The 144,179-nt window shown below is 38.2% G+C and overlaps 3 protein-coding genes, 1 long non-coding RNA gene and 1 pseudogene across 4 annotated transcripts; 2 read left to right on the top strand and 3 right to left on the bottom strand.

Moving 5' to 3' along the window:
- Positions 1–12,722: 12,722 nt before the first annotated feature.
- LOC114469973 (uncharacterized) lies at positions 12,723–18,596 on the bottom strand. Its single transcript, XR_003674814.1, has 2 exons — positions 18,294–18,596; positions 12,723–13,539 (listed from the first exon to the last, which is right to left on the bottom strand). It is a non-coding gene; the product is annotated as an uncharacterized LOC114469973 (long non-coding RNA).
- A 503-nt stretch (positions 18,597–19,099) lies between these two features.
- LOC114470475 (uncharacterized) lies at positions 19,100–19,217 on the bottom strand (annotated as a pseudogene).
- A 2,751-nt stretch (positions 19,218–21,968) lies between these two features.
- On the bottom strand, positions 21,969–26,835 carry ela3l (elastase 3 like). The gene is made up of 8 exons (XM_028456796.1): positions 26,727–26,835; positions 26,441–26,529; positions 26,157–26,254; positions 24,952–25,080; positions 24,436–24,572; positions 23,927–24,072; positions 22,100–22,252; positions 21,969–22,021 (listed from the first exon to the last, which is right to left on the bottom strand). Exons 1-8 carry the CDS (start codon positions 26,764–26,766, stop codon positions 22,004–22,006), a joined length of 810 nt encoding a protein of 269 aa, XP_028312597.1. The 5' UTR covers positions 26,767–26,835; the 3' UTR covers positions 21,969–22,003.
- A 6,370-nt stretch (positions 26,836–33,205) lies between these two features.
- bco2l (beta-carotene 15, 15-dioxygenase 2, like) lies at positions 33,206–46,061 on the top strand. Its single transcript, XM_028456795.1, has 12 exons — positions 33,206–33,283; positions 35,290–35,467; positions 35,559–35,770; positions 36,862–36,977; positions 37,124–37,226; positions 38,197–38,337; positions 42,332–42,492; positions 42,804–42,974; positions 44,417–44,554; positions 45,204–45,386; positions 45,548–45,658; positions 45,844–46,061. The coding sequence occupies exons 1-12, from the start codon at positions 33,250–33,252 to the stop codon at positions 45,958–45,960; spliced, it is 1,665 nt and encodes a 554-aa protein (XP_028312596.1). The 5' UTR covers positions 33,206–33,249; the 3' UTR covers positions 45,961–46,061.
- Positions 46,062–55,413: 9,352 nt separating this feature from the next.
- On the top strand, positions 55,414–143,614 carry LOC114470033 (GDNF family receptor alpha-2-like). The gene is made up of 8 exons (XM_028458022.1): positions 55,414–56,049; positions 57,853–58,209; positions 79,548–79,634; positions 111,453–111,831; positions 127,603–127,715; positions 130,529–130,669; positions 135,675–135,817; positions 142,493–143,614. Exons 1-8 carry the CDS (start codon positions 55,998–56,000, stop codon positions 142,613–142,615), a joined length of 1,395 nt encoding a protein of 464 aa, XP_028313823.1. The 5' UTR covers positions 55,414–55,997; the 3' UTR covers positions 142,616–143,614.
- Positions 143,615–144,179: the final 565 nt, after the last annotated feature.

Raw genomic sequence — 144,179 nt, 5'->3', positions numbered from 1 at the left:
TTTTTGCCATTTCAGAAATGTCAATTACTAGTATATACCTATACGTGCTAGCTTTGTAATGTTCAAGTCACCACATTCCCCACTGATTTATAGACCCTATATTTCACTATTTCAACAGGGTATTGCAGTTTTACAATCAGTTATACAAGTTAATTTATTAAAAAATCTATTTTCATAAGCAATGATTTAAGATGAAACATAACAGCAATCAAATATCTGCACTGTATTGATGATATGTTCTCACATTCTGCGTAACTTGTGGCAGACAAATATGGATATTCCCTATTGATTTCTGCTGTTATACTCTAGAGGACTAAAATACAGTGTATATAATAAATGGTCCAAATATGGGTTTGTATTCATGTTTCTAACAATTAAAAAACATTGTTTGAAATGTAAATGATTGGCAAGTTCTTAAAATTTTGACATTTTCCCATTTTTGATGGGCTTCTAATTTTGTCTGTAGAGAGAAAAACATCTAAATGTTTGCTATTTTTTGAGCAAGACAAACCTTTATTGAAATATGATCAACATATTTAATAACTATACCCAAAATATTAATCGGCTCAATGGGTGGAATGTATGCTACAAAGAGGGAAGAAAGTAGGCCTACTCCATTATTGATGATAATAATAATAATAATAATAATAATAATAATAATAATAATAATAATAATAATAATAATAATAATAATAATAATAATAACAATAATAATAATAATAATAATAATAATAATAATAATAATAATAATAATTATTATTATTATTATTATTACTTATTTATTTATTTATTTATTTATTTAAATATAAAGGCCAGTGTGACTTGAAAATATACAATTTTATGGAGTAAAAAAAACGAAACAAAGGGTGAATTATTTATTTATTTATTTATTTTTTAATAAAACCTGACATTCTTTCAGGCTTACCTTCATCACCGATTTGTCCTTTTGCTGTTCCCACTGATACAGTAACTATTACCCTTCATAATTAGGCTCTTTAATTCAATCATGGAACTAATCAAGACATCTGTTTTAAATCACGGTTGGAGAGTTTATTATGACTGAGTGAGTACAGATTTAGGCAATGGGAATGAATGCTGGTTCACATCATACAACTTTAAAAACATCGAATTAATCAAACGGCCATCATGGAGCACATTAATTATAATTCTCAGGAAAAATAACCCATGACTAATAATAGCCTGTCAGCAGACGCTCTGACTCACTCTCACGGTCTCACCAAAAGTCACTGACACGAATGAGTGAACATTGTTCTTACCTGGAAATACCAGCAGAGAGCAGCAATAGTACGCTCTGCTAAGCAATAACTTAGGGAATGTCAGTGGAAACCTGCCTGTCACAGCACCACAGGCAGAACCACCAGGTGGAGGTGGTACCCTATGTAGTATGTAAGGGGACCCGTTGGGATACGGGGTTGTCAAATGGTTATTTACACAGAGTGGCTAATGAATTCCCTTAAACGTAATTAATTACGTTGTATGAGAGAAAATTGTCAAAAATAGACCATACAGTTGAAACATTTTACATAAAGGGGCAGTAATTAAAAAAATCACGTTATAATGGTTTTGCTATAGTGATATACTGTACATTCCTTAGTTTAGCCTCATTCAGAAGGCCAACGTTGAAAAAGTTCCGTTTCCTCCCTCCCTTGCTATTCCACATTTTGTAAAAAGTCAGCTCCAAGCTGGCGAGTTGGATTTTTCTTGCCTTATGACTCATAAGGTGGAAACTCCTCCTCCTGACAATCCTGGCTCTTCGTACCCTACATAAGAACGTGAGCTCCTCCCTCTCAAACTGCTTTACAGGTAAAACAAACATAGCGAAGGCAGGTTGATATTGGTAAATGGACTTGATTTTATATAGTGCTTTATCACCACACTGAAGCAGTCTCAAAGCGCTTTACACATCAGCTCATTCACCCAATCACTCTCACATTCACACACCAATGGGACAGGACTGCCATGCAAGGCGCTAGTCGACCACTGGGAGCAACTTAGGGTTCAGTGTCTTGCCCAAGGACACTTCGACACATAGTCAGGTACTGGGATCGAACCCCCAACCTTTCGATCAGAAGACGACCCACTACCACCTGAGCCACGGTCGCCCTTTTATTACAGTTAATATCACAGTTAATATATTTACGTTTAGTTTAAAGATACTCCGAAGTGCAGCGTAAGCCCTAACAATCAGTTTCACTTTTAGTAGCCGTTATATATCGCCTAGTATCGCCTTTATGGGATGATCTAAGGTGTTTGTGCGATGCAGCATGAGGACAAAACAAAGGACTATCGACTTAAATAGACTATTCCTGTGGTCAGAAGAGGTGAGGATGACAAGTGTTGGAAACAGCTGATAGTTGAGAGTTTACTTCCCTGCGGCGCAGCGCCATGGATCACATCAGTTGCATTTTTATATTGTTTTTCATATGAGATTGGTGGCCTAGTGTGTAAGGATGCTGGGCTTATAATCAGAGGGTTGCTGGTTCAAACCTCTCCTGAGCCATCATTGTGGGATGTTGAACAAGACCCTTAACCCCAAATTGCCCCCCAGGCACTGCAAAAATGGCTGCTGACTGTTCCCCAGGGATGGGTTAAAATGCAGAGGACAAATTTCATGTATGTGTATCATATATGACCAATAAAGGCGAAAGCCCAATTGAATTAACATCACTTTTAAGGGGTGATCTGACGTGTTTGTGACACAATATGGCGTTTGTGTCAGGCAAAACAACGGACTATCATCTGTCTGTGTTGCCCTGCGATGGACTGGCGCCCTGTCCATGGTGCACCCCCGCCCAGCGCCGAATGAGAGCCGGAGATTGGCACCGGCAGACCCCCGCGACCCTGATAAACGGGAATAAGTGGGTCTGAAAATGGATGGATGGATAAACCTCAAATATGTAGTTGGGGTTCTTAGAACAATTGGAGATGGGTGAAAAATAGCACAATACTGGACCTTTAAGGGCTTTACGAAGCGTCAGTGCTTTACAATGTTCTCATTCTCCTTTAGTCATAGTCCTTGAATATTCTTCAGTGTCAAGAGTAAAGACCTTCATGGTTAAAGGCATTCGTAGCTCATCTTTGGACTCAAAACTCATGTCTCAGGCCACATATTCGTCTTTGCATCATATATGCATCACAGATATAAGATGAAGATAGGATAAAAGTAAAAACTTAACATGATTTCGATATATTACAGCTCACAGCCAGTCCCACATACTTTGTCAGTATCGTTTTGTTGTTATTGTAATACTTGAAACTTCAAGTGTGTTTCCATGGCAGTGCTAGGACTGTCATCTACCAGACATTTGCTGATCAAAAAAATACTAACAGACATGTGCCCAGCTCAAAATTTTAGAATGGGACAATTGTCCACCATCATTATACAAAGTAAAAACCTGGAATTACCAGATTACGCTTGGGTCAGAGTTGGTAAATCTTTTATTGTTTTATAGTGATGGGAAAGTATTCCTTTTTAAAATTCTGGTGAGGCCAAATGTCCTAGAATCAACACTGCCAAGACCAGACTAAATTAAATTGATCCTTTGCATGATAACAATGAAATATGTTTTATTATTAAAGAAAATACTATTTAGTGGTCATGAAGAAACATTTTGGTTGGTAGGTAGATTTCAAGACAACAAAATTGATACCAGGCAGAAATTAAATTTTATGTGGAGTTTATTCCTCTGGAGGTGTTTGTTTGTTTGTGCATGCTAACAAGAAAAAAACCAGCATCTTCACAGCGTTAGCTCTGTGGTCAACTAACAATGTGACGTCATCACATCACCTGAAAACTGTATTTCTTTGACTGTTAAGATGTGAAATATAATAGAAAATGTTCAATGGCTGCCAAGACTCTCACAAACTAACAGGTACCATGATCAGATGATAGGAAGACACCACTTGCTGTTTGTGTAATATTTTTTTGTATATGCCTATAATTCTGTGGCTGATTGGTAAAAAAAAAAAAATGGAAATGTCATCTTGCAGTGATCAGTGAAAAGAGAACAGAAGATGAGAACAAAAAAACCCATCAAGAGTTGATTTGTCCGGTGACGTGGTACCAGCACACCCACTGCTCATGTTGGTAATATTTGCTCCTGAGTTTCCTTCAATCTTCTCTGCAATTACATCCAGGTCCATGTCATCAGCCACCGTTTTTAAAGGTGTAGTTTCAATGCCTCGTCAAAGTCCTATGAAAATTGATGATGAAAAGACCTTTGTTCTCCTGGCTGCCTACTATACACCAAAAGCCCAGACTTGACTCTTTAACTGGCTTCATGTTCATCTGAGGTTCCTCTCCCACCACAGATAGAGTGGATCTCATCTATGAAAATGTTGTTGGTGCATAAAACAGCAGACTAACAAACTTTTCTGATTGTTCCCTGTTTTTGGAGGAAAGTGTGGACGAGGACAAGGTGAAGAACGTCGCCCCATTCTGATGCCACAGCTTTGGCTAAGAGGGTCTTACCAGTCTCTGGTGGCCTGACCATTAACACACCCTGTCAAGAGTGACAAATGCCCATGAAGAATTCTGTCTTCCATAGGCAACACCACAGTTTTTCTCAGAAGCTTCCTCGTGTCCTTCAGATCTGCAATATCTTCCCGGTGTACGTTTGGGCTTCGATACACATCTCTGTCCAGTAAGTCGACCAAGTCATTGTCATATGGCCATATCCCCCATAATTCTTTCCATGGTCAACTTTAGTCTTTGCGCCCAAGCAGTCTCCGTTTCCTAGTTGGTGTGGTTTGGGTTTAGCTTGTGCACACACATATGTACATTGAAATATTTTTTTTTTTTTACCATTAAGGGGAAGCTAAGCAAATAATAATAAGAACTGTAACTTTTTACAAGGAAAAAAACAAACAATAAAAAAAGCAAAAAAAAAAAAACTTTTATATTCTTTATTTTATGTTGATAATGATTTTTTTTACTCTGGTTCTATTCATGATTCATTTTAATTTTAAACAAAAGGCTAAACAAACAAAATGTTGTTTTGAAGAATTTTTTTTTATGTCAGTGACACAGCCATTTAAAGAGCAGACTGCCAGGTGCTAAAATGTGGGCACCACTAATAGCAAATAAAAATGTGTTTCCTGGTCATTATGTGAGGAAAAAGTACTGCTGGGCCCCAAAATTTTCCAATTCATTCTTAATGAAATGTGGCAATTGTTTTTTTTAAAACAAATACAAAAGTTAACTCTAGAATCACCAAAACATCAGAAATATGACCTGAATTACTTGTTACTGTTGCACTCAACAGCCAACTTACACATTCAGACCACACACACTAAAGGGATTTTGAAAGGCTGAGGGGTACAACGCAAAACATGTTGGAAATCCTTGCTGTACAGGACAAGCAGGTACAGAACTTAATAAGAGATTTTGAATGTAGTGCTGCCTTACATAACCATGCATGCTGAGTTAATAGTTAATTCTCTATCACCAGGCACTATTAATCAGAGCAGGGAAAACAGAAGATGCACAGACACACACCCTCAGCTTGTTTACAACTCCAAAATAGACATACACCAAAAAACAGTGTTTGTGCAGGTTTGAACAAATATGTAAGACAAATTGCAGTCACATAATTGCTCTCCAACTAACCAAAATGTATTGCCACAGAACTCATAAACAAGCAAGAACAAAGGTAGTACATGAACAGACTACACCTTACCTTTTTCACCAAACTATATCGTCCTGTCAATTTTCATGAAATTGAGCCCCCAGGAAGGGCCTCAACAATCCAAGAAAGGTGGAAGAAGAAGAAGAAGAAGAAGAAGAAGAAGAAGAAGAAGAAGAAGAAGAAGAAGAAGAAGAAGAAGAAGAAGAAGAAGAAGAAGAAGAAGAAGAAGAAGAAGAAGAAGAAGAAGAAGAAGAAGAAGAAGAAGAAGAAGAAGAAGAAGAAGAAGAAGAAGAAGAAGAAGAAGAAGAAGAAGAAGAAGAAGAAGAAGAAGAAGAAGAAGAAGAAGAAGAAGAAGAAGAAGAAGAAGAAGAAGTTGTTCTGCTCTAACAAGAGTGAATTTGTTTTTTTTTGTGTTTGATTAATATTTTTTCTGTTCATTTATCCACAAAACAAATTTATCAGCATAAAATCAAAGGCCCACGGTGATATAAAACAAAGTTTATCATAATTCTTTCACTCAAACACTCAGAAACACAGTCTGGAGAAGTCTTGACACTGATTATGAGTCGATCACTATTCCCCCCTCCCCCCTCCCCCTCTTGCTCACCTGTCACAGGTGAAGCTCATTGTCCTGATTAGGCCTCCTCCTCCTTATTTAAGGCGTGGCTGCTCACTTAGTCATTTACTTTGAGCTCCAATGATCTCTACATGTCAGACTTCTCAGCGCGTGTGCTCAGTAGGTGGATATTTATTTTTTTACTTTAGTGTCAATTTCTTTTATACATTCAGTGCAGCTTTATCTGGTGTGGGCTGTGCTTAAAAATAATACTCCAAAAATCAATAGAATTTTAATGTATGTGTTGGTGCAAAGAAAGACTGAACTATCTTTTTTTAAATTTTTTTTTTTTAACCCGTAGCTGCCCACTATGACCTTTCATATTCCTGCTGTGCAATTGTTTGATCCCTGTATATTCGCTGAGGTTCTTTGGTCTCTACATTGTTGTCACGGTTCGAGGACTATGTACCGGCTTTGTGGCTTGTATTGTTGGTTGCGTTATGATTTGAGGCTTGTCTTGTAGTTTTGAGTAATGTTGCTGTGTCATGGTTTGAACAGCACATCACACCTGAACATTGTCATAGTTATTTTGAACCCTGTTGTATTGTTTCAGTCGTTTCATATTGTTGACAAATTTACCCATCACAACCTACCCAAGTTGCCTACCTAATCAATGTTGTGGGCTTGCACTTTAAGTCATTTTTTTTTTTTTTTTTTTTCCATGTCACAATTTGTTTTAAACTGTTTTTGCTTCTTACTTTGTTTTGGACTTGTTTTTGTATGAATTAATTTTTGTTAAATGAATTAAAAAAATACACATTTTTAATACATGATAGATATGACGACAGGTGGACACAGCCATGAACTACAAAAATCCACACTAACCTTTTCAATTAATTATACTAAACTGTCTACCTTGAGTTTTATACATTTGTATTGGGTTCAAACATCGGATACAAAGTCTTTATTAAAAAAAAAAAAAAAAAAAAAAAAAAAAATCCCTCGGAGGGAGATAAAATGTTGCTAAAACTGACTGACCAACAACTTAACACTATTACCCAGTAAATAACAGCCAACGGACTCAAACATTTGACATGTCATGGACCATGAAATGGACAGAACTACTGCTGGGATCCTGTCTGTCTAAAATGCAAAGGTATGTCTACCCTTTTTTTTTTTTTTTTTTTTAAACTTTCTAATGTTGCATTTTTTTCCCATTGATATAATTGTTTTATAAATCCAAGTGTGATAAGATAAAATTAATTTGTTAGAGACAACTGACTGGTTAATTTTTAAATGATTATGATGTGTGCTTAAAGTTGTTCTTTCATTGACAGTAATTTATCTCTCATTGACTCAAATGTGATGAGCGCAGATTGACTCTTTCATTGACACATGTGGGATACATCAAGGTAAGATTTTTACGTATAATGAACTGAAGTGACTTAAATCATTGACCTGAGTGTAACTTGCCAAGATTGATTTTTATTATTCACATACATGTAGGTTTTGACACAAATAACTTGCTAGTTAACTGATAATAGGCTCTCTTCTCTTGCAGGTTCTGGGCAATTGTCTCATTTGGGTTGTTTGCTTACTGCGTGTATTCTTCTTTGTCATTGCAGCTAAAAAGCATTGAGGGTGTTATACATTATTCTCTTTTGACAAAAAATGACATCTGCTGGAGACAGGTTACTTCCCTTGCCACATGGGTGGAAAGACGCTAAAGTCCTGCCACTTCCACATGACTGTGGCTGAATTTGATCGACTATGGACCTGGCTACACTGTCACTCCCCTTGCTAATCCTACTCTTATCTATGTAGATGGTGGCTGAACCAGGTCCTGGACATGCTGTTGCCATGTCTGACTAAAGTATTTTTTTTTTTTTTTAAGGCAATATTTCAATGTATAACCCAAATCATTTTAAGATTCTGCTCTTGCTGTCGGGATCTTGTTTCTGGAGAAGCAATGTACAAATTAAAAGATTAACTCTGAAGCATGGCCATTTAAACAAAAAAGAAGAATCCAGAAGTGGAAAGACTCACAAAAATAGCTTTAAACAAGATGGTGATGCGCTGGACAGATGTTGGCAGTATGGTCTGTCAATTTTACAGGGGTCCTACGGTGTTCACACATGCACAGTTGGAGGTGAACTGGTCTGTGGCACTGCTTCAACAGTGTCATAACCTCATGAGGAGCAATTGGATTTCAAACGTTTGTCCATACGACCACATGATTGCTGGTCTCTTCTAATGACCCCATGCATACTGCACAACGCAAAAGTCTGACCAAGATGATTTTTTTTTTTTTTTTTTTTTTTTTTTTTTTTTTTTCTTTCCTCTCCTTAACGCTGCTTTCTTCGCATGTCTAACAAAGGTTTTTTGCTTCCCCAACGCTGCTTTCTTCCCATGTCTAACCAAGGTTTTTTCCCCATGTCTAACCAAGATTTTTGCTTCCTTCTCTTCTGTCTAACAAAGATTTTTTTTAATTCTTTCTTCCCATGTCTAACCAAAGGTTTTTCCCCCTATTTTTTTCCGTCTTCCCATGTCTAACCAAAGTAATTTTTTCCGTCTTCCCATGTCTAACCAAAGTAATTTTTTCCGTCTTCCCATGTCTAACCAAAGTAATTTTTTCCGTCTTCCCATGTCTAACAAGATTTATATCGTATATCACCATATTGCCCAGCCCTAGTAGGAATATTCACAGCATTTCAATGTTAAAGGTTAACCTACCAGATTCTAATCACGTAACTGTTTTTAATAAGTAGTTGACAATTCCACCTATCTTAAAATATAAGGGGTACTGGAGCTTGGTTGGTTGGTTGGGTGGGTGGGACAGCTTGTAGTGGGCGCCAGAAAATTTCCTTTATTTTCAAATCCAAAACTTGACAGGTATTCATGTCTAATCAAGGTTTTTTGCTTTCTCCCTCCCATGTCTAACCAAGATTTATTTTATTTGTTCCCATATCTAACCAAAATGTGCTTCTTCAGCAGCTCTCACCCAAGTTTCTCTTTTTCCCATTTCTAAATGTTCATTTTATTTCCTTCTTCCCATTTCTTTATTTTGCCATTTTCAGCATCTCTCAATTACTACTTTATTTCTTTATCCCCTTTTTGACTTTGTTCAGATGTATAATCCAATTATTTTTGCTATGATTATCTTAGTCTGCATATTCTAATACCTGATCGTTGCTCACAGGTTTAGATCTTTCTACCAGGTATAAGATGAATCATTTAGTTGAGTAAAATTTTACCATTTGAATGACAGTAAGACCTTGAACTCAACTTAGTTATGATATAAATATCCACTCACTCATTCCAAACAAATGATTGGAATTGTTGATGCTGAACAGTAGTGCTTTATGTAAACCTGCAATAATATACTATAACATTGGCCTGTGAATACAGCTGAAATAAGTTACAAAGAAAACAAATATACTCTACACAAATGTTGCTTGTCTTTCCTAGATTTGCCAAGAATTTAGACTTCATTGGTCTGCTTGGTGCTGATGTAATGACTTGAACATTGTTTCTTCTTAAAAACATTTTGAGTTTAAACATAGTTATTTTTGAGTGAAGATACATGGTAATGTGTTTAAAATAAATGCACATTTTGATGACAAAGTTAAATTCCCTTGAAAAAAATATTTTCAATAAATACATTTCCTGCTGAGAGCTGAAGAGAATTTCCAAATGATTTACAGCAAGACAATATGCATCGTTTTAATGCTAAAATAAATATGCCGCAACTGTGATCAACTGCACATTCCTGCTATTGGAACAGATGCTGAAGGAATGTATCCATTTTGATGTGTTTTCATTCCCTCTTCTATCTGCTTCGTGACATTATAATAATTTCTAGCTATTCTATCACTTGCAGTTATTAGGAGAGCAGTTACACGTAGATTGAAAAATAAAATGCATCAACAGTTGTGAAAAACTACTTCAGCACAGTGGCGGCTGGTGCATTTTTCTCCAGGGCTACAACTCCAAAATAGACATACACCAAAAACAGGATTTGTGCAGCTTTGAAGAAATAAGTAAAGAAAATTGCAATTGCTTTCAAACGAACAAAGTATTGCCATAGAACCCATAAACAAGCAAGAACAATTGTTGTATATACAAGGGAGTGACTATCGGGGATAACATACTTTTGGAAATGTAATTTGTTTATATTTAAATGTAATTTTTATTATTATTTTTTTTAGTTTAATGAGTATTTTATTAAAACAAAGGGTGGTAAATAAATATACAATTTAAAACCAAGTTTACAAAATATGGAAACCATCAAATTTAGTTTGTTCATGTTTCTTTGCCTTTTCTGAAAAGTGCTTTAAATCGGTCAGACATGTCTATATCTATGTTGCGTCTGATCCTGACTTTTGAAAAAGGAGGCAGGGAAAGCAAAATTATTTAATTTAACTTCCTCCATTTTGCTACTATTTTCCTACGGAATCTGATTAGGTGTAATTATCGTGATGTATTTAATAATTCCTACACAAGGACAAATAGTAAGCAGCAAACCCACACTGTTTTATACAATGCTGCACATAAAGCGATAAAAATTAAAGTTGCTGCAAACAATAAAAATTCAATGACATTCAAGCCACGATTTAACAGATTATTATATAAGGCTCAACAAAACAAAAATGCATTAACAATTGATCCTTTGGCAAGTGTATTACCAACCGCTCCTTTCTCATGCACACACTAATGCCGCCAATGGTTCAGAACAGCCTGATGTGGGTTATGCAACGCCTCCAACTGTACAGATGGTGTTGCAGATTACTGGCCCCTTGTATGTTTATTAGTAATCTCTCTGTAATTTTTGTCCCATTCATTGCATAACACCGTGTGGGAAATCATAGACCTTTTTACAACTGCATATGGAAGATTGTTGGCGCTGTTGTCTGCTGTATTCATTATGCTGGACTATATAATGGAAGGAGGAAATGGGTGGTCAAAAATCATCTGAAGGTGTCTACATGATCAAACCTGAGAAGTACAAACCAAGACTGCATCAGGGAATCGGGCACGGAACAGATCGATGTTGGTATTGATGCGTATGACAAACTTCTTTAATGTAAAGAGTCTATTTGTAAGGATAACCTCCGATGCTATTGGTTATTGAAGTATAAGTACGTAGTGTTATAGGTTTAGGTTATAACCCAATATCGCAACAATTTTTAGGTTTAGTCTTAGTCACACGACCTAAACTAGCCAATGACTGACCTATCACATAATCTAAACTGGCCAAATAGGATAGAATGTCGGTATATTGATACTGCAACCTTACAGATAGCCACTGCTAATAGTCCTAAATAACACCTATGATTCAGTTGATTGTGATACATTTGCATCTGTGTATACATTTTGATGGGAAATAAATACATTTTCTTTATCAGCATATTTAGATTGTAGTGTTTATATTGACAATGTATAGAATTGCTCACTACAAATATGGAAACCGCTAATACTATTTTAATTCAAGCATAATCAATGCTGATGATTGGAAGGCTATTTATTGGAATATACTCATTGGGTGGGCCAATGAGACAACACTGGCCTAAACATTTGGAACACTAGTGAATGTGAATGACACTAATCAGCTTTCTGCTATAAACATTTAATTTTAAAGATTCTGACTAAAGCAGGTTTGAAAAAGAACAAATGATGCTAACTTGTAGGAATGACCAGTGCATCATGGTTTATCACCTTAGATGCTGCAAAACGGTTAACATTTGGTCATAATGCAGCATAGTGGTTGTGATATAGATAGAAAACGGTATTAATTCGAGGTGATTGCCTTTTTAAAAACGTGATGGAGTGTAAATGCATAGAGCTGAAGGGGAATTTTACGGATTGTATATAGGCAGAAAAACACACATATTTTAAAAAAAAACTTTTTATAGGTCAAACAAGTGGTCATTTTAGCAATAGGTGTGCAACACATATTGGGAAAAAAAAAAAACCTTGAGAAAATAAATATATTACAAAATTTATTTTATTTAAAAAAAAAAAAAAAAAAATCAAATATTAGAAACAACCACCATTAAAAAATCAGGAAGCAGCAACTGTTATTTGGGATAAATAGAAATGGCACTTGAAGTCATTTGTGTTGGCTCATGTTTCATCCCTTTCTGAGTTTTGGCAGCTGTCTCCTTCAAACCATGCTATCAGTTTGTGGGAGTTGCACATTGGCTATGATCAGCCCAGTGTACACCCGTGGCTGTTAGTCAGTTCGTCTCCTGCCTGTTACTCATCCTGAATGATGGTTTTCTGCACTCTATTTACACTTTTTGGAGTCGGCAGTCTAAAAGAGAATCACTCTGACTCAAAGGTAACATTTCTGTTGTTACTTTTAATCCCACAGGAGTTGGACCGGCATGTCTAATGAGGAGACTGTCAGGAGAGGCCCTAGAGCTCACTTTTCTGTCAACAATACATCAAAGCCTCCTCTTTCCACTTCTTCCCTTGCATTTTACTCCACTCATAAATACAAATCAAAATTTATCTCAGTCTGTCGTTTTTCTTCCACTTTTTTTTTTTTTTTTTTTTCTTTTCTGTTACAGCTTGTTTCTTACATCCACTGCCTCATTTTAGCTCTTGTTTCCTGCCTGTCCTCTGTTAGCTGCTCTGTTGGTGCCATCATTAGTGCTACAACTGGAACACCACAGCTATGATCTTTCATTGCCTCAAACACTGGATATTGACACCCTTAACCTGTTCTTGCAGTAAAATCTGCTTTTTTCATCCTTTGAGGTGATGAGGAACCGTACAGAGCAGGATGTCATGGTTGGTGAGTGTGAAGCAAACCGAACCAACTGACAGATGGCCCGTCCCAGTGACGCATAGCGGAGATAAGAGGATTAAGAACCTTGCTACAACTCTTACTGTAATGCAGTTAGAACATTTAAACAGTACGTGTGGAAACATGAATGGCTGAAGTCCAGATGGCTTAGCTCAGATTTTTAGTTAAATTCATTTTCTTAAGTAGAATTCCATCAAGATCCCAAAGTCATGATTAAGCTGCGCTCAACATGTACTTGTGTTCAGCTTTCTCCTGCTCCAGCTCTGCGAAGAAAACTGGAAGCTTCTCCGGGTGAGACGGTATCTTGCAGGCTTTGTAGAGAATGACGAAGAGGATGAGGATAAGAACGCCCACCACAGAGTTACAAGCAATGGCCACAATGGCCCATATAGAGAGTCCCATCCTCATATCATGCTCCATGGTTGCAGCAGAGCTCAAACCCAAAAGTCACATGCAGAGTCTCAAGGTGGGTCTGAAGGTTGTAGGTGGCACCACACAGATCACATCAGCTCAGCAGTTTGTCTCTAGAATGACCAGAAAATAGTGTGTCAAAGACTGCAAAATATCATTCATTCATTACTTCATCTTTACATCCTTTACATTGAGCTGTTCTAACTTATCCTGAGTTACCAGACTACCTGTCAACATTGAGCTGTTCTGCAAAGCTGCATGTAAGACAATTTTATGAAATAATTAAAATCCGAAGTTGCACACCTTTGAACCAAGCAGCAGCCATGTTGAAAGTCTCAGGGCAATTTGAACCTGATTCACAGAGATAATAGACACACAGAGACACACAGACAGAGATTCCTTGCTTTATAGATAGAATGGTATTTATTTTCAGCCTGTTGGGTTAAATCCATGGGATTTGTTCCTCATTTTTCTGTTATTTTTAATCTTTTTATTTCTTCTAAAAAGCACTTAAGCTTCTGTTGAAGCATTGCATTCCTTTAAAGGCACTTTATCAGCATCACTGTATGCATGTTGTGCTGCTAATTTGTTTGGCAGTTCTGTGCACTACAAAATAGTTGACTTACTAAAGGTTGAAAAGGCATGTGATTAGAAAAGTCTTCCCTGATGGGAAATGTTACGTTACATTGTTTGTGTTACCCCCACTTGTGGTAATAAAAATGGTAATAAAAAAATATCTTATCACATCTTTTATTGCACCAAATGACATATAGTTATACCGATAAGGGTACCGATAAATATTGGCATTGGTAAGGAGTATTGGTATCGACAAATACCTAACGATATGCATCCCTGCTCTCACCACTACCCCCCATAAAAAAGAAACATGTTTGTTTCATGTTTTTTATTCAAATACCACATTTTATAGATGTTAAAATCATAAATTATTTAGAAAAAAAATATGCTTTATAAAATAATTTTAAGTATTACAATAGAAGAAAATAGTATTGTTGAATATGATGAGATATAATATAATCAAAGATTGAATAGTGTTTGTATAGAGGACGTGCATGCACACACTGACACGTTCTGCCTCAGCTAAACCACTAGTCACATGGGAATGCTCAATCCATGGTGTGATCAGCTCAGTTAAGGTTACTCTCTCTCTCACACAGCCAACACAGAAGGTCAAAGTGCTTTGACTCACCTGACGCTATATTTAGATTAACCTATTTCTGTTCCTTTGAAGATGGCTGTTAGTCTCAAAACCTATATTTAAAAGGTGATAAAAAGCATTTTGTATGTCTGTATGTCAAATACAGAGCACAATACATTATAATACAATACAGTATAGGTGTCCCACTGTCCCATATTCTCTTACATAACAGATACCCATAGTTAGATGCACAACTGCAGATAACAGAACAGTTTTTGAGGAGCAATGTGTGCTTTTAAACAGTGAGACAGAAAAAAGATGTATTGTAGAAGACATTTTCTATTACTTTCTATAAGTGATTTTCATCTGTAACAAGCTTTTCAGTTGAATGTGAGCGGATACAGATGATGGCTTTTTAACTGATATCCATTGGTTAGTGTGGTTCGGTCTGTGAATGAGAAATGAGTCGTTCACAGTGGACGATGTGGATTCGTTTCCCACCCAGAGTTCAACAGATAAAAGCTTTAGCTTATAGTTCTGCACTTCTCCTCTTCTCTTCTTTCCCTCTAATGCATTTCTAATGAGATCAAGTTTCCACTTTTCCCCAAACTATAGGCATGCTCAACCCTGCTGCTGAGAACTCATTTCAAAGTTATCTTTCCTTTCAGGGGCGTTTTACGACCACAGCAAATAAAGTTGGAGAATCTACAAGCCAGCCCCAGTGGCAGTGATGCATTTGATTTCCTCTCCAATGTTGAGAACTTGTCTCAGCTTGTAGCAGATGTGTCCCCATCAGGTGGCATTACCGGTGGTGAAAACCGGCCACAAAAACACACACTGAGAAACAGCCTGAATGACTTTCACTCTGAAATCAGTGACACTGACCCTCCTGTTTACCTTTTCCTTAATAAATACCTTAATATTGGCATAGATGCAGAAAATATTAAAGTGAAGAAGAGTGAATGAATAAAAAAGCAGTCCAGTGTGAGCGTTATAATAGTGGCTGATTGCTTGTGTAGAGGCAAAGCATGCATGTGTCAAGAAAAGTCAATTAGCTCATTATCCCACAATTACATAATACATTTAGTCATGACTCAAACTGAGTGCATGAGAAAACCGTGGCTAATAGATCAACAACCAATGCAATTTATCCTCATTTATGAGTTATTTACATCTCTGTAACCGCGCTGTGGAAAGGGAGTGTACGTAAAAAGGAAAGTGAACATAAAGGGGCCAAACAAATGGAAGGACTATAGTTGTCACTAGTTTTATGTTACTTTTGTGCAGATAGATATTAGTTTTGTGGTATTGGAGACTGGTCTTGGTCTCGAGACCAAATTTTAAAAATCTCGACTGCCCAAACACAGGCTTTTCCATCCAGACTGGTCGAGACCAGCACTGCTTTTTGCTATTTTCCAGGTTGATTGAGAAGAAGAACTTAATAAAACAATAAATATCTTCAATTCATGCATTAATCCACTCTGTGATGATTGCAATATTCCCGATGTGACTGAGTGACAGACACCTCTGCACAAAAGTGGGAGTGAAATGTAGTCAGCTTAAAGTTTTTGCTATTTTTGTATTTTGTTACTGAACTTGTTCAGGCTGGGCATTTGATGTTATTCACATTTAAACTGTTTCTGATTAATTAATGTTGACATTTTAATTCAAACATTTCCCATTGTTTCACTGATTGCTCTTGCTCCTTGGAAATATTTTGGGTTTCCTCATGTGTCAGACACCTGCAAAAACTGGGGCCATCCATCTTAGTTCTAGTCAGAAATACCTCTAAACACGTACATTCAACTCACAAATAAAAATCTGGTTTTCAGATATTTCATTCAGTTAAACCAATTTGTAAAGAGTTGAAATTTTAACATGTACTGCTTTGACAGAGTTGCAGAAAAATGTATTTTAAAAAACCCTAAAACTAAAGAGAGAATGTTTTTAACCGTTCAACCTTGTCATGGTTTTTGAAATAGATTTTTATTGATTTGTTGATTTTTACGGTCTTGGATTGTCTTGGTCTCGACTCCAGAAAGTCTTTGTCTTTACTTGGTCTCATTGCATTCTGGTCTCGGGAAAGTCTTGGTCTTGGATACTGGTCTTGAGCAATAGATACAAACATTCTTATAACCTCCTCCAAGGAGGTTGTATTTTCCCTGGCGTTTATTCATTTGTTTGTTTGTCTGTTAGCAGGATTACGTCAAAAGTACTTTTGACAAAGTTTTAACCAAAGACAGACCTTACCTCATGGGAGATTCTATTCAATTGTGAAGGGATTTGGATCAACATACTGATTATGGATCAATTTCAAAAATCACAAGATCCCTATCTCTGAACAGTGGCAGTTTTTTTTTTAATTCACGTTTCGCTTTGCTATGGACCAATCTTTACAAAATTGGTTATGCTGGGTGGGTTCCTAAAATTAGCCCACCAAGTTTCATCCAGATCAGATTCAGATTGTGCATTTCATCGCAATATTTTCAAAAAAAACTAATACATTTTTACCTATTATCATTATTAATGGTGATTGAAATTTCTTCCGAGCCTCTAAATTGTGAACTGATAACTGCCGATATTGGGCAAAGAGGATATTTGGCGCTTGACGGAGGTTTAGATTGTGTTTTTTGGTTTTGTATGTATTGTTTAAAGAATGAAAAATTAATTTTGTGTCACTTCCTATGTATGTTAATGTGTTATAGTATAATACATGCAGGGTGTTAAACTACACTATCCAATGTGCACTTGGACCAAACTCAAGCTTTCTAAACAAACCAACACAGGTTAATAAGTTGTTTGTCTCTGAACGTTCTTTGCTCTTCATGTTGCAAACTAGCAATAAATCGGACAACCTTTTGCCAAAAGTCCTCTTGTGTTGTTCAGACCTGGGAAGATTGTAGAATTTAATCATTACTAGTGCATGTTTCTGACAAACCTGACTGTGCCATAACTTTTGGAGGTTTCTTTACAAACCTAGATGTGAGTTCATCACAAGTTCAAGTTATCTTAATTATCTTCATTTTTTATTCTCTTTTTCTACACCCTCTCATTCTCTGGATCATGGTGGTTAATGGAATGTGTCCCAGATGCGAACTAACCAGATCCTATTCTATGTTTTGGTGGAAAGCATTCTATTGCGAAATAATGAAAAGCTGTATTAACAGAATTCTGTGGGGTTGGAAGCCTTACTGATTACACTAGATGTACAATGACATCATGTCATCACACAGGACCCGGTCCAAAAGGGTCTCTGGGAATGATTCCAAATCGTAAAAAAGAGCAGTGTTTGAATGTTCTTGTTTTCCCTTATGGAATTAAAGAATGACAAAGGTTCACAACACACACACATGATTCTCAAAGCCATCTGTCAACATAATGACAAGAAACTCTTGTCAAGCTGTGGGATTAGCTGGTTCATCTTGAGTTTAATGTTCAGGATCATGCAACAGTAAAAAAAAAAAACAAGGGATAACGTGGCTAAGCTAGTTCAATAGTGACACTGTCCTAACAAGGGCCTTTTGTTTGCACGCTCATGTAAATATATGTAAATGTTACATGCTTTAGCAGTGAAGTGCTCTACATGACACCAATAGAGCAGTGCACACAGAAAACAGGCAAATGTTTGTGCATAATGCAGTGACTGTGTCCTCCTTAAATAATTAAACAGTCTGAAAGAAACTGAACCTTTCAGCAGCTACAGTCTCTTACCCAACTTTGTCCTCTGATGCAGCCTGTCCATGAGATGATGCTCTGGTTTGTTTCTTCTTTGTGCACATTCCAGCTTGGACACCCCCCCCCCCCTCCAACCTGCAGCAATGCATGAAAAACCAGAAACAGTTGGAAAACTGACCAGCAGCGACTGTCAGGGTTGTATTCTATTCAGGCGGGCTGTGTCCCAGCAGGATCCAGTGACTGCTGTCAGGCTGAGGGCGACAGGGCGGGGATGATGCTGTCAGAGTGGCTGCTCCTCATTCCATGTCCCCGCCCCCTTACACTCTTTCTCCCTCCTCATTCAATCATTCAAAGTCTATATAAAGACCAGTACATCCCATCAAGGGCTTTCCCTATGACCACAATGAAGATCCCACTATCAAAGCTCTGCACAGTGCAAGTTGTTAAAGTAGCAACACAAACAATCCCAAAACCCAACACTGCTGCACAGTCAATACACACAAAAAATAGAAATATTAGTGAGACGTGACAGAATTTGTGCAGACTTCATCTGTACCAGAAAGTTCATCTTGAAGGCTCTTAAAAGACAGGTTGTGGATCTGATGTTATACCTTCTAACCATTCATGGAGTTAAACTCCCTTAATAATAATAATGCATTGGATTTATGTAGCACTTTATCATAGACACTCAAAGTGCTTTACAGAATTAAGGCATTATTCTTTCACTCCTGGGGCCGACTGACAGAAGCAAGGCTGTTGTAGTGTGCCTATCAGCCCCTCTGACCACCACCAACACTCACTGTTTTGTCCAAAGACACAGAAACCATTGGAGCGACTGTCCCCTACTGTGGCACCTGGAATTCTCAGTGGTCTCCCCTCCAACTACTAACCAGGCCCAGACCTGCTTAGCTTCTGAGCTCTAATGAGATCAGGCAATGACAGGCTGGTATGGCCACAAAGCTTTATCTCCCCTGGTTAAAACTGCCTTGTATTAAGACTTCAGCTTCACAGCGAAATGTTTTCAGGTTTGATTACCAGGATTACACTTCAGACCTTTAGGTTTTACAGAGCACGAGTAATACAGTAGCAACGCAAAGTCGCAAGTCAGCAACTCAACCCTTCCATCAGTTCTAATTTAAAAAAGAGAAATCAAAACTCAAGCCTTCCAAATATCCTATTTTCTCTCTTCTAATTTATCTCACAGTTTTTTTTTTTTTATGATCGCTAACCAACATTGGTCTGAACTGAAGCCACATGTTCAAATTTTTAACACAGCCTGCAAAACAGAAGTTCATGTGGACTAAACTGTGAATCACTTTTTTTATTGCTTTCACACAAAATGCATCCAGTGACCACAGTCCCCAAAATGTATAAACTCTTACACTTTTACATTTTTCAAAATGCTAACACACTGTTCAAAACAGTTGAAAACACAATCAAAACAGAATAATTGGGGGGAACAACATGGAGAATGTCGGCGGCAGCCATATTGAAATCTATGGAAAATGATATCAAAATATTGACAAAAAATGGACCAATGCTTGTTAGCAATTAAAAAAAGGCAGTGGCTATCCGTACGGTTGCCGTATCAAAATACCGACATTCTCTCCATATGCAGCGCCCATATTTGACCAGTTTAAGTCACGTGATAGGTCATTCATTGGTCAATTTAGGTCACGTGTCTAAGACTAAACCTAACCCTAACCCTAACCCTAAGACGCTACGTACGTGTACTTCGTTGTCCGTACGGCAACCGTACAAAAGACACTTTCATTAAAAAAATAATAATAATGATAACTGTCATGGAAGTTTGTGCCCAGCAGTTCCAATTACAGAGACAGCACTTCTAATATTACCCTGCAACAACATACATACATTATGTGAGTGCATGTATGTGTACCTATGCATGTATATCTGATAAGGAGGATCACTTACAAGTAAACTGATTTTAGATTCAGAACAAATGTAACAAAACACTTTTGTCTAACAAATTTACAAAAACACTGTACCGAGCTTTTATTTGTGTCTAAAGAAGTTAGCTCATTAAGTAAAAAACAAAAAACAACCTACGATGTCCGCAAAAAGACTGAAAAGTAATGTTTTCATCTCACGGTAAAACAAATTATTGGTAATAATACAGGCGGCGTTGTAGTGTGTTTTAAAAGTAGAGCAGCTGCACAAACTTTCAGCTTGTTGCCACCTCCTCCCCTCGTTAGCATTCAGGACACCAGCAGAGTGTCCCTTAGGTTTTTGTTCTGCTTTCTGGCTCCGTGTGTGTGTGTGTGTGTGTGTGTGTGTGTGTGAGAGAGAGAGAGAGAGAGAACATGGGCATCTCTCAATTGGTGAGGACTTGCTTCATTTGGAGCAACTGCAGAAAGTCTGATCTATGGACGTCCTCTGTAGGATTGAAAGACATTCATTATTTGGGTGGGAGTGGATACACTGACCCAGAGCTCCAACGGAAACAAAGGCTCCGTTTAGCCTCTGACACTTCCCTCAGCAGCATGAGCACATTATTAAATTCATCGGTGCATGCACAAAACAAACAGTATTATTAAAGTCAGATTTTACCTGGAAAATATTAAGATTAAAAAAAAACTTTTTCTTGGAAAATCTAACTAAATAATAATAATAATAAAAAAAAGTTTCATTTCAATGTAAATTAGATCATTTTTTTTTTTTTTTCATTTTGTTATTTTTAGAGACTACATTTTTAGGTGAAATAAAACAACACACATGAAATGTATCAACATTTTAGCAGTTAGCTTAAAATTGACTTTCAATTCAACATTAGCATTGTAGCTAAAGATGGGTGAACTGTACAATGCCTCTGCTTGACTAATGATGCACTTCAAAAACATCAACAAACTAAATTTTTATGCACTCAGAAAATAAGTTTGCCACAGCATGAATTAAATTAAATGTGATGGATGATGGTTTTTAGATATGAATGGATTGAAGAATGGTTTATCAATAATTGGATGATGTCCATTGCAGAGGTTACAAACAATATTTGAAATAATTGAATCTATCTTTTTTACTTAGATATTTTTTCAATGTCTGTATATTAAATAACAGTTAAATTTCCATTAAAATTAAAGGAATTTGTGGCAGAACTACACTTTAAAGGGTCATGGGCAGGGATTCATTACGGGTTCTTGAATGGAAAAATATATACAGTATATTCATTTAAATGATGTATTTAATATTAAAAACCCTGTAATCCAGCCAATGCAGACACTTGAAATGAGTTTATTTCCTGTGCGTGCGTGTGCGTGCGTGTGTGTGTGTGTGTTTTCAGCACATGTGACAGAAACAAAGACTGAAGGACATAAGCTATTATTAGAAAGCACAAATGCAACAAATTCTCTCTTTTTTTTTTGTTTTCAAAAGTGATTTACATTAATGACATCAATGTGTCTTGTAAATGTAACTTCACGTAAGGTAACATGTAGCTTTATTATGGCTTATTGTTAATAATTCATTTAAAGTTTGACTACTACTGTGCTTGAATTTGTGTCTTTTCTGAAAGTTCTGTTTGTGTGAGAACACAGTGACCCAATTCTTCATTTTGTCCAGTTTGGGAAAGTTGTCAGAAACAATTCCTTGTCATGAGTGCAGGAGGACACCTGCTGGAAGGATGCTGCCATGGTTTTCATTCCCAGTTAATCTCCCAGGGAGAGATGAAAATAAAGAAGTCATGCAAAAAAATCAGGGCATGTGCATGTATCTTTATTGATAATTCTTTAATTGTTCATCATGTTCTGCAAAGGAAATAGAAGCAACCATGATTACACAGTGTAAATGAGGTCATATTGGATTTATCGGTGGGTCTACATTACCTGGTCGATCCAGTCGTTGAAGGCAGAGACTCTGGTGAAGACGGTGGGTTTCCTGATGAAGTTGCAGCCCAGACCAGAGACGAAGCTGGCGATGCCATGAACCTCCCAAGCACCATCAGCATTCTGACAGTTGAGCGGACCACCAGAGTCACCCTGTAAACACACAGACATCCTATTATTCACCTTTACACCTATACCTGCAGAGTAAAGCACAGATCTAAATCAGTAGTGAGGATGCAGGAGGCACTAATGTTATCCATTTTTTTTTTTCCGTCTGTGTTAACTCCTCCTACTCCGTATGTCTGATTTTGACAAATAAGCTATCAAAAAATGCAGAAAGTTCCCGAGATTTATGTTAAACTTTTAGACATTTTTTCTTTCCCATGCATTCCTATTGCATTGAAAATTTCAGCTTTTTCAACTTTTCAGCTCTTCATCCTCGGCCATTCTTCAATGTATGTTGACCATTCAACCTTTAACATGTTCAACTACTACCTTCAACACATTTCAACCTATTTCAACTTTTTGCTAATGTTCAGCTATTGCTAGGCTAATGCTTTCGCTAGGTTAGTGCTAATGCTCGGTTAATGCTTTTGCTAGGTTCATGCTTTTGCTACATTAGTGCTAATGCTCGGTTAATGCTATTGTTAGCTAATGCTATGCTAATGCTGTGTTAATGCTAAAGCTAATGATAACTAATGCTAACTAATGTAATGCTAATGCTAACTAATTTATTGCTAATGCTAGATCATTTAATGCTAATTAATGCTAATGTTAGTTATTGTTAATGCCAGATAATCTAATGCTAATGCGAATTATTGCTAATGTTAGCTAATTTGAATGCTAGCTAATCTAATGCATTACTCATTTTTATCATTTTTATTGTTTGTTCTCTCTTTCATGCATTGCTGATGTTTACTTAAACGACATAATGTTTGGGAGTGGCCAGTACAGTGAGTACAGTGAGTACCTTGTTTGCTTCATATTAGTGCTGCACAATTAATCAAATTTTAATCGTGATCGCAATTTTGGTTGCCACGATTAAATACATATGATTGTCCCCAATATTTACATTTAAAATATGGTCTCTGCACACTGTAATAATGTGTTTATTTTGTTAGCCTTTGGTACATTTTCATTTCTTGGGGTAATGTTTTAAAATTATTACTTTTGTATAATTCTTTTTCAAGTTTCATTTTGCACTGTATTGTTTAAAAATAGTGTAATAAAAACACAGATTTTTTCCCCCTAACATGATAAATAATTGTGATTATAATCGTGGTTACAATATTGATCAAAGATAATTGTGATTATCATTTGTGCCATCGTGCAGCCCTGCATCATGTGACTGATTTTAATTGACTGATGTCTATTTAAAGGTGTAAAAACAACCACAAATGTTTGTTAGTCCTTACGAAGACATGTTGGCTTTTTAATGATTCGTCGATTATAATAAAGGCATTTTTATATGTCTTTTTTAAAATTTTGGAGTGCCTGGTTTTTCTATTTTTCTTCCCCCTGTTTTTCAAAACTGTTAAACTTTAAACACTTTGAGCAGCCAATCAACCCCTTGCCTTTGTTCTTCATAAAAAATAACGTTGTTTAAACTTGTTTGAACCATTTTGTGACTGACAGATTTTCATTAATAATAATGTTATTTCCTTTTTTATTGCCATTATAAGGAAGAAAAATACACATTTATTGTCCTTTATCAAACTGACATAAACTAGTATTGTAATGACATTTAAGCACATCAAGCACATTTTTTTTTCCTAATTCATGCAAACAAAACACACACACACACACACACAGAGTGAACCAACTTACGTTACATCCAGCCACAATTCCATCTCCACCAGCACACACCATCGTGGTCCTGACTGCAATACCCCACCAGTCAGGCTTGGAGCAGGTGGCATGGTCAGCCACAGGCATCAGTGCCTGCTGCAGCTGATCAGCGATGGGACCTCCGGCTAAAACGCACAGGCACAAGTCTATTACCATCATCCACGTACAATAGCTGGCTGTCAGAGCTGCTTTATAGCCTTCTTTCCCCCAGGCGTCAAATTCAAAGTTGGACGCAATATTTTCAATTTCGTAGTAACCTACACCCCATGTGGAGTTTCTAAGCTCTCAAGCATTTGGTTTTCCCCCATGGTAACTCTTCTTGCTCACGCTAAGACACAGATTGTGACAGATATACTCTTTACACTTGCTTCAAAGTCAGAAATTCTAATGGGAAGTAACATGATGGTATTCCACAGATGTCAAAATAGACACAAAATAAGTCTCAACAAACACATCACACAACTAATCCTTCCATAGCAGTGACTCACTGTACAGACGGCCCCATCCGGTGATGTAGCAGGGCGAGAGGTTGTCCAGCACAGTGCCAGCAGGAGGGAGACATGCCAACTGCACCTGGTCGCTCAGAGTCACAGGCTCTGACAGCTTTATCAGGGCAATGTCGTTGCTGCAACCACAGAGAAAAAGAGAGGGAGACTGGGTGAGGTGGTCTCACTGACAGTCCTTCAGAGCCAGGACACATACAGAGTGGGAAATAGAAAATGTATATACATCAATTTTAGCAGTCTTGCTTTGTGTAATCTTAGCGTGTGATCAATCAACACAATTTATATCCTTTTTCCTTCACATTTCCACGGTGGAATCACAGGAGCTACATGATAACTGAGATGAAGTTGAAAGAGATTAGAGTTGGACTGAAGGGAATAAATTGCATTTGAACCTCGGTCCACTTTATCACACAGCCAGGGCACAGATGAGATTATGACAAACTGAATATAGGATTTTTCCACTGGCTGTTCATACTGTACAAGCATGAGATGTTTTACCCGAAGGCCACGAAGATGGGGTTCCATTTCTCATGAACAATAATCTGCTCAGGCAGGATGGCCTTGGAGCCGGCCTCATCCTCAACCAGGTTGTGTTTGCCCACAAACACCCTGTAGGAGAACTTGGTGCTGTGGGAGGAAATGGGTTGAATCAGGAGAACGCTCAGAGAGGAATTGAATAAATTGCTGAGTTCGTGCTCACGATCAGTGGCAAAATGAAAGTTTGACCTCAAGAGAGATCTGGAGTGTATTTATTTCTTCATTAATCAACTCTTGGATCACTTCAGAAGACATTTGAGAAACGAGCCTGTGATTATCCATAATTGTGGGATTTCATGCTTCCAATCAGCAACGATTAAATTGAAGTAATACTAGAAAACTCCTTCGATACGCTATAATGTTGCCTAATATTTCAACTACTGCTAAAACAGTCAAAAAACCCTGTTTCATTGTATTGAATGGCAGTTTTCTCTCTAAAGCACACATGTCAAACTCAAGGCCCTTGGGCCAATTTTGGCCTGCCAGATCATCTAGTTCCGGCAAAAACAGGATTTTTTTGTAAATTACCAAATAAGTTGTAGATAAAATACAATGGGGGATGCAATACTACATTGTTTACAGTGACTTTAAATTGTAATTATTTCTCACAAATTATCCCACAGAATTCTGGCAAATTTCGAGAAAATTAGTTGCAAAAGTGAAGGAATTTTTAGCAATTGCCGAACATTCTGGATTTTGTTTGCTTGCTTTTTTCCTTCACTAAAATATGAATTTTTCTGGTCTGCCCCACTTGAGGTCAAACTAGGTCATAATGTGGCCCATGAACTAAAATGAGTTTGACACCCCTGCCTTTAGGGTTAACTAAAAACATTTTGTAACTTTTTTTTAAATTTTTTTTTTTTTTTAATTTTGCTATTAAATGTAATATTTTATAGGTACAGTATATTAAACATGCTTGTTTTGCTTAGCACTTTAAATGAAATTGATCTACATTCCACAAGCATATACTGTAGGTGGGTTTTTCACATGTTTGAGGAGAAAAAGTAAACACCACAAAAAGCCTGGACAGAACTCTGCATGCCAAGGTGCTAAGTATGAATATCAAACTCTTTATGCAATGGGATCGGTGTGGATGTGATTCTATATGTATTTAAGCACTGTGCTTTAATTAGTTTTGGCTACTGCAAATGATCTGTGGCTCATACTTGATGCAGTGAGCAGCTGTCATGACCCAGTTGGCAGCAATCAAAGAACCCCCACATGTGTGCCTCCACACTCCATCCCTCTCATACTGCAGAGAGATCTGTGGATGGAAAGGCACAAAGGGATGTCAGTGTAAATACAACACCACCATTCAAAACTTTTATTTAAAATAAAGCAATTATTAAATAAGAGAACTTTGATATCACATAAACATCTGCTGAACCGGTCAGATCTGCTGCTGAGAAAAAGAAAAAAAACACTGGCAGATGTTTAGACTTCATCGTACCTGCCAGGGCCAGCTGTGGGGCTTGGCATTTACTCCATTGACCACACGGGAAGTCAAGGGCTCAATGGGTGGGGTGCCACACCCAATGGCTGGAAGAGGAAGAGATCAAAAAAAGGAGATTATTGAGGAAAATGGAAAAACGAATTTGACTGTCCCACTCTTAAAACAACCTGTAACGTATTTGTTATTATTCAGAATTGCAGAGTTTCAGCATCATGTGAAGCTCACACACAAACTTTCAAGCGTGCAGAAACAATTAGCACATGAAGATGGCAGATGTTCTTACCACTAGCAATAAGCACTGAGGCCAGCACAATGGGGATCATGTTGATTGATGCTCTCTGCTGAGGGACAGCAGGATGCACACTCTCTTTTAAACTTCTTTCCTCAGGCAACACCTGCTTCAAAAGCTGCGTCATGCACACGCTCTTATTGGTTGGTCTATGGGGGGACACGGATGGACCAATAGCAGAGAGGGTTAGTGTATCTGAATGCTGGCTGGATCACGCAGGTGTATTTGCTGGAACATTTCCCATGACCTTCCTGCAGGATTATACGCCACCATATGCTTGAACTGCACACAGGGGTTGTTTTTAGTTTCAAATGCACTGATAGGTTTGAATTAATCAGATGTTAGTAAATTCTGAATACCGTTTTCATACCCCCGTCTTTATTTTGACACCTTTACCGTTTCCATTAAGCCTTTTTACCCAGAAAATTGAAATTAAAGCCTTACATAACTGCGTGGGAAGACAACATCTGGAATATTGGCACTCACGTTGTTTGACGAATAAAACAAAAATGGAGCTTATAGCCTTCCTCAAATAAATAACAAGTAGACATCAAGAACCAGATGGTGTCATTGGTGCAAAAAGCAATGATCCTTGACATCTTACAAGTCACCCAGTTCTTCTGAGTCAGAAGTGGGAAACTTATTCCCACAACACACACGGCAACAGCACACTTGCAATTGTAAAGGTAAATAGGGTACTTAAAGTTGATATCTGGAGTTTCTGAGAAATCTATGTTTATGTATGATTCTTTTGAAATTCATAAAACTAGTCTTTTTCTATGGTCTACTGCCAGCGGTCATTCATATACATTAATGTTTATAAGTCCCTCCTTCGTCCTATAGACGATCACAGACTGCGCCCAGCCAATAAGCTTTGACTTCCTGTTTTTGAGACTGTCAATCAAAGTGAACAGAAACAAGACTGTGCATCACAACAGCAAACAGGTAAATATGATTTTGGCTCTTACCTGACCCATAGACCTATATCAATGTGACCCAATGCGACCTTGTTATGTTCCGTGATGCGCGTGCAGAAAAGTTGAGGCATGGCTTCTGGTAGATTGCAGAGGCAGGGGGAGGAAGTTAAGCTGTTTAGGGCGGGACATCGAGACGTTTCTCAGAAACTCCGGATATCAGCTTTAAAGTCAGTGTAAAGCAGAAATAAATGTATGTTTTGAGTTTGTCACACCACAGAAACATGAGTCATTGACCACTCAGCCAAATTTGAAAGATTAAAAAAATCTAAAAAAATTAGGTCTCAAAATCATGGAAAAACAAGCACTGCTCTGGGAGAGAGCAGCGTGGAAGCGGCTCCAGCGGCGATAGTGCTTCCGAAAGTTCTCGGCCAAACAAGGTGTCAGCGGAAAGGTCTGCTCCGCCTGAGTCCAAATATGAGTCAGAACTGCACCAGCTAGAGGCAAAAAAACAAAATTGCGGTTTATAAAAGTGCTTATATCATGGAAAATGTGGCACCAGCGGACACGCTTTATTCCCCTGAGTCCGAATATGTTGTTTGTTTTCCACTAGGTACCGAATTACACTCGCTGGAGGCCGCGGAAGTTTGGTGGGCTTCAGCAGCAGGGTCGGGTTTATGCTAATGATGGCTCTGTTATGTAACGTGGCTATGATTTGTGACCCGCCCACTGAATCGTGAACACAGAAATTTGAAAACTAAACAGTTTTTGAAGCCTAGCTCCACAATTACATAATGAATGGTTGGATGGCTTTGTACAGGTTTTAAGGAATACATTTATGGCCTATTTAATGTGTTTTGAAGAAAATGTCAGTATTTGCTTTACACGGTCTTTAGACATTGACCCGGTGCATCTTTATTTATTTTTTTAATGACACAGGATGTTGAGTAGATATGAGACTTGAAGAAACTAACAAAACTCAAGAGGTATATGAAATTGTCCTCATGTAGCCCTGGGCTGAATACTAACCAGAAACGCTGTTAATCTGTCAAGTGCTGCTTAGGTAATACTTTATGTCACAGACACAATAAGGTGTTACTGCTGTAAACAGGTGGTGACTAAAAAAAACTGTGTCAGGAGATTTACAACTACTTTCTTGATGTTCGTGGTGAAAGATACTGGATGAACAGAAAATCATTTGGGCTTAATTCTAGCTCAGCAGCCTCAGGAAACAAACAAACCTTCTTCTGCCACAATCAGAGGTCAGTCAGACTTATTCAAATCTTGGACAAATTGGAGTTTGTGTTGATATCATTGTTTAGTTTTCCTTGTTGACCACTAGATGGGACAATTTATCTGTTAAGACTGACTCGTTACTTTGTAAGAGATGTCTCATCATCAGGGTTTTTTGTCTGACAAACAGCAACTAAGTTTTGCACAAAAGGTCATAAAAAGGGTAGCGTTACTTACTGATTTAAAAACCTTTTCAGACACAACAGAGCAAAAACAATAAAATAGACAACAGCAGACAACAGTGCACAAAATAGATCCACCGGATCTCCTCTCTGCTGTTACCTGATTAAATCTTATATATTATATATATATATACAATATACTTATATATTCACTCATTTTAAAATGGTCAGAGCACACATGTTAATAGTATGAGGTGTGCATTGAACTGTTAAAACCATAAAAATCAGGAAAGATGAATCAAATAGACTTTTCGATATGATAACGAAGAACTATAGAGAATTCATGTCATATTTGGGAAAAATAATGATGTTGGTAATTAAATGAACATTGAACTGAACAATGAGTAAATGTTAAATTAGCAAACAAATATCCAATAGATCATGAAGACCATATACCATTATATTTGTAGTGGAAGGCATATTCTTCTCATTAAAGAACATAATCATATGTTAATAATCCAATGCATTACACAGGCATAGGTGCATTTATGTTTGGGTACAATCAAATGGAAGATACAGCTTTGATGACTTTTATGTTTGATATGGAAAAATGTGGGATTTGACCAGTTTTAATTTAAAAAATTTGACATTTTTTTTAATTATTCATCCATCCATTCATTTTCAGACCCGCTTGGTCCTGTTTTGTCAGGGTCACGGGGGTCTGCTGGTGCCTATCTCCAGCTCACACTGGGACTCTTAGGCGGGGGAACACCCTGGACAGGCCGACAGTCCATCACAGGGCAACACACAGACAGACAACCACTCACACTCACATTCTCCAATCAACCTAACAGTCATGTTTTTAGACTGTGGGAGGAAGCCGGAGAACCCAGAGGAACCTCGCAGCACGTGGAGAACATGCAAACGCCACACAGTAAGGATCAAAGTGTCCACCCCTAGGGCTTGAAACCAGGACCTTCTTGGTGTGAGGCTGACATGCAAACCATTAAGCCATCGTGCACCCTTATTTATTCATTTATTTTAATGTGTCCTCCCTCTAAAATTAGGCCAAACATGGAGAAAACCCACTCAAGCAAGGGGAGAACATCCAAACTCCTTCCAGAATGGATCCAAATCAATGATGTACCGTAAATGTTTTCAGCAATTGATGGATTAAAAGTGAGTCTTTTAACTTGTTTGAAATGAATTGAGTCAAGCCAATACTTTACAACCTGAATATGAACAAACTTGAACTTTGCCCCTGAAAGATGTTCATTCATACACTGTCAGATTAAGTCTATTGTGTACTGAGACGAGGTGTACGAGTTCTATGGCCGAGCAAAGCTGACACCTCATCTAGTGAAACCCCCCCAGGGTTTATAACAGGTACACTTCAGACTGTTTCTGCTGGTGGAACAGCAGCTGAACTCTGAATGACACTATGTGTGAGCTTTATGGTTGCTTTATAACTCTTTGGAGCAGTAAACAGCACACTGCCCATTGCCAGTTTCCATGTACAGCAAAAGGAACAGATTTAGTAGTAATGTATAAATATTATTATGACATGCCTGTGCTATTGGCTGCAGCAAGCTGTGCAGGCTTTTTTCAAAGTCGTTTCCCTCACATGTCTTTGTGCTGGTATGTACTTCTCTGTGCAGGAGGCTGAGGCTTTTCATTTGGAGCACTATTCTAATGTTTAGCCCATTCTGGGCCCACTAATGTTCATATTGTGAAGCTTTTTCCCCCCCTCAAAACAAACATACAGCTGTATTTTCCAGTGGCTGCCTCATTTAACACAGGCACCGTGTTATGAGCCAAAGGGCTGAAGTAAATCCGTTGGCTGTCTGCTGCTGATTTGCTTTTATCATGATGTTAACAGGAGGCTTCCCTGGCGTTCACTTTTCAGTTGCTGGTTTATGGTTCGGTTTCCTTTTTCATGTCTTTGTTTATTGCGGTTTTAATTAACTGTTTTTCATTCCTAAGAAGTCCCAGTCTGAGAGCTACTAATTTAATTGAATTCCACGAGCACATCGTGACCCAACTGGTCTTCTGACAGGTCTTGTACATACTTGCCAGTTTTCAATTTCATTCAGGGAGAAAGTAGAGAAACTGGTTGCACTATTACGATGTGTTTACTAATGATTTCACTTCTGTTTTGGACGGTTTAATGTGCCAGTCAGGACTCAGTACTTCTATTATCTTTGGATTTTTGCTGTGTCATAAAAATCAGCTCAAATCTGCAAACAACAAAATGGAATAGTAAATTAGGGCTTATCCTCTAAGGGCAATTATTTGAGGTAGAGACAAATAGATTAGTTGTTGGTGTTGTTATGTCAATAACTTCCAGTTTTATTACATTCTTTGAATCCATATGTGAGTCTGTATTTCTGCAACTGCCTCGAATCATTCAAAATTCAATGCATGGACAGAATAGTCTAAGTTCAAGTAAAACTGCGAGATGCTCAGTAGAGGAAACTGACTCTCATCAGGAAGAAAATCTACTCAGGCCTTAATTTTTCTCATCAGAGTTTGCTTGATCTCCTCCAATTTCCCTCTGCAGTTCATAATCTGATCCTCTAATGTGACAGAGGGAGTGAATTTATCTGTTTGTCTGTTTCTGATGGATAGGAAAATGGGTGGATGGATGGATGGATCACAGTAATTTCCTTTGTTTTATTGCATTTGCAGGAGTTGCAAAAATCAGTTGCAACCTTTTATTCATCACCCCGCCCACTTTAAATCCTGCTGTTGTTGTCTGCATTGCACACAATCTGGCAGAACGACACATTGCGACATCATTAATGCCCTTTGATGCTACAGTGGCAAAGTGCTGCAACACATGCTTACTGTATTCAACATGTGGTAATATGTTGACAACAGTTTTGAAAAAGCATAGAAAAGATTAGATAAAAAACCTGTCATGGACGAAGGTCATTTTCAAAACGCATGTAGAATATGGAGCATAGATTATTTTACAAAAACAAAGGATTCTACCTTATGTGAAGTTTTTTTTAAAGTTCCTATACTTCAACATTGATATAACTATTAAGACTACTGTTACTGTACTACTACATTAATAATAATATTAGCCGTTTGTGTTTTTACTTACTTGACTAGCACATTTTATATGTCATATATGGAAAGTAGTTTGTGCATAAATTTCATATCAGTGATTTAAAAAAAACCCCACAGTATAGCTCTACTAGTAACCACATTTGGAGTACATCTACAAAACATTTGTTTACTAGTGCATGAGTATCACACTTTACTAGTGATGTAAAAAGTGTCACTATTTGTACTAGTGAAGCAAAATGAATCACTAATAAGCCTTGTATGCTAATAAAGGGGAGAGGGAAAAGCTAATTCAGGCTTGCCATTGGCTTATGAAAATACAACAACCAATCAGGGTATAGGATTACAATCCAGCACCAGTTACAATCAAGTCATAATTAAAGGTCCAGTTTGATGCTATTTTTCACCCATCTCTTTTTGTTCTGAGAAGCCCAACAACATATTTGAGGTTTATTTTCCCAAACTTTTAGTTTAGTTTTAGTAACATTTTTTATATCTACTAGTACTGTACTAGTTACACAAAATTATCGACTAGTAGTGGGTTTTGCTTTACTAGTCACTACTCACGCACTAGTTTGTCAAAAACCTTTACAGGTAAAACAACATTTTTGGCAACTAGTACTAGTACACTCAAAATCTTGCGAGTACTACTTGTAGGAAGGATTATAGCTAAATCCAGCTCCCTGATTGGTTGGGATATTTTTGAAAGCCAATGAGATGCCTTCAATTGGTTTTCCTCACCCTCTCATTGGTTTATGATGCTTACTACTAGTGACACTTTTTGCTTTACTAGTAAAATGTACTTGCACACAAGTAAACCATAATAGAGTACATGTACTCCAAATGTGAGTAATAGCAAACCTATACTGTGCTTTATGTTACTGATATAAAATGCATGCTCAAACTGCTTTCCATCGGTCACATAATGCAAACAAAGACTTGTAAAACAATGCTGTGGCTGTATTTTATCTGATGACATATTTACTCTGCATGTGGCAATTGTGTTTTGTGACTGGATCATGTGACTTCAACTTTGGTCAAAGGGTTCAAAGGCATCATCCACGCCTTGTATAAATCCCACACCTTCCTCACACATAATCCACAGAACAACCAGCCATGTCCAAGTCCTCCAAGCCACAGCCTAAGACCAGTGAGTACAGTTCACTCCTTCTTTCACATATGGAGGCAGGCAGCAAGCAAATCATTTGTTTAACATGGCTTCATAATGACTTGCAATATTACCTAACTGTGGATTATTTTTTTCCTTGCACTGTTTTTACGGAGTAGTGTTGCAGTCTTGCATTAGATCGTTGGGGTAAGACACAATTATTATGAATTATTGTGTTTCTAAATGAAACAACACATCTTAAAAACACGTGTTGCTACAATTAGGGAGATAAGCAATGAGAAAGCTTTTCAAAAGAAAGACAAGTCTACAGACCTGGATTTAAACAGAGATGGGAATAATCCTCTAAATGAACCTCAAATGTGAATATTTTTTTTAATCTAGTTAGGCACAAAATACACGTGTGCAATCAGACGTGAAGTGTTTCTCAGTTAGTCAAAATTATTTCTTGGAGTTCTTTCTTTTTTTTCTATTTCTACTGAATTTATAGAAATACATATTCCTATGTTCTATTGCTCCTGCTTCAAGGACTCCAGACTTGTTCAAATAATTGTGTAAATAGCTGATCCGAGTCATTCACAACTGTCGAAAATGGAATAATCACTTACGGGTCTCAACACTTAAGATTGAAAAGAGCAGTAATTGAAAAGATATGTGGCAAACAGATGCCAACAAGGTCATGCACATACAGTTTATATTGACATACTGTTTGATGCCATGGAAAATAACACAAAGAAGCGCTTGTTACGAACAAAATACTGACTTCAGAGAAATTATCGGAAATTAATTTGTAATCGTGGGACCAGCCCCCATCTGGCTAGCTCACCAGAGTTGCCGTTTTCAAATGAGTCTATAATAAATGCAGCAGGTGGAAATAAAGTGCATAGTTAGTCACAATACTCTGCATAAAGAATACTCTAGTTTACTGCAATGCTGCAACACAGAAAGATGTTTCTTAAAGCCTACAGTGGTTATCTCCTCGTCATTTTCACCGTCAGTGTTTTCATGTCAGGGGAATGAACTCTATTCAGGCTTTGCTGATTGGTTGCAACAACAATTCGAATGGTCCGAATAACGTTGATATTGAAATTTAACTTCTACACCAGGCTTTGTATCGAACGCCCGCGATTTGCTTCTGCTAATCACGTAACTCTTATGTATATTTTACAATCCCTTATTACATGTTGAGACATGAGGTAATGAACAGGAATTGGTTATTCAATAACAGATAAGACAGGAGATAGTTCAGGCCTCAGTCATTGTGCACAACCCCACTCACGCCAGCAGGAGGTCTCACAGTACAAAGGTACACCTGCCATGGTTCGTGTGCAACATCTTTCATCAATCCTCTGTTCCTGCATGTACAAAGTTGCACAGCAAGAACATGGTATAGTTGGCACATGCGGTGCATAATTGGAAAAGAGACACAGAGGTTACATTAAACAGAAGAGTAGAGGATAAAACTCCTGCTCACGTCAGTCCTGATTTTCTTTCAGCTTAATCTTAATCTTACCCCTATTTGGGTATGAAATAGTGTTTTTTTGATTGATCCTAGTCCAATTCTTGACATTATAAACCAATTATTTCAACGTGCTGTATTTTCTTGTAAAAAGGTAAAACTGACTGCGTCATTGGGTTGAAACATGGCTATTACAATCACACTTTGCTATTGGCTGAGAATTGTGAAACAACATTTGTAGGCCCCGCCCCTTCTATAAAAACTAGTACCTGCGGACTCTGCAATTTGTGGCAAGTAGGTTGAGAGAATGGTGAATAGAGAGATATAGTGAGTATTGAGTAGCTAGTTAGCATAGCTTAGATTGTTCTTTGGATATTTTTGTGTAGACTAGGCATGTCTTAACTGTTCCAGGAGCCCCGCCCATAGATAGATAGATCGAACTTATGAACTTATGAACTTGTAAATTATGCCTAATATGTGAATAACGTACGCCAGCCAAAACCTTGGGGTTTAGCTACTCTTTATATTAGGGACTAGCTTTTCATTGACTTTGTCTTGTCTGTCTTTCCAGTTTCCAGCAGGGAAAGATGTCCACAGGTCAAGGGTCTGGAGAGCATGGCAAACCTGGTACGTTCTGTCGAGGAAACCCCTGATCCCATTCCCACCACCATCAAGGGAACCGTTCCAGCGTGGATCAATGGGAGCTTCCTTAGAAATGGTCCTGGGAAATTTGAATTTGGGAAAGAAAGGTTTGATTTCAAACACCCTGGTAGAAGTCGAAGTGCTGCTTTGCTCCACACGCTTTGTCCATCCCAGCCTTTTGTCCCCTGTATGTCTCAGATACACTCACTGGTTTGATGGAATGGCCATGATGCACCGCTTCCACATCTGCGATGGCGATGTGACCTACAGTAGTCGCTTCCTGAGAAGTGACTCCTATGTCCGCAACTCAGAGAAAGACCGCATTGTGGTTTCAGAATTTGGGACATTGGCAATGCCTGACCCTTGCAAGAACATCTTTGCACGCTTCTTTTCACGCTTTCAGGTCCCCAGTAAGTACGTACTAATGTATTTAATGGTGTTATCTAATATAATCATCCCAACTTTAGAAATGTTTGTGTTATACTCAGTTTAGCAAAAATGCACTAAAAAAAATCTTATGAGAAATAAACGTAGACAAGAGCCCTCAGAGAGTGCAAACCTCCACCAAGTGCCAAATATCCTGCAGTAATCTGGATCAGTGATCCTGATCATGGTACAATGACCATTCACACTTTAAAGGCTTCAAGGCCATTGTTAACGATACAGTAAGTCCAGGTAAATATGAACACCCACATTTTTTAGAAGAATCGCGATAAAATGCACAATGGGGATCGAATCCAGATGAAACTCGGTGGGGTAACTGAGGAATCATCCCAACATACTTAATCAAATATCATAATGATCAGTCAATTACGGACTGAGACATACATGAGATTGGTGAGAGATAGGGATTTTTTGATTTCTGAAACTGATCCAGAATCAGTATAATGACCTGGATCTCTGCCAATATTGACTTAAATCTTCCATGGCGTAAGGTCTATCTTCGGTTTTTGACTTTTGATCTAATCCTGCTAACAGTCAAACAAACAAATAAGTGAAAGTACGTCATTGGCAGAGGCAATAAAAATGTTTGTCATGACTTTTGTTTCGGAAACTTTTCATAATATTATCATAATGAAAGTTGTATTTTGGAATGGCTTACGCTAAAGTGAAGTTTCTGCTTTTCTTTGCTCAATCCCAATGCTATACACTGCTGGATGATTGTTAGAGGACATTTAAACTTGTATTAACTTAAACAAATATCATAAGTATTTCATTAATTTTTTTTTTCAGACCTTGGAATGTAAGATATATTGTAAAAGGATGTTAAAGGCTAATGATAGCTCATGTTGGTATGAAGTCTGGATTATTATTTTTTAGATAAAAGGCAACACAAGTCAATAATTGTTAGTGTGCAAAGTGAGGGAAAGATCAATCACAAATAAGCTCCTAAAAAAATGAAGAAGGGACAAATTGATTTTAAAAGTAGTTACCAGCTTTAGCCTTGAGAGGTCTGAGTCTAGTTCCAGTGCAACATGCATTGTGTTATTCTTATTCACAGAAACCACAGATAATGCAAGTGTGAACTTTGTGAAGTACAAGGGAGACTATTATGTCAGCACAGAAACCAACTACATGAGGCGAATAGATCCACAAAACCTGGAAACCAAGGAGAAGGTAAGTTGGTGAAGTTTGAACAAAGAAACAAGTCTTTTTTACTGCTTAAATATGGAGATATCAAAAGTGTATGACAAAAGCTGTGAAGATGAATATGACAAGGTCAATGAGTAGGATGATGTGTGCTTTCTTTCTGTTTATGTAAGGTGGACTGGAGCCAGTATATCGCTGTCAACTCAGCAACGGCCCACCCACACTATGACCGTGAAGGTGCCTCATACAATATGGGAAACTCTTACGGCAAAAGCGGTAAACTTTATTTACTCTTTTGCATGTATTATACACTTTATACTGTATTTATCCAACAAATATGAGCAAATACAGTATGAGCAAACATGTGAACTATCCTATGGTGGCATTTGTGTTGTGTTTCGTCAAAGCTTAAAAAATCTATGCAACGAGAAGCCGTTTGAAATTTTTAAATCTTTAGTTAACACTAGGGGTGGGACAGTATGCAAAGTTCACAGGACTGGACAATGTGCGATACTGGGCTCACGATAACGATACAGGGCTTTATTTTTTGTAAGGAAAATAAATATAATATAACTGAGACAATTTTTTTTTTTCCAATTTAAAGTACAAATTAGTACCACTATGCAAATAGAATTAAAAAACAAATTAAAAATGAATTTATTGTTATCATGACACTCTTCAAAAAAAATTCCTGTGCATGAACTTTGCATAACACATTTAAAAAAAAAAAAAAACATGAATGTAGACCAGTCTACACAGTTTTCATTTAAGATTTTAGACTTTTTCAACAATATTAGCTTGTCTGCAGTTCAAAAGACACGCTCGCTTGGGATGGGTGTAGCAGAGATGGAAAGGCTTGCAACCCCCCCCAAAATAAATAAATAATTAAACAAATTGCGATACCATTTGTACCATTGACAGTATTTCTTGTGAGGCTTAATATCCCGATATCTTGTTGCATGATACATCGTCCCGTCCTTAGTTAACACACTAAAATTATGCTTGTTGCTTGTAGGTAAGGTTAGGTCTATATATTGTATCACTCAAATTTCTCTCTGCGTCAGCATGCTTTCTGAATAATGTGCATGACATAAACCACGTTAATGTCTTCATAATTCATAATTTAGGCGTTGAATCCTGTCCATTCAGTCAATTTATGGAATCGAACTTATTCGGTCCTTAAACAAAAGTATTTCTAAATATTTCTCTGTTATTTTGTATTTAAAGTCTTGTGTTATTCCTCCAGGTTTTTTCTACAACATCATCCGTGTCCCTCCTCCTGAAGAGAAGGCAGCAGAGGTGGATTCTGCAGACCTCTCTGGAGCCAAAGTCATTTGCTCCATCGCTGCAACTGAATCAAGGAAACCTTCCTATTATCACAGCTTTGGTGAGAGACACACTCACTGCAGCAAAGAAAAATAGACAGTGGTTCTGTGTTGTTGTCAGCATGCAGGAATGAACGGCAATCTGCTATTATCGCTGATCCAAACTCATACAGGTGAAGTGAGTGAATATTATCATCATGGAAGCTGTTAGTGGGTGAGGTATTATTCAGCAAATGAGATTTGTTCTCATTTGTGCAGAAAAATTGGGTTTTAAAGAAGCATAGGGCAGGATCTGAGAAAAACTAAACATTCAGTTTTTTTTTTAATGCTAATGGGTGATGAAGCTCTTTAAACCAAAGAGAATGAGTTCACACATTTTTATTCCTATTGCCTTGACAAGATTGTGTGATACATTTTGTACTTTTAGGCAGGGGCTATCAGTACGGTTGCCATATCAATATACTGACATTCTATTCATACGCAGCGCCACTATTTGGCCAGTTTAGGTCATGTGATAGGTCAGTCATTGGTTAGTTTAGGTCAAGTGACTAAGACTAAACCTTACCCTAAACCTAACCCTAACTCGAACCCTAAAAACTGTTGCAATATTAGGTTATAACCTAAATCTAACCCTAACCCTAAAATGCTACGTACGTGTATAGTACCGGGGGTTGACCGTACGGCAACTGTACAAATAGACACTTTCGTACTTTTATTACGGGTATGAACAGCTGTACAGTTCCGCTGATGGTGACGTCAAATGATTCTGGTGCGTGTTCTTGACGGCTTAGTGATGCGTCTCGTCGACCCGTGAATAGAAAAGAATGAGAAAAAGATGGCTTGGAGACTGAGAGAAGACAAGCACAGTGGACTAAACTACTGTTTGGTTCCACGGAGGCATGTGCACAGGTCTTGCAGTAAACGGTCACATGAACGGCAAATAAATAAATAACCGTGTCACAGAGTGTGGATCGAGCAGTATTTTTTGTCCAAGTCTGACCTGACAGTGAAAACCCCATCTTTGTCAAATAACTGACATACTGTATGCATGTGACCAAACCCGAATACCAGTTCTAAATATCTGTCCGAACCCGACCCGTCCGGTGCCGTCGGGTCCCGTCAGGGTTTGGTCGGGTGTCCACATCCTCTATCCACATTATCAGCTGTGCTCCGTGATCAACAAACATTTGATGCTTTTTCCTGCGGTGGCTTGGCTGATTGCTGCAGTTACACTAACCACTGTGGTGTCATTATGGAGTCTGATTTCTACATCCCGCCCTATGCTCTATTAAGTACATTTTGACAAGAGCCAAATATGGTTAACCTGGCAAGAACCAGTTTGATGTGTAGCCCTCCCTCTAACTGAGTTCTCCACCTCGATCTGGGTCTGTGTCTGGTGAATCCTTTTGGAACAGAATGCTTGAAGCTGATTGGGCGAAGCACCTGTCCACCATGATTTCTTTTAGCCAATCACACGGTAACAAAATATGACGTTGTCATCAGCATGCTCCACAGAGACGCTACTACAACAACAACAACAACATTCCGCTGGTGAAAACTTTCTTTTGGGATAGTAATGCTGCGGTCATTATGTCGTTGAGTTACTTTTGCCGTTTTTGCAACACGAGAATGCGAGTTAAAGGCACGTCAACCATTCTCCAGTGTTGACATCTTTCTATTTTGATTCGGAGCTATGCTAATAGCGGTAGATCGGCTCGTTCCTCTCCCGGCAACGGCGCATGCGCCAGTTTTGCTTCGGCGCTTCTGCCTTCATCACACCTGGATATTCCGCCCTAAAGCACAACACTGCCTCATGATTGGTTTCGAATCGTTTAGGTTCGGATTCAAAAGGCAAAGGCGGGAACAGCAGTTTGTGAACACCAGGAGAATCCATCTTGCAGACAAGATTAAAATATGTTTACCAGAAAAACCTTGTTGGAGCATTTCTATAATGTGTGGTGTTTCTCTTCTGCAGAAACGACCAAAAATAGTCCAACTGAAGAGAGTTGTTGCATTGTGAATTTTGAATAAAATTAATGAATAAAATAGTGTTTTTTCCGTATCCAGAGAAAATTAGTTTTTTGGGCAAGAAAAGGGAAGATTAATGCAACATTAGCCAGTTGGTTTATGATGTTATGGCTGAAACATACTGAAGTCAAATGAGTGCTTTCTGTAGAAGATTTAAAACTTTTGCTTTCTATAAACTTTTCAGAGAGGATTAAATACTATTTTCAACTTGTCTCAACTCTGTGCTTTCTTTCTTTTGTCACTCACATTTTCTTTCTCTTTCAGCGCAGCTCGCACTATCTCTCTCTCCCTTTGCCCGTGACTTCGTCTCCAAGTCCCACACAAAATTAGACACATTTGTCTTGTAATCCCATAATTGTATGAAATCTACATAAAAGAAATGCTATTAATTTTGCTGTAATGGCCTAACGTTTTTGCACTTGGGCAATTGTTTTTCGAGTTACACATAATTTTGTTTATTTTTACTGTGATAGTCTTGATTCATGCACTTTTTAGTTATAGTAGAGATGATCATTAATATATATATATATATATATTGGGTGGGTGGAAAAAGCTCTGTTGTTTGAGGGAACTCTCAAAAACTCCTAGCAGGAACAAGATGTCTGCTATGGGAGTAATCCTCTCATAAACAAACACATGAGTGCTGAATGCCAGCAAAAGGCCAACATTTTACCCAAAAAGAAAAATGCAAGAAAAAAGATTAATGCGTGCAAAGGGCATTATCTGACATTTGTTAGCTGATAACCAAACTGCTAATGAATAGGATCCAATAGAGGTTGATGCCAGACGCTGCCCGAAGAATAACCCTTTTCCTTGGTTTTTTCGGACTGCTGGACTATGCTAATGATGTCTATATCTATTGTTCTGGCTGCCCACTGTTATTCTGACTGACTGGTACAAAGATATCCTATAATTTAGACACTCTATAATTATAGTCGCTAATGCATTGCATAAAGTGGAGAAAAATTACACATTGATGGCAATGGTAATCAAGCCATTTACTAATCTTTGTCATAGTCTTCAACATTGTGAAAACAAGACGTAGACTGAATGCAAACAATAACACGATGAAAGAAGCAATAAAAAATAAACCAAATGAAATTTATATGGAAATGTTTTCAAAGACAAGCAGAACTAAAAAAAAAAAGGGTGTGTATTATAGCGAGTACGGCTCCTGAGCTGCAGTTTATTCAGTTTGCAAAAAAAAAAAATATGCTTCCATTATCTTGCAATTATGAGCAGCTGGTATAAACACTCAAAGTTTTATCAAGATAATGTTTCAAACCAAGACAATAAATTAGGCATTAAGGACAGATAAGGGCCTTTAGCAGAAAGTTACAAACTCACTTAAAGATACAATTAAACAATGTACACAATCAGCCGTAATACATTAATACCACTCACTAAAAAGTACATGTTTTATTAATATCATGTCATGAGGCTGTATGATGACCTTTGACTTCAAAGTTAGTTTAAAACCTCAGTATTTTTGGGCAAACCTAATACAGTACTGTAGTTTGTTCTAATATGTAAATACCTGAATCAACCCAACTTATTAATATTAGAATTATTGTTATGATAATGAAAGACATTTTATTTTCCATTCCATGAAGCACCGTGTAAGCTTAGGACACCAGTAAGCATTGTGGGGAAAAAGGCAAAATAGGAAGCAGTGTTCTTAACTTCCTAATGTTATGGACGGCCTGTTTACAGTCACTTGGAAACTCATTTTACATTCACAGCCAAATACACAAATCCCAAGGGAAATCACTTTGACAGGTCATAAGGTCCTGTAATATCTTTCCAGGACAAATAATAAATATGAAATTATTTGCACAGCTTATCAGCTGCAATAGGAACTCTATACAAACACATTAAAATTCATTACCAAAGTACTAAATAACAGCGGCAAAAGTCGAGTTGGAGCACATTTAATTTACATGATTAAAAACAGGCTGGAGTGAATGTATAAATATATGTACAATATTCATTCATTTATTTTTGACTCTGTAAACCTTTCCCCGACAGTCATGTCAGAGAACTACATTGTGTTTGTGGAGCAGCCGATCAAACTGGACCTGCTGAAGTTCATGCTGTACAGAATACAAGGAAAGAGCTTTCACAAAGTCATGACCTGGGAACCTCAACATGACACCGTCTTCCACCTCGTCAACAGACACACGGGCAAGGTGCGTGAATTTAGTCTCCCTCGATGTAAAATATCAAGCATGCCCACAGCAGGGGGAACAGTCAGAACAATGTGACATAGCTGTAAGTTGATCTCTTCATGCATGAGGAGTTTTTCCATATTTATTTTTCAAATGAATTCACACTCTGATGGATTCTATGTTGGCTGCTCACAGTTTCCATGTGATTTCATATCATACCCATGAAGCGTACAATAACAGACCTTTAAAATAATGTACAACAGTAGTAATATGAAGGGGATTGCTTATAGGAATCATATTATTACTATTAAGTTTGTTGTTGTGGCCGACAGGAGAGCGAGGTGAAGTACCGTGCAGCACCCATGTTCGCCCTCCATCAGATCAATGCCTTTGAGGACAATGGCTTCTTGGTTATGGACATGTGCTGTGGAGATGATGGTGCAGTCATTGGGGACTTCACCCTGGAGAACCTTCGGCGTGAAGCAGGAGAAGAAATGGACAAAGTGAGTGCATTTACTCCATCCCGAGCTGTAGCGAGTGGGAGGTTCAAGAGGCGGGGAGGGCATCAGCAACTGTTTAATGCAGGGATTTTTTTTTCTTTAATGTTGATTCTGTTCACGTTTGGTTCGGATTACATTTTAGCTCCATCATTGCTACTCATTGTGAATGCTAAATGACGACAGAGGATCTTAGGTAAACAGAAAAATAATGGAATATGAGTGATTACTTTTTCTTGGTTTCTTGGAGAATATGCATCAGTTTATGTAAATAAATACCATCACATCAAATTTAAAGCAAATTAATGATAGCCAAGATATAAATGATATAGTCAAACTATCAAAAATTATTACATGATGTGATCTTTTCCTAAAGACACATCTCTATATAATAAATAAATAGTTTAAACCTTAAAGAGATTATCTTGTAGTTTATGTAAAACAGAAGGTTTTGGTAAATCTGAATTCATTTTAGAATATTAACGTGAAAATGTACAGTAATGAAAAAAGACTGAGAGCGTATGGAAGGAATCGTCAAGTATTGTGATAATAGACCATAAATAAATCAGATTAAATCAGTATAGAAATAAAAAATAGAAATGAATAACTTCCTCTAAGCTCCACCCCCTCCTTTCCCTCCAATATGCTCCCATCTGAGCTCATTCTAAAGCCAAGCCCCCACAAGCTTGAACGAGCATTTGATATAAAAATTTAAAAAATCCCCCCAAAGCAAAAAAAATACTGAGCTGTGCAACTAAAAAACACCCTTCAGATGTGCTCATATGTGCTTGACATGAAGGCATCTGATTGGTTTGTTTCATCCGGACTGAATGGCAGGGATTAGTCAGAGCTATTACAGGATTCCAGGGGGTACGGAGCTCTGATTCTTTTCATTTTTATTTCTGAATCCATAATTAATAATGATGGAAGGACCATTTTATCCAGAATAACAGAAAGTGTTTCTGAATAGGATTGCGTACTCCACCTTTAATCAGCAGTTCATTAGCAGTTACACACACAAAATCTACCATCAAGTGAAAAAAGATTTAAAAACCAAAACATGTATGTTTTAAATATATAAATTAGCTACCGTAAATTAGCTTTTTAAACCTGAGAATAAGTTACATTTCAACCCATATATTGTTGAAATATTCATTCTTGTTCCATGCCAATCAAATAAACGATCTAATAGTGATAAAATGTATTTTTAAAAGCTGACATTTAGCTCTAGTGAGTACATTGCTACATTGCTCATGTTTTTGTGACTTCAGTCTTCGGGGTTTGAAATCTGGCAAGGTAAGTTAGCTTCTGAAAGTTATTCAAAATGTGACTTTTGCGTGTAATTTGTATCACGTTTACTTGAACATGCTCCCAAAATTGTGTTGCACTTTTTTAAAGGAATCACAAACACAGGTGTTTTGAAACGTCTGTCTGGTTTCTGTTGGCAGTTTTACAACTCTCTCTGCCGTAACCTTCCGAGGAGGTACGTTTTACCTCTGAATGTGGATGAGCAAACTCCTCTGGACCAAAACCTTGTCACTTCACCAAACTATACAGCCACAGCGAAGATGACCAAGCCTGGAGAGGTAGGATTAAATAGTACGCAAAGTACAGGATTGGCCTTGCATTTCTAACGTGTGATGTACTTTACTCCACATTCTTGGTATCAGGTCTATAATCATGACAAATACACTCAATTCACTCCCACACACTTTGTGCAATTACCCAGCAGGTTGAGGTGCTAAGCTACTTTTCCAAGACAGTAATTTCTTGACTTGCAGCAGCAAAAATGAATGTCCAGTGTGTAGCAACAATTGCCGTTTTGCAGCTTATGTGTGGTCTCACGCACACGCACACACACACCCTGCCCACTTTTTTTTTTCTTAAAGCCGAACAAAGATAAAGTGCTGAAAGAAAAGGGGATCTCGTTGTCATGACTACCACTGTGACACTAGTGTTCAGTCTTAGTTCTCATGCACCTATAACAACAGAAGAACTGCTGGGAAATGGCTGCTTGCTCGCACACCTAAAACAAGACAGAGATGAATGTGAGTCAGTTGCTGTAATTAAATATTTGAAGTCAGATTAAAAGAAAATGAGATTAAAAGAAAATGAATAAATCGTCGGTTAAATTCTGCTATAATAGAAATCACACTGTCACGCTCCATAGCACTGTGGCTAAAATGTCAAAGTTGCATTGATCTTCAATTCTCTCCAAATCCCCTGACCCTGCAGGTTTACATGAACCATGAGGAGCTTCACAACGACGAGCTTCTGCAATACGGAGGCCTCGAGTTCCCTCAGATCAACTACGAGAGTTTTAACGGCAGGCCTTACCGCTACTTCTACGCCTGCGGATTTGGACATGTCTTTAGCGACTCCCTGCTAAAAATGGATGTCCACACCAAGGAGCTTAAGGTACTTTTCTGACCCTGTTGTTAAATATACTGAGCATTTCCATATCAAAGGTATTTCTTCTCCCCTTTTGGCTGAAAATGAGAGGGCAGCCACAGGTTGTGAGTTTGCAACATGGAAAAGCTCAAAGCAGAGGCTATATTCACCTAATCTCTCCTGTCTAGGTGTGGCGTTATCCTGGCTTGTACCCGTCTGAGCCTGTCTTTGTTGCATCGCCCAAAGCTACTGAGGAAGATGATGGAGTAGTGTTGTCAGTCATCATCACACCCAGAGAAGTAATTCACAAAACTTTTTATACTTTTTCATTCAGCCGCGATCAGCTTCACAACAATAACTAAACACTGTGGAGGATACTGACATCACCAGACTCGACCGCACAAGTTTCTACCACACGCATGATACGCAAATCATCACTATGGTGAAATTAATGTTGTGTTTATTTTTGTTCCTCACTCCGCAGGAAAAAGGGACTTTCCTTCTCGTCCTGGATGCCAAAACCTTCACTGAGCTGGGCAGAGCCGAGGTCCCAGTTAATATTCCTTATGGAACACATGGAGTGTTTAATATGATGGGCTAGGTTTTCCACTGTGGCACAGGGACCTCCAACCACATAATCTGTCCACTGAATAAAAAAAACGATCTTGGAGAAAAGAATAAACAGAGTAACAAAAAATCAAAGCAAAGCTTTCGTTCTTAGCTTTCGCTAAGGGCCTCATTATTTCCAATTTATATATATTTAAAATAAAAAGAAAAAAATTGTCCTTATATATATTTATATATCATATCTAATTTGAGAAAATCAAAGAAAAAATACATTTAAAAATCAATCTCCATGGTAAAATAAAGCATGTTTCTCTTTTTTTTTCTACTCTAACGTAAAGTGTTTTTGCATCATCATACCACTTGAAACACTATACTCCCAAAGAGGAGTGAACAGCACTTAGGAGACATAAAAATGCATCAGAGGAAATTCAATTTCTGTCAAAGTAATGTGATAGAAATGGACAACGTCTAAAAAGCCTGCAAAACAAATGGATGTAACTGGTTGTTTGTCTCCAGAGAGTCTAGCGTAGGTCACATCACTTATTCTGTATTGTCTGTGTGTTCAGAACAAAGTTTTCATTACAAATGTCACTGACTTTTAAGTCCTCATATAAACAAGGACATTCTTTTCTTTCCAAAACAGCAAACTGATTAAAATACAAATGGAAATGAGACGCTGAAGCAGCCTGAAGCCTCACCCTGTCACACCATCCTTCCACAGCTGACCTCACTGGCTTGACTTTCTGTAGCCATTTTCCCTCTCTCACATCGATCTAAACAGACTGATTTAAACTGACTTGGGGCTCTGCACCTGATACAGGCACTCACTGTGAAAAGTGAGACGTTTCCAGAAAGTGACCCATTTATTTCATTGCTTTTATTCAATATTTAAAGTTCCCCATTAATGCAGCGATTTAGCTCCAAAGCGTTAAGAGATATTTAGCTACAGCGAGTCCCAAAGTTAAATAATTCATGCAAACATGCAGGCAGAGGTTTCATCTCGTGCTCCTCTTTTATTTCACTGAACTACACTAAAAACGAGACGCAACTGTGTTATAGAGTCCTGTTTATGTTAATGTGATACTGAGAATTAGCAATAATTCTGTGTTAGACTTCACTCATGGTGTCTGGCTCTCCTAATAAGCATGCAGCACAGGTCGCACACGATACAATTAATTAGCCCATAATTTCAAATCTAATCAGTCATGCTTAACCCCTGTAAGTGCTTGCATGTGTCTGCAAGCTCTCGCATGTGGCTTGAGTGTGCGTGGGTGTGTCTGTGTGTGTGGGTGTGCGTACTACATAAGGTCCAGGTTTATTAATTTTCACTGTGGGCCTGATGAGCTAAAAGAGATACGGCGACCTTTGCCATCAAATAAATCTAAATAGATCCAACATTTGAGAGCAGAAGAGTCTTCTTGTCAGTGTTTCCCAACACTCTTTTTAAAATATAACGAGATAAGACACCAAGCACAAAAATCAACGTCTCCTTCACAGCGTTTTACTCAATGGTTTCCACAATGATGACTACATGTGTTGAATTAACCTCATAGGTCAGGTTTGATTGATGGTCAAGGGAGCTGCCAACAAGCTTGAAAAACACACATTGTACCAAGACAAGTCTTCGCACACATTCGTATGCGAGTCTATTTATCTTTCTTTCAAGATGACAGTTTCAGACTGTCTAAGCTCTTCTCTGACCCGCGAGGGTGAGAGTGAACTCACTCTGAAAGCCCCCCCGCTGTCTCACTAAGCACAAGTTATTGCACAGAGTCTTAACTTTGACTGTTATCTATATCATTATTTCATATCCCATGAATGCATAATGATATCATCTTTATTCACCATATTAGACACACTTTTCAGTGGCAGCATGTGATTTCCCTGAATAGTAAGAACAATGTCTTCAATATCCAGATTTGTCATCGCCCGTCGTCACGGTTTGGAACCATCCAATGAAAGCCCAGTTATCTGGCATATGGATTCAGTGCATCTCTGTGTCAGAGTGCTCGTATACTCTAAGTACATCCTTATTTACGAAATGGTTCATGCATACAGCCTTGTTCTCCGTGGGCTCTCTCTCTGTAATTGTACACATGAAAATACTGAAGTCAAAATAGAGCGATTAAATACCCCCTCAGTGAGTTGTGCAAAGTCAACATGAATAACAGTCAACACTCGACTGAAATAAAAAAAAAAAGGAAAGAGGTAGGATTCATACATATTGCACTATTGTGAATATCCATAATGTAATGCCTTGGAAAGAATTCACAAGGCAAATTAGGCTGGTTTATTCACTGTGTTAGTGCTAATGTCTCTCATATGACTTCATGCCTTTACGAGCTTTAAGGAACGTCTTCTTCACTCTGATCCTTCAATTAAAACGTCTTTAATCGTTATGAATTTTGTTTGAGAATATTGTGCTTTAAAAGAGAGAATGTAGCCGTGTCTGATCTTTTTGTACGAGACAAGAATATCATTATAGAAAAAACCATTTAAGTCACAAAACAGTCATTGGACATGGATTCAGGCCACTTGCAGCATATTCAGAATAGTCAATGATGGTTTACAGTGTCCTCATAATGACAGCAGCTTCAAACTCAGGAGACATGAATAAGCCCTCGCCAATATAGGCAGAATGAGGCTGATGTGGCCATTATAACGGCAGGCTCTTTCTCCCTCTTGGATGGAAGCCTGGGCTGACAGTCAAACGTCATTATAAACCAGCGGCCTTGCAGTTTGTCACTGTCAAAGCCTTTAAATAGAGACTTTGTTTTCAAGATTTGTGGAAAGATTTATGACATTCTGGGCACTATTTAAGCGATGATGCACAACAAAGTCATTCTGTTTAATGTGAAGCCACTTTGAGAAATGGCAGATTGTGCGGGTTGCTGGGCTGTGCCATTTCCTCTGACAATATATAAAATGAGGCATTGTGCTCGTTTTTAAAATCTTTCTTTCCATCAGGGGGAAACACTGATATTATGTGAAGTGCTGGGAGATTGCTGTCAAGAATGGAGACAGTTTTGATGCATATTTCTTATAATTGTTTGCAAATTTCTGAAAGGCTGTGAGAAAAGAAGTTCCTTATGTGAACCAAAAATGAAATAACCTCTCCACATGTAAACCCTGAAGAGAAGATGGACTTTTGCTGACTGAATGACCTTCAAATGAGAAGATTAAACTCCATCTATATTCTTCACAAGCTGAAACTGTTCAAGGTCATTGGATGCTGGGCATTATACTTCACAAGTCTCACCAGCTTATTGAATAATCCTACACACTTTGGACAGTGGGTGGAAAAGCAGGCGAACTCAAGGAAAACATGTAGAACAAGATCACGTCAAACCTAAGGTTCACATTCCACAGGCATTCAATCCAGCCTGTGAAATATGTAAATAAGCAGCGATCATTATGATAAAAACACTAATCATAAGATCAATATATTAATTATCTTAGTTTTAATGAAATATAAAAAGCAAGGTTTAAAGTTGCAAAGATTGGTGTTTTTTTCTGTGGTCCCAAGTTTGACCCTACTGACCTTGAAGTGAGGAAGCTACCATCACAAATGTTGTCTATTAGAGCAGATTCTCAACTGGTGGGTCGGGACCCAGAAGTGGGTCGCGGACCTGTCCTGGGTGGGTTGTGGACAGCTGGTCAAAAATAGATAAATAATGTCTGCCGCCTGGTGGGTCTGTCCTGCCATCTGCGGACTGGTGGGTGGGTCCGGGGCATCTTTGGCTCGGGGCTGCGGTTCCGCACTTGATGTGTGCCTTTGGGGTGCCTCCGTCCCCGCGGTGGGGATCGCCGGTTGCTCGCGGGCCGGTGGGTGGCGCTGCTCCGTGGCTGGCGCTGCCCGGGGGGCGGCGGGCCCTGGGCTGCTGGCCGTGGGCTGTCCGGGGCTGTGCGGTCCTGCTGGGCTGTGGCCGGGTCCTGGGCGGGGGTGGGGGGTGCGTCCCGGGGGGCTTGGCCCGGGGACTTGCCCTTGGGGGGTCCTGGTCCCGGGGGGTGCTCCTGGGGCCCGGGGTGATTGGCTGGCTGGCCGGGCCGGTCCTGGCGGGGGTCTTTCGGGGCGGGTGCCGCGTGCCGCGCCCTTGCATACCTAATGGTACGGCCCCTGCTTGGGCAGTGCCCCGTGAGGCAGGGTGCTGGGGATGCACAAGGCGGTCTGGCTTGGCCCTTGGAGGGGGCCCTGGCTTTTAAAAAAATAAAATAAATAAATAAATAAAAAAACTAAAGCCCGTGGCGCGGGCGACATCAACAATAGGTGATTTGGGGCGCCATGGGGGCTAGGTTGGGGTGCCTGGGGGCCGACGGGGAGACTCCCGGCGGCCCCCTGGTGCCTTATGCGGCTTGGGGTGTGGTCGTCCTCCCTGGGCGGGCTGCTCCTGGTGCTGCGTTCATTCCGGGTCCCTCTGGCCTGGGGTCGGGTCCCTGCTGGCTCTGGGCCCGGCGGCGGGTGCCCGCCGGCTGCCCGTTCGGCGTGGCTCTGGTCGTCTGCTGGGCGTGGGCTTTGGCTCCTCCGCTGGGGTCTCGGGCGGGGAGCTCTCTGGGCCGTCCCCTCGGGGGGTTGGGCGCGGGGGTGTGGGGGGGGGTGGGGGGGGATGGGGTGGGGGGTCTGGGGGTTGGGGGTTGGATTGGTGGCGTGGTGCGCTGGGTCCTTGGCTCCTTGGGCTTTCTCGGGTGTGTATGGGGGGGGGCGATGGTTGCCTCTCGGTTTGGGATCTTGGGGGCGTTCGGGGGGCTGCTTGGCCGTGTGGTGGTCGCCGGGGGCCCCCGGGTTGCCCGCTCTTGCTGCTGGCCTGGCTGCTTCCGGGGCCCGGGGGCGGCTCGTGGGTTTTGCAGTGGCGGTTCTTGGAAATACATTTGTCATGGATGCACTGGCCTTGGGCTGTGGGATAACACTCATACTGGGCTCAACCACAGACACGTTGTTCCCAAATACCTGTTCTATGGAATTTCCACTCACTTCTTCCTCTGCTCACAGCCACCACCATTATTCCTAAGCCGCACACTGGTCACCAAACTGGCTTGATAACTCAACAATAAGCACAATATACACAACCACAATTTCACATCGCATCACTTGAAATCTATCGACTACTCCCCACCCATTCCATTTCCTATCTTGTATTCCTCTTCCCTGTTAACTTCCCCACCCCTCTCCAACCCCTCACCTTGGTGTAACACTGCCCTCTCTTTTTTTACATCCTCCCTTTAATAAAGTATTTCTTACCCTTCCCTAGGGAGGGCTGGTGATGGTCACAATTATGCAATGAAATAAATAAATTTATTTAATTGCAATAACAAAATATGCATTGCTGTTAAAAGATTGCACTTCTTGTAGTGTTAACCTTCGACAGAATGTGCAGACAAGAGAAAAAAAAAAAAAAAAAAAAAAAAAAAAAAAAAAAAAAAAAAAAAAGATAAATAATGTCTGATGTTAAACTTGTCTTTTATTTTGAAAGAAACTTTTCTTTTGACAAGCATGCTGTGAAATGCATGTTGCACAGGAACATATATAGATTTATATATCAAAATAGGTTATATAGGTGTTTTCAACAGCTATTTTTGAGAAACTTGTAGTTGGTTGAATGGGTCGCGATTTAATGACCGTGGCAAAATGTGGGTCCCAGACCAGTTGAGAACCCCTGTATTAGAGGTCTATCTTAATAATAGTCATAATTGATCAGGTTGTTTTTAATAGTGCTTTTCTTAACTGAAGTGTACACGAAGAGAGAACACTCGTATACAGAAACAGAAATGAATATCTGGATTTTATACACCTGATAAATTAACCTGAAACAATAAACCCACTAATGTTTCCAAGGTAGACTGTTGTTATCACATTTCAAAGTCTAGAGCAGGGATGACAAACTCATTTTCTCTCAGGGGCCAAAAATGGAGCAGTAGAGGGATGGGAAACAATAAAGCAATAAATGACAGGTAGCAGTTCAACAGATCTCAGGGTCTGCACTACAAGATTGATTTCATGACAATTTTTTTGATTACTTTAATGGAATTGTTTGAATAGCATAGAATAGAGTTTATTTCCTTATGTACACATTAAAAACAACAGGTACAATGGAATTCTTGCGCATGTCCCAGAGTCGCATTGAAAAAATAACAAAAAATTACAAACAACAACAAAGCAGCCAAGACAGTATAAGTAGAGGTGCCAAACACAAAAAGAACAGAAGTTTATTCTACAAAAAGATAAGTAAATAAATATAACCGCAAGCGGCAATAAACGGCCATCGCCTTCGCCACACCGCCTTTCTTGCGCCGCCTTTGCCGCACTGCCTTCACCAAATTGCACCGTGCCGCCTTCAATGCGCTGCCTTCGATACTTTGCCTCAAGTTCATACAAAGACATAATACAACAGTGAATTTTATACTATCAATGAATTATTATTGATTTATTTAGACAGAAATGTACTTTTGAGATATAAACTTAAACATATTTAGGATTTTTGTTGTTGTACTAACACATCCAAGAACAATGCTGGAGTTGTTGTTGTAGTAATAGTAGTAGTTGAAGTAGTAGTAGTAGTAGTAGTAGTAGTAGTAGTAGTAGTAGTAGTAGTAGAAGTAGTAGTAGTAGAAGTAGTAGTAGTAGTAGTAGTAGTAGTAGTAGTAGTAGCAGTAGTAGTAGTAGTAGTAGTAGTAGTAGTAGTAGTAGCTCCAGGAGGAGTGTATTAAAGTTTGAGCTGACAATTTTAAAGATTTGGCCAATTTCCTATTAACACAAAATGGAGAAAATCTCCATACAAAATAACACAATAAAAAATAAAGCATGAGTTTCATTGACTTTTTAATTGAGACGCCAAAACAGAAGTTCGAGAAAAATACCAAACATTTTTGATTTTTTTTTCCCCCATATTAAATTGTCTTCACTTCACTTCACTCTGCAGGGGGCGCTAACAAAGCAATTTCCGTATTTCCACATTGAGCTGGTTTAGGGCCGAGAGTTAACGTTCTAGAAGAATTGCGTTAAAATAAGACATTTGAACCGTATTAAATTCTCTTCACTCTGTAGGGGGCACTAACCCGCCAATGTCCGTTTTTCCACATTGAACTGGTTTAGGGCTGGGAGTTTAACAACTGAGTCACATTTGACGCAAATCCGACTTTGTATGTGCAAATGGGAGCTTTTACAAAAAAAAAAAAAAAATGGGCCAAGATTCAAAGTTATCAAAAATCCATGGCTAACTTTTGATGTCCCACTTCTCTAGATGATCTCCAGCAACTGTGAGTCCTGATGGTGAAACGTCCTAGGAAGAGTGTGTTAAAATAGGAAATTTGTCTCATATTAAATTATCTTCATTCTGTAGGGGGTGCCAACGCGTCAATGTCCGTTTTTCCACATTGAGCTGGTTGAGGGCCGGGAGTTTAACAATTGATTCACGTTTGAAGCAAATGGGAGTTTGTATGTGCAAATGGGAGCATTTTCTAAAAATTTAGTAGTTTGTCATTTTTGCCCAAAATTCACGGCTCCGCCCTGCAAACACCGTAAAAGTTATTGAAACGCCCTGGGAGAAATGTGTTAAAATACAACGTGAGCAAAAATAGCAATTTTCAATTCTCAATTTAAGATTCTGGACTTCCTGTGTATTTTTTGGCGTGGTCTCGAAAATTATATTTTACTTGTCTTGCCATGGTCTACTTCTGTGTCAATTTTCATGATTCTATACAATGAATTCAATTTTTTGGCAATACCTATTTTGTAATGCGTTTATTGTAAATACTACATGAAATATATTTTATGCTATAACACTAGCACAGAAGCATTCTTTAAGTTCTTTTCTGCAAGGATCTTAAATATTTAAATTGAAACAAAATAGATGATTCCTATGGCTACAAATGCAGTAAATTGTTTTAAATTGACATGAGAATTATGAGGCAGTCCTTGAAATATTTTCTCCCACGTAAGGGTTGGGTACACACACCTCTTGTTGAGAATCACTTCATGCCTAATGGATTACATTGAAATGAAGTATTCCTGCATACTAAAAGAAAAATTTTGACATAAAAGGTTTTTGGTTTAGTCTTTTGACTAAAATGCAACTTAGTTTTAGTCCTCCTATTTCAGTTATAGTCTAGGCTGAATCTAAATATATTTATTATTTATTTAAGTCTAAGTTTTTGCATAACAAAATTGTAATTCATGCAGTTGGAAGTTATATGAAGCCCAGCATAGCACAGCCAACTCCAGAAACTCGGAAACGATAGTAAAATGCACAAAATGTCAACAGAAGTATACAAAATAATAACACAGACAAACTAAACAATTAACCAGTTAAACACAAAATGACTGCAAAAACAACAACATATACATAAAGACTTTAAAGACAGAAAATGTTAATAAAATTGCATAAAATGACAGAAAAATACACAAAATGACAACAATAAAAAATGTAACAAAAACACACATATTGGCTCGAAAAACCCAAAAAGGCAAGAAAACCCATACATTTCCTGTATTAATGCTCAGATTGGTTTTTATTATAATTACTGATATTACTGTTGATAATGTGGCCTTCGGATCACACAATCACATACCAGTTTGAGGTATAACCACTCACTCCTTCCCTCTGTTCACGGCCACCACCATTATACTTAAGCTGAGTGCTATGTCACCCGCTTTAATTTCTCCACACTTGTCACCAGACTGGCTGAACTGGTTACACAACACAGTTAGCACAATATGCACAACTGTAACATTACATATCACTTTAGAACAGTCAACTCTTCTCCACCTCCTCCATTTTCTTACCCTGACTTTCTCTTCCCTGTTCCTTTCCCCCCACCTAGATGTAACACTGCCCATGTTCCAACCCTGACTTTCTCTTCCCTGTTCCCTTCCCCCTCAGATAGGTGTAACACTGCCCCCTCTTTTTATATTTTCTCTTTAATAAAGTATTTCTTACCCTTCCTTATAGGGAGGGCTGGTGATGGTCACAATTATGCAATAAAATACATTAATTTATGTAATTGTGATAACAAAACATGCATTGCCGTCGTAAAAAAGATTACACTTTATGTCGTGTTGACCTTCGACAGCATGTGCAGACAAAAAAAGTAAATAAGTTCTGATTGCATTTTGTCCCAGTTTATTTTTTTATTAGTTCACCAAAATATCGATACATTTTTATTTCATTTTCGTTCACATGTAGTCATAGTTGAGTTATTGTCGCATTAAAAAATGTAGTCGACCAAACTTATGGCAAAAAAAAAAAAAATTAAAAAAAAAAATGTTTTGACAACAAAGTGAGAAAGATAAAAGATAAGAGCACAGGTGCATCCAGTGCAAATAAACCAAATCATTTCTTTCATTTTTCCTCAGGGTGACGTTTGACGGCGCATCAGCCAGCGTCCTTGTTTCCAATGAGAGCGCGTGCTCGGCAGCGCCCTCTGCTGGCACCCTAGGGCTCCTCTCTATAAAGTAGCTGTGCAAAAGAGAGACGCGTTCACTCCCTCAGAGGAGCGCACAGACTGTTTAGATCCTGTCAGCGCTGCATGGACACCACTGCCACAGGACTTCTTCTCCTTCCTCAGAGACACCAGCACAGCTAAAAGAGACGCTGTGCACCAGTTTCAAGACTGTTTACATTGAAATTTGCTCCCCAAGGGGCGACATTAGCGGGCGTTCTGAGCCCCTTTATTATTTTTTTTTACAATGCGGGCAGATCAAGTCTCACTAGTTTTCTGTCGGTTTGAAAAGAGCACAGATGGACCCTGAAGAGCTGTTTTCATGGATTCACTGACTGATTGATAAGTTGGGCTGGCTTCAGGTTGCTTCCTTCTGCTTGCATACAGGGGGGTGGGGGTGGGGGGGATTTTGTGGATTATTCTCTCACCAGGAGTGAAGGATTTTTTTTTTTTTCTTCCTTTTTCCCTTTCAAATCTGGAGCTGCGACTTCATTTGGGAGTTGAATGAGGATATTGGTTGATAAGAGTTAGCCTGCACCTGGGTTGAGGATCCAAAGAGGGGGATTTAACATTCAAGAGCTGGAAATATCAGTCTAATAGGACCCCAACTCATCCCCTTTTTTTGCTGCTCAGTCCATCATGAAGTCTGTCACAGTGTGGATGTGCTTCTGCATCATTCCTCTGCTGTTAGGTAAGATATGGTTTAGGGAAAATAGGGGGAGAATAAACAAACAGTGGGTGTTTCTTGTTTGCTGCATAAGTTACGACTAAATTACAACCTGTAAGGGTAATTTTTTTTTTTTTTTTTTTTTTTGAGGTTTTTGGTCCACTTTTGTAGCTGCAGTGAAATTTTAATGAGCTTTCATCTTCTACCCCTAATGATCTTTAAAAAAAAAACCAAAAAAAAATCAGATTGTCTTTATTTTATGTTATTTTCACCAATTAGTAAGTCGATGAGTCAAGTTAACAATGGGAAAAACACCGCACAATATAAATCTCTGTGAGAAAAAAAGAAAAAAAAAAAAAAAAAAGATTATTTTTTTTTTTCATCTTTACAGTTTCATGCTCCAAATCTCATCCACATCTTAAACAATGCACTTACCACTACCATTACACGTGCATGTCACAGTATCCATGCTGCATGTAATAAATGACTGTGAACTTTAAAGTCTCATTCTTTTCCAGTCGTTTCTCCCTGACTTGTACTACCTGTTTCTGTATGACTCAATACACCATGTGGCCACAAGGGGTCTCTCTTGTCATTTCATCAGATCTTTGCACTTGGTGACAGTTTAAATCCAGACTACTGTCAAACACCTGAGTCTCTGCTCTGAGCTTTATCACTGCTTGGCTACTGGAAGCCAGTGCTCAGCATACCTGGTTGCTAATCTGGTGCAGTTTCCTGATGAAAATTTGACTCACATCACGTAAAATAAAGATCACTGGGTCAGAATCCGATTTTTACTGTAGTGTAATCCACATTAGGTGCAGCTGGCCTGGTTTTTGGAGCTTTTGGTGCAATAAAGTCGGCACAGGTGAGAGGGTGAATGAACACATAGAAATCAGATAGAGCTATAAAATGACCTAAGTTGGGGTGTGTAAAATTATTATTATTATTATTATTATTATTATTATTATTATTATTATTATTATTATTATTATTATTATTATTATTATTAATAATAATAATAATAACAGGAACAAAGCAATGCAGTCATAACATCAGGGTGTAACATCATAATGTTACTTCTTTCTTCTCAATAGCTTTGATCATTTATATTATAGTGATGCAATAGGCCAGTGTTTTTCAAATGGGGGTACGTGTGCCACTACGTGTACGCGATGGCACTACAGGGGGTACTTGATAGAGAGAGAGAGAGAGAGAGAGAGAGAGAGAGAAGCAAATTAACAATTGAAATAATTAAAAATATGGGCATTCTATAATGTTTATTTTTTTTAGTTAAAAATGATAATCATTCTAAATATTACCAGCAACACACAAAACAACAACAAAAACAAACAAAATAAGAGGGAAATATACTGACTAATCAAAGGAACAGACAAACAACAACAAAACACACAAAATGACACAAAAATACACAACATGATGATAGAAATGACCTTGATTAGAACATGAACCGATAACACAAAGGTCAGTCTTGGTCCCACATCAGGAGGGAGATGACTGTGAATTTTAAAATCTATAGAAATACATCTTTTTAGGAGGCACTAAATACAGTTTAACTCCACTCATTTACAAAACAAGGTTCTTTAAAATGTGTGTTTTCAATCATTCATTCCATTATTATGCTTTATAGTTGTTTTTTCACCAAATTCAGAGTAAAATGTCAAAAGGAGTATTGAATTCAGAAGCCTAAAATGTGTGAGAATTACACAAATAGAGATTACACAAACAACTTGTTGCATAAAGTGATTATACTGTGATGTTGTTAAAACACTTACTTTGTTTCCATTTATCTCGTTGTAAATATAGAAGAGGCAGCAGGTTCCTGGGATGGCCCTGCTGCTTTGACCGTGTCCTTGGTCACCCGTAATCCAGGATCCCCAAACTCTGGGCCCGAGCCTGGTGCTCACACGGAATGGGTGGACTGCATCCAAGCCAGTGATATGTGCAACCAGAACCCATACTGCAGCTCTCGGTACCGGGTGATGCGCCAGTGCCTGGTGGGCAAGGAGAAAGAAGCCATGCTGGATAACAACAGGGAGTGCCAGGCTGCCATGGAAGTGTTGCTGGTTAGTCCTCTGTATGACTGCCGGTGCAAGAGGAGCATGAAGAAGGAGCTGCAGTGTGTGCAGAACTACTGGACTATCCACATGGGTCTCACTGAAGGTAGGACTCAGATTGTTTTGTAAATGTTTCAAAAAAAAAACTTGTCATTCTTACAGTGGGGCACAACAGTATTTGGCAGCCATGGAGGTGAGATCTTGCCTGAATCCCCAGGTCAAGAGAGATCATCAGTGATCTTGTAATTCTTCCATTTTCTCATCATAGCTCCAACAGTTGATCTCTTCTCACCAAGCTGTTTGCCTATTGTAGATCATCCCAGTATTGTGGATGTGTACAATTTTGTCTCTGGTGTCCTTAAGGCAGGCATACGCTGTGCAATTTTTGGCCCATTTTGAGCTGGTTTTTGACTCGTGCTTCCATTTTTGAGATTGGCCCGAGTCTCGGCTAAATCGTGCATTGTGCATCGTGTAGTATACGGCCAACTGCTGATCGGCAATCGTATGGTCGTAAGAAAATCAAACCTGTTTGGAATCCAATCGCTCCTCGTGAGGGTATCGCCACGGACCGGCTTACCTGAAATGCTCACACTGCGCGTGCGCGAATGTCAGACCGCTGTAGAATTGACGGACCGTACTGCCCACGTCTGTCTAGCCAGTTCTTGATCTTTCACATCGCCTCTTTTTCTTTTTTAAACTTATTTCTGCTGAGATTTGCAAGTGTCTATCCACTTCCAGGTTCTTCTTCTTCTTCTGTTTTAATAGCGACGCTTCAGGGTCCTTTTTCTTCTTCTAATTTGTACGTTGCTTTTCCAAAAAACAAGACCCCTGTATAGACGCACAGTGTGAGCAGTCAGATGGTGTCAAGAGTGTGGGTCCGTATAGTGTGAGAAAAATGAATCAAGAGCTGCGTACATTCGGGCTCTGCAATTGAGTCGCACAGTTTTGAGCTGGAGCTGAGTACAACGATTAAAAAGAATCGCAGTGTATGCCCACCTTTTGACAGATATCTGGTCTTGGTCCTGGTGAAGGTAGGGACAGGTGTCTTTCATTTAAGTTCAAACAGGTGCAGAGTAGAGGATAGAAGAAGTAACAGGTCTGTGAGATTGAGAATTTTTGCTTGTGTGTAGGTGCCAAACAGAGGTGTAAAGAGTACAAGTACTGTTACTTGATTGAATTTGTACTCAAGTACAAGTAAGTTATACCTAAAATACTCAAGTACAAGTAAGTCATACCTAAAATACTCAAGTACAAGTAAGTCATACCTAAAATACTCAAGTACAAGTAATTCATACCTAAAATACTCAAGTACAAGTAAGTTATACCTAAAATACTCAAGTACAAGTAAGTCAGACCTAAAATACTCAAGTACAAGTAAGTCATACCTAAAATACTCAAGTACAAGTAAGTCATACCTAAAATACTCAAGTACAAGTAAGTTATACCTAAAATACTCAAGTACAAAGTAGCTAAATTAAATAGTACTCAAAGTAAAGTTACTCAAGTACAAGTAAGTTATACCTAAAATACTCAAGTACAAGTAAGTCATACCTATAATACTCAAGTACAAGTAAGTCATACCTAAAATGCTCAAGTACAAGTAAGTTATACCTAAAATACTCAAGTATAAGTAAGTCATACATAAAATACTCAAGTACAAATAAAAAGTAGCTAAATTAAATAGTACTCAAAGTAAAGTTACTAGTTACTTTTACCCTCAACATTTATTTTTGGTAATGAATCTTGCCACGTTTCCCTTGCATACAGTAAACATCTCATGTATAAACTTATAAAGGAAGACACCAAATCTTGCACAATTGGAACTTAATGTATTTTTCACAAAGGCATCTGTATAAAATAAAAGGTTTGTCAAAATATACAATTATTTTTTAAATAAAACAACACCAATGAATTCAATTCAAAACAATAAAATACTCAGTCTCTAGGTATACAGTAGCTACATTTGTGAACTCTAAAACTGAGAAAATAACCTGCATTCAATGCTGTTTTGGGGCGGTGCATTATGTTTAATCTGGTTGGTCGGTTACGATGTGATGCATTTGATTGTTGTCTGGTCATTTCATTTTTCTGTAGTTCCACAATGTCCGTTATTCATTTCCAAACAAAAAATTATAATTTACTTAGTAACGGTTGGGTGTAGAAATGTAACACATTGCTTAATTTCTTTTAAAATGTACTTAGGTACAAATAAAATGACTAATTTAGAAAAAGTACCCATAAAAGCAACTCAGTTACAGTAAAGTGAGTATGTGCAATCCGTTACTTTCACCTCTGGTGCCAAATACCTTTTTTACGCAAGAAATTACGAATAAATTCTTTAAAAATCAATCAGTGATTTCCCATATTTTTTCCCCACATCCTGTCTCTCACAGTTGACGTCTACTTTCACGTCTCGTCTTTTTAAATGCACAATTGTTGGCTGCCAAAATGTTTTTGCCCCACTGTATATGCGTGCCTATTTTATAAAAAGGTAAAGAACCCCTGTAAAATAAACACCATTAAAAGAAGCCCCTTTAAAACTCTTTCAGTCTCCACGTTAGCATTTGCATTTTCTTACAATTCTTACAAGTCAGCTTATTATGAACAATCTGGGTCCTCAGCACAATTTGTTTCCTGCTCTCTTTGCCCCGTGGCTGTGAACTCAGCTTGCATCATGTTCAAAGATAATACAAAGGAGTGTGTGTTCCAGGCCTTGTATCGGCTACATGATCAAGACAAGCATAATAAGCCTCAAAGAAGATGCATGTTCATCATGGATGCAAAAGTGTAGTAGAAGATGTGCAACACAGTATGTGATTTACTGTATCCTTCAGAATTTCACATACATTTTAAATGAATTTTTCCATCTCAGATGCGGTACACAAGTAATGCCCAACGGATGCTAATGCTGTATTGCCTGTTGTCTTTTAGTGATAGCCAGAAGCTCCTGATGAAAAGCGCATGCTTTCTTCATATATAATGGAGCTGTAACGGTATTACTGTAGACAGACCTGTGGTGTTTTGCAGTGTAACTGCATTACACTGGATAAAATATTCATTTTTTTTTTTTTTACATGACGTTATAATAAAACCAAGATTATAATCCTGTGCATTGGCATTACTGTTGAGCCATGCTGAGACTCCTTCTTAGAAAACTCAGAGTGACTCAGAGCTGCTGGAGAAGATGCACCCTGAGATTCAGCCTGAGGTCCAAATGACTCCAAAGCGACCGTTCACATTGTGTACATATCTCACTATCTCTCCAAGACTGATGTCAAGTGCTCAGCTGTTGTGACATGTGGGGTAATGATGGAAATGGTACGGAGTCTTGGAGCTTTGAGTAGTCTGGGGTTTTGTGTGGTGATCCGTGAAGTGATTCAACAGGCTCACTGCTCATAGCACCAGCTACACTTCATCAGACTGGCAGCGGAGGGTCGCTGACATGAGTTCAAGGGAAATGTAATGACATGGATGCTCCCCGGGCCTTCTGTCTTCCCGTTGCTCAAACCCCTTCTCTTTCCTTTCAGTTTAGATCACATGCCTCGTCGTTACTTTGTGTCCCTAGCAAATACCGACATCAGTCAAAGCATTTAGGTTTAAATGGATCACCTGAGTCACGAATAGAGTCCTCTTCAGGTCTCTATCTGTGACGGATGCCCATCTGAAAGATTTGTCCTTTTGCTGAATGTGGAGATTCCTATTTTGGCTTGGTCGCCTTTAGAGATAAAAACTACTTTAACGCAAAGGAAAAGCTCTTACAGTGAACCTTTAATCTAATCATGATCCATTGTGCAGTCAAGCGGGGTTTTGTTAACTGGAAACAATCTATGTATAACATCCCTCTCTGGCAACAAACACGGGATGAATCCCAGCAGACAGTCTTCAAATGATGTTAAGCCTCTTTACAGATGTTTGTGAATTATAACAGAGAGGGTTTAAAGCTGGTTTTTGATTAGCCTATATACATATCTACACACATATGTATATATGGAGAGAGAAAAAGAAAGAGTAGACAATAGATTAAAGTTTTAAAGCCCTCAATTTCAACAAAATTGGCACCCACTCAGAATGTGATTCAAAGCCGTGCAGGTGGAAAAGTGGAAAGGACATGAATGGCCAACTGGAGGATAAAGAACACAATTGTTAAAGGCCTTTGTAACCTTCAAACTCCATCTAAAGAGCTGTGTATGTCTAATAGCTGGAGGACCAAAGACACAGAGTACATGACACTATATATCCGCTGCGACCCGAGGCCAAAATAGTGTAAAGATGTCGAGAGTCTTATAGAAATCCGTCCTTCGTTATAGAAATTGGTATGTTTGTTATGACCTATATTGACCAGAGGCATGAAGCTCGGCTACAAGCTGAAACGAGCTGAACCATCGAGTCTGTGAAGAGAAAGCTGATGTTGACCAGAGGAGCAGTGAGAGTGATATAACAGCACCTTGTCCCCAGAGCAGCCCTGCACAAATATCCCACATACTTCCCGATACTCTCCTGTCTCGCTACTGTGTAAATGACAATATCTGCATTCGATAATATGTTTGTCTTTACACATAGTTAGGGGTCAACAAGCTAATGCAACAATACAGAAAAGTAGTAGAGGTAATAGAAAGCATTGTGTCCCATTTTAAATGTATAAGGACATGTTTAAAGTCATGATGCAATGCAATTCATTATTTATAATAGAGAAAATTTTACATTTCCTATTTTGCAAATCGTCCACAACTGTTTTATTTCTAACTTGTGATAACATGCCTTTACATTGAAATTAAGATACTAAAAAAATTATTGTGCTGTATGATCTTGTTCACAAATAGTTTTTGCTTTACATCAGCGATGGGCAACTGGCGGCCCCGAGCCACATGCGGCCCTCTGTCTAATTTTATGCGGCCCCCAAAGTAAACGTACTAATTGATCGAGAAATACACAAAACAAAAGCAAGAATACTTAAAATAAAATTCAAAGAATCACAACATTGCAGGAAAATACAGTAAAAGACAAGAACAAAATACTCCAAAAACAAACAAAACTACTACTGAAATGAACAAAACGACAACAGTAAAACAAAATTAGACACAAAAAAATACCCACAGTATTACAAATAAGCAAAACAACAATATAAATACACAAAAATTACTCAAAAAAATACATTTTACAGGAAAATATGCACAAGGACAACAGAAATGCACAAAATGCCTCAAATCGAGCAAAACAACTCCTTGTTCTTTCCCGTGTTAATGCTCAAATTGGTCATTATTCTAAATGTTGATGTGATTGTTGGTATTGTGGCCTTTCAATCAATCAAACACATATTTTTGGCCCCCGCTGTGATAGAAGTTGCCCACCTCTGCTTTACATCTATAAGCTATATAACAGCAACTTGTTTACAGTGGTGAACTACTTTATGAATCCTACAGGAATCATTTTTTCCTCCTGTTCATTGCCATGGTGCCAGACAACTTAATTATCAAGAGCATCCTGTATTAGCATTACAACAAAAAAGAGTGACAATGTAAAGCTGGAGAATTTGGCATTTCCCTAACATTGTTGCACTGCTTTGAATTATATTTTCATCAGTTTTGACCGTCCAAAAGAATGCTGTAAAAATTGGTCTGTGTCTTAATTGCACCTGCCAGGATGAGAACTAGTAAGTCATTTTGACAAATTAAATAATAATAAAAAAAAAACTAACAGTAATATGTGAAATGTCTAATTGAATGCTGAATATTTTAGACAGGCATCTGCTCTAACGTAATTGTCTACTTCCTATATAATATATGTGCTAGTAATTTTTATAATTGAAGCTCAAATAGACTTTCTGTAAAGTTCAATGCTTTTTTCTCTCTTTCACCCTTTCATATTTTGCTTTTACTCTCTAAATGCATTTCCTTTTTAAATATCATTTTAAATTTGTAAATAGGGAGCAGTGATGTCATTGGACTTTTACTTTTATTCATTTTTATTCTGCAATTGCAAAAAGATTTTCTTGCATATCTTGTATGTTCTTGCACTGAAATGGTGCGAGTTTGAATGTAATTTACAAAAAAAAAAAAACTTCTGATTTTGATTGTATTTCATTTTTGGCCTTAATTCCAACATTCTGTTTATTTAGAAAGGTTTTGATTATTCCTTATAACCACGACATATGTCTTAATCAGACAATAGCAAAAAAAAAAAACCCTGTTTCATGATGTCATCAAATAACATTTTCAATAAAATGTTTTTTTTTTTTAATCTTTCTTTTACTAAATAAAAATGATAACCATGAATGATCTTATCTTGACGTTTGGGGTTTAAGGGTCTGATGGTGAGGAAGGCCATGGCTGCTTCAGGGTTCGAGTTAATTGCATTTTTCAATTACAATTACGTCTTCAATTATCCATGCTCAATTACAACTCCATTACAATTACAGTGACCGGCATTTTTTCCAATTGCAGTTTATTTTACAATAATTATTTTCCCCCTGAAAGTCAATCACAATTACGTTCTAGATTGCTAAAGTGTAATTACAATTAAACACAAGTAATTATACGGAGCCTGAAATGAATAAAACGTGACCTTCTTTCTTGTGTTAGATTTCTGTTGACATCTCTTTCAGTAACGGGCCAGTTTTGACCCATATCTTAAATTAGCTGTAAAATATGCTAAAACATTATTATTATTATTATTATTATTATTAAAATATGTTATCTATCATCTAATTTGTTTTTCATCTCTTGGTTACCTTGTTCGGCTTCTTTATCCATAAAAATATTGGTATTAATATTATTATTTGAGCCTTTTTTCCTCCAGTAAATCCGTCGATTTCAAATTTTTTTAAAAAAATGGTAAAATTATCCTCAAGTGAACTGACAGGTAGTGGGAAAAGTTGATCTGAAACATATTTTAATGATTGTTAACTACACATGTGTAAGCCATAGAACTGTAATATGGTTCCACTGTTTTTTTTTGTTTGGGTGTCATTAAATTGTAATTTCCATTTTTTTTATACAATTTCCATGCCAATTACAATTACAAAGTCAATTATCTGAACTCAATTACAATTAAATTTTGATTACAACAGCAGATTTTTTTCAATTACAGTTACAATTATAATTACATCATAATTGTAATTAATGATCATTTACACGATGTATTTTACTGTATTTTACATGCCATGACGACAGGTGAGGCTTTTCGTCTGACTGCATGTCGCTGCATATAGCATTCACCGTTTTAATGATTAGGACCAACTAATGAATCATCCCTATCGCATAACATAAGGTGATTTTTAACATTCCATTGGTTTTTCCGTTTGAAAAATGCAGATTTTGTGTTTTGTGAATCAAAGTGACGCATGAATCAAAGATGAGTCACACCATAGTCATGAGAAAATGCAGTAAGGTCTATGTGGGCAGGCGAGTATTTAAGGTTTTCCTGTAAGCGACGTCGGTGATAGCACACGGGGTTCAAGGGTTCTCCAGAGTTCACAGAAGCGGTACGCTCGCTGCTCCACTTTTCAGCACTCGGTGGCTGAATAGAGCAACGGTGATGTGATTTATGTTGTCTGGTGCTTTTCTGGAAACACCTGCCAAAAGCACACAATCACACTTTTCAGCAGGTGTTAGCTGCAGTTTGGTAACATTAAAAAAAGAAAAGAAAATCATTGCAAATTCCTCACCTCAATATTAAAGCAGCAAGGCCCTGTAGCTATGAAGTGAGATTTCACATCTGACCAGTAATAGCAGCCTTTAGGTTACTTTGCTGCAGCTTGAAAGAATTAGCTTGCCTGAGGGTGAACAAAAAAAAATGCCAATCTTTGAACCATCTGTAATAGCACTAATGGTGATCTGTTAAATGTGTTCTTTATCAAATAAATGTCAGTTAAATCAAATGCCTCATTGCAGCCAACCTTGATGGATAATAGGTGCTTTTTGGCCTGAACGTGTTCATGTTGGCGTGAAGCAATCAACAGTTTGAATCTATAAAAGAAATAATTACTACAAAAAAAAATATTGGCTGCTATACACAGGAATATAATACAGCAGGCTGTGGAACGCCAAGCAGAGCCTCGTGTGATTGCACTAAGGTAGTAGTATAAGTGATAGGTTTCACACCTTTGAAATACATAATTTCAGCTTTGAAATTACATTCGACGTGTTAAAGGTTAAATATCATGCTAAATCCACTTTTTTAGCCCTTCAATGCATTTTGTTGTATATTTAGAGTGCTTAGAAGTACAGAAAAAATCAAATTAGTCTCTTCAGGTGCTCCGTAGATATCTTTATATTCTGTTTTGCTCATATTTTTCAATCTGTTTCGATTTTTCTATTCTCTATTACGTTTTTTGAACTATTACATCACAGTGTTTGCAGCAGAACTGCCAAATTAGTACATCAACTCCAGGTCCAACACTTCGAGCAATCCGCCATTTTTATTTCTCGCTTTTATTTTGTAGTCCAAGCTCCAGGATGCAGAAGTTACGAGAGGAGAAGTCAAAATGTTTGGTTGTTGGATGTAGTAGCCCACACGCGTCATTACACCGACCCCCAGCATCAGAACCTTTTCAAAGTGCCTAGTTGAGTTTTATTTTTCACGGAAATGTACCCACATCTGTGGGTAAGGTCATTTTTGTGTACGCGCAGCACTTCAAGGATGACTGCTTCTGCAACCTTCGCCAGTATAAAGAAGGATTTGCCGAAAGACTTTGTCTGATTGAGGGTTCAATTCCTTCTATCTTTGGAGACGACGAACAGAGCACTTCGGTGAGCTGTAAATAACGCTAAAAAGTGTGATGATAAGATGTCCCTGTCATTGTTTTGTTAGCATTAGCAGTTGCACCGTCTTCAGACTTCATATGTTAGCGCTGTGTGCTCGTTTTAGATCCTTGATGATATGGCCTACGTGGTTTAATTTAAGTCTAAAGTTTTCATTAGTCATTTCATTTTGCCGTTTTTGTCTTTGAAAAGACTGTATTAAAATGCATTCCGTGACGTTAGCTTGGCGCTAGCGTTAGCTCGGTGTTTGTGTTAGCTCACTTGTTAGGGTTCTGCAGGTTCATCATCTTCATTTTCATCTCGCTCCGCCGGGTCCGACTCTGGCTCAAACATGTAAAGCTGGATGGACAAGTATTCTGTTGTTGACATTTTGTAAATAACATGTGAATAAAAAGTTTATGCGCCGCTACATAGCCGTATCTCTTCTATCAAACTACAAAAATGGCCGAGCAGGGTGGAGTTGAACCGAGTGTCACCTGAAGAGGGGGCGGGGTATGAAGTGTCTCATTTGCATTTAAAGAGACCGCACCAAAACTCAGATTTGAATTCAAGTGCCCCCTTTGTCCAACTTCAACATTTTGCTCAGAATTCTTTGAAAAAACAACAACTATAGAGTCGTGATAGACCGATGCATCGGCCAATTTTTGCGTTTTTAACGTGTATCGGCATCGGTCGACGCGGGCTGCTGCGTTCGCCGATCCACATTATTTACTGAGAGCAGAAATATGTTTTACTTGTTCTTGTTCGACATCACCTGTTTTTATTATTTGTTAATATATTTTGTTGTCGTTCGTTCTACCTTGTTAATTTCAATAAATGTTCTTTTTTTTTTTTAAATTCAGATTTGTGCCATTTGTTATCATTTTGTAATTTTTATGACGTAAATTGAGTGACCAAAAGTAGTTTCGGCTCCAAATATCGGCTCAAGAAAATCGGCAGTCCGTATCGGTCATCGGCTCAGGCTGATGGGAAAAAAATTGGTTTCGGCATCTGCCCTAAAAAATCCATATCGGTCTATCCGTAGAGCATAATGACGGAATGAAGGAGTGATAACGCACATTTGAACGAATCCCATTGTAGTAAGTAGAATAAAGCAGTATTTAGTGCCTCCTGAATTAATATAGTTTTTTATCATTTCTGGTCATCTACCACCTGATGTGAGACCCTTGTATTTTGAGTTCATGTTCTAATCAAGATCATTGTTATCATCAATATTATGATCATCATTTTTCAATCAAAAAATAAACATTACAAAACCCCATATTTTTTTACATTTTCATTTCTTATTTTTCCACTTTCTCTCTCTCAAGTACACCCTGTAGTGCCATCGCGTACCCCTAGTTGAGAAACACTGTCTTAGATGATCTTTCTGGGTTATTAATAATTGGCTGAGCAAACGTTGACTGCAGAAAAAGAAAATAGCCCCTCATTAGTTTTCTCTAGCTCAGTCCAGGAGGCTGTTGGGATTGTGACCACACAGTGATGCTGTTTGTAAGTGATTTATCCTCCCCGTTTTTTTTTTTTTTTTTTATTTTTATTTTTTTTTTTTTTATAAATGTCAGCATTGCAAAGGTCAGTCACAGATTATGTTGCATATATAATGTTAATGCCAATGGCGTGCCCTCCGATGCTGCAGGAAGTTACATAAAATTGACAGTGTGTGCCCATTATACACACTTTGATAGACTGAAACAGGAATGGGGAGTAATAGAAAGTGTGAGGAGGATGCAGTGAGCACAGGGTGGTTGATAAAGGGGGTGTGAGGGAGGTGGTGGAGGGGGTTAAGAGAGTAAAAGCAAACTTGGAAAGGGTGAGAGAAAGCAAGAGAGTCATGGGGGTGAATCTATGAAGTCGATGAGGCTGCGAAAATACACAGTATTCCTGGGTGAAACTATCATTACTATGAGCAATGGTAGCAGTCACTGGCCATTACCTTTGCCATCCACTGTCATAAGCAGAACATTTTTCCCCGCCTGCCCTGCATGTCAGAGGATAGTGAGAGAGAGCAGGCCTCTGCATGCTGAGTATGTCCTCCCTGTTTTAGGAACTTCATTCCGTGCTCAGCTGGTGGCTACTTCATCATCAGGGGAAGCCGCCTGCCAATAGCTTGTGATCTGATCAATAACGTGCTCCGGAGCGTTTTCTTTCGTCTCCTTTTATGGTTCCGTCTCCATTTTAATCTTTCATCCCAAATAATAAAAAACGATTCCTGCAATACAATGATTACAGCATGGTCTTATCCGTCCAGTGATTTTCCACACTGTAAGTGATGACTCCAGGTGTGTCAGTATGCGGTTGAAGTGACAGCTAAGTATGTCACGTTTAGATCATCCTTTTATGGCAAAGTGACTTCACTGGGTCTTTATCAGGCGAGAGTGAGTGACGGCCCATTCTGTTCACTGAATACTGTCATGATGTGAGCTTTAAGACTCACTCCTGGCAAAAAAGGTTCACATTGGCGTCGAATAAATGCACATCATTGAAGTCTACTGTCGGGCCCGGCGGCCTGTTTTTCTCCGTCAGTCACACTCTTTGACTCTCAAGCCTTATAAAAAAAAAAGAAAAAAAAGCTGTGTGTGTTTATTTTTCCAAAGGGAAGAATTTAAAGCACATTGAGGAGTCAAGCAAATTTCACACACAAATATTTTATCTGCCAGTTTATTTTCACATCAGTAGAAAACATGTTGACAGTCAAAAAAGGAGTCGCTAGAGACTGACCATTTCAATTGGGATAAATCAATCTTCTGTCTATAGTCCCGTTCTCCACTTGATTTGCCATAAAGCAGGTAAATCCAAAGGAGAACCAACACTCTAAGTATTCCACGTTTCTTTCCTGACACCAAACAGCATTGATTGAGTGAGTGCAAACCATTTCCTATCACAACACTCCATTCACATAGCCAAAGGGAAGGCAGACGTTTTCAGCCCTCGCATTCTCAGCTGTGTTTGCCCATCGCACAGCATTGGATTGGCATTGTGACGTGGAATATTATACCCAGCTAATCCGAAACAGTATTTGTATGGCTTGAAATTGAGTTTAAAATGTCAATATTCCCTCAAACGCAAGGTGCTAACTGAATTTGTGCTTTAACTTGTGTTCTGTTAACACCGTTTTCAGGATAGATGCAGTTGCAACATCAAAATTGGATCTTGAAAGGTGGACATAATAGACGGAGGCTGAGAGAAAAAGATGTATACACTTTACCCAGCTGTGTAAATAGGAAATCTACTATAGATGTTTTTTGAGGGTTTTTTTTTTTTTTTTTTGGTAAATTGATTCATCTTCACGAACAACAACCAACGGCTCCTATGTGATTCAAAGATTCCCAAAACCACACATAAATACATCAAATAATTCACAGAAAACAGAAGCCAGTAGTGTGGTGTATCTGAACTCGGGCTTGGTCACATTACGGTGGCTGCTGTGGAGGTGCAGACCTGCGGCAGCGCTCCAGGCACTCCGGCTGCGGAAAGCATTCTTTGTAATTAATATAGAAGCAGAGGATTGCTCTCAACATATGGCTTTTTCTATAACTAGGAGGTTAAATATACAATGTATCAGGTGTTAGTAGGACATTTTCTACATTGCCCGCAGCAAAAAATGGGGAGCAATAGAAAATAAATATTAAACAGGAGAATAATGTGTATAAGGAACCTTTAAAAAAAAAAAACAAAGTAAATGATGGCTATTAAAAGTGACTTTGCTTCCAGCCATAAACAATTTGCCAAGAAAGTAAGAAAAAAAAAAAAAAATCCATAAGAACGTTTCCATCACCTCAGAAGTTAACCTTCATTGATAATGCATTTGAAAAGGATGAATGATGGTGACTAACGGCTTCATAAAACCGCTCATGGCTACGGAGGTTACTGTGGATCCATTTAAAAGCTGCATTCTTCTTGTGCCGTAACAAGGCAAAGGCCTGATTGTCTGTATGAGCCGTGCCGGTCATGCTCCAAACAGTTGCAGCAAATGAAGTCAAACGAATGCTTAATTACAGCGATAAGTTGTTGCCCTGCGGCTATAAACATCTTATCACTAAACAGCTGGGAAATTCTTCTATTACTTGATGAATGCGTAATTGAGTCCAGAGTGACTGTCAAAGAGCATTCTTTATGCACACGAAAGCCCCCGACCACATGGATTTTTTCACATCCTAAGGGTGTGTGTATCTGTGTGTGTGTGTGTTTGTGTTTGTGGTTTTCAGTGTTGTGATTCAGCATACCTTAAAGCATTTATGTAAATAGGCTTTTAAAATTCATTAAGTACAGCTATTGTTGCGGTGTGGTGTTATTGTTTTCTGGGATCACCACAGTATATCCTGTACAGTTTTGCTTTAATGCACTTTAACCCTGTTTGATTCCAAACTGATTTTGCGTAAAATGCTGCCTGAATAAAATGGTAAGCAACCCCATAAGAACAAGCTTTGCTTTTGACATAATACATAAACATAGTTATTCGTCTTGTCTCTGCACAAACATTGTGTTCTCAATATTCAGGCGGATGCTCCATTCTTCTCTTAGCATTTCTCTTTTTTTTTTTTTTCTTTTTTTTTTTTTTGAAATGCGTAATTTCTTGGGATGCTGCTGGAAATAAGATGAGGAGGTTATGGTGGCTGTTTGCTGAATAAGTGGAAGCTATGAACTTGTGAAAAGCTTCAAAGCATTGGAGCCTTTGAAAGTAATTGTTGTAATTAGACATACTGAGAGATCTCGAGTCCTGCAACCTGCAAAGTCCCTTTCTTGTTCTCTCGCTGGATACAAAGACCACTATAAAGAGATATATCAGAAGCATGAAAACTAGAGAGGGAAATCGTGTTGGAGAGAAATTAAATTGTAAGTGCACATATTTTTTTTTTTTTTTTTTTTTGAAACATGCATTTAAAAACCAAACAGAAAAGAATATACACCGCAATGAAAATCCTAGTAATTTGGTTTTGTGATTTTCTTTTTCTTTCCAATTTTCTCCTTTCTGCATGGCTATTTTTTGGTCACTTACTGATAGACAAGCACACGCACAATCATTTGAGCCAGATGTCAATAACTGTATGTGTTCAGAAAATGGCCTGCTGAGCTGCTGCATTTTGTTATGATTGTTGATATTGATGAAAAGGTATGAAGTAGAGCTGCACAAAGAGAAAACACGCTTGTTTCTATTCTTCACCCTGTGGTAAAACAAAGATCGAACATTTCATTTATTCTCCATGCTGAGACATTTTGAGTGCATGCACCATCCCTCCTCTTTTTTTTCTTCTTTTTTTTTTAATTCCAAAAGGTACACATTAGTTTAGCTCAATTTATAATAATAATAATAATAATAATAATAATAATAAATGTAATTTATAAGGCGCTTTCAATCAAAGTGCTGTACAATAATCACAGTGCAATACATCAAATAGATCATTGTTATGTGCAGTGTTAACTTTTGTCGACTAAAAACGTTCATCATAGTTTTCTTCGAACTACATTATTTTATTAATAAATATAATAACTATGACTAATAATAAAAAGTTAAAGGGATCCTCCACTGTTTTTACAAATGTGGCCTAAAACCTTTGAAATGTCCTTATTAGTAGATCTGTGTCTAACAAAATGCATTATTTTGGACCATATTTGTTTTATTAACTTTTTTTTAAAAAAAATGGGACTACTTTACCTTATTAGGACTTGTGTTCCACCATCTTTAAATCACATGATTGATGATGCGAATAGTCCCTTTTAGCCCATTATTTTCTATAAGAGTGACGCAATCAGCCTGCTTTTTAGATCATTTCGCAGCTTTTTCAGTCAAAATAACACCTTGTGCTGCTTTTGGTTGCTCTTAAAAAATCAGTAAAAGTTAAAAATGCCGATGTAAACCTTTTTTGTTTACCGAAAGAGGTTAAACAAAATCCATGACCCCAAAAAATCTGTGACCACAATCGTAGATGGCATAAGCAGAGAAGAAGAGCTTCCTAAGGGACCTTTACTCCTCTTAGCGATTAAAAACGTAAAAATATATATACTTTTTTGTCGACTAATAAAAATGAAACTGATGTGATCAATGTACTGATCAAATTTGTTTACAAACAAATTAATACTATCCAATATCCTTTTTTTTTTTTTTTAATCTGCATATTATTATCCTGTATATTTCAGTAGACCATGTTTGTAAGATATTTAGTCAACTAATAGATAGATAATAACTTATATAGTACTGATGACAACATTTTGACTAAAACTCAATCCAAGTTTGCAGTCAAACTCTGATTTTTCTTTATTTCATTCAATGTAATTTATGTAGTATTTTATTTTAGCTATATGTTATATTGCAAACATTATTTTAATTGCATTTTATTTAGCTTGGATTTATTTTCCAATTTTCCGTTTTTTCCTCCTTTGAAAGGGATGATGCTGGGTGATTAGTGGTGGGAGAGAAAACCCAGACACAACCTCTGCCCATCCATGTCTGCAAGTTCTTCTGTAAGAATCTCAAGCTGTTTCCAGGCCAACTGAGTGATATAATTTCTCCAATATGTTTTAGGTCAGCACAGAGGCCTCACAAATTACTGCAGATGCCCCCTGTATCTGTTGATTTCCCCACACCATCATACCCTCACTGTTGAACCTTAGCTCCAAGCTTCAAACAGAGTGTAGAACAGCCGCTTTTTAACAGGAAGAATTTCAGCTAAGAGATATTTCTACTCTGAACAATTCTGAAGTTCTGTCATCATGGTAAACATACGAACAAAAATAAAAATAACTTGGCAAGACCTGTATTCGCAAGGCAAATACAACCTGTATCTGGATTTGTTGACAGGTTTGTTATTTTCACTAATGAAAAAAAAGAAAAAGAGAAGACTGACCTTGACCTTAAATTTGACCTTGAGCGAAGGTCATGGTCACACATTGAAAGGAAATGTCGTTCAATGGTACCAGTTTGTGCGTTGTATCTCAATTTATGGCCAAGTTATGGGGAAAAAAGCAGAGGTGAGCCGGACACTCAGCTGAAACTAGTATCCGGTACGGATAAAGCACTTTTTCCGAGTCCAATTATTATACAAGTAATACGAGTCAAGCTGACTGTGTCTGCGTTCTGTGTCAGTTACAGCGCTCCTCCCTTACACACATACAGATGTGTTGCTGACTGTGTCCCGCAGCAGTGCTCACTCACCGACAGCTCTGTCTGTCCCTCAGTCACTCAGGTTTGCGGGTCTTTTCCGTTAACGTTTAGGGTTTCTTCAACTTCAGGTTTGTTTTTACTTCGGTTTATACTTTAACCAGTAGAGTTCTGGTAAACTTGGGTTCGTTCAGACGTGGTGCTTGGTATAGCGCGTTGTGTCTCTGTCTGTGATTTTATTATTTTTTTATTTTTTTTTTTTAACCACCAGCTGTTCAATGGTATCAGTGACCAGGTGATATGAAAAAAAGTATTTTTTTTATTTTTTATTTTTTTGGCTGAGCTTTGTTGTACTAAGAGCGTTGAGGTCTCACTTTGTTCACTTTTCTAATGAGTTCTTGACCTTAAATATGACCTTGAGCGAAGGTGGCGCCATCTGAGAACACAAGGCATGATGGGTAATCTCCACATTGAGCCTTGTTTAGGGCTGGACAGTCATCATGCTTATCAATATGAGAACTTTGTATATTAGAGTTATATGCATTTTTCTATTATGGCATGCTGAAGTTGCTAACAGTGACTGTAAATGGCACCAGTCAAAAATGCAAGGCATGGTGGGAAATGTTTCAAGGCAGTCATGTATAGGCTTGGGTTAATTACATTTGTGTGAAATTTAAAGCTGATCGAAATGTGTGTCAGAGTTATGGGGATTTTTAAATTGTGGTGTGCTAACAAATATTAGCATTGAAACTTTGTGGTGGTGCCACGACCAAACCGTTAGAGATACACAAATATTATTGATAGTTTTTAATCTTCAGTGGGTCCTAAGTGTTCTGGCTGAGTTTGAAGCAAATTGGATGAAGCCTCTCAGACTAGTTTGCGCAAATGCGTTTCCAGGGCGAAACGCCGTTTTTAACCTTTGACCCAAGATGGCTGACTTCCTGTTTGGTTTTGAGCAGGATCATAATGTAACTTTTTGCTCATTTTGGGTGAATAACATATGTGGCCAATTTAGTACGTATCGGTCAGACCTGCCGGTCGTGCGGTTTCATCGCATTTTTTGCGTCTATAATGTGGTGAGACTTCGGGCATTATCAGGGGCTTAAATTAGCATTTAAAGGCAGGCTGTGTATAATGATAACAGTAAATTTAAGCAATTACAATAGGCTCCTATGTCCCATTCTGGGACTTCGGATCCTAAAAATTCCAAAACAGTGTTAAACAGCCTATAATGAGTCAAACATTATAGGCTGGAGACAAATATGACTTACTGCTAACTCTGTGGAATAAACTTATAACTCCCTTATGCCTCTGATACAATTTTCAGAGTGTTATAAGAACAAAAAAAATAAAAATCCAATGCCCTTTACAACCAACTTTTCCTTGATCAGAGATGAAACCACTGATTCTACTCTTCAGATCCTTGAATATCTTTACTTTTATCAGGTGTGACGCATAAACTTCGTTTTGGTCTCAGATTATAAGTAAAAATGTACTTTTCTTTTTTTCTCCTGCAAAAGGTGATATTACTTTTGTTATTTTGCTTTGTTGTGACCATCACCCCTGAGCCCACCCTGCGGAAGGGTACATTAGACTTTATTAGGAAGAAAAATATAAAAAGGGAGGGCAGTGTTACATTCTAGTGAGCAGAGATACATGGGAAACAAGGGACATTAAAAGCCATTTTGGTTGTGTTGTTAGTATACAGTGATGTTGCTATTGTGAAGACAGGAGATAAATCTGCTGTTACCATGTAGTGACATACTGTACGTAGAGACAATATGAGGGGAAAGACATATCACTGCTTATATACTCATAAAAGTGAACAGAGGGAGTGTGTGTGTGCTTACTGATGTGACACAGCTATTTATTAGGGTTAGGCTAGTGTGACCAGTTATTAAACCAAAGAAACTATTTGCATAGGCTTTTATTTGTATTGAAAAAAAGGTCACATGAATGACTTTTTTTTTTTTTTGAATGAAATGTATTTTTGCAACACTGAAACAAATTTAAAGTGGCCATCAGTCAAAAAAAAAAAGTTCCATTTTAAGTTAACATAGATGTTTTGAATTATTAAAAAAAAAAAACTTGTTTTTCTTTTTGGTATGTAGGAGAAAGCATGAGAGGAACCGAACGAGTAATATTGTAAATGCCATCGACCAATCAGCATTGAGGAACGTGGAAGACTTTTCAGCTTTTTAATTGGTTTATATTGCTAGCGCTACTATGGCAACGGTTTTGATTGACAGCTCACAGTCCACAGAGATCATGTTTTTAAGCAAAATGTGCTGCTGCTTCCAGGGTTTTTTCTGTCAGCGGCAACAGACATCTATTTGTTCATAAACGGACCAAAAGGACTGAGCTTGTTAAAAACCAGGACAAATCAATTGTTGGGGGAAATCGACCGGGACACGGGACATAACTCTGAAAACTGGGACTGTCCCGGGTATATAGGAACGTCTGGTCGCCTTAGGTTAGGGTTTAATTTACTTATAACTTTGGAGTCAGGCTGGATCACGTGCTTGATTCTCAGAGGCAGTGTCAATGCTTTCCCTTTGTACTATGATAAAGAAAGACACTGATGTGCCATAAGACTATCTCTAATGAACTGGTGGTTTCCTTTTTGTTTGCACATACAAAAGTTTTATGATACACTTCTGCAACATGCATCACTTTCATACAACATGAGGTCGAGGCAGGACAATTTTCTTCTTCTTCTTCTTTCAAGAAAATCCTAGTTTGGGAACAAAGACCAAAATTTGCACAAAGGTGCATTCCAGATTGCCTCAGCTGCATAAATAGGCCAATATTCCTTAAGGTGGTGCTACTGCAAATTTCTAAAGTTAAAGATTTTACCTATTCAAAACAGATTAATGATGCGTGCTCCAGATTTACAACATTCACAAAAATGTAGCCCCAATATTCCCAATTTTTTATTTTTTTTTTCAAACCTTCCACAATTCTTGTTCAATTGACAAAAAAAAAATACACATATATATATATATATATATATATATATATATATATATATATATAAGCTTACATGGAGCGCCATAACCAAGTGGCTGGTATAGTGTACAGGAACATCTGTGCAGAGTATGGGCTGGAAACCCCAAGGTCAAAGTGGGAAACACCTCCAAAGGTGGTAGAGAATGACCGAGCCAAGATCCTGTGGGACTTCCAGATACAGACGGACAGAATGGTAATGGCGAACCAACCAGACATTGTGGTGGTGGACAAAGAGCAGAGGAAAGCCATTGTGGTCGACATAGCAATACCAAGTGCCCGTGGTCATTGGGGCCCTCGGGGCAGTGACCCCCAAACTGGAGGAGTGGCTCCAGCAGATCCCAGGAAATACATCAGACATCTTGGTCCAGAAAAGTGCAGTTCTAGGAACAGCAAAGATACTGCGCAGAACCCTCAAGCTCCCAGGCCTCTGGTAGAGGACCAGAGCTTGGAGGGAATATATATATATAATATTTTATCTCACTATTTCATTGTTTGAAATAAGTTTATTCATAAGTTTTATTTTGTTCCTTGACTTCTCTTTATTTGGGGCCATTGACACTTGCACAGCAGTGTAATCCAGGTGCAGACAATCATCCCAATCAGACAGAACTATGTGTGGCCCAGAGGGAGGGGAGTTTAACTGGTAGAAAGCTTAAAGTAAAAAGGGTATAGTATAAATAATACATATTTGGAGAAACTAATGATAAATAAACAAAGATTTATTTTTGTTAAATGTTTTTGTTGAATTTGTAAATATTTATAGTGGGTGTTGAAATGGGCTAAATGTGGAGCTCACTCATACACTAATGGATTAGTCCATTATCTATTTAGGGGTTGTACATAATTCTGTGTGAATTTGTCCTGTTGCTTGTAAAGGGGACGCACTGTTTATCCTGTGTGGTGTTAAAAAAAACAAATGTCCAGCACTACGACATCGGCTGGCTTCGTCAGTTTTCTTTATTTTTTCACTCGGGAACGTCGGCTACTCCCTGTAAGAGAACCATCGAAATCTTACAAGAGCATTGAAATGTTAAATGGTGTTGTAAACATATGCATATAGAATGTATATATTAAACATATAAAGTATACATTTACGATGTCATTAAAAAATGACACAATTTTGGGTCCATGGCAGATGATGTTATAAAATATCATTGTTGAGAAATTTATCTCAAACATTTAATTTCTTTTGCATTGAGTCAATGCAAAAATTGCACTTTTAAACATTTTTTTTTTTCCACTTTTGGAGCTACCAAAGCATTGTGAAAACGAAATTACCAACATTTCCATACTCTAAATGCAATATGTGGATGTTAGGATTTTTGTCTTAATAACTAAATAATTTTCTTTAAAATCTGCTTCTACACTGACAGCTGCTGTATTGTTTTGCCCAAAATTACCTGGCCCCGACCATTGCTGTGCAGCAGCTTTAATTTGCAAAATGAAATTGGACAACAACGGCTAATCATCAATTAAAACTGCTCCCCGTAACGCCGAAGATTAGAACAATATAGAAAAGCTTAAATTTTAGACATGTATGACGGACATCATTCCACCTTGTTTTTGAACTTGCCTATTTTTTTCAGACTTAAGACGATTAAATGTCTGGACAAAATGGAATCACTGCCAATTACTGTACATCCAATACTTACAGTCCAATAACAAGAGACACTTCCTGTTTCTACTTCCTCCTTTATGATGTTTATCGGTGTGCAAAACCCACACACGCAGACGGGGACAAACTTGCTTTATTTATAATCACATACAGCTGAAAGTGAGAATACGGTTCATCAGCTTGCAGAGGGTTTTTTTGGTTGTTGTTGCGAAAACACTCGGGACGCATGTTGATATTATAGCACAACACTGTATCTAATAACCCGATCGACTGATTGGTTGCTGTGGAAGTGCGGTCTTGTACCAACAGGTTTCAAATGTTCTCATTCGTAACAGCAGGCCGCCAAACCCTCTCCACAACTCGCTCACTGTGTTTCTGTTCAGATCAGAATGCAAAGCTATTACACACTAGAGGGTTTGTCTCAATCGCAACGAATGGCTATGAATTTTAAATGTGGGATTAGACCCACAGAGATGCAGGCGCATAGGAGAAACTCAGTTAGTTGAGTGCTAATTTGATGTTTTTAATTTTTTTTTTTTTTTTTCTAAATAGCTCTGGCAACGCGTTCTTAGAAAAGAAGATGTTTGCCTGTGCTTTAGTCCCTCAGATGGTCTTCTAAATCAAGCTGCGCACACAACAATAACCCTCTTCAGAGGGAAATAATTTGATCATGATGAATATCCTGTTTTACATATAATAAAAAATAAAAAAAAGAGGAAACAACCTGTTTGGAAAACGTTTTAGGCCAAACATTTCAATCATCAATCCAAAACATAGTTACTGATACATCCAAAGCAAACATTCTGTCACCCTTGTAAAAATGTAATCCACCATGTGTTTGTTTTGGGGAAAACTGAGACTGATAATTACATCTTGTTTTATGTGTCTCTTCGACAGTTGTAGCAAAAATGTTAATGCTTTATGTTGTATGAAGGACTTACATCAGGCCTTCTTGTTGCTTTCAGGTGGGGACTTGGAAGACTCTTCTCCGTACGAACCTGTAGCACCAGGCAGGCACCCTGATGCATCCCGCTTGGCATCCATCTCTTCAGGTATGAAATACTTTATCTTCACTCAACAGATTCTAGTAACAATTTTTACCAAAAAGGTCCTCATTGGAAAGTTCTTTATCAGTGTAGTCTATTAATTGGCCATTTGTCATTAATATATACATTTTATTGAGCCGTTTGTAACCAGGGTTGGGGTCAATTATAATTGTAATTGATAATAAAAAAATAAAAAAAATGGCTTAAAGGTAATTGTAATTTTTAAAATCTGTTGCTAATCGTAATCAAATTGTATTTGAGTTAAAATAATTTACTTTGTAATTGTTATTGCCATGAAATTTATATAAAAATTGTCAATTATAATTAAACGCAAAACTGGGCAACCATTTTACAGTTCTACACGTGTAGTTAACAATGATTAAAATATGTTTCATATCAAGCTTTAAACAAATTTGAAATCAAGGAGTATACTGACACAAAAAAGGCTCAGACACCCACACCAAAAATATAAAAACAAAAGTAAATGAGCCTGTGTGTCGCCTTCACTGGAAGTGGGCCCTGTGGGGTTATGGTGAGCTGGTGCTTGTTTTTGGACCAGTAAGACGACACGGGGCGGATTGTTGTCATCCATTTGCTTGACTTTTTGTAACACCTGTTGTTATCAACAGTGACAAACACGTAAGAACACGCAATGGGAAATTGAGAAATGAATAATTTATAATTATATTATAATTTAAAAAAAATAATCAAAATATCAATTCACCCTTGGGTAAGCACTGTCTACCTTGCCTCACCTGATGGCACGTCATTGGTTATCGGCATCTTTTGCCTGTTTAAACATCTATTTTATTACGGACCAACCTGTATCCAACGTGTAACATTTCAAATAGAAATCAATGTCTTTTAAATATTCACGTGCCCTAAGCGGTTGGTCGAATGTCGGTTCGAACCTTGGAATATTTTTGGCCATTTTATCTAGGTCTCGATTTGACGGTCGACCATAGTTAGAATCACCTGGTGGCGTTTGATGAGCGGGATCAGGGGTGTCGCGTGTGACAGCTCTGGGTCGCTGAGGGTGTGCTGGGTAATGAGGGTAAGTTGGTGAGGAAGGAGCACGCGCGGCTCGGGCTGAGGTGCATTTCCTCCACCAGGGTCAGGTTGATCACAGTCACTTGTCGGGTAATGGCTTGAGAGTATGTCGAGGAGTTTTACGTTTTGTTCCTCTCGGCTCCCTCTCAGTGCAGTTGCTGCTCTGCTGGCGGTCACCTGTTTCAGCAAGTCATTAACATGCATCTTTTAGCGTCTTAACTTTTGAGTTGCTATTTTTAATGTAGCTTTGATGTTTCTGATTTCTATTTCAGCTTTTCTGAGTAGTCTTTTACTTAACTTTTGTCTGATTCATTAAGGCTGGCGTCACCTTTCAAGGTGGCAGCTTTAACGTTCCGTTTCAAGTGACTGATGTTGTTCAGTAAATGTACATTTGTGTTTTTCAGTTCTGCTTTTTCTGCAGTCATTTTATCAATTAGGGCTCCAGTGTTTTCTAACTCATGTGAGTACACCGTGAGTTGGTCGTGTTTGTTGCAAAAATCATCATGTTTATCATCTTTGCTTTTGGAGCGTTCATTGAGTTCTTCGATCATTTTATTTTCGCAATCACGTTCAATTTCAAGGATTTTATTTTTGTGTTGCTCATGCTTTAACTGAGCAGCTAAAGCGGTCATGATAGAACCAAATTGTTTAACTAGTTCTTTGTCCTTTATTTTGCATGTTAAGACGTTCTGAACGGAATCAGACTATAATGACTGCAGTTCATCTGGATCAGTGGCTTGAACTTGCAGTTTTTCCAGACACAACGATTTCTCCTAAAAAGAAATCAAGGTTATCAAAAAATGTTCTTCAGACCACTGAGACATGATGAAATTGTGCTTTTATTTGTTTCCAGATCTTGGGTTGGTGTGAGAGTCTGAGGGCTGAAAGGTGCTATTCTGGACCACGGAGTGTGTCCGATGGGTCCGTTTCTGGACTTATTCAGCCTTTTGCTTGTGTTTTCAGTGCGTTTCCAAGGCTCGCTTTAAAGCTGGTTTCACAGCTCAGCTCAGCAGCAACAGGTTTCACCCAGTTCTGGCTGGTGAGAGGCTTGATGGGCCTAGTCCTGGGTCAGCACATGTTGGCTTTGTTCAAGTGTCGGTTCACAGCTCGGCTTAGCAGCAGTTGGAACCAGAGGGTTTTCTTCTCTGGAGCGCGCAAGCTTGGTTAAAGTCTAATAAAAATAAAATACTGTGAGGTTATAAAGAAAAATAAAGGTTACAACGCAATGGGGTGGCTCATGCGACCAGCGCCGTCCAAAATGTAATGATTTTGAGTTTGGCGGTGGGTTTTATAATGGTAGTTTAAGCGTTCCTATTGGTCGACGTTTATATGGGTGCCAAACAGTTTGCTTTTGGGTGGTTTGTGGACTTGTGCTTTGTACATTGGTGTGTTGTTGAGTAGATGAAAGACTTCTTTGGAAAAAGAAATTTGAATAGGTAACTTATAACACAGTTAAATTATAACCTTCAAAGCAAGATGAGAGCATAGATAATATATTTCTGGTCAGTTTAACACTAAACATGATATACTCTTTGCAATGTTAATGGAGATATTAATTAAGAACCTTAAACTGTAACTTTACTGTATGTAACCTTATTCTAAGAATGTCCTGTGAATGAAAGAGTTAATGACGGTGTCGGAAAAACAAATTTCAACACTGTATCTAAGAACTGTGTCCACTTTTTAGAATGTTTCATTGTTCTTCTTGAGAAAAGCAGAACACAAGGAATGTTGCCATGTGCTTCAGTTCTTGAAAAAGCAGGGGGGGGGAACAAACAGTTAGGTCATAAATTCCTGGAGGCTCCTTATGTCTCTCAGCTTGTGAGATCAAGGAGGGAGGAAGACAAATGGAGGTTCAAACCACTGTTCTGTGTTTAAAAGGTGTACTATGGTATCTGTGACAAGTCACAGACATGGCCTCCTACATTAGTAATTGAGAATGTAATTGCAATTGACTTTCTGAGGATAAAAAGCTATTTAATTGGAATTGGAAAAAATGCTGGTCACGATAATTGTAATTGAATTGCAATTGAACATGGGTTAGCTCTAGATTAAATCCATTTTATTTTCTCAGGTTTCAAGTATAGTTCATGAATTACATCAACCTATATTTTCATTATTGGACAATATGGCACAGGCTAACCTCATAAAATCATACATAGGGCCAGGATTGGCCCGTGAGCCTTGAATTTGTCATATGCATCGGGTAGTCATAGCTTTAATGTGTTTTACAATGCATTGGTTGCTGCAAGCTTGTGAGGTTAATCATGCACTCCACATGAACTAACCCATATTTTTTTTACCACCTATTGATTTTACCCTCAGTTTGATTTCTTCTTTGGCTCACTAATTAAACATACCAGCTTTCAGCCGGAGAGCTACAGCCTACTCTTTAATCTACCGGTTACTCTTGCCATGGTATCACTAATCAATGCACATCTTACACGGCTACAAGAGTTAATTCTCTGCAAAGAAGCTTGTACAATATCTGTGATTGGACACAGGGACGATGTCTGCCTAATACTGGAGCTACAGGCTACACTCACGGGAAAATTCTGTAAATGGTAAATGGACTTGATTTTATATAGCGCTTTATCACCACACTGAAGCAGTCTCAAAGTGCTTTTACATATCAGCTCATTCACCCATTCACTCTCACATTCACACACCAGTGGGACAGGACTGCCATGCAAGGCGCTAGTCGACCACTGGGAGCAACTTAGGGTTCAGTGTCTTGCCCAAGGACACTTTGACACATAGTCAGGTACTGGGATCGAACCCCCAACCTCTCAATCAGAAGACGACCCACTACCACCTGATCCACGGTCGCCCTAATGAAAATTCTGTATTTTTCTTTCATCCAGTTCTGACAGAAATTTCCGGAGGATGTTCTCTTTAATTCATTTTTTTTTTTCTTCCTTGCCAAAAGCAATCTACAAACACTGAAGATAGCATATTTAGCTTTTCTCTTGGCTGATGTATTTGGTTTGTTTTATAACTGGAAGGTACGAGAGAGACACGCTTTTTGCATAATCCCCTTAGCCTGAAATCAGCAGTGTATCACTTGTTTGGAAAATGTGCTTGTTTGATATGTTAAAAAAAAAAAGGAGAGCCTACCAGAATAAATGCAAAACGAGTCTGAGCTGTGATGAGATTGTACTTAAGCGATAATGCTAAACTGTTTTTTCTAATTTAAATACATTTTCATGTGTGTATGGAAAGTGTGTGCTTACCTCAAAAGTCCTCAACATTTGTTTCTGAAGTAAAGTTTTTAACTGTTCTTTCGGTTCAATTTTTCTTTACCTTGATGAAAACTGTGAAAAACATCCCAGCCTTAATAGAAGCATGTGTATTTGGTTTCAGAAATATACAGAAGCCATGTCAGTGTAATAATAATAATAATAATAATAAACACCTAAAAGAAAATGGCATCCCTGCCACAATATGAAAGGAACTAGATTTCCCACAATATTTTAATCCATAAGTCATCTGATGTGTCTAGCTACCCATGGGGATGCTTTTATCCATCCAAGCTTAATCAAGAAACAAGGCAAGATCCATCGAGCCCCGCTAAATTGGGTCGATTAACATTATTTATAAATTTCTTATACATTTTAAGGGCAAGCAGTGTCTTTTCCTTGGTCTTCTTCCCTCTTTTGTTTTTTGTAAATAAGGTAATACAGGTCTGAAGAAACAAGACAAATCGAGGTTTTGTTTATTATGAAACACTGCATAGGGGGAGTGAACACACTGGCACCCAATCCTAATGTTAGTCACTAGCCTGGTCACACACTGTTATGGGATGGCATCCCGTTTACAATTAAAAATTGTCACAAGTCAGCCAATGTGGTTGGCTAACGCACTTTGCTGGAGTGAGCGTTATCGTCTTGGAGGGTTGAGTTTGGTCCCAGACTGTAGTGCAGCGACATGGGGGTGGTGCTCATTCCAGAATTTCATCATATCTCACTGCACTGCATTGGTGTCAAATGATGACAAACTGTGTTTATCCAAAGAGTGAGCTGCCATTCCACATCCTCACCCGACCTGCATTAAAAAAAAAATGTCCAATGGTGCACAAGCAGAAGAGCATTTTCTCTATCTTTTCCACACCTTCACCTCTTTAATCCATGCGGCGTACCAAAAATGTGGACTCATTGCTGAACATAACATTCCTCCACATGTTCCGGGTCCAGTGCTGGTGTTGCCAACACCATCATGATGGGGCTGACAATGAAGGCCAGTCATGGTAGGCCTCGTGGTAGCCCAACAAGATTGGAGATTGGCTGTATTCAGTCTGTTCCGGATTGCTGGACATAGAGCCGTTGGCTGCATCATCCTGCAAACATGGACTGCAAAACTGTGGAAAATTGCCTAGAGTTTCAAAATGCTAACAGTAAGAGGAAACTGCCATTTTGGGGAGCTGCCTTCCCAGCCTGTCTCTAACTGGGTTTCTATTACAGATTTTTGCAAAATAAAAGCGATATTTATAAATGTCGACAAAGTATAATTGCGCTTTGAACACATTGAAGGTTGTTTTGGGGCAGGAGCCTCGTAACTCCTGTGAAATCTCATCCGGTGAGACTTTGCTGCAGGAAGATGGACGCTCCAAACATTAGAACACTCTGTATTCCTTTGTCGTTTCAGTAATAATTTTAAAGTATGATGCTAAGAAATGTCCCGGTCTCTCTCATTCTCTGTCTACACGTACCACGCCATGTTTTCTCTGAGAGAAGTGGTCATGTGACTGGGTACGTCACGTTCTGTGACGTGTATTTGCGTAAAAACCTTTTTAGGGCTGCAACAAACGATTATTTCAGTAATCGATTAATCTAACTTTTTATGAATCGGATTAACGGGGAATATTTTTATAAATGGGAATAAAGGGAAACATCTCTTTATTTTACATCACAGTTAAAAAAGACAACAGTACAAAAAGTGCACATGTTCTCATTTGAAATTTCCCAGAGCTGATTTAAAAAATGTTTTTAAAGAAGTGCATAAAAAATAGGTATTTTCTTGCTTAAAGGGACCTGAGATTTTAGAGCAATAGCAACAAACATTAAATGCATATCAAAAACTGTTACCAGGACTTGTTTTATAACGTTTCTAAACTTCGCAATAAGGTACATAACAGAACATTAGTTTAAAAAAAAAAAAACACTACAAAAAGTGCATAACGTGTTCTCAAGTGAAGGTTCTCCTGCTTGACATCTCTGCCTGCCAAGCCTCCTCCAGCGCACTATGGGGCAGCTGGAACCACCTTTTCCTCTTAAAACCTAACAAAGGTTCGTCACTTACCCGGGCACTGAGCTCTCCTTTCCGCTTTCCACTCCGACATGCCTACATCTCAGGTGCTGCATCATTGCGGTCATACTCCCATGCCATACCAGGTCCGACTTGCAAATGTTGCAATTTCCTTGCGTCTTTTAATCGTTTAACGTAAAGTGCTCTCACACTTTCGACACTTTGTTTTTATTCCTTTTCTCTGCTTCTGCCATCGTCCCGTGCTCCTCTTCTCCTCTCCTTCTCTTGCTCCTCTTCTCCTCTCCATGACAGTGACGTCCCAGTTCCGCGACATCGTCGCGCAACACGACGAATCGATGACGCAATTCGTTGTCGATGCATTTTATAATCAATTATTATCGATTACATCGATTCGTTGTTGCAGCATTAAACCTTTTAGCGATATTTGAGTGCTTTTTTTAAAAAAAAATTCTGGTGTTTCCATTACCAGTTTTTATTGCGCTATTTAGATTGTGCGCATTTCCAAGGGTAATGGCAACACAGCTACTGACATCATATGTAGTATTTGAAACTAGGTTTTTTTTTTTTTTTATTAGAGCCTGATTTGCAGCAGTTTGTAGATAGTACCTAGGCTTACTTCATAGACTGCAATAATTTGATTTTGCCATACACCGTGTTACATTGTGTTCCCTGATTACAATGCCTTTATTCTGACCAATCAAACATAGTGTGCTGATTATTGGAGCAGACACCAACCAACCACTGCATCAGGCCCAATTCATACAGGCACTGGCAATCGGAATAAGCTCAAGATGAGAATCAAAAGTAGCAAACAAATAATATTTGACCTTGGCAGAAATGATTTCACCCCATTTTTTTTATTGGTGGAACCCACTTTTCACCTCTTCTGCCCATCCCCCATGTTTCTCAAAGATATGTAATGTCACCATTTAAAAGGTGGGGGAAAACATGTTTGTGGTTGGAAATCAAACCACCAAATGCTTTTTATTCATGACCAATCACTTTCTATCACTTGAGACTTGGCGCTTTAAAAAAAAAATCTTAAAATCTGTTAAGATTTTCTGCTACGTTGGTTAAGTTTATCCAATATATGAAGCTTTAAGCGTTCTTTTAAAATAAAACAAGTTCAGCACAACAAACCTCAAGATATTAGGAGATTGCTGGGGACTCATTAATGTGCGTGCTCTGCTTAGCTGTTTCTATCTTGCCTCCTGGAGGTAAATTTTTAGATTTGCTGTACAAAGCCTGTTTAGCTTCCAGCTGTCCTCATAATTTATCATTTCTGAGGGCAGAGAGTAATTGATTTTAGCGCAGAGTAAAAACTGGAAGCTGATAAGTAATTGCACACTTGTTTTATGGAAACTCTTCTCACTTTAATTACTGAACGATACAAAAGTAGTCATCATTTCTTTTGATAAAGGTAAATTAAACAGAAATATGGGGTGACATCTGGAAAGGGTACACTACATGACCCCCGTGTTCATCAGCTTTTTAACAGATTACACTGTACTCTCCAGGAGGAACGGTACAATAATGGAATGTAACTGCCACTATTTTAGAAGTTTGTTTTGTCTACGGGAAAGATAACGAGCTGAGTTAAAGATAGAACTGATACCAAACTGCTGTACCGACTCTTGTAAAATAAAACAGGACACATGGAAACCCTCTGTGCATTGCACCAAATGATACCTGCAGAGCTATTTCACACATGCTTTCACATACGGTCTCTTTTAAATGAGGCTGTGTTGTCATCAGCGCTCGTTTTTGCATATCTTTAAGCGTGCTTGCATTTTTCACGCATTGGTGTGCTGAGGGATAAAAAGACAAGGAGCACATTTTTAACCCTCTGTAATCTTTTCTGTAAAATAAGGTTAGTCACTTTATTTCCTCTCACCAGCATGTCTTTAGAAACACCAAGGATAGCGAAGCCAAAAGCAGGTTTTGTCATAATCGGAGCACATGGACTGTTGCACCAGGGTTTGTTACCTTGGTGCTCAGCCCATTTGCAGCTTGCAATTACTGGAGTTTCCTCATTAGCACCATCTGGCCTTAATCCAGTGATTTCTTGGCTTTAATGGTAGAGTGTGGCACTCCGTCAAGCTACAGTGCAATAGTAAGCCGGTAAATAAAGATACAGTAGGTATAGGGTACATGCCACGTATTTTATATCTAATTAGGTTTGGGGTAATTATAATTGTAATTTTAAAAATCTGTTGCCCTCGTAATCGTAATTAAATTGTAATTGAGCTCAGATAATTGACTTTGTAATCTTAATTGCCATGAAAATTCTATAAAAACTGTCAATTATTATAATATAATGCAAAACAAGGGAACCATGTCACAGTGCTATGTACAGTTTTACACATATGAACCAAAAATATTAAAACCTATAATTTTATTGATTAGGAAGCCTAACAAGGTAATGAATAGATAGGAAAGAAATTAGATGATAGATATTTGTTTTTAGTGTATTTTACAGCTAATTTAAGACCCAAGAGATGCTAACAGAAAGATAACGCAAGAGGAAGGTTAACTTCTATTAGGTTAGTTATTTCAGACAAAGTAATTGCGATTAATTTGCTGATTTTTAAAGTTCAATCATTTCCGTATGTGTTCAGTTTATTCCACGGCTTCTCAAAGGCCAATTTTAGTTTTAAGCGTTGAGAGTTTCTTAAATTCACCCTTACTCATAGACTGAAGTATAAAAGCAAGTTATCATCGATCTTAAAGGCTAAAAATCACTTCTACTCTTGGAGACACTTAAAACAACTCCAGAGGTCTCTGAGGCAGTTAGGGGGTAACAACTGGAATCCAATTAAGCAATGAGACGACAAAGAATGTGTCGCACCGACTCAGAAATAGCACTCAGTAGCTATAACCTGAGCGTAATAATCAGTTTTACAGTTTTTGACGATTGTTTTAACACAGATATCCAATGTTCGGCTCTTGGTGCGTTCACACCAGATGCTTAGCGAAGTTGACGCGCGAGCAGATTAAAGACAAAGTCAGTGCCAAGATTCCACACACAGCACTTAAGGATAAACCACTGACTTCTATGCTGAACTCAAACTCTTCCGTCTAAACTGAAAAATCCTTTGTCAAAATGTTATTTTCGTGTCAAACTGAAAAACTTTCTTTATTTCAACACATTTTAAGATCGGTGAGAGGACAAAACACGATAGGTATGTATACAGATTTCAGATCAAAAACTTTTGGAGCATAGAACAGAAAGCAAGATTACAGTTTTTGTTTTCTGCACAACAAACATGAAATGGCAATAGATTCACCAATGCTGTATGCATCAACTCAAAAACGGCATATAGCATTGTTTACGTGGTCAACTAAAGTTGCGTAAATTTAAATAGATCTCCTCAAATTCCCTCCTGTTTCTCAGACATATCGTCTACCTCTGCCACTTGCAGCCTTTGCACTGACAAGCACTCAAAATGGCTACCCATGTCTATTTTGTTATACTATATGTATGACGTGTAATGTTCAGGCGTAGATGTGTTGTAGAATTGCAGGCAGAGTGTAAAGCAGCACATTATTTGTAAGGCATGGTTACACTGTTTAAGGGATAGTCGAAATGATTTAGGGTTTGGTTTTAGCATGTGCTCTTAGCGTGTAAGCAGTCAGAAAGAAACTGCAATACAATATGTACAGGTGGGACAAAAGGCTTAAACATGTATCTAGATAATAAATAGTAAAGAGGACAGATACCTATTCACATAATAAAGCTCTTTAACAGTGTTTATCTCTGTTTATGGAGCACTGCTTGCAATGTTGCGCATGCTAAAATAAACATGTTTTTGCAAAATCTAGCAACAAACCACAATTTAAATTTTCTTTTTTTATGTTACTTTTGACAAGATTTACAGCAATATTTGTGAAATTTCTTTTCTCGTAAAAAATATGTCAATGTTAAAGGTGCAGTCCTCGACTTTCAGAGCCCTCTCTCCCTCTACCTCCCCGCTGCTCTCTTGCCCTGCCTCCAAACTTTCCAAAGTCCCTGCCCCAGAGGAGCTAACAAGCTAACCTTAGTCCGACAGCAACATCACCGTAATATTACATGCTCTGTTAAAAGCATATTACTGCAGCGCTTCTCTCTCTCAATGTGCACACACCTCAGCAGCACCAATAACACAGTGTCACGTACAGCTGCCCAAACGGAGGCTGCTGCGTGCACATGAACAACACATGCACTACAGAGTTCTAGTGTAACAATTACAAATCAAACGTAATGTAAATCAAGCAGCAGTAATTACCTTTCAAGCAGAAAAGTCACTAATTCCATCTTCTACTCCTCCAGACTATACACTGTAAAAAAGACGGCGCTACAGCTGGGCGGGGCGGGGCCTGTGAGCAACAGCTGTCAGACAGCCTATCAAACACAATCCTGGCTCTGATTGGTTCTTTTTGCTCGGTCGCGGTGCATTCTGGCAATCTGCCAAAGACTGCAGGAGGGGCTCAATGAATTCAACTACTGGTTTGATGTAAAGCGTGCTTACATAGTGACAGCTTTAAGCAAACATGACAAAAAGTCACTTTTATAAGAGTTGCAGACTGCACCTTTAAATCTAAACCTTAAATATTAAATCTAAATATGAATGTTAAATAAAAATGTGAAATGTCATGGGTGAAACAAAATATTTAGCTTACATGCAAATTCACCTAAAGTAGTTCATTTCTGTGAATTTGGATATTAGCAAAATATTTAGTTTCACCCGTTAACCTTTAGATTTAGATTTAACATTTACATTATATTCCCCGCGACCCTGAAAAACAGGAACAAGTGGGTCTGAGAATGGATGGATGGATTTATATTATATTTTCACGAGGAAAAAAATATCCCAAATTTTACAATATTGCTGTAAATCTGGTCAAAAGTAATGTGTGGTTTGTTGCTAAATGTTGCAAAAAGTTGCTGTTTATTTTAGCGTGCGCAAATTTACAATTGGCGCCCCATATCTCTGGGCTTATGAAACAAAAGGGATCATGTTAAACATATGGTTTTCCAACGTTGGTTTGTTGCTCTGTCCCCTTTTACACTAAAGCCTTTTTTGTTAGGTCACTTTGTGACTGTGAACACCTGCAGGATGTACGAAAAAATGAAGCCAGGAAACAAATGATTGGGAAATAAATACCAGGTGGATTTGCTTCCAGAAAGGTTTAGTTACAGTAACACAGTTTTGCTGGAATAAAGGGTCGGGTGCCTGCAAAATAAATTCAAAATCTTTTTTTTTTTACATAATCAATTAAAATTGTCCAACAGTGTAGTCAACAAGAATGACAATAACAATCATATTAGTCAAACAAGCATGTCCGGTAACATTGATAAAATATACTTGACTTTGTAATATTTGTTCAGGATTTATATTTGTATGCAATGTGTGATGTGGGTGGTGATGCTGTAAAAAGAAATTCTGTGAGGAGTCAGGTCCCATGCTGAGCAATTAAGCAGTAGATGCCAGGACCCATGCGTTCTTTAATTTACCAAATGCGACTTTACACAAATCCAGAGTGATTTCAGGCAAGGCCTCATTCCCACAACGTCTACTGTGAAAGGATTTTACCGTAGGGTTAGCATGGATCAACTCCTGGCTTTGCCTGTCTTGCAAGGCATGCAGTTATTGAAATATTTAATAATCCGTGTTATGGACAAGATGATGAAGATGCAGCAGGATGAGCTATGATTTCATGTCAATCAAGGGTTATTAACAAATCTAACTGTACAAATAGCAGAAACGTGGCACATTTCATCAACCGTGGCAACACTATTTCATTATATAAAGAAAATATCTGCAATACAACCCTAATGAAAAGCATTTGAAATGCAGAAAGGAAGAGAACAGCAGCAAATTAAAGTTGAGATGCAAAGGGCACAACACAGGGCCTTTTTTTCCCAACAGCACAGTGAAGGGTAAAACCCATATTACAGTTGTTCTAACAAAATCAGCACCGTAAAATGTTACTAGATACTTTTTTTTCTTCTTAGTTGATAGCTTGATAACATTTTGAAAAAAATCAACACATAAAATAAATCACCGGAAAAAATATTTTCTTTATTATAGCAAATCTAGTCTCAGGTGAAATGTTTCAATCCTTATTTTCTGCTATACCCTAAACCAGTGTTTTTCCAACCTTTTCTGTCTCATGTACCCACCGAGGCCTCTCTTCAGTTTAGGAGAACCTCTTTGTCACTCATATTTAGTAACCTGTCTTGTTTTATTTACATGTTGTTAATAGCTTGAAAATGTCAACCTGTATGTTTAACGCACACTAAATATCAATTTTGTGAATTACAATTATTGCATAGCAGAGAATATGTTTACCTCACTGTTCAGAAATGTGCATAACATGTTAGTAACAATTTAGTAGGATATTAAGGCCACAATGTTGTTTATTTCATTAATGCAGTTTATTGTCAACGGGTGGAATAGCTGTTGGATGAGCATCTACAGTGTCTGAAATAAGCTTAAAAATGACTCAGCATGTTGGAAATAGATTCATCAATGTTTCCAAGTACCCCCTACAATGTGTTCAAGTACCCCTAGGGTTACACGTACCCCTGGTTGGGAACCGCTGCCCTAAACTACCTTACATTTACCGCTGGACAGCTATTATTTAAACAAATACATTCTTCTTATTTTCATCTTCAATTCCTGCCTAATGTACAGAAGGACTGTTCTCACTCAGTCCTTAGGGTTGCATTAGTTTTGTGTTGGTTGAAAACAGCTCTTCCTGGTTTACCAGAGTCCAAGGTGATATCTGCCGATTTCCGTCATTGTCTAAGTAACAGTTTAAAAGCTGTCCAAACATTTAATTAACGGTTATGAAAGCAAGTAAACAGCAAATCATTAAATCTGTTGTTGGAAACAGTCACGCTTCTTGGTTTATTGCTTTTGTTCTGCCTGTGTTGACAACACTTCAATTCACTTTTATGCCTCGATATTAACAATAAGAATGGAGCCATCTCTGAGGCAAAGATAAATAAAAGCGTGAATAAAAATGTGAGTATTAGAAATGGTTCCTCAAGTATGGAATACAATGACTGCTTTCTGAACCATGATAAGAAAAGGGCGACTGCCAGCCAGCAGACCATGTTGCCCTTCTCCATATTGATATATGATGGTCCAAGTATCTCTGCACAAGTATAAACCAGACATAATCCGCAATTACGTCCTCCACCAATTGAATGTTCTCACCAAAGCAGGAAACTGAACTGCTCAAAGCTCTGGTCCAACCTTTCTGGGTGAATATATTGGGATTAATGATAACAAGTTTTGCTTGTTACCCATAGTACAGGCAGATGTTAATCACTGGAAACGAAGTCATATCTGTAATATTTAATTAGTTTTTGTCAATATCAGCTGAGCATGGGTGATGTTTTTCATTAACAGCATGAGTACTTTCACCTGCAGTGACAACAAGATAATAAATAATTGTCCGCCACACAAATACTAACAGAATTCATGAATAAGTGAAATCTTAGTGGCCTTTTACTTCATAGAATATTGGTTACATTTAATAAACGATATTATGTATAATTAATTTCAATATAAAAATGTCCAGAATATTGATTTGAAACTCATGTGTTGGAAATATTTAAGTCAAATAAATTGTTATTAATGAGCCTGTTGGAGCTGTTTGCTCTTGAGTCAGGATTTCTTTTGCAACAACACGCTATCAGAAGGGTAAAACTAACATGTCTCAACATGGTGTAGGTTAGAGGTGTCAAACTCATTTTAGTTCAGGGGCCAAATACAAAGTAGTTTGACCTTAAGTGGGACGCAGATTTTAGCCAGGAAAATGAGCAAGTTTGCAATTGCATTTGTATTTAATTTGGGGAAATAATGTGAATTATTTTCAGGAAAATGTAGTTCTTTAAACAATTTGAGATTTAAAAAGATTGCAATAATGTGATAAAAGCATAGGAAAATTGCAATCCACCAAATACTGTGGAGTTTTATTGAATTTGTATATTTAGAAGGGCTGAGAGATCTACAAGTGAATTTAGACAATCATTTATGTTTTTTCTGTCTTATTCACTTTCTCCTGCGAATTAGATGGTCTAAAGCAGTAGTGTAGCCCTGCACACTCCACAACCTGAAAGTACATTAAAACATGCATAAAACTGTATAACATTAGTTTTTTCAAAGCACTATTTGCACTTTTAAAGCTACAACTTAAATACCACATTTTTGGAAGATATTCTTAGAATTGCTCTTAACATCTACATCAATTCATTAGTGATAACTTTTATAAAAAATATTAAATTACCTCTTTCACCTACAAACATATGCTACACTTTCATTAACACATCTGACAGGATTCATTGTTCTGCAGTTTTGCATGTTGTCCGGTATTTATCTAACTTTCTGTCCTTCCATTCTAACTAAGGATGCCTGTTTTTGAATACTCTAGCCTGACTTTCGGTCCACAGGGCTGGCCAGACAGAAATGTCAACATTACACGCAATTCAAAAATTAGCTTGACTGAGAGCGAGATGTAAAACCAGCTAGCATTGGAAGACTACTTACCAGAAACACTAGCGGCGTCAGGGTCATCCTCTTCGCTAGAACCTTCATCGGAAGCTTCCGAGACCGAAGGACACTTTTGAAAACAATCAAAAAGTGTGGCTTGTTTTTGTTTTATTTTCTGTGTCAAAAATCAAGACTTTTCTTTGCCATGAGGTCGGGGTGGGCGATATGGAAAAAAATTATTATTTTTTCTTTTTAAAATCACAATCTCAATTTTTTTTAAATTTAGATGATTTAGACTATTTTTAAGTTATTTACTAGTAAACACACCAATTCATCTACTTAAAGCTGATATTCAGAGTTTCTGAGAAATCTATGTTTATGTATCATTCTTTTAAAATGCAAAAAAAATACCTAAATAGTCTTTTACTATGGTCTACTGCCAGTTTTCATTCATATACATTAATGTATATAAGTCCCTCCTTCGTCCTATAGACCCCTAAACAAACGGCTTCGACTTTCTTCAAAGTGAATGCGGAACTGTGCACGGAAACGAGGCTGCGCGTCACAACAGCAAACAGGTCAATATGATTTTGGCTCTTACCTGACCCATAGACTTATATCAATACGACACGATGCAACCTTGTTATGTTCCGCGATGCACATGCAGAAAAGTAGAGGCGTGGTTTCTGGTAGATTGGTAGTGGGAGGCAGTGAAGCTGTTTCGGGTGGGACATCGAGGCGTTTCTCAGAAAATCCGGATATCAGCTTTAAGGTCAAACATCAGAACAAACCAGCAAAATAACAAAGAAAGCTTCAACAGCTTCAACCACTGAGGGATGAGTCAACTACATTGTTAGAGTTTATTACAGTGAACCCAAAAACAATAGAGGAAACTGTTCAGCAGCTGAATCCATCAATGTGATGCCTTGACACAGTACCCTGAAACTTCCTTAAAACTGTTGTGTCAGATAATTAACTGCTCATTTCAGTCAGGCACCGTACCAAAATCCCCGAAAGTAACTGCTGTGAAACCTCTGTTAAAAAAGAGAACACTGGATGCCCCTATACTGGCTAACTATAGACCAATCAGCAACCTTTCATTCAGAGCCAAAATTATTGAGAAGGTGGTCTTCAACCAACTGAGTGAATTCTTAACCTTCAACAAAATATTTGATCAATTTCAGTCAGGTTTTTGTTCTCATCACAGCACTGAAACAGCTCTGATTAAAGTGATCAATAACATAAGGTTGAACACTGATTCAGGAAAAGTATCTGTTCTCATTCTATTGGATCTAAGTGCTGCATTTGACACTGTAGATCATACAATATTGTTGCACAGATTCCAAACGTGGGTTGGACTAAATAGAAAAGTAACGCAATGGTTTAAGTCATACTTGAAGGAGCGAAGCTATCTTGTAAGCATTGGAAACTTTGAATCTGACAGATTACCAATGTCCTGTGGGGTTCCTCAGGGATCTGTTCTTGGACCTCTTCTGTTTAACCTTTACATACTTCCTTTAGGACAAATTTTACAGAACTGTACGGTTGATTATCAGAGCTACGCAGATGACACACAACTATATCTATCACTGAACCCAGATGACTATGGTCCCATTGAGGTGTTGTGTAACTGCTTAGAAAAAGTAAACTGCTGGATGAGTGAAAACTTCCTTCAACTAAACCATGACAAGATGGAGGTGATTGTCTTTGGTAACAAGGAAAAGAGGACTGCTGTTAGCGAAAACGTTGAGTCTTGATCTTTAAAAACTAAAGACCAAGTCAAAAACCTTGGTGTTCTGATTGACTCAGATCTTACATTCAGCAGTCAGATCAAATCTATCACAAAAACAGCCTTCTACCACCTAAAGAACATCTCCAGAGTCAAAGGTTTAATGACTCAGAAAGATCAGGAGAAACTGGTCCATGCTTTTATCTCCAGCAGACTGGACTATTGTAATGGTCTTCTGACAGGAATCCCCCAAAACAGCATCAAACAGCTACAGCTGGTTCAGAACGCTGCAGCTCGGGTCTTAACCAGAACAAAGAGGTCAGAGCACATTACTCTAGTTTTAAAGTCTTTACACTGGCTCCCAGTCAGCCTCAGAATAGACTTTAAAGTTCTGCTGCTGGTGTATAAATCTGTGAATGGGTTTGATCCAGAATACATCAGTGACATGTTAGTCAGGTATGAACCCAGCAGGTCTCTCAGATCTATGGACACAGGTCAGATAGTGGAGCCCAGAGCTCACAGTAAACATGGTGATGCTGCTTTTAGTTGTTATGCTGTAAAGAAGTGGAACAAACTGCCAGCAGAGCTGAAGTCAGCATCTAATGTGAACATTTTTAAATCAAAGTTAAAGGCACTGATTATTTCACGGTAAATGTTTTTTTGCTGCCAATTTTAATGTTCTTATTGATTTTAAGCTGTTGAATGTTTTCTATTGCAATTTTTGATCATGTAAAGCACATTGAGTTGCCTTGTGTATGAAATATGTTATACAAATAAATTTGCATTGCCTTGCCTTGCCTTAAAATCATCGCCCTAAATGGAAAAAGGGGATACAAGATAATTTAAGTCAGGGTACTTTTCAAACATTTTTTAAAAATGTATGTAAGCAATTTATCAAACTGGTTCCAAGTACAATTAACATCAAACAAAAAGGCTGACATTCAAAACTTCATGGTATTTTAGTCACAGTCTTTTTATTTTAAAGTGATGTAGCATAGCAACACTTGCTACATAACAAGGCAGCATATAATTTTAGTGGTTTTCATTTATTTTTGAGGTAACTTGTGTTAATAAAATCAAACTTTAAGCAGTATTTTTTGAAAAAAGTTGCTGCTTCGGTTACATTAGGCCTGGGTGATATGGACCAATATTAACAATATTAACAATATAGTTTTGCAATAAAAAAAAAAAAACAATTATGGGTCAAAGTCAGCGGATAAAAATGCTACAAATACCCTTTTATTAACCACTAGCAGCTCAATATCAACATTTTGTTCCACTTTTGACTTTTTCCTTCATTAAGACTGAAATGCGTGTTGCTTATTTCAGGGCGCCTCTGAGTTGCTTACAGTATTTTTTAACCACAGTCAGGACGCTGTCGCTTTATGAAAATCAACTGAGCTGCTGTGCAGCGAGTTAAAATTGTTACAAAAGAGAAATACATGTGCTGTTTGCTCAAACGTCTCTCAGTGCTTCCAACACTCAGAACTGATGGTGTTTTATAGAGGGCAGACGGACATCTGCACTGAGAATCCGCTAACGCAGAGGAAGCAGAACAAACTCTGTGTCCGTGTACTTGGAGAGAGGGAGTGTTAGCAGAGCATACTTCTGTGCTTATTGCACTCTGATAAATTATTTGGTGTGTCTGTACTGCTGTTATGAGCCTGACTAGCAAATGGTGTGCTTTAGCAGAGAAAAAAAACCTTTGGCTGTGCTGTGTGTGTAGGGACCACAGACATATGACACAGAGAAGACATCACGAGGGAGAAAATGTGCACTACAGACCGTTCTACAATCTCTGTGACTTGGCAGACCTTTGTCATGTTTTAATCGTTCACGACATAATATCGCCAGATTGCACACCCTTACTATGAGGCATGCTTTGCGTCTCCTGTATGACACCTGTCGCTTGCTTCCTTGTTTCTCTCTCCACCTTCTTTCCAGAATCACCCAATCAAAAATCAAAAAACACAAATTTGTGGGAACTCTGGAAGGCCAGGACGACACACACACACACACACACACACAGTGTGCACATCTACAGAAGTGGTGGCTGGCTGCTGTCCGCTTTTGAAAAAAATGGGTAAAATTTGCGAGCAATTTGTAGTGGGTATACAGAAATTCTGGGGCTTTCTTATGCGGCGAATACCTGCGTATGACGTAGACTACACCACTGGTCTAAAGGGCCAGATTCGGCCCTCAGGACTTGAGTTTGACACATGTCCAGTTCAAGTTCAAGTGCACAATTTACTGCTTGAGGACTTTGGTTTCACCATGATAGAAACACAAAGCTAGGCCTTGGTAAACTCAGAGACTTGTACTAAGAATAATAGCTTCAAAATTCAAAATGACAACATATTTAATCACAAAACAAACAATCCTCAGTGATGTATTTTAATTACTTCTAAAAAATAAAATTAAAATTAAAATATGGCTTAGTTAGACATACAACAGCAGTTTCTGATTGTATTCAGAGAGCTGTGGCAGTTTTTGACTTTTTAAATAACAGGTAAGGACCAACCCAGTCGTACAGTTTGTAAAACTGACTTTATGTAATTTTTCAGCACACAAAAATGAAAGGATTTTTTTTTGTGCCGAAGGGAACAACTTTTTTGTGATGCTTGGCATGGAATGTTTTCGTCCTGCGTAAAACAATTTTATTTGTGATGCTCGACATTAATTTGTGTGGAGCTGCTGGGAACGTATTATCACCATAACCATTGCCATAGCCATAACCTTGAATGAAATGTTGGAATAAGATAAAATTGCATGATATAACTTCCAACAGAATTACATTAAATTGAAAGTTGTGCACCTCTGCACGAAAAAAAAATCCAGAAATCATCTTGGCACCCACAAAAATAGAAGCATTCCATTTCGTGACAGTGTCACGTTTCCCTGTGAAATTTCGTGGTATAAACAAAAAACACCCACAGATCATTGAAAACAACACACAATCTATGTCAGGCTCAGCCTATGCCAGAGTCAGCTTAACACAGGCTTACCTTGTATTTTTCCTCTGATGAAGACTGGCAGTTGACAGTCGAAACATGTCAGTAGATTAAAAAAAAAAAAAACCTGAAAAATATTGGCTGAATAAACATAACATACTATTCAAAAAGAAGACTAATTGAATCTCGCTGGAACTATTATATGGAAGTCAAGTCAAACTTCAAGGAACTATCAAAGGCGATCAGCAGAACTCCTCTGATGAAGACTGGCAGTTGACAGTCGAAATATGTCAGGAAATAAACATTTCCTGAAAAACCCTGTCTGAATAAACAAAACCTCAACTTAACACACAATCATTATTTTGTATGTCTCAATGTAAAATAAAACAATTACATTTAAGTTAAGTGAAACTTCAAAGGAACCATCAAAGGCGATCGGCAGAACTCCTATGATACTGATGAAGACTGGCAGTTGACCTTCAAAACATGTCAGGAGATTAAAAAAAAAAAAAAAATCTGAAAAACCCTGTCTGAATAAACAAAACCTCAATTTAACACACAATCATTATTTTGTATGTCTCAATGTAAAATAATAGCAAACACACATCAGAAATGTTTCACTCAAACAATAACATTTGTAAAATGCTCACAGCCTGAAAACAGTCCCCACTTCTTTCTACAGTCAAACTTTGATGCTTTCCAGATGGTGTTAAACTCACTCAATGGAGGCTGGATTGTGTTGGAGACTGTTGCCATTGTTTTCAGATCAGTTGGCCAGGCTGTGCACCTGAAAGCTTTCCAGAACATCTACACTGCATCACAGTCTTCACCGATGCTTTTGCCGCAGAATAGTTTACTCACAAATAGTTGCTTATAAAAATGGTGTAAATATAACGTTCAAGTCTTGGCTGTTGACATAAATTACACTAACCACTGACATAGGCTTACCCTGTATTACTTTTAATGAATTGAAAAATAAGTATCCGGGGAAGCAAATAGCACCAAATTGTAGCCCTGGTGTTCAGTATACATCCACCTATTGAAATGTACCTGATTAGTGTATTTATCAATATTGAAAACATTGACAGCATTGTATTGCAAAAAAAAAAAAAAAGACCAGTGATAGTTTTAATAGAACATCTCTTGACCATTAGATTTTAATTTGCACTATTACATAGTGTGCAAAGAAGTCATTAACTGTAACTGGTATTACACATTCTTTTCTCCCGACCCAGCGATAGCTAATTAAATTATTAGGAGCAGAGGGCAGTGGAGAATCCTGCATTTGTGGCTCCCTCCAGGAATTACATTTAACATTCTTTCGTTAGACCTTCTACCCCTCCACACTAAGCCTCTCACCTCGCTGCTCAGTGTGCCCACCAACCAATTAAATCCGGGAAGCTGAGGAAAAAGTACATCATCCCTCCTGAGCACCCTGTTGAAATGCATTTTCACAATGTCCTAATAACAATTACGGTTTCTCAGGCAAACTCTGCAATATTTTCATATGTGCACAACAGGGAATATGAGTGAATCTTTGCATGTTTTTGGAGATTGAAAATTTTGCATATACCTGTGTTTGTGCCCATGTGAATTCATAATACTTTGTTTATATGCTTCATTAATTCGTGTGAATTTTCTAATCAGTTTTGCCCGTCGTCCAGCTTTAGCTTTTCTCTCTGAGGGTCAGTAATGAGTGTAGCAAAGCTCACTTTGCACAAGGCCTTTGGAGAAACTCAGCATTCTTTAAAAAAAAAAAAACTTCAATTAAACAAAACGGACACTAAGTTATTCAGTGCTCGCAGTGCTGACAATAAAGAAGGATGCAGATTATTGATGCAATATTGGGAAAGCAGACAGGAATTGCATTATTTGTGAGGGTGTTTCAACACATTTGGCATGATTGTTATTGCTGGCTGAAAAGGCAATACTCAGGCCGGAACAGAGGAAGTCTGTGCTTTGAATTACATCAAACTAAACTTTGCTCGAAGGCAGCTACTAATAAACAGCTTGAGTATTACAATGTGTTTGCAGTGTTATAAAAGTTATTGGATGTACTGCTTTCTCCACCCCACGCACAAGCAATGATTCATACACATGAAACTTTTGTACTTTCACATCCTTTACAGCTACTGTATAAGATGGCTTTCGTTCATTGAATTTCAATAGAACTCTGAGACACAATGAACTACTCTGACTTCCTCCATTCGATGCCTTTGCACTTCTTTCGTATCTTAAGGGTTAGGGAGATGATGCTGTGGATTTAACCCACAGTCTTCCGGCCCTTTGGAAACCCCACTGTGACCAGGAGTACAGAGCTAATGACTGATAAGCCCTTTGACACAGAAATGCTTGACATTCTCTTTGGGATGTGGACTAAAGACTTCGCTAACAAGCTCTCACACCCTCACCCAGGGCTGTATTAAATCCAAACTTTGGCACCTTTCCTAATTACTGAAAGCATAGCAGGAGTCAGGGTCTTCTACCTAACCTGCGGTGAACTCCCTTCGGCAGCACAGCGTCCCTCGTGTATGGTATGATATATGAAACGCATAATTCAAATTAGGCTGACGGAGAGCAATTAGTGGGAAAAAGAAGATCTGTATTCCCTGTGAGAAAAGACCATTGGTGTACATGGATGTTTTATTTGTGTTTTCCTATACAAATACCACATTTAGCCCCGTTTCCTTTTATGTGGTTGCTCTCTTCTTTCTGTGATGAAATTAGGATAATTCATCTGATGTTGTTCAGCTGTTTGTTTTCACTTCCGCTCCTTGCTTCTTCCTTCCTTTCTGGCATGAGCTTTAGGAACACAAAAAAAAAAAGTTTTGTTTTGTTTTTTTCTTCCCACCATTACCATCAGTGTGGTCTAATTTATGAAGCTCACAGAGTAGAGGGCCCTATTAAAAGCCTATTTACTGCCAAACAGCAAGATAACAAAAAGCAATGACAGTGCTTTAAATGTCGTTGGCACCAACTAAACATTATGAAACCACAATTGCCAGGGTATTTACAAGTATATAGTGTAATCATTGTGTAAATGCAGGTTTCTGAATTCCCCAAATTAATTCTGCATGTCACATTTTGTCTTCATGGATTCATACACCTGCCATCACTTTACACAAACTGAACTGCTCATTAAACCAACCAACCAATCAAACAACACACATTCAGTGCGCTCACACACACGGGCATGATCAAGAGAGTCTAGTGAAGTTTACATCAAACATTTAACTCATGAAGGAAAATGATTCGGGAAGACTTCAAACAGTTCATTGACGTTTCACAGACGAAAATTGTTTTTTTTTGTTTGAAGGGAAAAACCACAGTCAGCACCAGTTAAGCTGAATAAAAAGGCGACAATGACTCAAATAACCACCGAATGTCATCCGCAATGTGGAAGAGCTAAACATCGCAGAGTAAACAAACCCTGAAGGAGACTCAGGGCAAGAGGAGTTAACCCTGAATCAGTTTCCGTGGAAGCTTCAAGAAATTGAAACCCCGACAAAGCTGTTAGATTTAAGTTGATGAGTCATACCTCTGTCATGCTAGACCTTAAATTAATTATTTCTAAAGGTTTGGTTTGTTAGAGACGCACTAAGAATCGGAAAAGGATAAATAGTTTATTTCCTCAGAGGAAGTTACTTCGTCATTTCTACAGTAACTTATCAAAAATAGAAAGTTTAATGTTGTGGTCCTCACCAGAGGTGTAAAGAGTACCAATATATCCTACACAAGTAGAAGTACTATTACTTGATTGAAATTGTACTCAAGTACATCATGCATAAAATAGTCAAGTACAAGATAAAAGTAGCTCAATTCAATAGTACTCAAAGTAAAAGTTACTATGTTTATTGTTGGTAATAAATCTTGCCACGGTTCCCTTGCATACTGTAAACATCTCATGTATAAACTTAAAAAGGTGGACACCAAATCTTGCACAATTGGAATTTCATTTATTTTCCATAAAGGCATCTGTATAGAATAAAAGGTTTTAAAGGTTAGAAAACAAATAAATAAATAAAATGAAATAACATTAACTAATTCAATTTAAAATAAAATAAATGCTCAGGCTCCAGCCTTGCTACATTTATGAACTCTAAAACTGAGAAAATAAACTCATTTTAATGCTGTTGTGGCAATGTGCATTACGTTTAATCTGATTGGTCAGCTATGATGTCATGAATTTGATTGTTGTCTGGTTATTTGATTTTTTGTAGTTTCACAATGTCTGTTGATCATTTTAAAACAAAAAAAATAATAATTTGCTCAGTAACGGTTGGGTGCAGAAATGTAAATCACTTCTTTTAAAGAGTAACTAAACCCCAAACCCATGTGTATTTACGTGTGTGCCTGTGGTTGTAGTGACACATCTCAGCTGTGAACTTGCTGTGTGTGTGTGCGTACGTGTACAGACACATCATTGTGTGCATTATCATCTGTCTCTGCTCACAGCGCCTGAGTAGGCGTGTCTTACTGCTACATCAGTAACGGCCATAATCAAGGCGTTTTTTTAATATTCCTCCTTAGTGGCCAGTCAGCAGAAAGCAGGGGTTTAGTTACTCTTTAGGTACAAGTAAAATTGCTGATTTAGAATGTACCCATAAAAGCATTTACAGTAACATGAGTACTTGTAATCCATTACTTTCAGCTTTGGTTCTCACTAACTGTAATACTCCATTCATCCATCCACCCATCCATCTATCTAGCATCCATCTTGATAAATACCCATCTTTGGGCAGATGATGATACTATGACTGATAATTTACAAAGCTAAAACACAAAGACAGACAACCAGAGGTACAAACATTCACCATTCATAAATTTAAAAAACGCTGTGTTTTGACACTATGTTGTTATTCAAAGAAAACCAACGCTGCCAGGGAAACAGTGTTTTGCCCATAGGTTGCCTTCAAGCAGAATTCCATTGTTTCATAGTTTTTTGCCCTTGTGACTGTTTTCACCATGAACTGAGGGTTCAATAATGCATAATTGTATCATATGATGTGTTTTAGAAAATAAATAAAGTGGATTATTTATTACTTAGACAGATTTAAATACTGGGAGCCAAAACTTTATGTCCACAATGTTTCTGTTGTGTCTGAAAGTGTTTCTGTTATTTGGCTTGAGTGATTGAAAATTAAAAAAAAAAAAACAAATCCTCACCGTTTGTGGTGTTTCTGGTGAGTCTTCTGACTTTACGTGAGTTTGCTAACTCGTCGCCTGCCTGTTTAGCACACATGGGGTTTGATTAACCTACTTTTAAAGACATTGTTGGGAAAATGTTCCTGGCAAACACACTCAGCCATGCATAGTGTACAACAGAAGTCATCTGAGTTTTACTGCTAAGAGTCGGAAACTTTTTACGATCCCATCTTCCATCTATTTCCTGCATTATCTATAATACTAAGACATCAGACGAACAACGACTTCACTTCTCTTAAACAGCCCTCGCCGTCATTTCTTATCTCCTCTAAAGTAGAGCACCAATGGGATGTGGTGTGATGGAAAGAGCAACAAGTGTGTAGTGTTTTCCATGTCTGTTTGGATCTGTGAGTAATATTTCCAGCACTTTGCTGTGTCTATGCCAAGATCAGTCTGTTAAGTGTTCGGGGTATATTTATCTGTTTTAACAGGAAAAACCATTATTTATGACTTGCACAGCCCTTAATGACATTGATTATGTTTATAGTATCTCGTAGTCAATCACTGCACTCAACTGCCTTTTTGTTCTCTCCTTCATTCAGTGCTTTTAACACTCATTAATGTATGCCACATCAGCCAATGAGGTGTGATACTATATGTGTCCTGACTATTGTGATGCCGAAATTGCTGTTAATTGCACTGCTGATGGGCTGGGTTAAGTATTGTGTACATGAGTCACACATTTTCCCTGAATTAGGCAGGACTAATTGAAAGCTTCCCAGCAAGTGCCTGTCCAATCTGTTAACCTGTATCCTCTCATTTTAGCTCTCTATCTTTGACAATCAGCTACTGTAATCAACTGCTCAAGCCTCCTCTCTCCTCAAGCTTTTTTTCCATTTTTATGGGTCCTCTATCATTAGCTTATCAACCCCTTCTTCCTCAAGGTACGGCAGAGTCTGTTTGCTAAAAAACATTGTTGTGATGCACTTGGAAAATCAATCATAATGCGGTAACATGATACAAAACATTTCCCCTCCTGGCTTCTATCCTCTTCTCTTCACTTGCCCAGGCTATCATCTCATTAGGCGCGTCAAAACCATCAAGTGGGCTTTGAGTCTCATTTTCATCCCTGACATCTTTTTGGGTTAAGTGCCAAATTCAATCTCAGCTGGCCAATCAAAGGTAGTAAAAGCCCATCCCTCGCTGCACTATCGAAAGTGGCTTCAACACTGTTTGGTCAGATAAATCTTAGTCGCTCATCCTTCTGCTATTTCTTTTCATCATGGACTCCCTCACCTCCTCCAGTGGCCCACATTAGAGCCTACAGATGGCCAGGGGAGATATAGGCGCTGCAATCCATCAATGTAATCTAGTCTGAACCTCTGGACAGTCGCCCCATATACTCCTCCTCTAGCAGGATCCCTGTAACCATCTTCAGGCCTGCTTCAGTCAGGCCCTTTGGTTAAACATGGGCCCTGTGGTTGCTTCTTTGTGACCGACGCTCAGAAAATGTATCATTCCTTTAATCACAGATCAGCCGAGGTTCTAACTTGACAAACTTGTCTAATTGTCTCACTCTCTGCCTCTTAGGTTTGATGTTTGTCACTGTCGCAGGAAGAAAATGATCTCACACTGCCTTTTCTGTCACATGCACTAACAAGATGTTCTGCTGCCAGGCATCAGCTGAGCAGTGTTTATTCTCTCCTCTCAGAGAGTGAAAAGGATGAACAAGTTTCTCATAATGATTCCTACATTCATCTATTTCACCCTCCCTAGCCAACCCTCCTGCTCAGGTCACAGGGTACAGGAACAAACTTGAGCTCACTAAAGATCAGTGGTGCGTTTTGTTGACCAAAAATTGTTGTCATAGTTTTCGTCGACTACATCAAGTTTAAAGAGCAACTAAACCCCTGACTTTCCACTAAAAGGAAAATTCAAAAAATGCTTTGATTATAGGCGGGGCTCCTGGAGCAGTTAAGACACGCCCAGTCTATACTGTATAACCTCCAATGAACAAGCTGTGCTATGTTAGCTAGCTATTCATTACTCAACATACCTCTCTATTCACTCTTCTCTCAATCCAACCTACTCACCACAGATTATAGAGCCCACAGGTGCTAGTTTTTATAAAAGGGGCGGGGCTAACAGTGCTTGTTTGTGATGCAAGATGGTCCCAAAATGTCACATGATCGTGTTCTCAGCCAATAGCAAAAATCAATTGTAATAGTTGGGTTTCAACCCATAGAGGGCAGTCACTGACATCTTACGACAAAACATGGGAAATTGAAATACTTTGACTAAAATGTTGAGAGTTGGACCAGGATCAATCAACAGCATCACTTTATACCCAAATACAGTTGTTTTGGGGTTTAGTAATTCTTTAAGTGACAATAACTAGACTATGATGACAAATAAACTAAAAAAAATACATGTGAAAAAAACCGATATCAAAATATATTGATATTTTCATCAATAAAAAACAAACTATAATTTTCACATGGGATGAAATCCAATCAGAACTATGTTTCCACTCAAAACTACTTTTCCTCTTTGGAAGGCAGGATAAGCCTTTATACCATCCAATATCAGGTTGATCAATAATCAATGAATCTTTAAAAATGTTATAAATTCTTACTTACGCTTAATATTTTAGTCGACTATAATCTATAACCAATTTTGTCGACTAAAACTAGATTTGAACTGAAATAGTCCTGATGACTACAGTTTGACTAAAGCTAAATTGAATTTTAGTCAAAAGACTACGACTAAAAATAAAATGAAATTTGCTGCCAAAACGAACACTGCTAAGGTTCTTCCACTCCAGCCTGTCCTCATACATAATGAACTCAAACTAAATGACAGGTTTATGAACTGTGAGAGAATCAGGAGTCTGCATGTCTTAGAAATACCTGCAAAATCCACTTAAAGATCTAAATCCACATTATTTGAGCTGAGATACAGCGTCATTATGTACTGCTCAAGCAAGCGTTTTGGTTAAGTGGATTTAAAAAAAAGGCTCTCTGTTGGCCTGAAACAAACTGTGAATAAGACAGCAGCACCATTCTAAACACCCACATCTGTTGACCTTAGAACTATTCTCTAAACACCCAGCCCATTTATCAGAGCGTCTGATGCATTAACCTTTATACATCTAATGAAAACCCTGGTTTTATGCAAAAGCTGCATTATATGTGTATTCTTTTTTTTAGTGATGAACTTGAGATATTCTCTCAGCATTTTCTTTTCAGTGTCTACAATTACTGTTCTATCTGATGTGACTCAAAACCACAAAATCACTCATTTGAAGTGTGTGTGATTACTTTCCAGTCCTGCAGTGGTCTATGTATCCCCTTTTTTTTTGGATTGATAACATGCAATGCACCACTTGGAGACAATTGAGCATCTCCTGTGCTCCTTTCTAAAACAAATGGTCCTCCTGCCCGGGGCTGTCTGATAGACACAGACTGAGATTGGTTCTGTTGAATAAGAGATGAATCCCTGCGAGTGTCACGGGGCCGCCACAACCTCTGAAATATCATTATCTGCAGGGGAGGGAGGTTAACTTCTCTAATATAGCCAGAATACAAGAGAGGGATGCCACAAGTGAACACAGAAGGCTTTTATTATTATCGGTGATGTCCCAGGAGGAGGAGTGAATGTTTATTTATTTTTTGATGCAACTGTAAATGCAGTATCTCTATAAACCAAGGCATACTTATTAACATAATCAGTTTTCTACACATGATTTGTTGCCTCTGGGCAAACTGCAATGCTTTAGTTTGTGCATATCCTTGAGCAATAAAACATGTGCTCTATTTGCACTTAATGCACAGGTGAATCCTTGAGCTTCACCTGTTTCAGGTATAAGATGTTATGGTGTTTAGGCTTGTTTCCCTATTGATTGGTAAACACATCAATACGTTTGTCAATATTTTCCCAAGGACTCCTGTCTTCTTTTGGCTCTGTCCAATACATGAACAGAAGAGTTGAGATGTTTTTTTTGTTTTTTTTAAATTTCAAAATAAAAGCCCTTTTTTTTTTTTTTTTTTTAATAAAGTAAATGAAGTAAAGATAAAGAAGTATCACAGTGTTTTTTAGGTTCAATGTTTTTGTAATTTACTTATCACGAGATAGCATTACCTAATAATCACAACATTCTCTCATTCATATCTCTGATGTAATCATTAAATCAGTTCGAGTACTACAGGCTTTCCTCTGGTGGCTTACCGTTGACTGGAAGGATTGATGCTATTGAAAAGTCTATTTCAGTTTTTCAAGACGTAGATTTGAGCTTTTTTGCTTTCTTTGTGTGTAGCGTCTTGTGTGTGCAGCCAACACAACTCCAAACAATGTGAGATTAATGAGGTCGGGTTAGAGGCTCAACAATGAGACTTTATTCCCTGTTCTGTGGTTCGATTCACATTGTTTTAAACAAACGCTGTTACTGATATTTTCAGAAAGAGATTTCCACTCCTTTCCAGGAGATGTTTTCAGAATACAAGACACGTTTTTAACTTGTAATTTAAATATTTTTGAGTTATTGCCTTGTCAGGCCAATCTAATGTGTATTTTTCCAGAAAAGGGACGTCATACCAGGGGTGTGCATCGTCACCTGTAGTTAAGATGATCCACGATGATGACATATTAACAATGTAGAGTTAATAGTGATGCTGCTGTTTGCTGAATTATTCATTTAAAACTTTTTTGTGCACTAAATAATGGGAGAAGAAAATGCTGATACATTAATAGTAAATGCGCAATCATAAGAATCAAACCTGAAACAGATTGCGTTGCGCCTGTTTTTGCGCATCATTTTGTCACGTTTTACAGGCAGATGGTAATTGTCACAGCTTTACACACAGTGGCCACGTTTACATGGGAGCTTTAATTCCTCTTTAAAGTGGATTAATTCCTAATGCTAATTTAATTCTGAATTAAACTTAATTCCAAATTAGGTGGATGGTTTATTCGGTTTTTAATTCCGAATTCAATAAGTCCTCTTTCTTGTAAAGAGTTAACAACACTTAAAGCCACTTTAAGTCAATTCTGGTCATTTTGCGTGACTTGTGGCGATGATGCGTTTGGTGACAACATAATCCAACATGGCCGCCCGGACTAGAGCCGACATAATAATAATAAGAGCCTTAAAAGACATGGATCTATTGAAAAGAGAAGATGGACTGAGGCATAAACATGCAGAAATTAACACGAACACATGGACTTATTAAACACATACTGAGATCAACAAACGGAGCTGGCTTCACCGGACAGGTGATACTAAAACCCAGAGATTGAGTAAATGCGTTTCCAGACTGCTGCACACGCTGTAATATCACCAAGTTTATCATTGTAACGTTTGTTAGAGCTACTATCTTTTCCAGGGAGCAAATATTTATTCCTGGTTATTGTTTTCTGGAGTTTTACTGGGCTTTATTTACCAGTGATTAGTTCATATCTCTTCCGCTCCGTGGACCAAAGTATGTTATTGTCGAGCTGCTGCTTCAAAATTACAATCCAAATAAAGGTGAAAGCAGTTCTCACGTGTGGTGTTCTGTGTTACAGCCAACAATAAAAGATTTGTTGTGTGTTTTTTCGATAGACGTGATTGACATGATACATCATGTTCGCCCCCTGTCCAATCAGAGCCTTCCCAACCCCCAGATCTAAAGGCATTCTAAATCGGAATTAACTAAAGCCAAATAAACTGGTTTTCCCTGTAAACCTCAGTTCGGGAATTACTATTTCTATGTAAACACGAAGCAGAACACTTTAATTGAAACTTTCAGTTTCATTTTGCAACTTCCTTTGGGACAAAGGAAGCAACAATAGTTGCTGATAATGTAGTGGGGTGGTCTGGACCCAAAATGCCAGTGCTGGATTTTTATCCCAGTCCACCCCTGTATAAGAGGACAACAAACCAGCAACAGGACCACTTTCTGCTCCCTTGTCAGCGGTACCCTCACTGCCTTCAGGTACCATGAGATCCTCAGAGCCATTGCTGGTGCTGTGGGCCTTGGGTTCTGATGCTGTGCTGGAAGTCCGATCCCCAGACCTGAATCTCGTTCAGCACAACTGGGACATCATGACTTGTTCAATCCACCAATGTCACGTGGCACCACAGGAGTTGATGATGATGATGCTTTATATATTTTTTTTTATTGCATTTATCATTTTAACAACATAAAAACAACAGAATAAGGTGGTAACACATACAAATAAACTTAAGACAGATTATAATACAGAGGAGTATTTCAATTAAGTCTATCCAACAGGGAAATAACTGGTTGCCATATTTTTAAAAATAAAATTTCTTTGTTAATTAAGTGGTATCTAATTTTTTCCAGATGGAGCACATTCCCAAGTTCTTTTACCCACATATCAAAAGCTGTAGGTTTGTCTGATTTCCAGCAAAGCAAGAGAACCTTTCTAGCTAGATGATGATGCTTTGATCCAGGTGTTGAAGGAGTCCTCACACTACTGAGCCTCAATTGGAATTATCTCCAAGACTTTCCACACAAGTTGGATCCTGAGGATTATGATTTCCATTGACCATTGATTTGTCCTCAACTCATTCCACGATGTAATGAATGAAGGAAATATCAACTGGAATATTTCATTTATTGGGACCGAGCATGTTTTAAGTGTTCCCTTTATTTATTTATTTATTTTCAGCAGTGTTTTTGAAACAGTCTGTTCTGCACATACAAACAATCATTAATCAACAAATCCCCACAACCTCAGCAAGCTATTTTTTTGTAAAACAAATTCAGTAAATAGTTTTTTCTGATTTATATTGACACAATAAAAAACAAATTTCATGAGAACGAAAACCATCCATCTAAAACGTTTTATACTGTCTCAGTGTGACAATAAATAACGTAGGCTATAAGAACAATTTGATGCACAAGCACTTTAAAGAGCTTCTCAGAAAGATGAAAAGATTTTTATTCTCGCATTAATATGAAGCTTTGTCTGTTTTATTGATTGCGTTTAACCGTCGTTTAGACAGGTTTGTTATTAAGACAAAAGCTCTCATTTTTAACAGAAATGTTAAAACAATAAAGACAGGAAGAAATAAGTAAAACAGTAAATGTCAACATAGGAAAATAAAGTACCTGAATAAGAAGAAAAAAACAAGGAGAACCTTCAAAGCACAATTCTGTGTCATTAAAACATGTTTTCTCTGTGTTTGTACCCACAGGAATGCTCACAGTGGCCCCAAAAAGCTTCCACTGTCCCAACACTGAAAGAAACTGCAACCCATGCCTGGATGCAGCTAAAGCTTGTAACCTCAATAGCAGCTGCAAAAGGCAACGCTCCAACTACATCGCAATCTGCAGCAAGGAGGACGCCAACAAGGGAGAGACCTGCAACAGGAAGCGCTGTCACAAGGCCCTGAGATCCTTCCTGGACCGCGTGCCTCCTGAGTTCAGTCACCGGCTGCTCTTCTGCCCCTGCCAGACCGAGGGCTGTGCCGAGCGACGCAGGCAAACCATCGTGCCTGATTGCTCCTTCAAAGATAAGGAAAAGCCCAACTGTCTGGAGCTACGTAGGATCTGTCGCCAGGACCCTCTCTGCAGGTAAGGGAAGGGGAGTGCAGAGAGCTGTTTGTGTTAAGTATTAAAAGTGGCATTTCATTTACAGGATCTCTTGCAATCCTGCAGGTTTTTCCTGCATGTGTTTACATTGTGCTTGTGGAACAGATTGACAGATTTGAATAATGTAACACTTTGGTTTCAAAAACAAACACGCTTCATCGTGATCTTACAATCATTAGAGCAAAAGAAAAAGAAAATTGGATCCCCGTGTTGAAGTAGGTTCCCTCTGTGGTTAGTCTCTTCACCCTACTCTGCCATAAAGTTAGTATCCCTCTGTTGTAGCTGTCTAAGCACCCACAGCTAAAAGATGCAGGATAAAGATGTGAGTCTAAGTTAAAGGGACAACTCTCAATTAAACTGAACAACACATTAGTGGATCATTTTACCTCTATCGGGTTCAAGCTGCCAAGTTCAATTCCCACCTATCAAGCCATGACATGTTTCCCTTGGTTAGAGCTGCTGGGTACAAGTCAAACACAGTTTGTGTCCGACACAGCCACAACTCTGCTACATTCAATCACCTAAAAAGCAGCACTTCCAGCTAGTTAGAGAAGTTTTGCTCTGCATTCATTAGTATAAAAGTATTAAATGGGGGACATTTAAATAATTCCAAGCATTTAATAGCTAATTTATGAGCCTAATGGAGTTCGACCGAGTGTAAGGCCCCTGAAAGCATGCTGCTAAAAATAATACTATGAATTAACAGGAACAGAAAACTTTTCACCTCTACTTCATGAGGCAGATGATTATTTGGCTGATATAATTCTGTAACAAAAAAAAAAAAAAAAAAAAAAAAAACGATGGCGCTTAGCAGAGTTTGTGAGATCATCACACCAACTCTCTGTCTCACCAAAGCTTGTATGAAATATGCAATTAGCTTAGCTTTAGGTGTGACCTTTTAAATTACAATCAGGTGTTTACACTTCTTTTGTTAACACCTTATGTTATTTATATATACAGTATATTTTGGGTTGGTGTTGGTTGTGCTTAAATTATTACAAGAGTGTAGGGTGCAGCCTCCTGGTGGACCATGAAGGTACTACAGGATGTCCTTGAGAAGGTCATTTGAATTAATGTGTATACTAATATTTCAGTATGCATTATTGTATTAGGATGGATATAAACTGTTCATATTTACAATAAGTAATGTGATAAAACAACATGATCAGAAGACTTGAACCAATAAAAGTGTGACTACTTACTGACTACATTGCAACCTGTGGCAGGATGCAAACCAACAAAAATGGAATTGTAGTGCTTTTTCTAAAACAAAGATTAACAAAGTTATCCAGATTTATATATCAGCATGTTTTTTCTGCTGTAAAACTGCAGGCCCAAAGCAAGTGTACGATGTAGTGTTATTACTATTATCCTTGCACCATCTGCTTCTCAAAGTGCCCTTAAATATGAATACAATAACGTGGAATTAAGTGACACACTCAGATGCACTCCATAGATGAGGAGTCACTGGTCGGATGCAAATGGGATTAATTGTCAAAGTTGCACAGATAGATAAACCTTCAGGAATCTGATGCTTCTTGGTCTCTCACATGTTTAAAGGTGCAGTCCGCAACTCTCAAACTAACTACTGGTGTAATGTAAAGCTGTCCTTACAGAGTGACAGCTTTAGTAAATATAACAAAAAGTCACTTTTATAAGAGTTGCAGACTGTACCTTTAAGGGGGTAGAGTTGCTGATTATAATAACCAAAACATGGTGAAGACAATACTCGTAAATACTTTGAGTAGATTTTGATGGCTTTGACATGGGGATTTTAAGGCACTCGGACCAAACAGGAGACAACCACCGTAAGAACAGAGCACAATTAATTGATTCATTAGAATTAATCCACTTTTATGTGAAAGTTTAGGGACTTCTACACTTTCTTTAGAGTTGTTAATATCTTTAAAAAATTATGTCAAAAGCTCAGGTGTGATATTGTTTTTGATCCATCTGGTTGCATTAATTATGCATACAGTCTAATGCTGTTAGCCCAAGTTCATATTGAATTATGTGTTTCTGAAGTAATCAATCCTAAACTTGGATCACATTAGACATTTTTAGGATTAGGTATGTGTCAGGAAATTCTCTGCAGTTCAAACCCCGATAGCACACATGCATCTCGCCGACGTCGGCACGATGAATAAAATTGCATCGGCGAAACGTATTATGGAGAGCATTTGCTTATTGGGCAGACGTCGCAGAGACATCAGCGTTTGGACGATGGATTAAAGATGCTCAGCGCAGCCTCTCTACAGCTTATATTAACCTTTATTTAGCTCGGATTATTCAATTAGTATAAATATCTCCATATCCATTGTCGTGTATTTATTTAAATCTGATAGGAATATGGCAATATCACAACAACAAGAAAAAAACAATAAACTACCATTAAATAGCTTATTATGTGTGGACAAAATAAAGAGAGACACAGTTCATGATCATAAATGTATTTTCAGCTTCATGGAAGTGACATTTTTAGTTCTACAATTTTATAAGTGGCATCACCAATTTGGGGGGAAAAAACACACAGAATGACACATTAGGAGTAGAATGCAGACGCACGATCTGAGGCCGACATCGGCGAGACGTATGCGTGCTATCTGGGAATGGACTGGCCTTTTTAAAGTTTTAGATTGGCTGTTTTACTCGATAAATTATTTCAGATATTGTAAAGTGAAATGTACTGATGGTTATTGATGAAATGTGATTGATTTATTTGCAGACTCATTACTGAGAACAGTTTCACTCAAAAAATTCACTCATCTCCTCTTCCTAGAGGTGATCACGCTTCTTGTCTCACCTGTTAATGGCAAAAAAAAGTAATTCCTCTCCACCAACATTAAATCCAACCACCATCCTGAGAAAGAGTAAAACTCTATCACCTTTGCCTTAAATTTATGATTGTCTCGATAATTACCTGCTTGCCTGCATTGTGTAATCTGTTTTCAGCTGAGTTGCTTTCTTTGACCTTTGGGCCCCTCAGGTGTCTGCTGTGCGTCTTCTTATTGGGAAAGATGAAATAGAACGTTAAAGCTCATTATCTGTGGCTGCATTGTGCCCCACAGAGGTCAACAGCTCGATCAGTGTGTGCACACACCAACACAAAGCATGGATACACATTAGTCTCAGCACAGGCAGGCCAACAACTGCACAGGAGCCATTCACACAAGTTTACACACTTACATACAGCCAATCTCAGCCACAACATAATTCTAATAATCCACTGTGCTCTCCCCTGCTGTGTGTAAGTGCTGCCATGCAAGCCAATGTCACCACGATTCATTTACTCTGAGACATCTTTGGTCAGTGCTGCTGACACCGCTGTGTGATTGGTGATTTTTATCCTACCATGATGTGTCCACCATCGCCTCTATCTCGTAAGATCCCCTCAAATGTCCTCTGACTCCTGTGGCTTCTTCTGTCTGTCACATGATGCATCAAACCTGGTCTGTCACACGTCCTAGAAGACCTTCAAGTCTTCAATTTATTTCATCTGTTAGACATGACGAATATGATGCTGATGAAGAAAAACTTCACTGATCAGAGTTTGTTTTTATGACCCCAGTCGTGAATGAAAAAAAGCTCCCAAAACACCAAAGTTGATGCTCATTTCAATGCAAAGTTTATCTTTCTCATTTCTTTTTGAGATGAGTTGATAAAAGTAGGAGAAAGATCAGTCACTGACAGTTCTGTTTCCCCCAGGGGACGCCTGTCTGGCTCCAAAAGGCGGAATCACAGCTTGCCCAAAGCCATTTTATTTTAACACAAGAGATGGATGGAGGGAAGAAAAGGAGGAAAATGAGAGGGTATAAAAAAGGAGGAGGGAGAGATAATGAGACACAGAGGAGGAGAAAAAGGTGAAGGAGGGTCAAGGAATCGATCATGGCCGTAAAGCTACAGCGGCAGGTTGGAGGTCAGGTGTTTGGTCACACAGCCAAGGATCTTAGCATTCAACCCCCTGGCCTTCGCAAAGTCTTACCAACTCATTCTGGTGCATAGATTGTCATAGTTTAGAACAAATCCATTCCAAGCAATATAATATTGCCACTTTATTATTTCAAACTGGAAAATATTCAGCTATGAGAGACTTTTCACCATCAAAGGAGCTGTCCAATGGCTTCTTTTTGGAGTTTCTGTTCAGCTCATCAGGTGCCAAATTGGCAGTTACTCTACCTTTGATGGCTATTCAGATTGTTCCAGGTGGAGCACAGAGCTCGATTAAAGAAAACAATAAACATTTGAAAAGATATCAAATGTAGAATTCTGGCTCATGCTTTGTGGAATATTGCCCTGGATGATTTTTCTGTTTGCCTGGCCCCTGTGGAGGTAGTTACTGACATATGTTGGGAATCCGTCTGTTGTGCTTTTTCAGCAATTCTTGGAAAACTGACCCTAATATTCTTGCACCAACATTAAAAAACGCATTTCAGTGCTTACAGCAACGTTTATCTCTTTCTACTTTTCACCTTCACAGTCTGTTCAATATATGCCAAGTCATTTCATTTGAAAATGATGGGTCTTCAAAGTGACTTAGGCTGTATGATGATGTTCCATTTTTGGATTGGGAGGGATATGCGTACAAATGCATTTATGCATCCAATTTTCATGTCACTTTACATAACACATACTCAATGAAGCCTAGCCCATAGTGCATCGACTTGTATGTGTGTAGTCGTGCATTGATCCGCCACAGAATCAATGCAACACTTCTCTATGTTTGCTGTATTTCCCCCAGCTCTCCCAGCTCATGGGGATTGAGTTCATAGGCTGCTGGTTTTCAAAGTGAGCAGCTGGGAGATGATAGATCGACGTACAGGTTACCTGACCCAGCTTGTGACATTGTGTACCGCTGCCTGACTCCATTGCTTTCTCACTAAAACACACACACACACACACACACACACACACTGAGGGAACAGTGAAGGGAACATAAGGGAAAACCAGTATGCTCTATATGACCAACTCCCACATCTCACCACAGACACACACACACATGCACAATTTTGCTCTTGTGTGTGTGTGTGTGTGTGTGTGTGAATCATATTTGTACATGTCTTCCAAGAATCCCCTGGCCACTCATTTTTCTTCCTATACCTCCTGTTCACACGTGCTCAGCTCTTTATGAAGTACTGTAACTTTAATGAGCTGCTCAGGAAATGAGCTACTTACTTTATTGTGTACAGGAACAGGGTAAATTATTTAATGTACATGGAAATTATTGACATAATAACCCAGCATGTACAAATACAACTGTCTACTTGAGGAACTTAAATTATGTATTGTATGTTTGTTTTTTGCTAAAGATTGGCATATTTGCTTATTAAACATGTGCCCATCATCCACATTGATTTTGCATTGTATTACCTTATTCCATCCTCAGGATTAATCTCTTTTACAGTTTTTTTTCAATTGCTATCAAGCATTGGTTGAAACTGAAGTCACATGGTCAAAACTTTTAACACAGGCTGTGTCTGAATTAGGGGTGGGAACCTCTGGGTACCTCACAATACGATACGATACGCGATACAAAGCTCACAATAATGATTATCTCACGACATGACAGTACTGAGATTATCGATATATTGGTCAGAAATCAATCTACAATAATCTATGACATAACAAGAAAAAAAAATATTAAGTGAAAAAATACCATTTTTATTTTATATCTCTGAAAGACAATAAATTGAAAAAGTGTCATATGAACAGTGACACTATTTTAGTGCAACATTTCTGTAAATAAGTGTCAACATATCAATGTAAATGAATAAGTATCTCCAATAGTGCTTTCTGTAAACAAAAAATAGGGTATTTCTTACCAGTGACACCACTATAGTGTAATATTCCAGTAAACAATATATTGGTTCCTTCAACAAACAGTGACAAAAAAACCTACCTGCACATTTTAGTGAAAAAGCAGAAAAGGTTTTGGGGAAAAAAAAAATCGATAAAAAATTGATAGTGCGAGCATATCGATTAATTGATTGTGCGAAAAAAATATCGTGATATATTGCCGTATTGAGATATCGTCACACTCCTAGTCTTAATAGTCCCTCCCATCTCCTTTCCCATCTACTTCTCCATAACCCCGTGGATGACGTCATGGGGTTAAGGAAAGGTGTTAGGAAAGGATGATCACGTTTGTTTTGACAATCAGACGCACTTCCACTAGGTGACGTAATATTCCGGCGGCTGCGTCTCTTTCCCTCACCTTAATTAAAGAAAATTTGAACGCTCTTTTATCATGGCCACCACTTCCGTGGGTTAAAGAGTAGTGGATAGGAAAGGAGACAGGAGGGACTATTCGGATGCAACCCCTAGTCTGCAAAACAGACATCCATGTGGACTAAACTGTGAATCACTTTTGATTGCTTTCACACAAAATGCATTCAGTGACCACCGTCACCAAAACTCATGAACTCTTTTCTCAGTCACTAGTTCACCATCTGCAAAACGTTTTGTCAAAACCGTTCAAAACACAATCAAAACAGAATGATGGGGAGAAAAAACATGGGGAATGTCTGCTGCAGCCACATTGAAATCTGTATTAAAAAATATTGGCAGTAAAACAATGATGAAATTCCAAACACAGCTGAGTGTAGTTTGTAGATCCTGTGTTTGGCCTCATTAGAAACAAAGAAGTGGATCTGATTCTTTTTCTTTAGGCTAAGTAAGGATCAAAGAGTAGCGTATGAGGTTGTAGGAAGAGCGGCCAGGAGAGGAAGAGGAGGAGCTGTGTTCTGATGAATTCAGGGCCACAGTGATTGACCATGTGCTAAATCATAGACTCTCTCTTATAGAGGCTGCAGCTAAACTTGCAGCGTTCAACAGTTGCGTCAATTATGAAAATCTTCCAGCAAAACAATAGGCAATACATGCATCCCACAATTACTGTATTGAAGCAGATTTTACAAAATAAAGTAATCTATGGCTTTATAAAAACACCTCGCCAGAGACGACATAAGGTGTGACAAGGATTGAATTTTTATTCTGCCCTGGATTTCTAAGATTCTGCATTTTTCTGTTTAGAGTAATGTTTATATTTGTTGTAAGCTACTGAAGTACCTGTGTAAAAGCACACATTTTCATCGTCTTGTTGCAATACATCACAGCATATACAATAATTTAGAACCATCAAAGTGCAAAGATCTTATTTTATAATAAAATACTGATGCACCTGACAAGAATCATTCAAGATAGAAATAGAAGATGTATTTTACGTAATGCACTTTGTTGTTAGTATTTTGTAGTGCAGTGTGCTCGGAGTGACACTGTGTGTTTCCACAGTGAGACTATTTACTAGTGTGTGGTTGAATGAGCTTCTTTTGAGACGTGTATGAAGTGTTTTGTTGGTGAGAAACACTTCTGAGAATAAGATGAACTGTTGAGCGGAGATGGAAATGCGGACTGTGTTAAGAGTTTTGAACATGTGACTTCAGTTTCGACTAATGCTTGAAAAAACTGTAAAGATGTTTGACTGAGAAGTCGTTAAATGCTCCTCACAGTCAGTTGCTGACCTTGATCGTTGAATGTCAAGTGCTTGAAAATGCAGACATTGGCACAGTTGATATATTTTTGCAATACAATTGCTACTGAAGTAACATTTAGTGAAGCAGGGGCCGATGACTCATATTGGAATTAGAGTAATAGATAATAGCTACTTATTCTCAACATCATTTCTGGTCTATGTAGAGAGTAAGTCATCAGAACAGCCGTGTATCCACTCTGTGCTCAGGTACTTTGTAAATATAATGATCATGGAGTGGCTCACACTAGTTTCACTTTAGGGGACACCTTAACTTGTTAAAGAATCATGTAATGTTCTGTCATGAGTAGCTCAATATAAACTGGGTTTTCATTACAGATTTTTGCTAAATAAAAGCGATAATTTTTTGCGCTTTGAACGTGTTTCTATTGAAGGTTATTTTGGGCAAGAGCGTTGTAACTCTCATGGAATCTCATCCTGTGTGGCTCGTGGTTAAGGAAGCAGGCTTGTAATCAGAGGGTCACGGGTTCGAATCTCACCGGGCCATCACTGTGGGATGCTGAGCAAGTCCATTAACCCCAATCCAATTGGTCCCCAGACGCCAGCAATTGGCAGCACACCGCTACCCCTGGGGGAAAATGGGTAAAAGTGCAGATAAGAATTTTGCTACGGTGATGAATAATAAGTACATTATTATTATAACACTCCATATTCCTTTGTTGTTTCATGTCTAATGTAATAATAATGCTAAGTAATGTCCCGTCTCCTCTTCTGTCTACAAGTACCGCTCCATGTTTTCTCGGAGAGAAGTGGTCATGTGACCAGGAACCTCACGTCACGTGATGTGTATTTGCGGACAAAGTGTTTCCATAGCGCTTTTGAGACACATTTCATTATCGAAACGTGTAAAATTCCTCCTCGTGAAAGCGTAACAACCTTTTAGCGGTATTTGAGTGTTTTTTCGAAATTCATGTATCCATTAGCAGTTTTTATTGCGCAATTTAGATTTAGCGCATTTCCAAGGGTAATGGAAACACAGCTATAGATGATTTGTGAGATTGATGTTTCATGAGTAACTAAACCACGAGGTTGTGACTGTGATGTCTGTCCATGCTGAAAATTCAAAATAATGCCTTGATCATGGACGGGGCTCCTGGAGCCCAGTCACTCTCCAAAGAACAATCATTGCTGTGCTAGCAACCTACTTAATACTCGCTATACCTCTCTGTTCAAAATGATCTCAGTTCAACCTAGCCACCCCAGATTGCAGAGTCGACAGGTGCTAGTTTTTATAGAAGGGGCGGGGCCAACAGTGGTGGTTAGTGACGTAAGAAGCCACCAAAGCGACACAAACCCCCGTTCTTAACCAAAAAGTATTAAAGTGTATATGATGGTAGGTTGAATTACCACGTACACATACTTTACTTTGTACTAAAAATCATTTCCATGCTGTGTCTCTGAATAATTAGCTCAACAGGATCCCTGAGTATTAAAAAAAAATGACAGAAAATGCTTCATAAAGAGCTAAAAATGCACATGGACCTCTCTGTAGTACCTGGCCTGTGTGGGTTTTTTACAAGATGTAAAAGTAAAATAAAAGTAAGTCTATTTTGATGGTGTTAAAGTCTGGTTCTGTTCGCACCCCATGTGTTAATTAAGGAACCGTTGTCGTATGTTGCACATTCTACACGCACAATGTGTATCTTTTTCTGGTCTTCAGCTGATGTGTTTGGCTTCAGCTGCTTTACTTTAGAGAAGCAAGAGTGTGAAAGAAACAGCGTATGGGAGGTAGCGGGGGGTTTGTAGCGGTTGAAAAAAACCACTTGTGCATTTAATTCCAATACATGGATTAGTATATGCCCATTTATGTTGCTAACTGTAATCTCTAAAAGAACACAGGATTGTGGAAACTGCAGCTATTATTACTGATAAGGCTTTATCCTTTTCTTTACAATCTCTTACTCCAGTTGTGTTATATGTATTATAAATGCATTAATTAACATTTGGGCTTCAGGCCTATCAAAAGAAGAGTCAGCTTTTAATTTAAAAAAAATATCAATTAGAGCCTAAGCTTTTCCTTCTATGACTTTTAAGACACATTTATTGCATTTCTAGTTTAAGTTGAGTGTTTTTGAATAACTTCTTTATTTAATATAATTAGCTAATGCTTTTTTTTTTTTTTTTTTTAATGATCGGTAATGACTGACAGGATTCTGGTAAATGAGTTATTTTTGTTTGTTGTGGGAGACACTTTCAACAAACATGAATAAAATGGTCTAATTAATGGTGGACATCACACACACACACACACACGTACACACACACACACGCACACACACGCACAAACACTATTAACATAAAAAAAATCAGTCACATCACATTATTACAACAACATCAGGGTAAACAAGGCTACAGGATAATTTATTAAAATAGATCAGTTTGTTCTTGTGATAGTACAACAAGACAGGATGGAAAACAACATGTTTGAAGTCTGAGTTAACGTGCTGGTCCACTGGTCATCATTTTAGTTTGTGATAACATAAAAAAAAATGTATATTAAAATCCAGCCATTGTCAGAGTCAGAGACTGATCATCATTGGATAAAATGATCACATGACGGATGGACAGGGACAGGTATTATACATGTCATTTCAAGGACTGTTTGCATCAGATCATTATGTTCACAGCATGCTGATCTATTTTCTGGATCAATTAAAATGAACACACTTACTTGAAATGTTTCACCCGTCACACAGTTCTCACACACCTCTGGCCTCAGCGATGGAGTGAGAAAAAGCAGTATGAAATCTAAAGTTCTCTATGTTTGTTAAAATGTAGAGGTTTTCAGTCTTCATATTAAGCTTAATTTAATGAAATGTAAAACCTACTGGGTTGTAATTAAAAGATTTAAAAGATTTGTTTATTTTCTAAAAGGCAAAAGATTTGCATTCGTGCACTGTTTTTCTGTTTGGCTTTAATTCTCTGCTGACTAAGGAAGCAAAAGGTTGTGCGTCATATGACAGCTACGCTAAAGTGCCTGTGTTTGACTGAATGCCATCTGTCCACATTGCCCTTTTAGAGTATTGACTGGGAATTCCAATGAGTACAGTGGTGCCAAAAAACGAAAAAAAAATAAATAAATAAATATGCTGGTAACTGTCCAGACACATTTGAGAGAAAACAGTGGTGCGATAAAGGGAACAGTCACCTCTGACTACAGCAGCACAGGCATTGTCTCAGTGTTTCAAGCAGAAACTATGAATAAAAGAAGGCCTGAAAAAGAGTTGTTCTTCAAACTTTCTTTCTGTAATAAAACTCATAAAAACAGAAAAAAAATGTCAAATCTTGGCATTGCCAGTTTCTCACTCTATGATTATTCGTTTAAAAGCAAGTGAAAAAACCCTACGCAGTCCTATTGATTGAACCAGCCTTGGATATGCAGTAATTTGACGTTACAGTAATAATTAGTGTTCTGTGCAAGTGACAACAGGATATAAATAAACCAGAAGAGGCACATAGATGAGGGGTAATATAGAATATAACACAAACAACCATGAGGACAAAAGTGGTCAAAGTTAGGAGGGAGGCGTGCAAAGAGAGACTCCCTTTTGTTTTTCTCATTTGCTGCGTGTAGCTGTTATTATGTTGGCAGCCATTGTGACATGATTATTGTTATAGTCTTTGTAGATGAGTGCGAGATATGGTTTCTAAAGCCTCTCTAGGCTAAAGACGGGGGAAAGAGATAAGCGTGGAGAGTCCTAATTTCCCATTTAGCAGAAATTATCATCCATAGAAGATTCTGCATTTGTAGACAATGCACCGAGGGGAACCAGAACAGAATCCAAATTAACTGTTTGCTTTCCAAATGAGCTTATTAGAAGACTTTGGAGTATGTTTTCTTTTTCTCATCTGCCTTTCCTTCTCCTCCTCCTCCTTCTTCATAAAGAAATGTTTTCCAAGACTGACACTCATCTGATTTAAGTCACATTGTTTCTCACAGGCATCAAGCAATAGTAATAAGAATCCATATGAAAAGCCATTAGTTTTCTCTTACTGCCACGCTGGATGGACGGGCACTCAGTGCTCAGCCGAATCACTGTGTTTAAAGTGTCAGGTTGGTTGAAAGAAGTCTACCTCTGTGGGGGCTCCCTCTGCCACTTCCCTGGAGGCTGAGTGGCTGAAATGACCATAAAACTCCGTTGAGCTAGACAGCCTGTAATTTCAGTGGCGAGCGGCGCTTCGCTGAGGTGTAATGGAAAGCCAGTGGAAGCCATGAAATGTGCAGCATCCTGGCGTTGGAATACCATTGTCTGAACATTCAAGAGACCTCTCTAAACTTCAAATTACTGTTTTTAAACCATCATTGTCTGAGAGAGCCGCGCTTCTAAAAAGAAACAGTGCGTGTTCACTTTCTTTAATCTTTGGTGTTCCCTGCGATTCCAATAGAAATCTAACAGTTGCATCCTGGATTAACACAAACGTTAAAGTCACAAGGGAAACAGCTGTGTGTTTTTATCCTCTGTCTTTTTCGCTTGTTTTATCTTTTTTTTCCCCACCTGTATCATGAATGTGACGACAGGTAGCTGTTTTCACAGTGAAAACATTAAATTCAACACAACTGTATTTTTATAGCACCGATTAGAGGTGTAAGGGAACAGGGAGGAGAGACACAAGGTAGGAAATGGAAAGAATGGGGAAGAGATGTGAAGTTGGAGTTGACAAGTGTGAAGCTTAGGTATTATGGTGGTGGCTGTGGACAGAGGGAAGGAGTGCGTGGTAATAGCCCCAGGTCACCTTCCCCCCCCACCCCCTAACCCCCCACGGCCAAGGAGCCCCCCAGACGCCCCCAAGATCCCAAGCCGAGAGACGGCCACCGCCCCCCACATACACACCCGAGAAAGCCCCAAGGAGCCGAGGATCCAGCGCACGCTTTTGTAAATAGGCTCTTGTTTTAAAGTTAAGTCAGTAGCACAATGGTGAGTCTCTGAAAATCACCAAAATGTCATCATGAAATATGTTTCCGCTCGTTTCATGGATCAAATGGCCGCATGTTGTTGTTCTCCTTGGTCACTCCCCCCCTAAAATGTTTTCAGAACTTTCAAAGGTGGCAAATTAACATATAAGCCTCAGTGTGATTTTGTTTTTTGTCTTCGTAGTTTCAAAATGCATCTTGGAAAAACTTCAGAGAATACTTCAATGGGTACTGTCAGTCACCATATATAGTAGACAGTATATACTCATTGAATGAGTAGTGTGTAGTAGTATGTGATTTCAAACACATGTTGGAGTACTCCTCACAAAATATAATGAGATCATCGTGAGTGTTTTGAGTGAGGGTAGTTGTTGCTTTTGTGCAAGGATAGTACTCGTGTTTGTTTTTAGAGTGTGCAATTTAGTGTGTGCAATGTACGTATAAGGATATAACTGAAACAGTCGATCGAGCTTGCATCCGGCTTTCTGAAGGGAATGTAGTGTGTGTGTGTGTCTGTGTGTGTGTTTAGTGGGGGGGGGGGGTGTGTGGCTCTAACATGCCACTTTGAGAGGCTCTTAGGGTGATTTGTAAGGAGCATGGATGGAGATGGAGTAATGAAATGCGTCGGAGCAGAGTTTGCAGTTGTAGGTCTCCGTGCTCTTGTCAACAGACACACTGTCTGCATTTCTTCTTCTAGGACTGAAACAGAAAGAAAGAAGCTAGACAGGCAGACAGGAAGATTGTTAGTGCATCTCCATGTATTCCCTCTCAACTAAATAAGCATGTCTGCTTTCCCAGCAGGCTCAGTATCCAGCAAAAGTAGCATATTGGTCTGTCACTCACTGCAACTTCTGAGAGACTTTCTAGAAGAACTGTCCTGTCAATGACAATGTCCCTCCTATCAGAGCTAAGAGATTCCTTGTTTACGGATCGAAGTGCACATCATTGCACATGAGATCACTAACGAAATTCAAGGTGTTATATTCATGCGGATTGAAATGTTATCATCAAATTCCGCAGTAACAAAGCTGCTGCATGTTTGATGTTTTTTGTTGTTGTTGTTTTGGGATTAAGAGTAAAATATCTGCACAAGCATATCTTGAAAATATTGGAAAGTGTTTTATTGTGCACTGTAAGTGGTGCTTTTAGTGATAAAAAAAAAAAAAGATAATCGTGTTTATTTTGTTGCTAAATGTTATACTTATACATTAAAGGAGTCTGAATACAGCCTTGAGGATCAACATGAATGTACAAAAGAATTTTTGCAGCACATTTCAGAAATTGACTTTTTCTTTCAGACAAAAGTGAAAAGTCCATTTTTATCTTATTTTTTTCTGCACATGGTCGTAAGCAATTATCGGGTTCTAAAAAAGAAATCAGAAACTTTCTTCTTCCAAATGGAGAATTCTTTGATCCCCTCCCCTCTAACAAAAAAAGGTGCTGGCCTCTGTGATTTCAATTTATTTTTAATTAAATTCCATCACATTGAATATGATGTTGCTCTTTAAACCCACCTTAACATCGCTCATTAAAAGCATTGTTTTAATGTATGCTGAACAAGAACAAGGAACTGACACAGGACTATAATATTTATGGTAGAGTTTGTTTTTCTTTTTAGCAAATCCTCCTTTATCTTAAAGTCACCGACCCATTGTCCGTAAAACGTATTTATTCAACTAACCACAATCAACTTGCTTCTGTGTTAAGATACTGTTCGTGTGTGTGTGTGTGTGTGTGTGCGTGCGTGCATCCATGCGTGTATACACATGTTTACTAAGGACAATACAGCCTGAGGTACATGACAGTACCTCTGAACTTAGTGGTCAGGTCAAGCCAGAGTGAATGAGTCATGACAGAGACACACGGAGAGGGAAGCACAGAGGGAGAAAAGTGCAGTGGATTGTGATTCACGTAGTGGGCATCTGTGATGTGAACAGTACAGACAGAGCAACTTTGCACACGCTACTCCCAATAAACCTACTTAAGTGGATTAGCAATGCCACCCTCGGGCCTTCCGCAGACTTTAAGCTGTTATCACAAACACACTGAAACCTACTACTTTATCAGTCCAAGTGGTTCGTGGTGAAAGTTCAGAAAACCAAGCTGTGATGTTGAGGATAAAGGAAAAAAAGGAGGATGATACAGGCAGAAGAGGCAAATAATACCTTCTGATATTATCCAATGAATGCATCACCTTTGGGTGCCATGTTATATAGTAAATAGCTTGTTGTTGTTGGTGGCAAAGCATGACTGAAAGCTATATACAGTAGCTACAGCATGACTGATGCTGATGCTACCTCAAAGAAACAGAAACTATACATATTATTATTATTATTATTATTATTATTATTATTATTATTATTATTATTATTATTATTATTATTATTATTATTATTATTATTATTATTGATATTATTATTATTACTATTGCCCTGCAATGGACTGGCACCCTATCTAAGGTATATACCCCACCTAACGCCCAATGAGAGCTGGAGATAGACACCATCAGACCCCTGCAACCCTGAAAAAAGGAACAAGCAGATCAGAAAATGGATGCATGGATTATTATTATTATTGATATAATAATAATAATAACATAATACATATTGATATTGTATGATATTGTAGTATATGTTATTATGAATTATATAACTATATAATAGTATCTACTATATAGCACATATACATATTACATTGCATGATTTGCGTTTTTAAGTGTCAGGCGATAGTAACATGACACCTGACTTGTTTGATCTGGTTACAGTGACAGATACATGGTGAGCATTATTGTTTTAATGCCATTTTTCTCAGTGTAAAATACATATTGCACTATAATATTGTCAACAAAAATACTATTCAATTCAATTCAACTTGATTTATAGAAACATGAACAAGCATCAACAAAAAAAATCCCTTTTAATGGATATAAATCTCCAGCAGAACCAGGCTCAGAGGTGGCAACTACTGTATCTGCCTCGACTGGTTGGGGTTTGTGGGTTATTGGAAACCTCTTTTTATTTACTGTCAGGCTTTAAGTCTTACATATTGTTAAATATCACAGAATCATTCTTAAATGTTACAAATTAGATCATGATTTTGTTTATTTACATAGACAGAAGCTGGCTGCTCGGCGTAGGTAATCCCAAACAAGATGGCATCCTTTTTATATATAACATTCAAATGACATGTCAGGATGTCACATTGGTCACAATAGGCAGTTAAAATACAGTGGAACCCAGTGAATGTGTGTGCTTACTGTTTATAATCATGTCCTGTGTTGATGCTTGTGTTGCAGATCAAGGCTGGCTGATTACATCGTGAACTGCTGGGTGCCTTCACCTAGCATGAGCACATGTCCCAATCAAGACAATCACCAGGCCTGTTTGGCCTCCTACGCCAGGCTCATCGGTCAGTAGTGCTTCACACTGGTTTAATACTTGTAAAAATGCATTAAACCTGAATAATATTCACCTAAGTTTTGTTGTGGTAAATTCTATTGGAGTTTTTATTGTAAATAAAGCAGTGGCTATCCGTATACTTTCTATCCGTACGCAGCGCTCCTATTTGGCCAGTTTAGGTCACGTGACTAAGACTAAACCTTACCCTAAACTTAACTCTAACCCTAACCCTAAAAAATGTTGCAATATCTGGTTATAACCTAACCCTAACCCTAACACACTACATACTTTGGTAACCGTACCAATAGCACCTGGAGGTAAGTAATGCCTAAATAATACTGTTCAAATATTTTGTTATCTTCACCAAATCTTTAGAAATTGCAGAGGATTTGATGTTTAGCTGGATTTGTGTGGGATTTATAATTAAATTCACTAAAACAAATTTAACATGTTTTAAAATGGGAAATGTTTGGTTTTATGAACTGGCGCTTCAGGTGTGCCTATCTGATTATGATTTTGGTCTTTGGGGCGCAAAATTGTTGCAAAGCAAAGCGTGTGGATAACACTATATTTTTGGAACAGGATACAAGAGAGGAGAAGCGAGCATGAGAAAGAGAAACGTTAAAAGCTGCTATAGAAAGGTGTTGGTGAGTTGACAGAGGAAGAAGTTGATGACTCATGGAGCTATTTAAACCAATATATTAGTACCGTATTTTTCGGACTATAAGGCGCACCGGATCATAAGGCGCACCGGTTTGTTATTATTATTATTATTATTATTATTATTATTATTATTATTAAGATGCATTAAGCGAAATAAAATAGTCACATAAGTCAAACTTTATTCGACTCATTAACAATAATTCTCAACATTGTTCAGGTTTAACACATAAAATACAGAACAATACACTCACTTTTTCTGTTCAGTATGTTGAAGCACAGTAGTTAATTTCATACATAAGGCGCACCTGATTATAAGGCGCACTGTCGATTTTTGAGAAAATTAAAGGATTTTAAGTGTCCCTTATAGTCCGAAAAATACGGTACTTATAGTATAGTATAGACAAATACGCTAAAAAAAAAAAAAAGGTTCTATTGAAATGTGTGATCGACAGTAAGGCAATGTTAAATGTCTAGAGTAGTTCCTTGTGCTACTTGAATTTTTGAACAGAAAAAAGCATTTTACTTTTAGTAATGCTTTTTTAGAAACTACTTCTAAACGAAAAGCTTTTTTCAATCCAAGTTAATGGACAGTTAATTAAATACAATGATGTGATTAATCTCATGTCCATCACTGCCCATTATCTGCTGCTGGATGATTCCTGATGAGCGACTAACGGACTAATCGTCAGACTCTTATTTCTCTCCTCCTGGTCTCGTGTCTGCTGCAGTATGCCGGACATGAAAGAGATAAGGGATTTGAGGCAATGAGAGTCTGTTTACTTAATTAAAACACTTGATGACCATCTGTTTGCTCATAATAAACATGGCACAAACAATATTCACAGACAGCTACTTTCATTCTTCAACTTTAACCAGTAGAAGACACGTCATGTGGAAGCATCCAAAAACCTTAACGTACACTTCAAAATGTAGGTTTTGCAAACACTTATTTCTCTAACTTACTAGTTGCCAAAGTGTCAATGTTTAAGTGTCAGTCTTCGAATCCCCACTACGAATAAATCATGCATTATAAAGAGATAATTCACTATAGTGCTTCCTGGATTTCTCTGGAAAATGCATCACAAATTGCATTGAACACTCATGACTCCCACTAAAAGCATCTACTTAGAGACATTTAAAAGGTAAATGTTTCACTGCAGTGGTGTTGGATTTAAACTAAACACATTGCTTCATAAACAACAAAATATGTGTCATGTAATAGCCTCTTTACACCTAAAGTAGACACATTCCCTCGCACCAAAACTGTGTATGACCAGTCCTGAAAAACACTATATTTAAGTCTTCAATTTATGTATTATTTATTATGTTGTGTTATTTTACATTAGTGACCGTTAATGTGTTTTTAGCGGAAATATTTACAGCAAATTTGGAGTGTGTCTTTTCACAAAAATGTACCGTAATTATCTTTAGTTTTCGTTTACTAATCTGACTAAAACCCTCCAGGCTTTCATAAGGAATTCAAACTCACAAAAATCAATATATTTGAGAGATGTATTTAGTACTGAGTAAAGTTGAACACTGCTAATGAAGTTTTAGTATTAAATTAAACATCTTTAATTAACATGTTTATTTGAAACATTGTGACAAATGTTTTTAAGTGTTGCAGATTTGGTGTACGGGTTGTGGTATGTTATATATATACAATATAACATATATGAGATTTAGTTTGTTTATTTTTTAAACATAAGGTCATTTTTTTGTAAAATATGACATAATTGTTACATTTTACAAATGTTTTATGATGAGTTAGAAGTTGTTTGGTACTAGCTCGTAAAATAGTAGGATGATCATTGACTATGAAATGTAATTAAAATGATGATCCTGCGTAAATTAGGAGAAATAAAGTGTTGCATGTTGAAACCTAAACATTTCCTACTTTTTTAAGTGACTGCAAGCCTTCATTATTATCTTTCCCTCTAATTAAAGTGAAACTGTGGACATTTAGTATATTTAAGAATTGCTTTTCTAACTGGTCGCACTTTCGGTCTATACAGTACCTACGAAGTAGCTCACAGTTTCAGAAAGGTTGGTGACCCCTGCCCTAGACCGTTGCATCGCGGAAGACATTTGACACCTATGATAAGAATTAGTAGTTGACAAAAGTCAAACTGTTTTTGTGTTTTTGTGTGTCGCTCACAGGGACAGACATGACTCCTAACTATGTTGACAGCAGCATCTCCAACTGGACCATTTCTCCATGGTGCACCTGCAAGGGCAGTGGAAACCAGGAGGAAGAATGCCTCAACTTCCTGCGCTACTTCACAGAAAACACGTGCTTAAGTAAGCCATCCTGACATTGAACACGCGTCTAAAATGTTCTAAAAGAAGAGTCACTGAAAGAGCCGTGAACTTCAATCTAATCTACAGCTCTAATGGTTTCTCGTCAGAATGTGCCTTTTGATTAAGTCGTAATTAATATTCTCAGTTTCTCATTTCTTATCACTTCTCATCCGTCCTTTGGGCAAGATCTGCCTGGACTTTAATGCAAAAGAAACCACTTGCATGTCATTTTGACTCTCAGAGAGTTAAGGGGCTTATCCCTTACAGGAGGAAAATGTCATGAAAAAGAACAGATTGGTGCAAAAGGAATAATCAAGAAAGCTAAAATATATATAATATCTCTACATCTGAATTGTAACAAAGGCTGTAGCATGGCAGGGGGGGGGATCCTTTACGTATCCTCCCTCTTGTTATACTGAAAGTAAATTATAGCAAATTCCTCATGTGCAACAGCGTAGCAGTGTCATCAGCACTGCACGACACTGCTGCTTTTAACATGTTCTATTGTGTGGATAATGCTTTCTGACCATTTCAATAGATTGCTGGGTTACCATTTTAGCTGAGTGTGCGAGATGAGGGATGAGGTGGGGAGCTGAGGAGGCGTCTTGGAAAATAGCACAAAATGCAGCATCTCCTCTCTGCAGTCAAAGGGAACAGGCGATAGACTTCAACACACCGGGGAGGACACCAACAAACACAAAATGACTGTAAAATACATTCCATCCTGATGATAGGCAGTAAGAAAAACTAAAAATATCAGATGTAGTTAAAGAGATCCCAACTGATTTATAGATTTTTTTTTTTTCTTTGGGAGCGGAATTCCAAGGTCCAAATTTTTGTCAGCTGATGATAATGCATGCCTCGCCCTAGGTGCAAATATTTACACTTTAGACGTGGATGTGCTTTTCAGACCGGAGAGAAGTGCACTGAGAGGTTCCTGAGCATGAAGGCCATATAACCGTATAAGCTTTCTCTCCTAATGTGCCTGATAGTTATGCCTTTATCTGGTCCTGCAGCAAGTGTTTTGGAAGGCAATGCAAAACTGTTCTGAGTATGTGTCTTTGAAAGTGTAAATCCGCTCTGGAGAAATGTTGTACGACATCTTCACTCACTAAGGCGGACCTACATTCTCTCACGACTGGTTGTTTTTTCTCTTGTTTTCAATACTAATTATTTCTCTCGCACCTAATTCTTGGGGCCGCTACTTCCTCAGCGTGGGTGTAAATTCCTTTGTGGTTAATAAATTAAAAACCCATTTATTCTTATTAGATAGAATAATAGCTTGTGCCTTATAGATAAAGAAAACAAATGTAATTTATTACAAAATGAAAGGAAAAAAAAGTTGAAATTTCCACTCAAAAGTGTGGGTAACACTGTATTTGAAGTTTTATAAATAACGCTGACATTACGCTGTCATTATTTGTCGTTAGGCTAGGAAAGGCAAGGCACATTTATTTGTATAGCGCATTTCATACACAAGGCCACTCAATGTGCTTTACATGATCAAAACGTGCAACGGAAAACATTCAACAGCTTAAAATCAATAAGAAGATTAAAGTCGGGAAAAACCAAAACATCTAAAATCATCAACAAACATAATACATCAACAGCTAAATTATGGCACCTTTCGCGAAATTTTGACACGTTTGGAGCTATGTTGGCATTTTTTGGATTAGGTGGAGGGATATAGTGGCCTTAGGGTTAGGATTAGGGTAACAAACGACACTTAATGACAGCCTTCATGACACCTCATTAATGGTAATGACAGGTGTCATGTCATAATAATGACAGCGTAACGTCAGCCTTGTATATAATACTTCAAGTAAAGTATTCGTTGACATTTCACTCATTGCATTGTGGGGTGTGGAGTTGCGTAAACAAATGCATAGAAATGTTTTCACTTTATTCTGATATCACGAGGAATACCGGAACAAACTAGAACAAAAATGGTGCGAGCGAACCACTGTCCTCCTTGTCTGGCGAAGAAACAAGAAATCACGGTAAGGATAAATAAAAATTTTCTCCAGTGAATTATTTTGGATTCATTGATCAATGAGGCATAAACTATGATTTTATCTAATAGCTGCAGCTTTAAGAGATTTACACACTTATCTTTTTGTGCCCATCATATCTGAAGTAGTGCCTCCAGGAAAAAGTTGGATTCATATCATACAAAAATATTAGAGGAGGTTGGCAGAGAGCAATCCTTTGAAAGGATTTAAATAATGACAACCACTGTCTGAAACTCCTTTTCTGTCTCATTTAATCTTGTTCTTTCCTCCCTTATCTACTAATGCATCAATTCCTGCAGGTAGGAGAATGAAGGCTATGCCAAAGGGGTTAAAGGAAAACTTATCGGAAGTCATTGAAACATGGAATTGCCATTAGCATTGAGCTTAATCACTCGGCGAAACAGTTGGGAGCAGTAAAACATCCTGGGTGGAGGCCTTCCAGCCAACTACTTTGATTTATGACTTTATTCTTCCATTTTACAGCATCTGTAGGAGTAGCACTAGTGATAGCTGACCCTGACGAGCAGACGTGTAACATTGTGGGTGTGTGTGTGTGCGTGTGTGGCTGCACTCCTCCACCTGTTCTTTCCTCAAGCACTTCTATATGCTCCTAATTTTATGCTCAAAATTAAATTAGGTGTCAGCCAGAAACAACAACATAGGCGAGGCTTCTTTCTGCGAGCTATAAATGAAGGTCTATGAAGAGAAATGATACAGTGTGCATGTGGTCATGCTCTGTTGAAAAGTGACTGTGACCATCTGATTATGCATGTGCACTCCCTACCTTTCCCATTTTGGGTGCGAGTTTGAAAATGCCATTTCTCCCTTGTTTGGGAATGTTTTGAATTTGATCACTCACATAAATCTATTCAAAGTCATCACTGCATGCTGACCTTATAATGGAGGTTGTTGCCAAGCAATTACATGCCTTGCCTTCACTCGGGCTGAACAAAGAGAAACAAGGCGAGTGTTTTAAATGGATGAGCAGCGAAAAGGTACTCGGCCCCTTTTTCTGCCGTATCTCGCTGGAAAAGCGTGAACAGGAATTTATCACGTTTTTGCAGAGACTCGCACACGCACTTAGACACAAGCGTACAGTGCATTTGCAGCTGTAGATACACAAGTGCTCACATGTATTCACAGACGGCCGTCCTCAGTTTCAATTGACTGCTTTGCTCCCTTTAAATCGTTGTGTTGTGGGCTAAACACTTAGAACTCATCGTCTCAAGTGCACACATTTTGCAACTGTTTTGGTGAGCGTGTAGCTGGTAAGCAACTATCAGCACAAAAAAAAAAGGCTTTTGCTGTAAGCTAAATATTGACAAGTGTGTCCACTGTGACTCTGCGGGACGTTCGTATGGAAGGATAATTACAAAGTAAATTGAATGCATTAGCCTGCTAGGTGGTCAGGAGAAGGCATGACTGATGATATTAAACATGAGGCTTTATTGGTAATTTGTTGGCTATTTAAAAGGCTCAGCAGCTTCCCAGTGGCAGATTGAATCCACCAAGCTCTAAATCCTAGGTTCCCAAAGTGGAGTACGCAAATTGTCATAGGGGGTACATTAATTAAAAAAGAAGACAATGGCTATTTGTACACTTGCCGTATCAATATACCGACATTCTATTTGTACGCAGCGCCCCTATTTGGCCAGTTGAGGTCACGTGAGAGGTCAGTCATTGGCCAGTTTAGGTCACGTGACTAAACCTAAACCTTACTGGGGGTTTCCACTGGATACGTCTCTGCTGCGCCACGGCACCGATCCGGTTTTTCCCCGCCGTCCGGTAATCCCTACCGGTTGCGTTTTGAGTGAGCCATGGTGCACTCCGGTTGAACGACTGTGGTGTCGCGATATTTATATAATCGCGCAAGAACGCAGTTAAAGTTGTGTGTTATAAACACAACAACAAACAGATAAACAGGTCAGTGTTCCTAACGAAGGAGAACAAGAAGGTTGGACTCTGGATTTGTCATAGTCACAGAGAAGAGATAAAACTGCACCACTAAAACATCAACTAAATCAAAGTTGCTGCAGTTTACTGTGCAATTATAATATGAGAGGAAACAATATAGTGAATGTGATTTTGTTTTTACACATTACGAAGTTTTGGTGATGTAGTTACTTGAAATATAATCTGAAGTGTTTTATTTTGAAAAGTATATTTTATACTATTTTTATTTTATTGCGGAGTGCGTGCTTCATTTCCTGTTTAGCTTCATTTGGTGGCGCGGCGGAGACGTAACGCAGTGGAACCGCATTCAGTCGATTTTTGACAAACAAATGAAAACATACAAAAAAATACAGAACAAGACACTGCGTGAGAATGAACAATTTCAGACTCAGCCTTTCAAATTCAGCCAATCACTGCAGACTTCTGTGCATCCTTTCAACCTCGCTCTTCTCATTGAAGTTGTTGCGAGTTGTATTTCACAGTTTCAGGGTGACGAACAACAAACGTTTGGGAGATTTTTTTTAATAATATCAATAATGCATTGGAAATCATTTAGCGCTTTTAAAAAAAAAACAGATGGTTTCTCACTGAAAATGCCACAAGGCTAATTAATTAAATACTTCGAGTGATCATTCTGAATAAGATGTTTTATTGATTATAATTATTTATGTTATTCCTCAACAAGATAGGTCAAAATCAGAAGTAAATTTCACCGTAGGGCTACTTTGCATGTAACATTACATTGTTGTTTTTTAAGCGTACAGGAGTAGGGGGTACTTGGATTCAGGTTCAATACCTGAAGGGGTACGGGACTGTGAAAAGTTTGAGAACCACAGCTCTGAATGATTTTACACGTATCAATATTGCAAAACAAACAAAGTGACCGGCTCCATGTTTCCTCTCTTCCTTGCTTCGTTCCCTTAGTTAACGAAGTATGGGCAGAGGACCAAGACGTTGACTCAAAGCTTTCCGTCTGCTCGCTGGCGTCTCGCTGAGATGGCGGAGAAAAAACAAATGACTTTCTATCTCTGTCTCTGCAGGAGATGCCATTCAGGTCTACGGTTATGGGACAGACGTTCCACAGAACAAAACTGTGTCCGTCCCAGTTCCCACGGCGACGTCAAAGACAGAGCCTGATTGGTCTGCAGGCATCTCAGAGCATCCTTCTGTCACCATTCCAAAGGTAATTGATTGTCTCATTGACATGACAAATGATGTATTTAAATGCAAAAAAAAAAAGAAAGTAATGGAGAGTTTTCATTTACTCTTTTTTTTTGAAAATGACTTCTGGTACAAAGTGTGTACATCTTAAAGTTTGTCTTTCAGTTTAACGTCATTGCTTTGTAAAACATTTAAACAGATGCGCATGGATGTGTTTTATTTTAATTTGTTTGTTTGCAAGCTTAAAGATTTCCATACATTTTCATGACATCCCATCAACTTCCTTGCATAAATTTATTTTTGAAAGACTACCGCAAGTAAAACAAAAAGAAAAGCACAAACAAAATTCTCCCCTCTGCATCTATGAAAGGAGGATTTCATTGTCCCAAAATCTTGAAGCTCGCCGCGATGATGCAGCATTCATATCACACTGAATCTCCCTGCTTGTTAAAGCCATTGGCACATCAAAACAAGCGCTTTATGGGAAGACAGTTTGTGCCTCACCCAAGATGATGACATGCAATAGAAATTTCATATTTCACTTTCCGACAATGAAATGGTGAAAGAAATGTGAGGTTGGGGGTTTTAATCTGGATTATAGGCTGTAAAATATTGGCCCAGGGCCCGTGCTCTCCTGAATACAGTCTAAGCAGAAGACTGCAATCAACTCAACTGCAACTGAGTTCATCATCTGCTGCGGGAAAATATGGATTTTTACAACAATGCGTGAATGCAGGGATGTTTGGTCAGTGGATTTTTTTTCTTTGTGAATCATTGCACAAACTCCCCCTCTGCCCCTGCGTCCTCATCTCTTTAAAAAAAGTCACTATGAACTTTGAGCCAAGGAAGTGTTCTAAAAAGAAAATATTCAATTTTAAAAAGTGTATCTAATCTTTTTAATTTACTGCAAAGACATTTTTTTTATCATATTTTTATATTCTTGTTTGTGCAAATACTGCAAAATAATACCGAATAGCACACCTAAAGCCTTTGCTGACTGTGTAATTTCCACACAATCTTCCAGATCAAAATAATGCAAATGTGCTTTCTGAATAACGGACTCCTATTAAGACATTCTATATGAAGCCATTAAATGGCCACCCTGCATTCAAGTCACGCAGCTTGGTTTATCATGCTGAAATCTTTGTTGTTGTTAAAATTGCAAATTAAAACGTTAAAAATGTGGTAAAGGGGGAAATTAATGAAGGAGAAACCCTGATAACGATAACTGATGTATGTTAAGAGAAGTTGATGGCATGAAGGAAATAGATGGTGCTTTCACCAAAGGCTGTGTGTGTGTGTGTGTGTGTGTGTGTGTGTGTGTGTGTGTGTGTGTGTGTGTGTGTGTGTGTGTGTGTGTGTGTGTGTGTGTGTGTGTGTGTGTGTGTGTGTGTGTGTGTGTGTGTGTGTGTGTGTGTGTGTGCGTGTGTGTGTGGCGGTATTGATGCACAGCTCGGTGCCTGTCTCTCAGCAGCACTGTGTTTAATTTATTGTAAAAATGGTAATTAGGAAACAATAAGACGTGTGATTACTCAAGCAGGAAGTTTATAATTAGAGAGGGAGCTGGTGGGGAGATTTTGGGCGGACCTGCGTTTTCCAACAACTATGCTTAGCAATTAAAACTTGTCAAACTTCCATGGCAGATAAATTGAGGGAGTTTTGTTATGGTTAGAATCCTTTTGACAGAGGATTGGCTGCATCCATGGCTGGAAATTTCATGGTAGCCCGTATGGACTCATGCACGTGTGTCTATAATTGAGTGGAATAATCTCTAACTTTGATGTATAGACAGCATCTCCATGATACCCAAGAGTAACTGGATAATCTGTGGCCTGCAATCATGCCAGTCATGCTTCCTTCCCTATATACGTTAGTGTCTCTTTTCAGATGATTCTGATGCATAAATATTCAAAATGTTGCCAGCTGTTGTAGGTTTTAATGTACAGCTCAGTGTGTAAAATGCAAGGGATCAATCGTGTCCTTTCAGCTCCTTGAGGACCAAACAGATTAGGTTTATTTGTATCAAGCCCAGGGATGATAGCCCTAACGTATAACTTTCCTGCGGCTGGGTTTTTTTACATAAACATTCCTATTTCAATGTGATTAAAATACAGCATGTGTGAAAATGAGATAGACTTGTAACAACAAAATGGACTGAAACCACCTAACATTGTTTGTATGGCTAAAGATCGCTGACATGGGCTTTAACTGAAAACACAAAATAGATATTATATTTCACACTTAAAACAATAAAAAACAACTACATATATACATTTCATATCAAGACAATGGGTTCATTTCTCTCTAACATGTCCATTTCAAGTGATCTGTCCATATATTTCAGTAAAGCCCTTATTTTCATTGGATACTGCCAGGGTTGGTGTCAATTACATTTTTCAAATACATTTACGTCTTTAATGATCCATGTTTAATTGCAAGTCAATTATGATTACGTTGACTGGCATTTTTTTTTCCAATTACAATTTGTATTTTTCCCCTGAAAGTCAATTACAATTACGTTCTCAATTACTAAAGTTAAAATTCAACTAAACACAATTACTGAGCATTTAATAAATAAGCCCATAAAATGTAACAATCCTCTTGTGTTAGCATCTTTAATGATAACGAGTCAGTTTGACACAAGTCTTAAATCAGCTGTAAAATATACTAGAAATATATCTAATTTGTTTTTGATCTATTGGTTACCTTGTTCGGCTTCCTAATCAATGAAAATATTGGTAATAATAGTTTTGGTGTGGGCGTCTGAGCCTCTGTCAGTATAACCCTAGATTTATATATATATATATATATATATATATACATTTTTTTATTTTTTTAATTGATAAAATGATCCTTAAGAGAACTGGCAAGTATTGGGAAAAGTTAACATGAAACATATTTTATTGATTGTGAACTACGTATGTGTGAAAACCATAGAACTGTGACATGGTTTTATGTTTCAATTCAATTTAAATGAGTTTTTATAGAATGTTCATACCAATTCCAAATACAAACTCAATTATCTGAACTCAATTAATTTACGATTACAACAGAAACAGATTTTTCCATTTACAATTATGATTATATTATTGATTAAATTATAATTTACTCCAACCCTGGATATACGGCCGCTAGAAGGCAGCTCAGAGTCATTTAAAATTGTATATATGTATTTTTTTTTTAAGAAAGAAACAAAAACTACAGATCATTATAATAAAGTTTACAAAACAAGTTCAAACATGAATTTTAAGAGAATTGCGGTGGTGGTTTAGCGCCATTTGGTCCATTTCTGTACATAAATCCATTTTCTGAACTGAATAATTACACCAGAGCACAAATAATTATAGTTTCCAAGGCCTAAACTTAAAGTAAGAAAAACATCAAATAAAATTTAAACAAAGCAGATGGCAGCAGAATAACATTTTTTTTTTAACTTGTTATTAAATTGAAGTTATCAAATAATCTTGATATACTTCTTACTATATTATTTCATGGCACAACAGTGACATCACAATTGGCTCTCGTCCTTCCTTTTAATGTCCCCCCTAACTCCCTCTCCCTTGCACCCCTCCCCTCACAGCCTTCTCTTTTTATATTTTCCTCTCTAATCTAGTTTATCTTAGCTTTGCTTATGGAGGGCTGGTGATGGTCATAACTAAGCAATATAATAAATGTATTATTAATGAATTAACCTTTGCTTCAATGTCCTTGCTATCATCTTCACACAACGTTCAGAACTGTTTCATCTGCGATGTCTGATGGAAAATGCTGAGAGGAAAGAGTGTGATTCATTCATCAACATTGTTATTTGAGGTGACATAAACATTTAATAAACGTTGGCTTTTTGCCTCAATAATCTATATTCATCAACTGTCTCTTGTAGAAATAACAACAGACCGATCGATAACCATGATAGCGCTGTCAAAGTTTTTTCTGCATCAGTATTTTCTGACCTGAGTTTGTTTGGAGGTTGCATATCTAAATACTCTATTCTTTAATTTAACCGTTTGTTTGAGCATTTTCTATAACGTATGGCAGGAAAACATTGACAGATGTCTTGGCATTTTCTGTCCAGACCAGCCTTCTCCATTATCAGAGCACACCACATTTAGTCAGTGATGCTCAACATGTGCCTCTTTATGTCTTCATTTTTATTGTTATTCCACCAGAAAACATTAACAGGGGTACACTTTTTAACCCGTTATTTACATTCTGCAACTTCCTTTGTCCCATTTTTGCCCCTTTTAAAAAAGTTCTGACACTTTTTTTTTTTAGACTCTAGCTACCCTTTGCCAATAAATACCCTTTTTTCCCCTATTTTTTGTCAATTTTTGAAAGTTCTTTTTGACACTTTTATCCAAATTCTATCATTTTTATTTGGGCCACTTTTCATCCAAATACGTTAACTTTTTCCTAATAAATACCACTTGTTAAATTTTTTCCCTACATTTAGCCTCTTTTGGTTCCACATTTTTGTCCTTTTTCACTATTGTTTGCCACATTTTGTCCATTTAAGCTACCCTTTGCCATTACATACCACCTGGTTCCTCTTTATTTGCCCATTTTTGGCCACTCTTGACCGCTTTTGGCCCATTTTAGTCACTCTACACTGTTTTCATGCCACGTTTTTTGCCACTTTTGGACCATTTTTGGCCACCTGTTACCATGTCTGCCTTCACTCGCTCATCAAAATAAAAAAAATGAAAAACGTAGCGGACTGGACTGGCCCACTTCCGGGCAACCGCCCAACGGGACGATGCCCTGTATACTAGATGGCCAGTCCACCCCTGACCATGATGTATGTTGGGTTGATTGGCTCATCTGTGATAGTTACATTATTGGCCTTGTGATTGGCAGATAGAGGAAATTATTTTTGTTTTCATTAACATTTAGCTTTTAAATGACTAGTATAAATATTAGAGTTCATCCTCTTTACTGGCTAACGAGTGCAAAGTCACTATAACACTGCCACTGTTGATTTTCAGCTCAATGAGTAGAATGAACTGTGGACAGAAGCTACATAATCCAGAGTTACTCAATAACTGTCCTGGGGCAGTGTGTCCCCATGTCACTGTAAATCTGACAATGTGCTGATTGATGATGCAAACATATGCTGTTGGTAGTTCAGTGATAAGTGGGAAAGATGCCTAACATGGTAAATAAATAGTTTTGACGGCTTCCATCCTCTGTCTTTGTTGACGCGCAGGCAAATGAGTCCATGTTTTGACATTGAGTGCACTTCTTCACGGTGGATGCATGCGTTTGTGCTTCAGCCACTTGTGTATGCGTACGTGCGGCTTCCTTGCTGCCGGAGTGCATGTGTGAATATTGGCTGCAGCCAGAGATCTGGACTCGTGTCAACAGGCTGCTGCCACACATCACTGCCCCTGCTAATTAATTGGCTTTTAGTCACGGATGTGTTTGGTGCATTCTCAAGCTATTCACTGCTGGCCCTCCACCCACCCGTCCTTCTTTTGGCAACTGTCATTTTAATCATTTCTTTGTAAGTGTGAATACACAAGCCAAGGTGCCGTGATAGCAGCAGCTATTTAGAACATCGCTTGTTTCGTCTCTCATCTTCAATCTTCAAAAAGAAAAAAGAAAAATTGTCTCCACACTTTTCTGATGACGTGTTTTTCATTCATTTAGTTTGGATGAATGATCGTGCAGAAGCTATTGTGTGTCTATGCACAGGGAAATGAACCAGATTGCAATCTGTGCAAAGGTCGAATTGGTGAACATCAGGTGAAGGGATGTTGGTGGAGGTTGAGAAAAATGATTCATGCTCCTGATGATGGGCTTCTGTATTGCAGCGCTGGACTGGAAATGGTCCTCCTGCAAATTGTGCCGGGGCTCCTTAAACTTGAAGGAAATAAATAGTTGTGCTTTGTGTTACAATGATCTGAGAAAATTGAAAAAAGTATTCAAAAACACTCACAATTTGGTGGAACAGCATATAATGAAGTCCATTGTGGTGTGCATATCACAGCGAGGGAGGCTCTGGAGGTCGTATAATTTAATATCTGAATGGATTCCCACCCATGACTACTGCATTTTGAGGAGCATTGCAAAACGCATGCCTTCAGCATCTTGACGCAAGTTTATTCTTCGCTGTGCTTTGGATCAAATATGGTTGTATTTTGGATTGTCCGCAGTCAAACAATAAAGTCTTGCAACATGTTTTTATTTGGTTTATAAAATATTGAAAGCAAATCCACAGCTAATGTTGGCTTCACGAGTGTGTGTTTGACTCTGTGGCATCATTTTCTTGTAAATAAAGTCTGTAATGATAGGTTTAAAAAGCTGTTTAGAGATGTTTCTGGCACAACCTTATGGATTTAAGGAGGAGGGGGGGAGGGGGGGGGGGATGAGCCCACAAGATTTTCTTTGTTTCCAGCTTGTTTAAGAAGCAGGAGACGACTGAGCAGCAGGGCCTCCAGGAAATACTTCACATTTAGAAACATTTGATGGATCAAACAGGGAATGGTGCCAACGCCGCCCCGCAATTTTTACACGTTATGCTGACTCTGAAGTTCTCATTTGTTTCTTCAACTCTGACCCTATCGTGTCTCATCGCCTGAGTTTTTCCTCTCCAATAACTTATCAAATGTCAGAACAGGGAATCAAAATGAGTGTGTGAGTCATGTCTAACCTTTACAAATATCTGCTTGTGTTTCCCCCCCTTCTGTCTGCTCAGTATCCTGAACAAATGGGTGCCTTGGACCTGGGAGAAGATCACTCTGCTTGTCTGTGTGCCAGCTTCTGGGTTCTGCTTCCCAGTTTGGCTTTGGCGCTGGTCCTGGCTCAGCATGCCTTATAGAAGCGCTAGGAGGAGGAGAAGAAAAGAGGTCATCCACCCACAAGCTGATTCCAAATGTAGAAGGTGTATTAAAGGGAGTGATATTAAGAAGGCTGACTCTCTGGATAGATGACATAAGTGACATTTGTGAAGCTAAAAAAAAAAAGAAGGTCCAAATCATCTAAAACTGTGAATTTGTCATTCATTTGATGTGTCATTCGCGCAGACCACAACTGTGATAATATGAAGGACAACATGGCTTTACTTTACGAAGGATTCAAGGGGAATGAAGCCGCTCTCTGGGGAAACTCTCTCTCTCTATCTCACTGAGACAAAAAAAAATGAACCCCGGAGGACTGAAGCTGCTCACGTCAAAGACTTCTGCACATTTTTCACCTGAGGAGGGATAGCGCAAATGAACAGCAAAAATGAACTTGTCGCAGAAAGAAAAGGAACACGCATGAGGTACGGAGAAAAAAAAAAGACAAAGAGAGAGACCTTGTATGTGTTCTCCTGGACGTAAAGACCCCGTGTTTCTAGGCATTGGTGTTGCGGATGATAACACTCCGTCTCTTCAACCCTCGTGTAAAATCTAAAACTCTCCAGCCTAGTCAGTGTTCTAAGTGTTGGTATAGTATCTGTGACCATAATCTACAGTGCAGATCTTTCATTTTGAGTGCAGCCGTGTACTTTTCCAGGAGGCAGTGAAAACCATTAAAAACGGGCTGATGTTAACAGTAAATGATTCTATGGTCATTCAAGATGTTGTTGTTGCTGACTGTGGGTGCTCGCGATATGTCCACCTGCACATGTGTATATTTATGTCTTTCTGTATATAAAAGAATATCCCTTTTCTTTCATCAGACCTGCTGATACCCAGTTATTTGAAAAGACATATGCTAAGGACAGATGTGTATCGATACCAATGGAAGGCCTTCATTATCTTCATTTATATTTGTCTATTAAGGTTTGATGGCAGAGAATGTATACAGGGATGAGATTAAATAAGTTTAAACTGTTTGGAAAGCCATCATTTATGTGAGTTTGTGCTGCGAGTGTGAGTGCTTGCGCGTGCTTGCTTACTGCAGCGTACCTGTGTTTACACAGGGTTCACTTTATGTCCCCCATGGAGAGGAAAAGTCTCTTATGATGCACATTCCGTGTAACTGCAACGTTTTTTTTCCCTACATAGACTATGCATTTTTATGTTTTTTGAGACTTCACAGTTTTTACGATCCTCCACCACAAATACTTTAGGGAAACCGTTTCACATTTCTGTAGATCCCAGTCTATAAATGTATCTATTAAAAGTCATAAATGTTCATATCAAGCTATAGAAGCGTTTAACCATGCCTCAAAAGCCTTGTTGTCATTAGAATAAAGGAGCAACATTGCATATGCATGTATTCATAAAATGACACCATTATGTCTCTTCATTAGGTACACTTGATGCACTATTAACAATTCTGCTGTAAGATGATCCTTTTCCTTAAAGCAGGGGATTGTGGAGAGAGCTGCAGAAGTGAGCTTAATTCAAAGGTACACGGCTGAATATTTCCCATCAAGGGCCTCTCTCGTACTTTAC

Source organism: Gouania willdenowi, chromosome 9 (genome assembly GCF_900634775.1).
Source record: "Gouania willdenowi chromosome 9, fGouWil2.1, whole genome shotgun sequence".
NCBI lineage: Eukaryota > Metazoa > Chordata > Actinopteri > Blenniiformes > Gobiesocidae > Gouania > Gouania willdenowi.
Note: the sequence above shows the minus strand (reverse complement) of the source record. Positions and strands in the feature narration are given on the sequence as shown.

Bases quoted from the DNA above. Each gene is read 5' to 3' on its own strand.
- ela3l (XM_028456796.1), bottom strand. From the start codon at position 26,766: ATGATCCCCATTGTGCTGGCCTCAGTGCTTATTGCTAGTG. The intron at 26,530-26,726 runs GTAAGAACATCT...TTCCTCTTCCAG, and splicing joins CTCAGTGCTTATTGCTAGTG to CCATTGGGTGTGGCACCCCA. The intron at 24,073-24,435 runs GTGAGTCACTGC...TGTGCGTTTTAG, and splicing joins CGGATGGGGCCGTCTGTACA to CCGGAGGTCCCATCGCTGAT.
- bco2l (XM_028456795.1), top strand. From the start codon at position 33,250: ATGTCCAAGTCCTCCAAGCCACAGCCTAAGACCA. The intron at 42,493-42,803 runs GTGCGTGAATTT...TGTGGCCGACAG, and splicing joins TCAACAGACACACGGGCAAG to GAGAGCGAGGTGAAGTACCG. The intron at 45,387-45,547 runs GTACTTTTCTGA...TCTCCTGTCTAG, and splicing joins TCCACACCAAGGAGCTTAAG to GTGTGGCGTTATCCTGGCTT.
- LOC114470033 (XM_028458022.1), top strand. From the start codon at position 55,998: ATGAAGTCTGTCACAGTGTGGATGTGCTTCTGCATCATTCCTCTGCTG. The intron at 58,210-79,547 runs GTAGGACTCAGA...TGTTGCTTTCAG, and splicing joins CCACATGGGTCTCACTGAAG to GTGGGGACTTGGAAGACTCT. The intron at 79,635-111,452 runs GTATGAAATACT...TTGTACCCACAG, and splicing joins CTTGGCATCCATCTCTTCAG to GAATGCTCACAGTGGCCCCA.